General features: G+C 43.9%; 2 protein-coding genes, 1 long non-coding RNA gene and 1 other non-coding gene across 5 annotated transcripts; 2 read left to right on the forward strand and 2 right to left on the reverse strand.

Moving 5' to 3' along the window:
- Window positions 1-7,217: 7,217 nt before the first annotated feature.
- Window positions 7,218-10,349, reverse strand: ACKR1 (atypical chemokine receptor 1 (Duffy blood group)). The gene is made up of 2 exons (XM_019988410.2): window positions 8,667-10,349; window positions 7,218-8,240 (listed from the first exon to the last, which is right to left on the reverse strand). Exons 1-2 carry the CDS (start codon window positions 9,276-9,278, stop codon window positions 7,269-7,271), a joined length of 1,584 nt encoding a protein of 527 aa, XP_019843969.2. The 5' UTR covers window positions 9,279-10,349; the 3' UTR covers window positions 7,218-7,268.
- A 91-nt stretch (window positions 10,350-10,440) lies between these two features.
- Window positions 10,441-43,226, reverse strand: CADM3 (cell adhesion molecule 3). Of its 2 annotated transcripts, XM_019988413.2 has the most exons (10): window positions 42,983-43,226; window positions 24,210-24,311; window positions 22,039-22,179; window positions 21,365-21,517; window positions 20,528-20,665; window positions 20,005-20,175; window positions 17,491-17,581; window positions 16,894-17,063; window positions 14,037-14,162; window positions 10,441-12,693 (listed from the first exon to the last, which is right to left on the reverse strand). In XM_019988413.2, exons 1-10 carry the CDS (start codon window positions 43,062-43,064, stop codon window positions 12,575-12,577), a joined length of 1,293 nt encoding a protein of 430 aa, XP_019843972.1. In that variant the 5' UTR covers window positions 43,065-43,226; the 3' UTR covers window positions 10,441-12,574. The 2 variants fall into 2 exon arrangements, with proteins under 2 accessions (XP_019843972.1, XP_019843971.1); XM_019988412.2 differs by lacking the exon at window positions 24,210-24,311 and having other exon boundaries at window positions 42,983-43,225.
- LOC139181106 (uncharacterized) lies at window positions 25,642-104,274 on the forward strand. Its single transcript, XR_011565218.1, has 4 exons — window positions 25,642-26,000; window positions 98,844-98,970; window positions 100,204-100,326; window positions 100,485-104,274. It is a non-coding gene; the product is annotated as an uncharacterized lncRNA (long non-coding RNA).
- TRNAR-UCU (transfer RNA arginine (anticodon UCU)) lies at window positions 71,641-71,714 on the forward strand. The gene has a single exon. It is a non-coding gene; the product is annotated as a tRNA-Arg (tRNA).
- Window positions 104,275-144,179: the final 39,905 nt, after the last annotated feature.

A 144,179-nucleotide genomic window follows, 5' to 3' on the forward strand; every position in this document is an offset into this window, starting at 1 on the left:
AGTTCCGAGCCAAAGGGAGACCATCTGGGAACTCTGGGGAGTCTCCCGAGACTCACTTCTCTGCAAGAGAAGATAAAGAATGGTAGCTCTCCCCGGCTGTCTGAGGCCCACAGCTTTGCGGTGTCCACGGCAGCTTTGTCGCAAAGGAAAGCCTGCATCGTTCCTCCAACATGGCTGGGGAGCTGTGGCAAAGACACCCTCAGCTCCAGCCACCCGGCCCAGAAAACAGGTTTCCAGAAACCATGTGCTGACGGCCCTCTGAACTCTTCGGCCCCCAAACGGTTTGCATGCTGTGGAAAGTATGGCCTGAGGGACCGAGGGAGAGGAGTTCCATTTGGGGGCAGTTCTTCTGTGCTAATTCTTTTCTTACTTATTCCTCTTCCCCAAGGGACTGTAAACTCTGAAGAGTGGGGCACCACACCTTATGTTTATACAATTAATCATTTCTCACATCTGAAGTGAAGCGAAGTGAAAGTCACTCAGTCATATCTGACTCTTTGCGACCCCATGGACGATACGGTTCATGGAATTCTCGAAGCCAGAATACTGGAGTGGGTAGCTTTTTCCTTCTTCAGGGGATCTTCCCAACCCAGGGATCCAACCCAGGTCTCCTGCATTGCAGGCAGATTCTTTACCAACTGAGCTATCTGGGAAACCACTTCTCATAATATGTTTATGAGTTCTATGTTCCAGTCACAAGACAGGGAAAGTTCTTGCACTCCTGGTGCTTGATTTTCTAGTGGGGGGAATGTAGATCATCAACAAGCTGGTAAGCAAACCAATAAATAGACAAGACCATATCAGTGCATGGTACATGGTGCCATGCTGTAAACGTCCTAGATGAACTAGTGGGGAATCACTGGGTGCATGAGGTGGCTGGGGGCTACAGCCCACTGGATGTCAGGGAAGGTCATTCTTGGAAGAGGTGAGATTTGCATCAAGATCTCAAGGATGAGAAAGTCTCAGTCACAGAAAGAGCACAGGAAAGAGAGTCATGGGCAGAAGAGATGTCAAGTGTGAAGACACTTAGTGGAAATGGGACTTGCCCGTTCAGAGAACAGAAAGTGCCCTAGGCCATGGGTCTCCAGCTTAGTGAGCATGGAGGAGCTGATGGAAGTCTCTATAGTTAGAGGGAAGGCATGTGAGTTTAGCTCTGAGTACAGTACGGGAGAAGTAAACATCAAATTTGGGATGGAATAGTCTATTTTCCTGAAGAGAGATTTCACAGTTTTCACCAGATTTTCCAAGACACCTGCAACGTTCCTCCTCCATACATTAATAATGCATGACATAGAGGGAGAAAACCCAAGCCCTTCAAACACATGCAGTTTGGAGTCACATGCAGTGTATTCTTCTAGGAGGTGGAGAACTACTCAGGAAAAAAAAAAAAAAAAACAATAACCCTTGAAGAGGGCGAGGGTGAAATTTGGAACATTACCTGTGAAATCTTAGGGAATAAGCAACTTTGATCCCTGGGTCAGGAAGATCCCCTGGAGGAGGGCATAGCAACCCACTCCAGTATTCTTGCCTGGAGAATCCCATGGACATCGGAGCCTAATGAGCTATAGTCTATGGGATCTTGAAGAGTCAGACACAACTGACCAACACTTCCAAATGGGGTAGGAATGTACCTCCAAATGTGGGAAGAAATGGCAGTTTGGGGAGTGCTGGAGATCTCCTGGAAGACAACAAGTTTGCAAACAACTGGACAATGAATCAGAGATATTTGAGAATTACCAGGACTTCTTCGTCTCTTTTCCATAACTGTGTCTACAAGGTTTCTAAAAGTCTAAGGGTGACATAAAAATGCCTAAAACCACCCTAAAACTATGCCTCAGATTTCCCTAAATCAATTTTTTCAAGAGCCTCTTTCCCTTGGTGATTCCCTCTTCCCTTCACCAAATAGATGTACAGAGGATGAAAGCTGACACGCATTTTGGCCAAATGGATTTCTAACCTCCCCTTGCCAGCCCCTGAATGCCCCAAGTCCCTCCTGCCCCAATCACCTAGAAGACGTGCAGAAATGATTTGGAAGGACTTGGACTTGTTAATTAACCTAAACAGTCACATTCGTCTGCAAGGTGCATTCTTGTTAATTAAAACTGCGATTCTCCTTGTGCCCAGACGGCGGGCTGCTGTTGTCAGAATAATTAGGTAGCATACGATGGTTTTCATGCAAATCCCTGACAATTAGAGCTGGCAATGAATTGGGTTTGAAATCCCAGTGAAGTTTTCAATCAGAATTCCTCTGAGGACTCTTTCTTAAGGAAGGTAATGATGGGGCTATGGTTTCAGGGAAATAGGATGTAAGGACCAGGTATTTGCTTCTGAAATCCTCTGGGAGGGGCTCCAGTTTGAAATCAATGAACTATGGGCATCAATGCGATCTTCCATCTTCCCTTAAGAAATAAGTCTCTCTCCATAAAGAAGTAATGCAGAGCAACCCTCCCTAGGGTATGTGTGTGTTCCCAAGAGCTTGCTTTCTGGCTGTCTTCTTCCTGAGAGGATTTTTCCTTTAGCCAGAGACCCAATAATTCATACAGAGCTAAAGTCCCTGCCATCCCTGAGATTAAATTCTTAAGGGTTCAAAGGAAATAAGAAGTGTATTCCTGAAGGGTTGCAGAAAAGATGCCTGAGTCAGAGCAGTTTGGAAGTGGTTGGTGGTGTGCAGTGGGTTAAATGGACTGGGATAACAGGATCCCAAGGAAAGCCTTAGAGAAATGATTAAGGCCAGGGTTATGGCAAGAATACACAGAAGAACTGTACAAAAAAGATCTTCACGACCCAGATAATCACGATGGTGTGATCACTGACCTAAAGCCAGACATCCTGGAATGTGAAGTCAAGTGGGCCTTAGAAAGCATCACTAGGAACAAAGCTAGTGGAGGTGATGGAATTCCAGTTGAGCTATTCCAAATCCTGAAAGATGATGCTGTGAAAGTGCTACACTCAATATGCCAGCAAATTTGGAAAACTCAGCAGTGGCCACAGGACTGGAAAAGGTCAGTTTTCATTCCAATCCCAAAGAAAGGCAATTCCAAAGAATGTTCAAACTACCGCACAATTGCACTCATCTCACATGCTAGTAAAGTAATGCTCAAAATTCTCCAAGCCAGGCTTCAGCAATATGTGAACCGCGAACTTCCTGATGTTCAAGCTGGTTTTAGAAAAGGCAGAGGAACCAGAGATCAAATTGCCAACATCCGCTGGATCATGGAAAAAGCAAGAGAGTTCCAGAAAAGCATCTATTTTTGCTTTATTGACTATGCCAAAGCCTTTGACTGTGTGGATCACAATCAACTGTGGAAAATTCTGAAAGAGATGGGAATACCAGACCACCTGATCTGCCTCTTGAGAAATTTGTTTGCAGGTCAGGAAGCAACAGTTAGAACTGGACATGGAACAAACTGGTTCCAAATAGGAAAAGGAGTTCATCAAGGCTGTATATTGTCACCCTGTTTATTTAACTTATATGCAGAGTACATCATGAGAAACACTGGACTGGAAGAAACACAAGCTGGAATCAAGATTGCAGGGAGAAATATCAATAACCTCAGATATGCAGATGACACCACCCTTATGGCAGAAAGTGAAGAGGAACTCAAAAGCCTCTTGATGAAAGTAAAAGTGGAGAGTGAAAAAGTTGGCTTAAAGCTCAACATTCAGAAAATGAAGATCATGGCATCTGGTCCCATCACTTCATGGGAAATAGATGGGGAAACAGTGGAAACAGTGTCAGACTTTATTTTTCTGGGCTCCAAAATCACTACAGATGGTGACTGCAGCCATGAAATTAAAAGACGCTTACTCCTTGGGAGGAAAGTTATGAACAACCTAGATAGCATATTCAAAAGCAGAGACATTACTTTGCCAACAAAGGTTCGTCTAGTCAAGGCTATGGTTTTTCCTGTGTCATGTATGGATGTGAGAGTTGGACTATGAAGAAGGCTGAGCGCCGAAGAATTGATGCTTTTGAACTGTGGTGTTGGAGAAGACTCTTGAGAGTCCCTTGGACTGCAAGGAGATCCAACCAGTCCATTCTGAAGGAGATCAGCCCTGGGTGTTCTTTGGAAGGAATGATGCTAAAGCTGAAACTCCAGTACTTTGGCCACCTCATGCAAAGAGTTGACTCATTGGAAAAGACTCTGATGCTGGGAGGGATTGGGGGCAAGAGGAGAAGGGGACGACAGAGGATGAGATGGCTTGATGGCATCACTGACTCGATGGACGTGAGTCTGAGTGAACTCCGGGAATTGGTGATGGGCAGGGAGGCCTGGCGTGCTGCGATTCATGGTGTTGCAAAGAGTCGGACACGACTGAGCGACTGATCTGATCTAGACTTACAGAAGAGCTACCCGAATGCAATGGAGATAACACAGGGAAAGGCCAGCACCCAGGGGAACTGGGGCAAAGCAGAGGGGACGGAATGGGAAGGAGAAAGTTGTGGGGACACATCTCCAACCAAGCCTTTCCTCTTATCAGCTCCAGGCTTCTGCCTTGGCCTTTCCTTTGCAAGAGATGTAAGAGGGGCAGAGTATCTGAGGGTCTGTCTACCCAGGCTGAGCAAGGAGGGATCTCTGCCTGGAGGCATGGCTGAGGGGGTAGGTAGATAAGACAACCCAAGTGGTCCTAAATTAAGCCTCCTTTGGATCAGGTTGACACTGGAAGATTTGGCAAGTTGAAAATGCCCTCTCCTCCGCCTTAACTAGGTCAGCAGCCGAATCCAGTAACTTGTAAGGGAGTTGGCCAGTACCTGAAGGTTTGAGAGAGTGGTCAGGTGCTGGCGGGTGCAATCTATGAGAATAGGCTGGGAAGGGAATTACAGCAAAGAAAACACTGGGATACATTCATAAACTGTGACTGGATATCTTAGCATAATTTAGGTTTGTAATTTATCTCTCTTTTCTCTATTTTCTCTGCCTTTCTTTCTGTTTCAGTATGTCTCCCGTCTCAATTGGTCCCTAAATCCCGCCTTTCAATTTAGGGTGCACCAATCAGCAGCTAATCTGGTGGTTGCTAAGAGACGGGAGGTGGGGGGGTTGAGAGGATTTGTCACTGCACCCACCCAGGAAAATTCCTCCTGCCTTTCAAGTCGCCTGCCAAGGATGCTGTAACTCATCTCTGCCCTTCTCCTGCATTCTCCTACTTATCTCCAAAGTCCAAAGAGTCAAGCAGAAATGATTTTGGGGGAGAAACCACATATAGCACATCTTTGAAAAATGACAGGCCATACCTAGATTCAGGGCTTCCCTGGTGGCTCAGAATGTAAAGAATCTGCCTGTAATGCAAGAGACCTGCGCTCGATCCCTGGGTTGGGAAGATCCCGTGGAGAAGGGAATGGCAACCCATTCCAGTATTCTTGCCTGGAGAATTCCATGGACAGAGGAGCCTGGAAAGCTACAGTCCATGGGATCTCAAAAAGTTGGACACAACTGAGCGACTAACATAATAACATCCCTAGATTTGGATAGATGTAAGGTACCTTCTCAAGTCTCCCCAGTGTTTAATTGGGTTGGAGGGAGAGACACATTTTTGGGTGGCCTCTCAGGCACAGGGTGAATTTGTTGGTGCCATTAAAATTGGTTTCCCTTGGGCTTCCCTGGTGGCTCAGTGGTAAAGAATCTGCCTGCCAATGCAGGAGAAATGGGTTCGATCCTTGGTCTGGGAAGATTCCACATGCTGTGGACCAACTAAGCCTGTGTGCCATAACTATTTAGTCTGTGCTCTGGGGCCCGGGAACCGCAACTACTGAACCCCAATTACCCTAGAGCCTGTTCTCCACAACAAGAGAAGCCGCCTCAATGAGAAACCTGCGCATGGCAACTGGGGAGTAGCCCCCACTCACCACAAGTAGAGAAAAGCCCAGGCAGCGACAAAGATCCAGCACAGCCAAAAATAAATAAACACAATTATAAAGAAGAGGCCATCCCCCTTATGGAGAGGGGCTTATTCATGGTCCTTACTATCATCACCTAAACTTGACTGAGAAAAAGCCTCCAGGGTGATGAAGAAGCATCCAGACAGTCAGGGAGGATATTTGGGGAAGAGGCCCCAGGGCAAAGGGGTACGGTGGGGAAAGCAGAAGGATATATTTGTGTGGGGAAAATGGCTTATTTTGAGAGCTAAAAGGTATTAGAAGGGAAATTTGGGGGATTCCAAGCAGATGGCCCAGCCAGATCAGGCCTTTCCTCATCAAGTATCTTACGCTTCACGGTAAAGAAAACTCATTTGAGTTAGGAGTGAGTTACAAATCCTGATTCCATACCCTGAGAACAAGGATGGAGAGCAGAATGAGGTGGAGGGGGAGGCCTGAGAGAAAGAGAGAGCAGAGCACTCACGCAGGAGTATGCAAGTCAAACTCTGACAGAGAGGCACGTATACACATAGACATCTGTTATTACTCAGTCGTGTCCGACTCTTTGCAATCCCATAGACTGTAGTCTGTCCGTGGGATTCTCCAGGCAAGAATACTGGAGTGGGTAGCCATTCCCTTCTCCAGGGAGTCTTCTCAACCCAGGAATCGAACCCAGGCAGATTCTGTACCATCTGAGACACCAGGGAAGCCCATCTGTTATGACATGCATGCATCTAACATGGACATGGGTTCTAACAGATCTAGACAGACAGATGCGCACACACATGGGGATTAGGACTACGCTGAGGAATAAGCCTCAGAGACATGACTCCTGGAAAGTGGCTTTAGAATTATCTTGCTAGGTTCCCTGAGCTAAGTAAGGTCCTCCAGGACGCTTCTCTCCTCCACTCCTCCCCCACCACCACCCTGATCTCTAAGCAAAGCCGACAGGAAGACAGAAGGCATATAGGAGGCGGAGAGGAATGCTGGACAGGCCAGGCAGAGAGGAGTCATGCTCTCAGTTCATCTTCACTCTTCTCTGTTTTTCTCACTGCAGCAGCATCTCTTCTTCCTTTACTAGCTAAGCCATCTCTTCTAGCTTTTTTTTTTTTTTTTTTTGAAGATTTAGCTGCTCTCCTCAAATTCTGGTCCCCTTGCTCTTGCCCTTTGAGATGGCAGTAACCCCACACCTCAAGAGAACATCTGTGTGCCCCGAGGATGTTTGTACATCATTCACTTTCTCTCCAAGCCAGCCAGAGAAGCAGACGCTGACAGCAAAGTCTGGTGTGAAATGTCTCTCTCTCTCTCCATTCTCCTCCTCCTCCTTTACGTCCCCAGACAAAATAAGAAACCACCAGCTTCATAAAATAAAAACAGCGTAGACTTTAATTCAGGTTGACAGGTGGGCAGAGAGCTAGGATTTGCCTCCAAGGGTGTCCAGATGAGAAGTCTGTGTTGTAGGCAGAGGCAGGGAGGGTGGGGAGGTGTGAGTGGCCTGGTAGCAGACCCAGGCAAGGAGCAGGGGTGTAGCCACGCAGTGCAATATTGCCAGGGCTTCTGCCACATCCAGCAGCATGTCCAGGGCCTGCTGGGCTGGACATGTTGACACCACTATGGCCTTGGACCTCACTAGGGAGTCCAATCCCAGAGTCATGCCCTGAGGCCACCAGAAAATGAACCAGACCCACAGGACATCAACCCATGGGCACGGTGCCCTGCCCAGCACCGTCTTCAGCCCCTTGGTTCCCAACAAACCCAGTGGCAACAAGACAAATATGGCAAAGCAGGCTGCAGCGTGTATGTACCGCAATGTTTCCCACTCCCCGCTAAAGGTCACGGTGCAGAGTCCTTGGGAAGTGTCACTGCCCAGCACGACTGGCAGTGACAGGAGGGCAGCCACTCCCCAAAGTCCCACAGTGACCCCCAGCCTGAGGCCTGGGACTTGGCCTGCACCCAGCTGGGGGCCCAGGCAGGCATGGTACCCTATTAGCAGAGCTTGAGCAAAGGCTGAGCCATAGGCGACCAAGTGAGCCAGGTGGCACAGGGAGGTGATGAGAGCCCCACTGAGGCCCCGTGCCAGGATGGGCACCACGATGCTGAAGAGGGCACTGCCCACGGCCAGTTGCACCAGGGTAGACCTGTCCTGGTAGAGCTGCCAGCGGAACAAAGGTCTGAGAAGCGCATAGAGGATGGTCCCACTAGCCAGGATGCCCAGGATGCTGACAAGGATGAAGAAGGGCAGTGAGGAGTAGTTGAGCAGTGAGCAGGAGTGGCAGGGTGCAGCTGCTTCCACGTCGGTCTCATTATAGTCTGGATAGTAGTCCTCCGGAAAGTCAATCAACAAGTCCTCTTTAATGGCCAACTTGGTGGAGTTGTCATCAGCCACCTGGAGGACATCCCCAAAGAGACAATCAGACCATCCAGCTATCCCTCTGAAGGGGATCCTGGGAGCCGAGGGCAGGAGGTAGGGAGAGAAGGGCAGCGGGAAAGTGGGGGCTGCAAGATCTGGGTGCAGGGGAGAGGGTGGGAGAGGACAAGACTGAGCAACTCAGGAGGAGCCAAGAGTCATAGGAAAGCAAGGGACGGGGAGTGGACAGGCCTGGGAGAGAGGAGCAGGTCTGGATGAAACTGACAGAGACAAATGAGGAGGCAAAGAATGGGGGACCCTGGACACGGGGAGAAGAAGGGGACAAGGAAAACGAGGGAAGAGACAATAGATGACAGAAGGAGCGAGGTATAAGACCCAAGGGGCAGACAGAAGGGGTGGTAGGAGGCAGAGAGGGAGGGGCTGTGGGCTCAGCCCCACACTCACCGGGTAAAGACAGTTCCCCATGACGCTGCTGGGTGCAGGGCGGGCAGAGAGATGGGCTGGGGTAGTTCTGTCAGTGGCTGTGGTTCCAAGATAAGCGCCAGGGACTAATGAAGGCATCAGCCCTGGGCAGGGCCATGGGGTGGGCAGGGCATTCAGGAAGTGTTTACCCCACGCCCACCGCCTGTCTGAGCCCCAGGACCACTTACAGCACTGACCCCAGGGGCTTCCTGTTTTGAGACTGGAGTCCGCTGGTGAGGACCCACACTCCGGAAAGGAAAAAGGTGGGGACCATGTTTTTCTGAAGGTGGAAAGGGAGGCTGAGAAGCCAGGGGGCTTTCCAGCACAAAGGGATTCTCCAAGCACAAGGAAGGAAGGAAGAGGGGGCCAGAGGTGAAGTGTGAGATGGTGGTAAGAGATGTGCTGGGAAATTGGAGGGAAAGGGCAGCTGATGGCTCTCACTGTTTCTCCATCCCCTTGAACTTGATCCAAGGAAAGATAGTTCAAAAGTGACGTGTTTGTGGGAGGGGGTGTTAGTGGTGCTTGTTGGCTGGATCCATGTGATGCCAGCAACCTGAGCGGTATGTGTTTGGGTGGGGGCTCCTTGTGTATCATTCATGGTGTAGGAATGTACTTATCTTTATGCATGGCTGTGTGTTGTGTATCATATCTGAGTGCCAGGTTTTGGGCTGAGTGCTAGGTGTCTGGGCGTGTGTGCTACTCTCTGGGTCTGGGTGTTTTGGTATGACAGGAGGGAAGGCTAGGGGGCAGCTGTCGAGGTTGTATAATGAAGCTGCTTCAGGGAGTAATTGGGCATTTGCCCAGCCACCTATGGGCACAGTAAATGCGTCTTCCATACCAAGCGGAACACATGATGTGACAAGTTAAAGCAGGCTCTGGGGGACAATGGGATAGCATAGTTTAAAATGGGACTGTTGCCTATGGGGCAATCTCTATTCACATTTCTGTTGGGGGATATAAAAGTCCTGGAAACGCGACATTGTCCTGGCATCTTAGCAAGATGTAAAGTGTCTTGTGGTGGGGAGAGCGGTTTCTCGCCAGCATCCTGCAGGAGGATGCCCCTAAATGGACATTTCTGCCCTCTGGTGAGCCGTCCCCTCACCACCCCAATTTTCACATGACTTCTGCTCTTTTGTCCCCCCACCCGCCCCTACCTTGCGTTTTATTTCCTCACTGGGGGACGATTAGTCTGGACACGGGGAAGGGTGACTCATAGAGCATCCGAGTTGGAACGATACAGAGGGTTAGTTAGGTGAAACTACTTCGTTTGTCCAAGGCGCTAGGTGTCATAGCGCTAATTCTGCCAAGTCCTCCTCCCCACTCACTCAGGGGCGGTTGGAGGTGGAAGCAGAGGCGCAGAGGAATGGTCACCTTGCCGGGATGGTCTCCTTTCTCCCGGGACACTAGCTTCAGCTTCAGGTTCAACATGAAGGGGATTGAAAAGGGAGTTTGGGGGTCTGTTGAAGCGATCCTGGGATGGTGTCGGAGGTCTCCTTTTTATCCAGCACGGCCTGGCAGAGGACACTGGGGAGCAGTCAGGTACCCCACCCAACACTGGAATGTAAGGACCTGGCCAAAGGGCACGAAGGAACGCTCTTCTCTCCCACAGAAGAGTTCTGTCGTTTCCATACAAGACGCCCTGGAGAGAGTGGCCTGGCAAGGCACACACCACCCCTGGAGGCAGCAGGTTTCAGAACAGCCCTTACACACACGCATCCCAACAGGATCAAGAGTGGCAAGAAGGAGGCAGCCCAAGGACACGGATAATCCAGATATATTGAGGGTGGCCCCTCTGAGATCAGCACAGGAGAGTTAGAAAGATTATAAAGATACACGGTGCCTCCCTGCTCCCTGCCCCGCCCCCCACCCCCAGACAGACACACACAGCACAACGGCCCGTTTCCCCCCGCCCCCCGGTACAAATATGGCTTCTGTGTAATATGGACAGAGTGGTTCAGCTCAAAGAGGAAGAGTCATTTTCCCAAAAGCGGGTGCTGGGAGGCAGGGAGCCCACAGGCCTGGGGCCCTAGGCTGCCTTGCTGCTGTAAGAGGAGGGGGCCCAGGGCCCTAACCAGCGGCTGGAAGATTCACGACAGTATTACCTGAACTGAAGGGGGTGGGCAGACCTGCTGGCTGCAGCTGCCCCCACTTTGCACGCCCCTGGGTTGCCAGGACAGCAGGACATGCTGGAGGAGGGTGAGAGGGGTGCCAAGGGGCACCCTGGGTCTGAGGTGGGGCGGCCGGTGGGCGAGGAGGGCGCATGGCCTCGTTTCCATGGCAACCGGCTTGGCCACAAGGAAGACAGAAAATCAAAAGCAGGGATGGAATGGAGATGGGAAGGAGACAGGCGGTTTTGCTCCTAGCCCTCAACGCACCGGGTACAGACTATGGGGACAAGAAGTGACAGCGGTCATTCCAGGGTCAGTGCCAGCGGGAGGCCTGAGGGATGCATAGCAAAGGCTTTGGCACTGACTCCGTGGCTCCGAGAAGGGGAAACAGAGGCAGAGGTTGAACGCCCTGTGTTTTAGGGAGAGATGAGATGGATGACTGAGCAAAAACACACCCTGGGACTGTTTTCTCCATAACAGATGGGTGCTGGGATTGGCATGGAAATACCAGGAAGGAGCGACATCCCAGGTGAGGTACGCAGCCTGCCTAGGGACTGTCAGCTCCCACAGCCCTCCTCCGCATGCCCCACAGCCTCCCACCTGCCCAGGAGCCCCTCTGCCTCTCACTCACATACACATGTGCACAGACACACGGACACACACAGACACACACATTACTACTCCCTTCGTTTGGGCAGGAAACAGCTCAGTGCAGTGAAGCTCCTTTTAGTATTTTTGTTGTTCTGTCTGCCTGGCTGCTGAGGGAGGGAGGGAGGGCTTGGGGAACAGGAGGGGGCAGAGGGCAGCACAAGCCAGGGAGGCGAAGTTGCTGAGCAGTGCCTAAGACAAGTGGTTGCCGTGCAACAGTCCAGGGCTCCATCGAGAGAGAGTCAGGGGCCCCCGGGCGGGGAAGCAGATGCAGTTAAGGGCCCAGAGCAGCGCCTCCCCCACAGCTGCTAGAGCAAGGAGGGGCCGCCTTGCTCTGCTATCCCCCAAGGGTGGTTCCACGGAAAAGGGCCTGGCTTCATTCACCATAGGGGCCTGGTGGTGGGGCGAGGGGCCAGAGAGGGCCATCTCTGCCATCCTTTCTCTCCAAATCTGCCCTTCCTGCAGGGACCTGCATCCTCCCACGTGGGGAAGCCCTGGGCCCCCACGTGGCTGCATGCCACCTGAAGGTCACATCTCCTGGGGTGCCCCCATTCACTCCTTTCCTGTTAGGGTGGGGGAGGGGCATCAGGTGGTACCTTCTCTGTGCAGAGCTCAAGGTGGGCGACTTACAGAGGAAAAGCCACCTCCGTGCCTCCTGCTCACAACCTCCCCAACCCCAGAGAAATCCAGGAAGAGGCTCTCATGATGGAGGGCTGGTGAGAGCCCCCCACCAAACTGACCCAGCTCCTTCCTGCCCTAACCCTTTCCTCATCCTCCTCCTAACACTCCAGGTTTTCTGTTTGTGTGGTTTTTTTTTTTTTTTTTTTTTTTGCTTTCCTCACCCCAGGACCCCTGCCCCTCCAGCCTGGAAACGGATTTGATTTGGGATTGTTACAAAAATAATAATAACCCAAACGCAGAGAAGCCACGGAAAGGGCTGAGGGCAACCCTCCCTCCCCACCCGCCCTCCCCATTCCAAACCGAGTACAAAACCGCACCCAAAGCAGACATTCTGTACAGGGGGGTGGGGGAGGGGCTGGGGAGCAAGCGGGAGGGGCGGCCCTGGGGTCGCTCTGTACAAGTCCAGGTTGGTGATGGCCCCAGACGTCCCCATGAGGTCCCTGGGGGGCGCCCCTAGATGAAATATTCCTTCTTGTCGTCCCCGCCCGACTGCCCGCCTTCTGCATTGATGATGGCTGTGTCCGCATCTGGGGCATCGTCGGAGCCTTTTGCCTCGTGTGTCAGGTAGGTTCCTGGGGAGAGAGAAGAGGCTCCTTCTTTCAGGAGCAGTTTCCGAATCTCGGAGGCCCCCCTGTCCACTTTCCCACCCACTCACCCACACCTTGCTTCTGTAACTTTTCTCCTACCTAGAGCTTTCTTCTTCCCCACCTGCCCTAATTAGCATCTTGCTGCTGCTATCTCTCACCTAAACACACTACTAAGAATTGATGAAGCCTGCTCTTAGTCTCATCTATAACACAGGCCAAAAAAAAAAAAAAAGTGTGTGTATGTGTGTGTATATGTGTGCGTGTATGTGTATATACACACGTGTGTGCTCATATCGTGGTAACAGGGAAGCTGCATTGTCGGCTCCATGACAGCGCTGCTGAGATCTGGCTAGCATCTGACCAGTCCACAGAGTCAGGCTGCTGGCCAGGGATTTCCCTGGGTGTTCAGTGGTTAAGATTCTGTGTTCCCAACACAGGGGGCCTGGGTTCAATCCCTGGTCAGGGAACTAGATCCTATATACCACAGCTAAAAAGATTTCATGTGCTGCAATGCAACTAAGACCCAGGCGGCTAGCTTACAAGAAATAACAGAGGGCTAAATCTAAGAGGAAGGCATATGAGGAGAGGGGAGGAAGAGACGGCAGAGATACAAGCTGTTGCTGCTGCTGCTAAGTCACTTCAGTCGTGCCCGACTCTGTACGACAGCATAGACGGCAGCCCACCAGGCTCCCCCGTCCCCGGGATTCTCCAGGCAAGAACCCTGGTGTGGGTTGCCATTTCCTTCTCCAATGCATGAAAGTGAAAAGTGACAGTGAAGTCGCTCAGTCGTGTCCGACTCTTAGGGATCCCATGGACTGCAGCCCACCAGGCTCCTCCATTCATGGAATTTTCCAGGCAAGAGTACTGGAGTGGGGTGCCATTGCCTTCTCCGAGAGATACAGAGAGGAGAGAAAAGGAAACGGATGGTATGGGGTTAAGGGGTGAAGAGCTCAAAGGACAAAAAACACGAGGCTGAACCAAAAGGAGCAAAGTGCAGGAAGAAACAGGAGGGATATGCAGAATTCCAGCAGTTCTGTCTGGAAGCAGCCCGGGAAGCAGAGAAGCATGGGAGCAGCAGCTGACTGAGTGGGAAGGTCTGACTTTACTTGGATGATCACCAAGTGATCAGGCTTGACTATGTGGCTGGCGGTGCTCAGTTATCACAGGTTGGCTGTGTTCTTTCCTCCCACCAACGCTCCAAGGGTTTCGGACACTCTAGCTCACTGAGACTCCGAAGGCCCTTCCTTCAGCCCGCTCCTACCCTGCCTGCCCCTGATGATCTCCCTGTCCACTCTCAAGTCCTCCTGATGCTCCTTCGTGCCTCTGACCTTTGTGTCGGATCAAGTAGTGACCGAGGAAGATGAGCAGGATGAGCAGCAAGAAGACGATGAAAGCCACGATCCCTCCAATGATGGCGTGGTAGGTGCTGGAGGACGAGGGCACTGGGCTGGGGTCTGGGGGGAGACGGGAGCACACAGTCAGATCTGGGAAGAGCCTGTGCCTTACCGCGTGTCTGACCAGGCCATGGAGCATCTTACACCACAGAGAGAACAGAGCAGCAGCATCCAGCAAAAGGGACATGTTTCACTTTACACCTAGTTTCTTACACAGTACCTGAAACATAGTACATGTTTTGAAAAATGTATTCAAGAATAAATAGATATATGCTCACATTTAACCTTCTGAGTTCGTGAACCTGAAGCCTGACCTTGGTCCAAGATCAACACTTTGATCTCTACATCATTTCTCATCTTCTCTCTCTCTGTCAGTGTCTTTCTTTGAATTTCTGGGTTATCAGGATATTCTTTCCCTATCCCCCATACCCTCTTACCTCCTGTCTGCTTGGTATTCTGAGCTGGCTTTTCTAGGGGGCCTTCTCAACCTAATCACGCATTGTCCTGATTTCATATTGGAAAGAAACAGTGAAAAAAATGTTAGAGACAGGAATAGGCACGTGGGCTGTGGATAGACGGTGGACTGTGATTCCCTGTATAAAGAAAAGTGTTCCTTCTTGTCAGGGAGTTTAGAGTTCCAGCAAGACCCAATCTTCCTCTCATCAGAAAGGTCTGGGGTTCCATCTTCACTTCCCCACCATCCAAAGGTTTGTCGGAAGGACAAAGACTGAACTTCTTCCTCCCAGTTCTGATGGTCTCTGTCATCAGATATAGAGAATCTGTCCTCCACAGCAGTGTCTCCAGAGGACAGATTCCCAAGCACAGGCTTGGCCAGGCATGCCGAGGAGAGCCGCAGTCACAGTCAGAGCCCCACAGGTCTGAGGAGGCCATGTGCACGCCTGGGAAACAGTTCTGACGCGTCCAAAATTATACGAGCTCTAGTTAAGGCTCTCTCACCCATGGGAGAGCTATTATTATTATTATTATTATTTTTATAGATTCACTTTGGGTCTTGATGCCTCATTGACTTCTTGTACATTTTCCCTCTCCTGCCTTATGTCTCCTCTGGCTTGACTGGGCCAGCTTTTTAGCTCCTTGCCTGTCTCTACCTTATTTGGGGGAAAAAAAAAATTATGCTCTGGTTTTTATGCTCTGCTTGGGAGGGAGGGAGAAGAAGGTTCCTGTGGCCCTATGATAGGAGGAGTGGGTGTGATGGTTCAAACTGGAGGAAACACAGTGAGATTATCCACTGTTCCTTTCCCCTACCTCCAAGAGAATGTGAGATATAATCTGTATTAAAAATCAATTCTAGATAATTATCCCAAAGACTGTAAGAATGAAAATTCCCTAGGAAAGCCTAGGTTGGCACGGCGAAAATGACCTCTGAGTTCATCAATTACAGGTTGGTGTCTCTAGGTATAACTCCCATTTAATTTCACTCCAGGTAATTGGAAGTCAACCCCGGTTTGGAGTTCTCCCTGGAGGCAGATGCAGTAACTAACTCTACCACCAGGCGTCAGCACTGGAAGCAGATCAGTCAGAGAGGACTGGGCTTCTAGCACAGAGTGGCGGGATCAGCAAGAGACCAACCGCAGGGGCACAGGAACTTTCCTTCTCTGCCAATGGTCATCAGAGTTGGTCTGGAGAGATCTGGGGGCAGACACAGAACCTCGGTGCATTGTCCTTGCTCCTGGCACCCTACAATAGCTTTGTTTGTTGTGTCGAGGCAGCTCCTGCATTGCTGAGGTTTGCCCCTGGAGTCCCAAGACCTCTGGTTTCATATCCCTGGGAGGCCTGATTGCTATCTCCACACTGCTTTAATGGACATTTCATGTAAGGGAGTCTCTGATGTTCCCCTGACAACGCATTTCCCCTAGTGTGAGGAAACCCTGAGTTTCTAGCGGGACTCAGTGTTACTACGTGCTGCATGCTCCGTTGCTTCAGTCGTGTCCGACTCTTTGCGACCCTAAGGACGGTAGCCCGCCAGGCTCCTCTGTCCATGGGATTCTCTAGACAAGAACCCTGGAATGGGCAAGAATACTGGAGGCCATTTCCTCTTTTTTTGAACCCCCATCTCTTACACTTCCTGTATTGGCAGGGAGGTTCTTTACCACTAGCACCACCTGGGAAACCCCCATTGTTATTGGTGGGGGGGCTCTTCAAAAATACCCTTCATAAAGAGGCCTAGCCTGTCACTTTTCTTGAAGCTGGATTTTGTAGTCACACCTTTGGGAAGAAGTTCAGAGAAGGAACATCATCTAGTCTCTCCAGACGATATGGCGTCTGAGAAAAAGATTCTAACTATCTCTCCGCATAGTACAAATTTATCTCTGTGTTCTGCATGGATTCTCTATAGCATGTCAAAGATCCTCAGAAAAGGAGATGGCAGTAGCAGCATGCATTCTGTATTAGTCACAGAAGTGACTCTGAGGATAGCCCTGCTGCAAAGGCAGATGCCTCTACACGCACACATGAGTGACTCTGGGGGCTGGGCACACAATTCTTATTCTTGTTGCCAGGTGAGTGCAAAGATTGAAGGATGGTATCACCGGGGTCATCGCTGCTAAACAAAGGCAGATCAAAGTCCAGCATCCCATCGATTTTTCCTTATTCCACATCCAAGAGTGGACCCGGAGCCTGAGTCCTCGGGCCCTCCAGTGGTGGACTGTTGCCCTCCTAGTCCACTCCCAGCCACGGTCTGGGGAGGCTATCAGGAGACGGAAAGATCAGAGGACCAGAAGGCAGAGGAGAGGAGAAGGGGTCTGCTGGACGAGAGCTATGGAGGGCTCACCGTTCACGTTGAGGGTGTAGTAAGCCTTGTAGCTGCCCATGTTACTGGTGGCCGTGCAGCCGTAGGTGCCACTGTCGCTCTTGTTGAGGAAGGGGAAGATCAGGGCGCTCTCCTGGGCCATCTTCAGCGGTGGCACGCTGCCCTCCTTCTCCCACACGTACTGCTGGGGGCTGTGGAGGCAGAGAAATCCGGAGTGTTCAGGAAAGAGCAGGGCAGGGAGCTAAAGGAGGAGAAAACAAAACTGCAAACAGGGAAGTCAAGGACAGCGTGATGGGGGCTTGAGCAGTTGAAGGGGCCAGAGACACTGAGCTGCTCAGGGGGACGGGGAGGTGACCCTTTGAGGCCCAGCCTGGGGACAAGGGAGACTGCCGAGCTTGTATCTAACTGTGGCTTGGTTCCTTACGGGAACTTCAGGGGCTCAGTCGGGGACCGGCCCCTGCCCACTTCTGCTGCTTTGCAGGAGAAACAGAAGATGGGCCTTGTTTGATAGTGTCAAGGAAAACGAGAGGCTCAGATAGCACGAAGGAGACAGGAAGACTTGAGGTGAAGTCTTCACGTGCAGAGGTGTGTTAAAGTCCAGGAAACGGATCCTCTTACACGGGATTGCCACGTCCCTCACAGTGGAGCAACAGCTTTTGGCCCTCGCGAGGATGTGGAGGGTCTGGCCTTATCTTCGCTGTCGGTGTGTCTGCAGAGAAGGAAATGGTGTCAACGTGAAACTCCCATGCCATTTAGACTGCCTCCATCTCAAAACCATTCAGTTATGCATGTCAGCATCCACCTCTAAAGGCCTAGGAGCCCGAGAGGCTGTGCATCCAAGGCCACCCTACCCCTACCTCTGTGAGCAAAGACCACTACTGCCATTGGATGTACAAAAACCCTGGAGAAGTAGGGTCATGTCTGTCCTTAGTAGGGACCCAAGGGATGTCTTAACAGAGAGCTGAGCAGGGGAATCACGGGATCACCTGTGCCTAGCACATAAATGGGACTTAATACATATTTTTGACAGAAAAAATGAATTTGATCACTGATTGAGCTCACAGTCTCTCCATCCTCTCTGCAAGGCAGTTTAAACAGGAAGCACTGCTGTAACGCAAAGCATCATTTTTTGGGGGCCAGTCCAAAAATGAAGCGAGAGCTTGGAAAGAGCAAGAGATGGGGGTCATATTTTGGCTACAAAAAGGCACTGACACAGTATAGAATGGCTCTGGGAAGGAATAATGGCAGCTGCCACCAATGCCGAAGGGCTGCTTAGGAGGCTGGGTCCAGATGGCCGCACAGAACAATACAACCAGATGCCGGTTTAGAACAACAGATAAAGAGGCCGAGCTCCCCCTAAGGATAGAGCCAACCTTAACAACCGGTTAATGAACGTGTTTCAGTCCAATCAAACGGGACAAAGAGAATCAGGCCAGGTGAGAGAATGGGTGCTCCGGGGCCCCGCAGCCAGAGAAACCTCCAGTGTGGTGCCTGGAGTATAGCATTTGTTGACTGACTGCTGATCACATGGAAGCCAAAAGGGTCCCTGGAGAGTGACTGCCAGATGGTCTGGTACCTAACAGAGAAGTCTTTGGGACTCAGACACGAGAGGGCCTTCTTCAGCTCTGGCCAGGGGCCAGGACAAGAAGCTCAAGGTCAGGGGCTTTACACTCAGAACTACTAATCAGAGGAACAACTTAGAGCAATATAGACCTTTGAAGTTTGCAAAGTTCTTCTTATGAAAATTCACTGAAGTAGACAGGGGCCACTCTGAGATTAAATGCTTTGGTGACAGTGACATAGCTAGTCAGCAGTCACCGCAGTCACAGCTAGTCACCGCAGCTGGGGTCCAGGCTGTCTGCTTCCAGATGAGAATCTGCTAAATGGACAGTGACGCTGCCCCAAACCTCACATTCAAGTGTCAGCAATGGGTCTGGCAATTGATTAAAATAGCAGTGGTGTTAGGTCTGGATCTTCCATAAGAAAGAGGTGAAGGGTCTGAGTTCTTTGAGAAAAGTACCTAGTCTTTAGAAAAGTTAGGACAAGAAATACATTATTTTGTAACTCATTATCTTCTGCCTTTGTACTTTATTTTTTTTCCCCTTGATTTTTCTACTCAGAAAAGTTCTTTTTGAAAATTGCTAAATTTCCCATCTGTTTCCAAGGCAGATTCCATAAAGGGATGAGGATCTTAGAAAGGTTGGGAGTAGAGATTGTGACAGTGGCCATTTCAGGTCAGAATCCCTAAAATCATAGAGCTGGGGCAGATGGGGGGAATACTGGGAAAAATCTATGACTAATTATGCCAGAAAGAGTGGTTTTCCTACCATCTCTTTTCTTGAACTCATAGTATGTTAGACCAAGAGGAAGCCTTTGTGATCCATGTCCATCTTCTCATTTACCAAATAAAGAACCAAGCTCAATGGGTTAAGTTCCCTAACATCACTCGGCTAGGAAGTGGTGGAGGGGCAGATGAGAATCTGTGTCTCCTGACTCCTGATTTGCTACAGTTACTGCTATAATTTACAATTTAGATGCATAACACTGGCCTAACCCAGGAGATGGTAAATTTACCTATTGGGCCAAATCCCTCCAGCTACTGCTTTCTGTAAATAAAGTCTTATTGGAACACAGCTATGTTCACTATTTACATATGATCTATGGCTATTTTCCTGCAGCAACAACAGAGTTAATTAGTTGAGACAGAGGCCACATGGCCCTCGAAACCTAAAATGTTGACCATTGCTGGAAAAAGTTTGCTGACTGTTGGCCTACCACTGGCACATCTTGTCTTATTTTTTCCCCCTATTTACTTATCTGTGCCTGGTTCTTCATATACAGTCACCCACTCTTTTCTTTTCTCTGTGCATATGTGCTAAGTCACTCCAGTCATGTCTGACTCTGTGTGACCCTATGGACTGTAGCCGGCCAGGCTTTTCAGTCCATGGAAACCCCATGGAGTGGGTTGCCTCCTCCAGGGGATCTTCCCAACCCAGGGATTGAACCCACGTCTCTTAAGTCTTCTGCACTGGCAGGTGGGTTCTTTGTCACCAGCGCCACCCGGGAAGCCCTTTCTTTTCCCTACTTCCCATCTTATACCAGATCCTCTTCACCCACAAGCCCATGACATACATAAAACTTCTATGCGTTGAGCAGTGGATCTGTCAGCTCCCTTTAGAGATTCATGGTTCACAGAGCACACGATGTCTGCGCCATCATCCTCCCGGGTGACCTGGAAGGTGACTGAGCTGCTGACGGTGAAGGTTTTGCCATTGGGATCTTCCTGTATTCGGGTAGATTCCCCTAGAGAGCAGAAACAGACACATGCACACACACACATAGACACAGAGTGGGCCCTACCATGCAGGGATTGTGTGGGCCCCACCATAGACATACAGATGGTGCATCTTGACTTAGACAGACTTAGGAAGTTGTGAAATGGATATGTACACACTGGGAGGATGGAGGCCCCAACACACACACACACATTCGAACACAAGTGTACACAGAGTATCTATCATTCCCTTCTCTTCTTCTACACCGTGGCTTATGTGCACACATACAGACAGACAGACATGTACCCCTCTCTCCCTCTCTCCTCCCTGCTGCCCCAGCACCACCTCCTCCTATTGCCCCCAAGGCAGGAGGAACTTACCATGGAGCTCTTGGTCACCCTTCCTCCAGGTGAGCTGGGCTGCAGGTTTGCTCCCAGAAGACTGACAGCTTAAGGTGGTTTTATCCTTTTCCCGTAATGATGACTTGTAGCCACTGATTATAGGCTTCTGTGGGATTCCTGCCACGAACAGGGGGTGGCCAGGATAGGAAGGAGAGGCACCCTCAGCTCTCCCTGCTGGGATGGACTCTCAGAGGGTTAGGATATCTGGGTTCTATTTTGGTTCCTGATGGGAAGAAGGCTAGAGAAATAATCTTCCTCTTTGATCTACTTCCTGAGGACCAGGAGGAAAGGCCACCCCAGAGGGAAAAGATACAGTGGTGGGAGATTTACTGTACCTGAGATGATACATGACCCAATGCACTAAAGCACAACTGGGTGGCCACAGACATAGTGTGAGGCTCAGGGAAGCAAAGAAGGAAATTGAAACGTGGGGTCAAGATGAGAGCATGCAGACAATGAGGGTGCTTGTCTTGGAAATCAAAATCATACACTGAACATATTTCTCAGGTTTGTGTCACATCACACAGTTTTCGGAGGTAAGTGGAATAGACACTAGCATCCTTTTGTTACAAGTTAGGAAATTCAGGCTCAAAGGGAGTTAAAGATTTGTCCCAGAGCAAACAGTAAGTAAAGGAGAAAAGATGAGAATTACACTCAGCACACTTTGCATTTCATTACATTGCAATATTAATACAGGCTGAACTTTCCCAACATGCCTGGAGACTTGCTTGGCTCTAGGCTGCTTTAGAGGCCCACCCAGGGAGATCTGTTTGCAAGGAAGCACGCCGTGGAGACATCGGGGTTTGGGAGCCTCACCGAGCACGGTGACGAGGGACTTGGCAGTTCTCACGGGCATAGTGAAGATGGAGCAAGTGTATTCGCCCTCATCGGCCAGGGCCACGTTGCTGATGCTGATGCTGAGCTCATGCGGTGTAGACTTAACCAGCTGAATCCGATTATCTCGAAGGGCTGGGGGAAATCGTGAGAATTGGAAGCAAGACTTTTACTGGCACTTTTCATCTTTATCTTCCAATCCCAGGCCAGTTTTTTTTTTTTTTTTTCTGAGAAAGGGTCTAGCATGGTTTGGGGCAGGGGAAAAAACAAAACAAAACAAAACTGCTCCTGAGTTTGAGCAGTCTTTAGGATATTCAGTCCCTTTCCTAGGCCCTTGGGCTCAGTAGCCTCAGAGATACTCAGAAAAGTAGATTGGATGTGTGGGCTACCTTGGGGCAACACTGTCATCAGCTGTCTCTCCGGGCTCCTTTGGGGTGCCCTTTAGTTTGGGCAGGACCCTATAGGACCATGCATGACCTGGGTCAGAGCCACGATAATGAAGTTTCTCTGGAACCAGTGGAGGAGCCCATGGCCTGTTGATTCCCCAAATAGCTTCCCTTCATGTTTCTCAGCCTCTGGACTGCAGGGACATCTCCTCTCAGCTCTGCAGCCCCGTTCCTTAGCCCATGGGAGGGAGATAACTCATAGGACGCTACCTCTCTTCTCCCCAAAGTAGAGAGTCTGCTGGGCAGGGTTAGACCACTGTAGGGATGAGTCCTCATGGTCTTTCACTTGGCACTTCAGCACCACGGTGCCACCAGCCACCACTGTCTCATCAGATGTCCAGGGCTGACTGTCTGCAGGAGTAGAAGAGGGTTAGTTTCCAGACACAGTGCTGACCCCTCCACCAATTTCTGGGCTAAAGTCCACCTCATCTAATTATGACCATCCAAGGCCCACATCTCTGTATTCTTTTTAACACATCACGGGGGAAGGAATAGGGGTGAGGGTGGGGGTAGGGGAAGACAGACCTTATTTCCTCTTGCTTTGAATGCACAGAAAAACAGTCACTTGTTGAATATTTGCTGAATGAACTGACAGGGCCACAAACATGGAGAGGAATAAAGGCACTCAAAATCTATACATATCATTCCACATGTGTCTTTTCTGATAGAGTGCTACCATTCACCTTTGAAAACACACATACAAATCTGTCATTCTCTTTTACCTTCCTGCCACCACCTAAATAGGAGAGCAGGAACAGGAGAAGCAATTGTAACTAATAATCCCCAAACTAAAGGTGAAGAAAAGGCCAAGTCGGCCCTTGGGTTACACATTCATTTACACAAGAGGTAGCTGATAAAACTGCAAAATAAACAAACAAAAAAGATTAAAAAAAAAAAACAGGAACATTTGGACACAGACTTCTCAATTCCTCCAACAATAACTTCCCTTTAGTCATCAGCTCCCTTAACATATTCCTCTCGGTATCAGTGCTACCCACTTCCCAAATCAACATACAAACCCAACTCACCATCCTGATGTTATTTTAAAGAATGGATTAAAGCTTTCCCTTTAATGATGGAGGGACATGGTTTCTAATCCCTCTCTCCTTAGTCAAGTTAAACAAAAGAAGATAATAAGATAATATACGGATGAGGCCTTTGAATCCAAATATACCTTCCAATCAGTTCGAGCTATGAGCCCCTCAGCCTGTGTGACACTTCCTTCCTTCACCCAATATTGTCCCATGTGCTCCCCAGCATGGACTGATTCCCAATATTGATTCCCTCATCTTCAGGAATGACTTCCTAGGACCCAATAGCTCTGACCTTCCAGCTCTGATTTCTGAAACATCCACACAATTTCTTCTATCCTGCTAAGTTATTTAACTAGCAATGTCATCTCTGATTCAGAAACAAAGAAACATACTTCCTACACTCCCTAATTGAGCAATTAAAAAAAATCCCCACACTCCCTATGGCACCAATCTTATCCCTACTTTATCTGCTTTCTCCTACCTTTCTTGGTCCCCAGAGTTGCATTTTCAAGGAATATTCAATGAGCACTCCTGGCACAGAGCGGGCCCTGAGGAGTGAAGTGGCACCTGCCAGCGTTGACACCAAGCACCAACAGCTCTGGGTGGCTGTCTCCAGAAGGGAGCCCAAAGCCTGGCTGGCAGTTTTAGCATTTAGAATCATAAAAATTAGGACGGACAGGGATCTTAAGGCTCATGGTATCCAATCCCCTCATTTTACAGATGGAGGCAATGAGGCAATGTAGGTGAAGTGATTGCTTCAGATCATGCCGCTGATCGATGGTTCCAGTTAGGACTAGAATCCTCCTGACTCGCAAGGCAGTGCTCTTTTCTCTGGAATGCTCCTCAGGTAATCGCCTAACTTGAGAACTAAAACTACAACTCTGATATTAGCGAGCCAGAGACTGAGTGGGCTGAATAAATGTGGAAGTGACATATTCCTTAAATATTTCAACGGAAGGGTTGGAAAGTCTTTCATTTACTGCTCACCATATAGTGATTTTTGACTAGTAATCCCATTGTCCCTTTCTTTTTGAAGAATTCTACCTCAATCGTGTCCTTCCAGAACCTCTTTATTCTGCATAATACACTCCTCCCAGAATCATTTGATTTTTGGAAAAAGGTGTAGGGGAAACAGAGGTCTCTGTACTGGAGTGAGGGAAGGAAGAGTAGGTGCCAGAGAAGTTGGTGGTGTAGAACTAAGTACTAAAATGTCAGATGGAGAGGAGGAAGAGTTGTGTGGTAATGAGGGGAGTGAGCACACGGGGTGGAAGCAACATGAGTGAGAGATGATTTGAGAATGGCTGAGGGAACTGAGGGACATTGAGATGAGGGGGCCTGGATTCTCACCTTGACTGGCCAGCATGTCAGGGCTGCTCCAGACTGTGGAGCTGATGGCCTCGTCGAGTGGAGCCAGAGTTCCCAGCTCCAAATTCTGCTCTTGCCAGTAGCCTGGGGAGAGAGTCTCCATCAAGGATGAGCCCTACATGTAAGCTGCTATAGTTTGAGATCTGTACTTTCATCGCTGGGGATGGGGGAGAGGACTGGCCCCTATGAAAAGCACGTTCACCAGGGTACCTAAGAGAAGGTGGTCTTCTCACAAAGGGGAGAGAGTAATTAGAGTCTTGAGAAAGGAAGTGAAGTCCTTGTTTGAAAGGGTGAATTAAGGAGGATGCTAAGCTTTAGCAGTCAATCATATAAGGTTAGAACCAACAGTGAGCTTAGAGATCGTCGGGTCCAGTTCTTCCAGTTCACAGAAGAGGACAATGAGGCCCACAAGGGTTAGAAGTGAGTTGGTGAAGGTCATACAGAAACATGGAAGATAACAAAGACTCTTCATTTCTGATCCAGGATTCTTTCTGCTACACCATATTCTCTACTAAAACAATGGCAGGTTTAATAATTAGATAATTCCATTTAATCCTTTAAATAAACGAGTTAAATAAGCATATTGGTATTATCATTTCTACCTCACAGAGAGGAGACAGAATGACGTGACTTGCCCAAGGTCCTACAAACAGAAGAACAAAGACTAGAAATTAAATGCCTGCTTCCAAAGCCCAAGCTCTGTTTCAAGGTAAAACCCTCAGCACTGAAGACAAGAGACCACAGTTGGGGCTGCAAGTTGCCCCACGCTTTCCCAGATTGTTACCTTCTATCCAGAGTTTAGATTCTCAAGTTCTCCTCCGCCCTCAGTCCCACCCACCACTTTATATCACTGACTCTGCTCCCTCATCTGGCACAACACACGCCCAAGGCCTGAGTCACGGCTCTCTTCCTAAACCCTTTTGTGAAGTAGTGTACAGTGTCCGTGGCCTATTCCCCCAACTCAACCTGAGAGGCAGAGGGACAAAGAAATCAATTCGCAGAATCTTTCCAGGATCGCCCGTCGGAAGTAGCCAATCACGTACGCAAAACTCCGTGACGTCATCGGCTGCTGAGCAGAGTGCGGAGCTGCTCCTTGTCCCGGGGCCGGAGTCCCGGCAGAACTTCGCCAATCGTCACCTCCTCGCGCCGGCTCCGGAGCCAGCGGAGGTGGGGGTTGGGAGAGGAAAGGACGAGAAGAGGGTGGTGGGACCAAGGAAGATGGGTGGGGGTGGGGTGGGGAGGGTACGGGGTGGCATGGGTGGCAGGCCAAAAAGAGAAGTGGGAAATGGGCTTAGGGTCCACGAGAAGAAAGGGAACGAGGGAGAGATCTGCCGAATCAAAGGGAAAGGAGGGTGAGGGCCCGGAGGGCGTGGGGGAGGGGAGAAGGGAGACAGATGGGGGAAGGGAGAGGGTGTTAGAAGGAGTCCTAGCCTCCGGAGAGGGCTCTAAAGACAGCTTCGGAGACGCCGTTGCTCTTCAGTCTTTCTCAGACATCCTGCAGGAGTTTGGAGACTTGACTCGACTCCGGAAAAGGAGAAGCACTGATGCCCAAATGGGGAGAGGGGTACAACAGAGAAAAAAGTATCTGTAGCAGGTAGAAGTCGACAGGAGAGGGGACAAGGAAAGTGCTGACGAGGAGAGGCAGAAAAGATGAGGATGGGAGAAAGGCGGCCAGGATGAGGTCGCCGAGGGTGCTCAGAGCCTCACCCTGGGGTCCAGGCTCTCACCCTGCCATCTTCTGTGGACCTCAAGCATGGAAGCAACTGGAAGTTGGTGAGTGTTTCATGGTATTTTCCAAGTAGTCTGTTTGTGGGTCCTTCAGTGGGAACCCAGATTGGTTGTGCTAAAGCTTGGCATGGTGGAGGGACAAGGAAAGCCAGAGAGGGGTCAGTGCTCAACCCCACAGTATTGGTACCCAGTATACAAAGTAAGCACTAAACAGACCTTTGCAATGGAGAAAACAGCCTTCTCTTACTTTGGCATAAAGGCTTTGAGTTTTCAGAGTGGACTTCCAACCATGAATTCATGTCAAAACAACCTTGAGAGAGAGGCCGCCAGATAGGGTCTCTTTCTAGAGGTCTGAAGAAGAGGCTCAGTGACCCACCTACAGGCACACAAATAGGGCCCCTTTCAAGGGTCCTCTGTCTCCTGCTGGTTGGTGCTCTTAAAGCTTTCTCAGCAGCTTCTCTTTCTTACAACGTTTCAGCCCACTGTATTGCAATTTTCTTTAGTTATCAGCCTCCTTATCTAAACTTTGAGTTGGTAAAGAGGGCAAGAGCCTTCCCTTTTTCATCTTTGTGTCTTCAGTACTTAGCCTATCATGGGCCCTCAGTACATTTAATTGCCTCTAGTAATTCATTCAGTCACAATTGGCACTCTGCTATGTCCATTCTCACTCAGGCAGAGCATGTCTTCTGTCCAAACAGCATGGATTTAGTCTTCATTCTATTGCTCCTTATTTCATGTGTGCTGTTTTCGGCCTTCTCCTCCGTTGCTTTTTTCCTTGCTTACATTACATTCATCCCTTTCCTCTTCCTGCATTTTGCTGGCATTTTTTTTTTTTTTTTTCTGCATAGGATGAATAAGTGAAACGATGATGTTGGTCATTCAAACCAGACTGAATTGTTTAGTTGAGGGGTCTGATAACTAAACAAATAATCTCTAATAAATGGCATGTTGGGGATATGCTTGATATATTGTCTCTGTAGGTTTATAAGGAACTCAGTCTGGTTTGCTATGTTTTAAGAAACTGATTAAGAAATAGCTCTTTTTTTTTTCCCTGCGAGGGGTGATATTTTCCCCTTTAATTCTCCAAAGTACTTATGATCCCCTGTCTCCTCTTGAGAATTGTCTGTTAATATGCCTGAAAGTTTTCTTGCTGTTTTTATAAAACTGTACACCTGTAATGATAAATTCTGAATAGCCACTCTCCTGGGAGCAGATGAGTGATTATATAATGTTATTCATAGAAACATGGATAAGTGGCAGAAATTATAACCTGGATTGTGAAAGCCTTGTTCTTTGGATTTAGATCTTGCCAATCGTTTATGACATCAGCATAAATTCCCTCAATGGGTTCAGTCTGGAAAGAACTTAAGAGAGTGCTCTGAAAAGGTGGCATGCACTTTGAAGTGGAAATAGTGACAGTTCTCTTCAGGCAGGGTCACTGGAAGGAAATGTAGACTTTGAGACCATAAGCCCATTAGAAAGGGGAGGCCCAGGTTACTCACGTAGAAAAACTGATAGAGAGAGCTCCAGTCATATAGGTCATGTTGTTTCCCTGCTTAGAAACCTTCGCTGACTTCCCATCGTCTGCACATAACATCCAGATTTGTTAGCCTAGCTTACAAGATCCTGCGGTTTGATGCCAATATGCCTTTCAGCTTTGTCTTTTCTTTACTTCACTCAGCCCATATCCCAGACATATGATGCTATTTGGAATTCTTTCTGTAAACCCTTTGCTTTACAGCAAAGTTCACTTTCCCACAGTCACTCTGTTGATAATGCCCTTCACCCATCTGCACACATCTAAGCTCTAACCATCCTTAGAAGCCTATTTGTTTGTGGCACTTCCTTCAAGAAGGTTTCCCTGATTGCCTCAGGTGGAAATCATTTCTGATTTTGTTGTTGTTGTTGTTACATTTTATCTGCTTTTCTTAAATTACACATCAATCTTTACTTTGAGCTAAAAGTTTGGCTTCCCTTCTAAATTATAATAATTCTGCAGGTAGTGTTGATACCTGATTCATCTCTATATTTGGTACCAGCCCTATTACAGCATATTGCACTTAGAAGGTGCTTAATAAATATTTCCTTAATAAATGAATCAAAGATGTTGAACATCTTCAGTTGGGGTAACTAAGTTCAACATATGCCTGTGAAGAGGAAAGAGCAAATCAAACAGGCTAGGAAGAAATGAACCAAGGAAGACGGTCGATATTGCAGAGGCTGAAGCTCTAGAAGGTTACAAGATGAGGGAGAGGGGGGTGGATCTCTATTTATTGATTACCTTCTATGTGTCATGATCCAAGCCAAGTCTCTGTTTTCATGATTCCAAAATAACCTGTGTGTATGTGTTAGTCACTCAGTCGTGCCCAACTCTTTGGGACCCCATGGATTGTAGCCTGCCAGGCTCCTCTGTCCATGGTATTTTCCAAGCAAGAATACTGGAGTGGGTTGCCATTTCCTCCTCTAGGGGATCTTCCTGACCCAGGGATCGAACCCAGGTCTCCCACTTTGCAGGCAGATTCTTTACTGCCTGAGCCACCAGAGAAGCCTGAATAACCCTTTAATAGATATTAGTATGCATTACTGGAGAAGGCAATGGCACCCCACTCCAGCACTCTTGCCTGGAAAACTCCCATAGACGGAGGAGTCTGGTGGGCCGCAGTCCATGGGGTCGCTAAGAGTCGGACAAGACTCATCGACTTCACTTTCACTTTTCACTTTCCTAAATTGGAGAAGGAACTGGTAACCCACTCCAGTGTTCTTGCCTGGAGAATCCCAGGGATGGGGGAGCCTGGTGGGCTGCCATCTATGGGGTTGCACAGAGTTGGACACGACTGAAGCGACTTAGCAGCAGCAGCAGTATGCATTATGTTAAGGATGAGTTAACTAAGACTCAGAAAATTTAAGTAACTTTTCCATATGATAGATCCAATAAGTACTGAGATAGGGCAGCCTTTAAACTTAGATATCTCTGACCACAAAGCCCAGACATTTTTTTGCACATCTTCACTACACTGCCTCCCATTGTAGAAGCATGTGCTTTGTGTGTGTGGTGGGGGGCAGAAGGTATAGTTGGAAATATTCCTTCCTGCATTGCTAGCCAAGGTTTGTTCACCTAAACAATATTCACAACAGTCACCTGCAATACGATAAAAATTAACAGTGTGGCAAGTTGGAAGTGGGAGCTTGTGGTGTTGGTATGATTTATACTGACTGAGTTATATTTTCAATTGGATTCCTTAGTGCATCTTCATCCATACCTTTGGGGGCTCGCCTCAAGGAGCTGGGATGATTCTTTAGTTAAGCAAGCAATAGATGTGTCTGGTTAAAATAGAATCCCTTCACATTTTCGTAGCACTCTGGCTCTAGGCTATGAACTAAGATTGCCTTCTGGTTTGCTCTCAGTTGTCTGGGGCTGTTCCTAATGCTTGGCCTATTTACCCATGAGATCCAGTATCTTCAGGACTCCCAGCATTTTAAAGGACAAAGTAGCCCTTTCACTCTGATTCCTTCTGAATGACTGTTCATACTAAGAGGAGCAGAGGTGGGAACTGGAGACTTACTAATGTGCCTTTTAAAGCATACATTGACACCTGTGATTCTGTCTTTCACCCTTAGTACAGGGCCTTACACATAGTTAAGTACTCAATAAATATTTATTGAATAAATACATGAGTAACTGAAATGAATAAAAATGTATTATGTTTCCAATTTAAGTGATGATAGTAGGGAAGTTTATGTGCTTAAAGTTTATTGCTTGGTTGATGTATTTTCCCTGCCCTGTCTGTTTTGGGAATCCACACTGCATGGGCCTTAGGGCCATATATAAAGTCACAGGCGCACATTTGGGACAGTGGGACAAGGGAACAGAGCTCCCCTGCATAACCACTGCTGGCCTTGCAGTGCTTGGGTCCAGAGCTCCACTTCCCAGATTATAGAGAACGCCAGCTCCTTGAGTAGGAGTTAATGGTGATGGTGATGGTAATGGTGATGATTCAGCATTTCTCTAACTCCAGAGTTAAAAATATTCTTCATCGCAGCCTACTTGTTATTCCTCACGACTACCATGGCAGGTGGGTGGAGGAGTGTTATCTCCAAGGGAAAAACACCCTGGGGGCTGTGGCCCAGAATGCTGAAGGGACCCACTTTTAGGATTTCCCCACCCCCATTGCTGGGCTCCCCGGCCAGGTGATCTCACTCTTGATTCTTCCCTGACCCTAGCTATGTAGTGGATTCTTACATGTATTTCTGTCACACTGAAAGGAGTGGCCATGACAAGGTCAGAACTAGAACTCAGTGCCTGCATCCTTTCCTTATGCCCAGAGCCATATTTTTCTTTAATAGTGAATGTCTGCTTCTGCATTTGGAAGAAAGTGGACCAATCTCATCTGAGGCCCGATTTAATCCATAACTCCAAGATTTGGGAAGGGAGTTACTTTGACCTGCGTAGCTTTAGAGCATAACATCCTGATCACAAAGAACTCTAAACTTCATTTCTCATGCTTGCTCTTGGGTTGCCAGGAATTCTGTTACTTCTGCAGAAGTCACTGTGTAATTTTCTAGTCGAAGACTTTGAGGGCATGAGTGTCAAAATGTTCTCTCTCACTTCCTGCTCTACATTCCTTTTTAACTTTGTCTTCCCCAAGTCCCCAGTTCGCTTCTATTCCCAATATTACAGAGCAGTCAGATGAAAGAAAGCTGGGGCCATAGAGGTAAGAGTTATTTTGTCATCATGGCTTGTATGTTTTTTCAAGTGTACTTCCTTCCCTTCCTGTGGCTCCTCAGGGCAGGCTCCTGTCCCCTCACAGGCAACATGATCCCCTAATGGATCTCCTCACTCAGCTCAGGTATGCTCCAGCTCACATCCACTTCAGAGCCTCAGAGCTCAGTCACGCTTCAGCTGCCTGCCTCCTGATCGGCCTCCTCTCCGGCTCACTGCCCCCGCCACCCTCTCTCTGGCTGGGCTGCTGAGACCTTAGCTTCTCAGTGTTCCCTCCCTCCCTCCATTATTTCTATTGTTGTCTGGCTTTCCCTCCTGGAGTCTTGTTTATCTACTTTCTCTCTGGCTCCCAACAGCCTCTTGGCCCAAAGAAGTCACTACTCTTTGGGAGTGGCTTTACTCTCCCTGGGGCAGGGGGCGTACAGGATATAAGTCAAACTGGATGGTGAACAGGATGGGGAAGAGCACCTTCGCTGTAAGGAGTCTCTAACATGCTGATTAGCCACCATAGCTTGGTAAAGTGTAGCCAAGAGAACAAGGGATCTTTACAGAACGAGGGGTCTTATTCTGTTAGGTGATCCAAGAGACTTAGCTTTGGAAGGGACGACTCTGGGCTCAAACAGGCTTATTATTGTAGGCTGGCAGACACCTTTTGGCTGCATCCTAAGCAGTTATTAGAAATGAAAGGCTTTTGTTTCCTGGTGTTGAAATGGTGTGGCACTTAGCTTTTCCAGGCTGAATGAGGAGGAGGGGATCTTTAGGGTAGTTGGCTAGTTGACTAGCTTGCCTGCAGAGGGCGTGAGGTTGAGGTTAAAACAAAAAGCATATTGTGTTGTTAACCCTCTTTTCACTAAAAAACAAACAAACAAAAAACAGTTATCCCAAATGTTTTCCCGTATCCAAGTGTTTTTTTTTTTTTTAAAAAAAACCCCACGTTTTAAGATGCCATGAGTATCTATGTCTGTTCGCTAAAGCCCTGCAATCAATTTGCATGTTCTGGTCATTTTCTACTGACCCCTACTGGCCAGAAGTGGTTATTCCCAAGATAGTTTTGAGTCTTCCAGAGGAGAATGTAACTGATGTCTTTTCTGACTCCACTACCAAAGTTCAGTAATTCCTCACCTTCTTTTCTTGCATCTCATTCTTCCCAAAATATTTTCCCGTCTATGATTCTTAGGTTTCCCTAGTGGCTTAGATGGTAAAGAATCCACCTGCAATGTGGGGGACCTAGATTCAATGTCAGGGTTGGGAAGACCTCCTAGAGAAGAGAATGGCTACCCACTCCAGTATTCTTGCCTGGAAAATTCCACGGACAGAGGAGCCTGGCAGCTTACAGTCCATGGAGATGCAAAGAGTCAGACACAACTGAGTGACTTTCACTTTCACTATGATTCTTCGTGACTTTCACTTTCACTATGGTTCTTTTCAGTTCAGTTCAGTTCAGTAGCTCAGTCGTGTCCGACTCTTTGCGACCCCATGAATTGCAGCACGCCAGGCCTCCCTGTCCATCACCAACTCCCGGAGTTCATTCAAACTCATGTCCATTGAGTCGGTGATGCCATCCAGCCATCTCATCCTCTGTCGTCCCCTTCTCCTCCTGACCCCAATCCCTCCCAGCATCAGAGTCTTTTCCAATGAGTCAACTCTTTGCATGAGGTGGCCAAAGTACTGGTTCTTTTAGAGCTGATAAAAATCCCAAGTAGTGTCTAGTGCACACTTTCTGTTTTAAAGACGAAAAACCAAGGTTCACAGAGGCTTAGAAACTTCTAAGTGTGGTCACACAGACAGTTAGTGGTAGCTGGGTTTATAACCCCAGTCTTCTGTTCTCATTGTCAGTCCTGTGCACTAGCTAATTTGGAAGTTACCATTTAGTGTGACTTTACTTCCAGTGACATCCACTCTTCCTGCTTCCCATCTCCCTCTGCATTGCTGTGAGGAACCCTAGGACTCTGGACCTCCAGGGAAGTCAGTCTGCTAAATGCTGGGCAGGTTAGAGAAGTTGGGGTGAAATGAGGAAGCAGAAGGTGCGGATAATGTCCCCCTACAAATGTCACCATCTTCCTGGCAGATTCCGATTCTTAGAGGAGGCTATGGGGCTGAAGCCGCTTCCGTGCCCTTAGGAATTAAAAGGGTGATGAGGAGGGTGGGCTGTGTGAGTGTTAGCATCTGTGTGGAGAGCTGGTGGATGCTAACCTGATTGTGATGTGGGAGACAGAGACTAGAAGGGAGAAAGCCGCAGAGGAGCTTATCCTATTCTTGAGCTAGTGACAGAAAAAATCTGGAGGCAGAAGTGGGCTTGCAGTAGGCTGAGGGGGGGCCCTCAGAGACTTAGTTAAGATTCTGAGGAGCAGAGACTGGGAAGTGGGTGGCAGAGAAGGAGGTGGGGACAGCTGTTGCTTTGATTTGCTATTGAGTCAGTGTTCTCAGTGCATTAGCACTGGGAGGGAGCCCCGGGCTGGCCCCCAACACAAACAAGCCCCTCTGGAGCCAACACGGTGTTGTAGCAAGAACTGCAGTTGGGAGACAAAAAAGGAAGGGGATCTAATCCCAAAAGAGCCCCTCCTTTGCCTTAGCTCCTGCCTTCCAGGACTGGGCTGTGTGTTCCAGACAAGCATCTAGTTCTGTACTAAGAGGCTGGGTAGGGTTGATGAGACACAGCAGAGCGGATGGCTTTGTAAGAGCTGCTGGGAGCACAGGTTCTGTGCAGGGGGTTGACTCTCACCATTTATTTCTCAAGCAAGCCCCTAAGGTCGGGCATGCAATCACTCCAGTTGCTGACAGCCTTGAACCATTTTAGAAGCATCCTTTCACCCCCATCTCCTCATTCCCTTCTCACCATGTTCACATCCTCAGAAAGCAGGACAGATATGACCTGGGTCTGTGTTCTAACGCAACAGAGAGTCAGGAGGCCAGATTTTGAACTCTTAGATGTCCCTTGAGCCAAGTGCAGGCACTTTATACCCTTTCTCTAAGTGTATGTAATTGCTCTCACACATCTGTAATAGAATTGGGGAAAAATCGCCCCATCTTAGGAAAGTACTTAGGAAAGGAAACATAACAGAGTCAGTGTGGAGTAAATGAAAGCATAATTAAGTTTAACTTGTTGGAAAATATGTTTGCTGCTGCTGCTGCTAAGTTGCTTCAGTCGTGTCCGACTCTGTGTGACCCCATAGACGGCAGCTCATCAGGCTCCCCCGTCCCTGGGATTCTCCAGACAAGAACACTGGAGTGGGTTGCCATTTCCTTCTCCAATGCATGAAAGTGAAAAGTGAAAGTGAAGTCGCTCAGTCGTGTCCGACTCTTAGCGACCCCATGGACTGCAGCCTACCAGGCTCCTCCATCCATGGGATTTTCCAGGCAAGAGTACTGGAGTGGGGTGCCATTGCCTTCTCTGGGAAAATATGTTTAGCCATGAGAAAATAGGAACTGGGAATGGGCAGGAAAGCCCAGGAACATTGGGGAGAAGTAAAGAATAGATTCCCTAAGGAATATTCATCCAGGTGCCAAAGCCTGGCTCCTAATTGTCCAGAGCCGCAAAACCTGTTTGAACAGATGAATGAGTTCCCTTCTCAACAGGCTGTATCTTATTCTCCTTTGCTGTTAATGTCACACTGTAGATAGTTTAGGCTGATGGCTTGGTGTGGTGGGATAACAATGCTGTGAAAAAGTTTTAATTTGTTAGAAGTCAGGCAAGAGAGCATTCTGGCTCTCTGCCGGCTCTCATTTTACTGACTTGTTTTTACTGTTTCCCTTCACTGGGTGATCAGAGTCAGGGTGTGGATGACAGGTTCAGGGCAGTGATTAGGAGCATCACATGGAGAGAAAACTGCTCTGCTCTGCACACCCACACTGCTCTGGGTCCCCCTCTTCTGCCAATCCCAGCTGAGATTTAGTCTCTTTCCTTCACTTATCTCACCTAAAAATGTATTTTGCAGCAAGTGGCACATTATTCAATTAGCCTTATTTTGTGCCTTCCTGGGAATTTAGCTCTTTTGTGAGACAGATACATTCCTCCAAGCCCACAGACATCACAGTCCCTGAAATGGCCATTAATTCTGCCATCCCAAAGTTCTCCTCCTCTCCTTAAACTATCATTGAGTGTCTCATCTTTAATGTGGATGTACATTCGATTCTGTTCCCCAAGATGTATGTATATTCCGATGCATATATATTTCAAACTGGTTACTCTCTTTCCCCTTCAGCATGTGTCCCTCAACACACACACGATGACTAGTTTTCATTCTTTGTATCTCTATTTTCCTTTTTTTCTGTCATAAACACAGCTTTTCTTATGACCCAGATACAGAGCCCTTTTCACAAGCCCGTTATTAATCAGAACCCCTTACGTCCATCCAGCAAACCATATGGTTTAAACTCAGAGATTCTCCTCAAAGCAGAATTCAGAATCCTGCTCAGACTCCGCAGGAGAGGGCCAGAATCCTCTTCTCCCCAGGGCTGAGCTTAGTCCATCTGTCACTGACACTGGACTCCAGGGCTTGGAAACCAGAAGAGAGCTGGCATGAAGCAGCAATTGAGGATAAATGAGAATGTGTGAGGCCCATGGGCTAGTGATGGTGGTTTTTATATTTGTTTGAGATTATAGGATGAGATGAGTGGAGGAAATATATGTGTTTGGAAAGATCTCATCCTTAAGAACTAGAATAAGAACTAGTAAGAACAAGTGAGTCCAGTTGTCTCACTGGTTTGTTTACATTTGCTGAGGGACAAATGATTAGGAGCAGATGGTAAAACAGTCCTCTCATTTTATGATAATGAAAAAACTTTGCTCTTCAAAGACTGACCCAGGCTAGGCTAAGTCTCAAGTAACTTGTCATCTAGGTATTTGTTAGACTCTTGCTGGGTTTCCAAGGAGGGTTGGGTATTTAAGTTAGAAACTCAATAAACCAGTTCACCTTCTGAAGCTTTTTCACTCTGAGGCTTTGGCTGGAATTCTAGAATCCAAATTGGAAGTAAAGAGCTAGATCCCAGAAGAACAAATGAAGGCAAGAAGCAAGGATCTGCATATTCCCAGTAAAGCCTGGTGTTGGAAGGACTAGTTTTCCATTCTACCTTGCTGATATCTGTAGCTGTGTGAAGGAAGGAGAGGGCTAAGTAGTGGTTAAATTAGAGATGAATGGCTGAGATACCAGCCTTCATTTCTTTTTTTTTTCCCCTAGGGCGAGGTGATACATCTGACCTTTCTTGACCCTGAACTGGAAGTAAATGAGCCAAAGGTGCTTATAATTAGCAATCAATACACAATTAGTGTAGGTCTAGCTGGGGTAAGGAAAAATGAGTCCTGAGAGAAAATAACATTTTAGTTCTTTATGTTATTTAGCTTTCTTACCATTCTCCTGGAGACCTCTGGGCGAAAGATGGAGAGAGATGAGAGGGTTAAAGAACCCCAGAGGTAAGCGCTCACACAGAATGATACACATATTGAAAAAAAGCTGGAATCTCTGCATCAGAATCCTTTCAGAAACATGTCTGCTCTTTATGAGAACAGGGGGCTCAGGGAGATGAGTAGATGCGAGATACTCCAGCTGTTACCATAACCCTAATTCTGTCTTCTTGAAAGCTCACTCATGGAGATAAATCACTTCCATTACCTGTCCTTGAGGAATGAAATTTCTCCTTGTTTCAAATAAGGAAATGGAAGGGGGGTACTGGAAATTAATTCTGGAAACCTGTCTCTCCAGCTTCACTCTGTACAGGTCATTCATAAGTGTTAACTATTATATGAACTATTATGCAAAACTGACAGGGGAAATCATCATTGAGGGGAAGAGAAGCTTGTACAGCTCTGATGTGATGGGAGGAACAGGCTGTCTAGTCTCAGACTGGCAGGGGCTGAGCATTCTTGGCTCCTTGCTGTACTTGACGTCATCAGCTTATTGGCAGATCACCCAAAAGAGTAGCAGAGTCCAGTTTAAAGATGCATCTTCTGAGATATGGCCAAGGACTTGGACTCTGGGATAAGATGGTTACATTAAGGCCATTTAGTCTATCCGAGATGGTTATAATGATGAGGAACATGAGTCATGGATTTGGTATTTATTTTCTATGCTTCTCCCATATTGCATTCTTCTATTATCTATTCTGAGGAGCCAACCTAGATATTGTCTTTGTGTTTACTGCTAAGGCCAAGGGGAAAGGGACAATGAGTATCATGACAGGACAGTTTGGGTTGGTTGTCAGGCTCAGAGTGGTGTTAAGAGGTGTGTGCTCATAAACTGAGTAGGACGCATTTCGCATTCTACATGTATGGTGTATATGGGGTAACTGTACATGAGCAATGCTGTCTCAATCTAAGCCATGACTGTTTGTAGTTCTGTTTTAAATCTATGAGTCCATGTATGGCAAAACATCTGGTTCTTTTGAGGCCATTTGAGGTGACTGTAGGCCCTCATCTCCTGAACATTGCAAATAACACTTTTCCGCCTCAGAATTATTTGTTTTTTCTGTCCCCTTCCTACAGGTGATTAGGCGGTTATGGAGACTCTCCAGATCTGGTCTGGTTCCCCTCTTGCTGGTAGAGCCAGTCAGGAATCATAGCCAAGATCATGTGTGTGTTTGTGGTAGGAGGAGGGAAATCCCATCCCTGTTTTGAGGGCTGCACTGTGGAAAATAAAGAGATTAGGAATTTGGATGGGGAGCAGGACCACGGAGAGCAGCAAGAAGAGCCTGGAGTGTCCCCGTCAGGGGCTAGCACCATGGAGAGCTCAAAGCACCTGTAGTTTGTTCCACAAAGAACAGTAAAACCCGCCTCATGGGTTAAGGCAGCCAGCTCGCAAACAATCAAACGAGAAAGAGCAGACATCAGGGTTTCTGCTAGGATCACGCCACACCCATCATTTGCTCTCAAAGGCCTTTTCAAGTACTTTGTTTGAACCTACCACACATGCAACCCAGAGATGGTGCTAAAAAAGTGAGGACCGCCACTGGACTGAGTTTGTCAACATAAGCCTCAGTAATTATAGAAATTACATAAGAATCAGTGGTAGTGGAGAGAGTTTTGATTTGCTGCAACCAATTATGAACGACATTTAGAGTATCTTTAAATGTGGGAAACAGTGCCACAAAGCCTGTGTCTCCTCAGAGACACTAGACATAAGGAAGCCAAAATGTGTATTATCGTTAGGTATGGTATGGGACCCGGAGAAGGAAATGGCAACCCACTCCAGTATTCTTGCCTGGAAAATCCCATGGACAGAGGAGCCTGGTGGGCTACAGTCCATGGGGTCGCAGAAGAGTGGGACAGGACTTACAGACTAAACAACAAACAAAGGGCATGGCATGTATCAGTCAAACGCTCTAAGGCACCCCAAATTGATGTGACCAGTCCAATCCTGATCATACATGGAAAAGCATAATGGATTATGCCTTGTAAAAAGGGTATTGTCCTCAGGACTGAGAGGTCTTTGTGTTAGTTGGGAAATTTGGCCACTCTCTTTAGACTTAGGGAAATTTTGGTAAAGGGACAGATAGCTCTCTTTCAGTGCTTATTGCTTCAGTGAAGAATATATAGCTTTAATGAGCTTATATTTTGTAAAAAAAAAAACAAAACAAAACTCAGCTGTTTCATGTGTTCAAGACTCTTATCTCGGTGCTAGAATGGATGGATCTCCTTGTTGTAACAGGGTTGGATTGGGTTTCTACTTGGGTTGTAAAATCCCTGAGCATCAGCTGGTTCTGAGCTGATAAAAAATCATCTCTACTGCTGCTTCTAGAGGAAGAGGCAGGTCTTTGACTCCAGACTGGTTCTTCCCTATTTTTCAGTTAGATGGAGTATTTGCTCTTAATTTGACTGAGTTATTAGGGACCTGAATCTTTTTCTGATGGCTTGCTTTTCCAGGCTTTTTTTTTTCCTAGTGGTTTGTTTCTCTCTTATCTCTTATAAGCATTCTCATGAGGATTGCTATTCTCAGAGTTTATGGATGGGTCTCTAGGACATGACCTCATCCAGGAAACAAAATGTTCCAGTGCAAAGACCTATAGCCAGTGATGAAACAGGAAGTGTTAACTTGTAGCATAAAAGATGAAAGGAGAGATATAATTACCAAAACTTTCAAATACCCTGGCTTTTTCATTCAGTAGTCAGTTAGGAACTGGTACATTCTACAGCTTGCATTCATGGAAAACCTGGAGCCTAGATTACCATTCTTCAGTAAAATTCCATTACTGAGAAATAGATGACAAAAAAGGGATTGTTGAGTTGGTTCTGTTGGAGTAGGAAACAACAAAGAATGTGACTAGCTTCATCCCCCGGGGTATAATTTCTCTGATGATAACTGTGAGGGTTTTTTCCTTAGGTTATTTTTTGTGACCTAAGGACAAGAAGCTTTTGATTCCAGTATATATTATTTGGACTCCAAGAAAGCAGCGATGGCAAGGGGTACCAAAATCACTTGTAAGAATTTTCAGAGCAATGGTACAACGACCTGGTCTGCTGTTTCAGAGTGACCAGAACACCAAAAAGATGCCATCTGTGGAATTTTATGGCTGCAGAACTATGAGTCATTCTTCAAGTAAATAGTGACTGTCTCCAACAAGGCACTGTTGAAATTAGATTTGGACCTCCTTTCTTGCTCAGTTGGAAGAGGAGAGAGAGGAAGAGAGAGAACAAGAACCTAAGGATAGTGAACTGTCTCATTTATTGTCAGTCTAGGGTAGAGGATTTCAAACTGTATGTAGCAGAACCTCTGTGCCTTAAGGATTAGGGGAAGTATAGGGAAGTCAAGAAGAAGGGCGAGAGGGTTTCAGGTCTTACTTCTCTGTTTCAAAAAGAGTAATTTTCCTTTGATCTGTTTTATTTATTTGATAAAGAACCTTCACATGTTTAAAGATAAAAGTGAGAAAACCACTGTGCCAGAAGAAACTACTGAGCCCAGCAGTGCCGCCGAGCCCCAGGGAGAGCTCAGGACAGAGTCTTTGGTGTAACTGCCGGAATAGGCAGTTGATATGTACAGCTTGGGTCCCACATCAGACAGACTGGTTCTGTATGGAATTAACTAAACTCTACGCTACCAGCGTCTCTCTGATGCTTCCAGCTTCTCTGTGCCAGAAAATGCCACATCTGAAGGGAGAGCATCTCCTTCCCAAGGATTCCCAGCTGCAACTGGGAAGAGAACAGAACGAGAACAGCTACAGCTGCAACCAGGAAAAGAAACTGGGTGCAGTAGGTCTGCCAAGCAGATCCGTGGGCAGCTCTAGAGCAAATGCCTGCTGGACTTCTCCAGCACATTGGGCATGATCTCTACACTGGGCAGCTGGCCAGGGGGCTGCAGAATGGACGGCAGTGGACAGAAGGTCATTGGGAAGGGAAAGATGTTCATGTGTGAGGCAGTACACTCCAAGGTTAAACTGCTGTATCTTGATCTGAAGGAAAGGGAAGCTGCCCACCTGTCAGTTTCTGTACCAGATCAACTCACAGAGTGCTGGAAAAAATTTGAAAAAGGAGAACCAAGGGACGTTGGTCACAGTGTTGAATGTCGAACAGCTCACCAGAGACAACCACAGGATACATTAAGTTCACGGGCCTTGTAATCCCCCAAACCTGGAACTCCCAACTTCTGCCAACACTAGTGAAAAAATGTGAGAAGGAAGGGGCAGGTGGCTCACTCAGAATGTCTAAACCATTCCTGAGTTTCGAACCACAGCACTAATCGTCAGGTTCAGATAACTATTGTTTGCCCTTCTCCAGCCTCAATCCCTGTTCAGTCTGATGAAATCTTAAAAAGTGTATGCTGTACTCCAGGGAGCTGTGTGTGCTGCCACTGAGCTCCCTGCCCAGGGCCCTCAGGAACCCCAAGTCAGGGGTCCTAGACACACCTTCTGTGTGAGCCTGGGCAGAATGGTCATCAGGACCGCCACCCTTGAGTATTAAATCTGTAGACCTGCCTCCCACATCAGAGTGGGGCTGTTCTGATCCCGAAGCTAGGAAGTAGAATTAGATAGAAGATGGTACATGGTCATGTCTCTTCTGCATCAGTGCATCCTGAGACATTACAACCAGACATATGTCCACTGTCAGGACAGACGATGCTCTAGAACGACAATGATGCTTGATTTGACTCTTTTTTGGGAACAGATCTTCTAACCCATCTCTAAATTCTCAATCCCTCCTCCAGACATTCTTTCTCCATTCAAAATTTATTGGCTTCCACTCTTCCATCAAGCCACTGCTATGAGAGGTATATATATATTTAGAAGGATAAAGCATTTCTTTTCCTCTAAATCTTAAGCCTGAGTAGGGGCTGAGCCCCCAAATTCAGGACTAAGAAAGAAGAGTGCAGTTGGTGAAGAAAGACCTGGCTAGTACACAGATTACTCTCTTCTCCAGTGTTTGTTTATATCCTAGAGTTGAAGAGCTCACAGCTTTCTGGGATGACTTTGTTCTGTTGAGGTTCCAGCCTGCCCCATCAGTTCCCATTGCCAAACAGAGGTAGTTTGGGTCACGCTTGTCTCTCTTAAACACAGCTAGCAGAATGGGAAGGCCAGGGGCTTCAGGTGAAAGTCAAGGCCTAGTAGAGAGTCCTTATTTGGGTATGTGCACCGCACCCAGCAACCTCTCCTTTGCCTTGCACTTAGCCTGCCCTCCCGCAGGACTCTCTTCACCTCCTCAGTGAGTAGGGTCATCAGTACAGCTGTCCAGGGGAAGGGGGGTTCCACATAGGGGAGAGATGGGGCCTCTGCCCTGTGGTGACTTGGGTAGCAACTCCCTTGAGGAGTGTGAATGGATAGAGTAGAAGGAGCCAGCTCGCAAGCTGCCCAGTGTCCCCATAACACCAGAAGCTCCTTCTTCATGATGGAGATAGGACTTGGGGAGCAGGTCAGGCGAGATGGAGCAAGTATTCCTCCAGCACCCTGGCTCTTCGCCTGTTTCCTTCAGATGAAATTCTCTACATCATCCTCCCCAGTTTCAACCCCTCCCTTCTCCACCCCCGCCCCGCCCTGTGCCCATCCCTGCTGGCCACTGGGTCCATCGCCCAGGAGCCGCCTCCCCTTTCTCCTCCCCTGCGGTTCTTTCTGTTTTTCGTTGGCATCTGGCCGGGCATAGGCCACCACCCTCCCCCTCACTCTCCCCACATCCCTTGGCTCCGCAGAGGTCCCGGTCCCCCTTCCCCTCCCCCAGCCCAGTCCGCCTCTGCCAGGGGCGGCGGAGACTGGAGGATGCATTCCTTTAGTCCCTTCACCGCCTGCCCTCCCTCCTCCAGGGACCTGAGGCTCTGAGCTGTGCCTCTCTTCCCGGTCTCCCTACAAACTGTCCCCTGCCATCCCATTAAGCGTCAGCAACCTTTAAGAAAGCTGAGGTGCCCCCACAGCGCTGACCTACATAGCCCGGTCCAGGGCGGGAGGGGGTCCCTAGCCCCCTCACCCCTGGCCCCGCCTCCGTTCTCCCCCCACTCTCTTCCTTCAGCTCTCTACCATGACTAACCCAAGAAGGTTTGAGTTCCTGACTGAAGCAGAGGGGGCTAGGCGAGACACCTTACCTCAAATTTGGAAAATCAATTCTCAGCCCAGGAAAGCTTTGGGTTTTCCATGCATCCTCCTCCCCAAATATCTTCAGTCTTCCTTTTGCCCAGTCTCCCTCCCGCTACTCCCCCTCCTCCGCTCCCGTCTGGGTTTCTTTTCCCAGCTTCTGCCACCGTTAGGGACACTGCCATCCGGGAGCCCTCTCCGCCCAGTGTTGTTGTTTTGCTCCGGAGAGAAGCCCCCCACTTCTTTGCCCACGCCCCCCTCCACAGCCTCACCCAGGCCCCCTTCCCTGCCCACTCGGAGCTCCGCCGCGGGTGGGGGGACGGTCGGGGGAGCAGGAATGTTTGCATACAGCAGTTCAGGGGACCGCACTGGCTACCCAACCCCTCCAGACATACATACACAAACAGCCGACACACGCCCTGACTGAAACAGCGACAAATCTCACTCCGCCCCCAACACACACTGACACAGACATACACACAGATACTGACACAGAAACGCAGCCAGACACCAACACAGACGCGCACACCCAGACGCACACGGACAGCAACACAACCAGACCCCGGGCGGCTTGTAACAGACCCAAATCTGCGACTTCACACGCAGACACACTCGACGGTGTACAAGGAGGGGGCATACGCGGCACACCCCACGATCCACAGAGACACGGATGCTCGGAGACAGACACAGGGTATCAGGAGCGGCTGGCGACTCGAACCCCCGCTTCCAAACAAAGCCAACGGGCTCCCTCCGCCCCCTCCGCCGGTCGGAGCCCCCGCCCCGGCCCCTCCCCACCTCCCCTGGCGCCGCCCCCTCCCTCACTCACCGTCCTGGGAGAGGTTGGCCCCGCCGGGCGCCCAGCAGCAGGCGAAAAGCAGGAGCAGGGGCAGGGCGGAAGGGGCCCCCATCGCGCTTCCCGGCCGGCTCCCTGGCAGGGCGCTGGCGAGCCTGGGTCCCTGGGGGCTGGAGCTGGGGAGGGGGGTAGACGACGCCACCGACCGAAAGGGCGCCCCCGAGCCGCTTCGGAGCCCGGGGCCGAGGCGGGGACCGGGAGGGAGCCGGCGCTGCTGCAGTCGCGGGGATTAAATAGGGCGCTCGGAGCAAACCATTCGGTTGGAGGTGGAGGGGGGGTGACGGGGGGCTGGGCTGGTCGCGGGGGGGACCGGCTGCCGCATTCCCCACTCCCCCCGCCTGCCGCACCCCCTCCGCGCCGTCGTGGTGCCTTCCACCCTCTCCCCCGGGAGCTCCACCAGCCCGGCTCGGGCGTGGAGCAGAGGGAGCGAGCTGGCTCAGCAGTGGGACCCGGCGCCCACCCCTCCTAGACTTGAGGTGGAGGGAGGGGAGTCGGGCAGGGCCTGGGGCCAGCTGGCGGGAGCTGCCACTGCAGGCCTGGGCTAGGGCGTGCCCACTAGCCCGAGAGCTTCTCGGCCCCGCCCTCCTTCCTTTGGCAACTGGGGATCCCCAGGAGTGGGATGCCCCTAGGGTGCCCCTATCAACAGTGTGCCCAGGGACATCTCTGCAGTGGGTAACCGGTTACCCTGGTCTTTTTCCAAAGCACTAACATCCCTAGTTCCTCTGACGAAAGAGCCCCTACTTAGACGTCCAGCAACAATTTGTGGCCCCAGGCAATTTCCTTTGAAAGGCATCTTCCAGCAAGCCCCCAGGCCATGGGAATCAACACTTCCCTCAATCCCTCAAAGAAATTACTCCCAGTCTAACATCAGCGGTTTCCCTTCAGATTCTGCCGAACTGAGCAGCCTACAACGCATCTCAGTGGTTTTCCCCCTTAATCCTTTCTATTCCCCGACTTTACTCCCAACCTTTCCCAATATGTTTCTTCTTTATATTTCAGAGGATCTTGTCCTTCCTTTTTCAAGTTTTAGTGAGTAAGATTCTAGGTGAATGGTGTGATCTACAGATTCTCAGGAAGCTACTCTCTTAAGGACCTTATGTGGCTTCTTGCCCCTGAGGCCAGATGCTAGATGAATGAGAGCAGTAGGGTGTCTGTACTTGCTCTTGGCTCAAGAATTCCAAGCCCCTGGGGCTTGCTTTTTTTTTAAAAATTGTGATTGAAGATCTCTGGAAGAGTCTTGGTAGATCTCAGAAAGAGATCCTCCTGAGTCAGTTTTGCTCCAACTTACCTCTTAGGTATACACTCCTAAATTTTAGAATCTCTGAATCAAAGAATTTTATGTATATGAGTATTTTTTAGAAAATATTTGATACAATCCTTATTACACAGGTGCAAGTGAGATTCAAAGGGTATGAACTGATCTATCCCAAGATTAGACTGACAATAGTAGAAAACACAAGTGTTGGCCAGGACATGGAATAATATAATTTTTGAAATGCCCTCTAGTCTTGGGTAGTAGGTACAGATGTGAAAGTTGGACTATAAAAACGGCTGAACACCAAAGAATTGATGCTTTTGAATTGTAGTCTTGGAGAAGACTCTTGAGAGTCCCTTGGACTACAAGATCAAACCAGTCAATCCTAAAGGAAATCAACCCTGAATATTCATTGGATATTGGCACTGAAGTGCCAATACTTTGGCCACCTGATTTGAAGAGCTGACTTGCTGGGAAAGACCCTGATGCTGCGAATAATTGAGGGCAAGAGGAGAAGGGGACGACTGAGGATGAGATGGTTGGATGGCATCACTGACTCAATGGACGTGAGTTTGAGCAAACTCTGGGAGACGGTGAAGGACAGGGCAGCTCATGGGGTCACAAAGAGTTGGACACAACCTAGCAACAAAACAACAGCCAATCCTGGAAGGCCAGTTTTGTCCCTAGATCAGAGATTTGGGTTCCTGTCTTCTAACTTCTGGGTCCATCCCCTCTCTGCACTGACTATGCATCACCATACTAATCTTCAGTGTTTGAGTAATCTTTCCCCCTCTCAGACAGCTTTTGCAGCTGTCTGTGATGGACTTAATGTCTCTGTCCCCTAGTAACTCAAGGACAAGGATGTGGAAAGAAAGTGAAGTCGCTCAGTCGTGTCCGACTCTTTGGGACCCCATGGACTGTAGCCCACCAGGCTGCTCCGTCCATGGGATTCTCCAGCCAAGAATACTGGAGTGGGTTGCCATTTCTTTCTCTAGGGAATCTTCCCGAGCCAGTGATCGAACCTGGGTCTCCCGCATTGCAGGTAGAAGCTTTAACCTCTGAGCCACCAGGGAACAAGGATGTGGAAGGTACCCTGTAATCAATAAAGTGAAAGTGAAGTTGCTCAGTCATGTCTGACTCTTCAAGACCCCATAGACTGCAGCCTATCAGGCTCCTCCATCCATGGGATTTTCCAGGCAAGAGTACTGGAGTGGGGTGCCATTGCCTTCTCCAGTAATCAGTAAAGCTCGATATATATGTTAGTCACTGGTGGAGAGGACAAGAGAGAATATTCTCCAGGAAGACCCTTAAGGATAGCCAGAAAGCTGCCCCTCTGTTTTTCTTCTGTTTGTGGAGTTTACCCATGGTTTCTGGGAGAAGAGCTCTGCCTACCTCTTGAACATTTCTTGAGTGTCTGGGTGGTTATTAAAAATTATTTATAAGACAGTTTTTGACCACCTTGGGTTGTCTGACTTGCCTACCTTGACTCATCTCAGTGACTCCAAACTGTCCTGCTGCATTGGGGTTCTCTGTCTCCCTGGGGGTTCTCTGATGCCTTGAAATCTCTGAGTCAGAGATGGAAGGAGAAGTGTGCTTGAAAGATACAATAAGGACACCTGGTATAAGAAAGAGGAGAGGCTGTGCTATGGGATAGGCAGGAGGGAAGATACAGGGGAAAATGGACCTTCTGACTAAGGTGGGATTAGGTTGGCGTGAACTTAGTCATGCAGCAAAAAGGAATGAGTGGGTGTGTTTTCAAAGGGAGAATGAAGCTTCAGAGAAGAATCATGCTATCCTAGTTAAAGAGTCTTGATGGATAAAGAGTGTTATCTTTGGAGCTAGAAGTTTTAAAGATCATCTAAGTGGGATTAAGAGAGGACAGGTTAGCGTTGAGGGGAATGAGAGTGGGGATGGGTGGGATTGGGACGCTAGGATGTAGGATTAGGTCCCAAGCTTCTGTAACTAATCACCTTTTCCATCTGCTGCTCTGCTGATCCGATTCTGCCTGTCCTTTAATTCTCTAATGACTCTGCTGGTCTGGCCCCACCCTCTACTGTAACTGCAAGGGAAGAGAACCAAGGGTGGGAGGAGAGGGGGAGAGCTTTTGTGGAGAGTATTAAGCATGAGCAAATGAGACTCTGGAATGCTCTTTTCCTACTAGTTCCTTCTCTCTTTTCTGCATCATCAGCATCATCTTGGCAGCACTTTAGGGTCTGGGAATAGGAAGCAGTCATTGGTTTTTAGAAATACAGGATAAAAGAGTATTAGAATTTGTAAGGGACCTTCGAGATTACCTAATGAATACCCCTTGTTGAACAGATAAAGAAAACGAAACACAGAGGACTTAGGTGACTTCTGTGTTCACACAGCTGTGGAGTAGAGGGGTTACAGTATTGGATAAATAAGGCAGATATACCCATGGGAGCAGGAGGGATAAGGAGAATCGTTTTTCTCTGGGAGTGTCCACTTTGAGGAATTCTCACTCCTGGCTGTCTCAGAGTGAAAGGGTCATGTCTCCTGCAGAGGCAGATGGATCCATTTGGAATAGCTCCTTACCTCTAACCACTCTAATGCTCTTTGTCCCTGGGCACCCAGCTTCTTACAGGCAGCCCATTCACTAGGAATAGAGTTTTACAAAGAAAGCCTGAACTACAAGGATTATCCTCAGCCCGAAAACAGGTAAAATAAAAGTATCCATGTTGGATTGTGATCTCTATGGTTACTTTTCACTGTAAAATGCTATGATATACAATCAGTGTTTCCCAGAGACTTGCACAGAGTCTGGAGTGGGTTGTCTATGAGATTCAAGAACTGGTCAGCACAGTGAGAACTGGGGGGAGCAGAGAAGGGGAGTGGAGAGAAGGCAAGTGCTGGCTCCTGGGTGCCCTTGTCCACTCAGCAATAGCCTGGGTGGCTGGGGGTGAGGAATGTGGCTCTGGCACTGGTTCTGGGCTGGATGCAGCTGTGTGGGCCCTGGGCATTCCTTTCCCCACGTGGCTCCTCTTGGGGATGGAGGAGGGCAGGGACTTGGCCTGAGTGGGGTGAACACTACATATTCATCTAGGAGGGAAGCGAGAGCACCTGCAGAAGAAAAACTCCGAACTCTGGCTCAGTTCTGCTTTGCCCTCTAACCCTTGGCCTCTGTATGACTTTTTCTTTATCAGTAAATTCTGCACAGGCTTCCACATTTGCTTTCCTCTTTAGTCTCCCACACAAGCAAACCAGGATTCCTCATACTGCTTCTTATTTCTATTATCCAGTCTTAATTAACCCTATCCTTAATAAAAACCTTTGTATGTGTTTTAATTCTAACCTTAATTGAATTCCAATTTCAACCCTAACCCTAATCTTTTATAGACTCTAACTACTAATCCCAATACCAACTCCAATTTAATTGTTAATTTTAAGCAGCATCTTAATTCTAACCTGTTGTAAGCAACCAATTTGGGACAGCAACTTGTTCATAATAAAAATGATCATAGGTACCATTTTTTGGAGGGTGGGGATTGGGGGAAGCTTTCCTGGTAGCTCGGCTGGTAAAGAATCTGCTTGCAATGCAGAAGACCTGGGTTCAATCCCTGGGTTGGGAAGATCCCCTGGAGGAGGGCATGGCAGTATTCTTGCCTGAGAATCCCCATGGACAGAGGAGCCTGGTGGGCTACAGTCTATGGGGTCGCAAAGAGTCGAACACAACTGAACAACTAACACACCATTTTTTTGAGAATCTGTTGTACGCCAGACTTTGCACTGGGCCCTTTACTTGCACGGTATGTCATTTAATACCTGAAATACCCTAATGTGGCTGAGATTATTAGCTGCATTACAGATATGAGGAAACAAAGGTTTAATGAGATTATGTAATTTGTAAACAGTGAATCCAAACCCACTGTTGGTGTTCATTTCTCTTTCTGCTAACAAATACTTTCTGATTGGGCTTTTCCTAAAATCCTAACTAATTTTGACTTGAATAACTTCTAAATTACTGAATGTCTTGAGAGTATATTATTAGTTAAGCTTAAAAAAAATAAATAGTGGTACAAAATAGAAACCAAACAAGCCAACAAAAAGCCCAAATTTTCCCTGCCCAGAAATCCCATTGCCACTTTAAAACATTAAAGTCATGTGTTTATAGAGTTAAAATAATCAAACTAAAAGGAGCAAAGTAAAAGGAAAAGGCTTCTCTCCTCCCCAGACTTTCCATATTGAGCCACCCCTGGGGGCATTGTTCCCATTGGAGTTTTGCAGCACAGCAGTCCAACCTCCCACAATGAAGCACTTAAAGTCAAAATAAACACCTACCAGTGAAATCACCATATATATGCATGTGACTTAGACATGAAGCTCTCTAGACAATTTGAATTTATCGTGAACAATAATTGTTAAAGGCTAATGATCTGTGACTTCCTGGAAATATATTGATTGGCCCAAAAGTTTGTTGGGGTTTTCCATGAAATGTTACAAAAAACCCAAATGAACGTTGGGGCCAACGCTATAGTAAGTATGGAGAAGGAAATGACACCCCACTCCAGTATTCTTGCCTGGAGAATCCTATGGACGGAGGAGCCTGGTGGGCTGCTGTTCATGGGGTCACACGGAGTCGGACATTACTGTATCAACTTAGACTTAACAGTGACCTGCCAGGTTCCATGCTAAACTCTTTCTTGTCCTTTTTAACACTCACAAGTTCCCCCATGCGGTATGCCTTTACCCCTATTTTACAGATGAGGACAGCAAGGCCCAGAGAAGCCAAAATCACAAAGATGTAGAATGAGAGACAGAGGTTTCCAAGACAGATTCGTCTTACTATACAGCATCAATTTTTAACTACTAGACTTAGACAAGGAGGCTTGTTAGAGAGGAGGTCATATGAGCTTTGTTCTAAAGGAGAAAAGGGGAGTTGCTTGATATTAGAAAGGAGGATGACCTATAAGACTACAGATGGACTCAGATGGATATGGGAGGCGACTGTACAAGGGGAAAAGGAGCAAGATAGCTAGCAAATGGGGGGAAGTGAGCGAAAGGGGAGAGCATAATAGGGGAATGGAACAAATATGAGTGGAGACCTGGGAAGTTTTATGTGATAAATTCAGGCAAAAATAAAATCAGGTAATGAGTATGTGTGCCGCTGTTGCTTCGGCTACAGGCCGATTGATGTGTATGGGGAAGACAGTAGGCACACAGAATCATCCACAAATGAAAATACACATTTGGTTACATGGATATCTGTGGCCTCTCCAACAAAAGATCTCTGCACCCCTCCCCTTACATCCTGGGTCCCAGCAATATCAAAGGGCTTGTAATTTCCCGAGCTCTCTGCGTTGCTTCATGCCTCAATGTCCTTAGGCATACCATTTTCTATACCTGGATTGCCCATCTCATTAAGCCTGGTGAGACTTGTGCTTGTGTTTATTCATCCAAACTTTGATTAGGTGTCGTTGACTCTGTGAAGCCTCCTATACAGAGTTAATCACTCCTCGCTAGGTGCTACCATCATATTGAATATATCCTTCGGCTGTTACACCTTTTTCCCTGTGTTGTGATAGTTTGTCTACATGTTTTCTCTTTTGTGAGCTCACGGAGGGCAAGAATGATATTTCATGAATCTTATTATTCCCAGTGCTTAGCTTAGAAAGAGAAAAATAGCTGATTCTCAGTTAATTCTACTGAATTAAGCTGCAGTGATATATTTACAAACACACAGGCTTGATCAATTTTTTTTTTTTCAGAAACACAAACATGTATATAATCTGACTTCGTTGGTATACTCCCTGAGTTTGTATGTGTTCATATAGATGCAGTGTGTCCCAAATTAGGTGAATGACTCTAATACACATATTTTCATCCACTTATTTAAGATAACATTTTGTAATTCTTGGAATTGACTTAGAGCCTGCCATTTCCTTTTGCATATCTTCAGTTGTGGAAAATTTCCATCCTTGGAGGTTAGCTTTTAATTTTGAAAATAGCCAAAGGCCTTTGGGATCCAAGTCTTATGGATAAGTGACAGTTCATGTTGGGTAATACAAAGAAAGATGAGAGTTGCCTATTAAGTAATAGTAATGGCTTAGAGGTTGACTAATATGTTGGTTCTGAAGGCAGTTCCCAGAGTCCTAGAAAATTTCTAAGCAGTGGCATTCTGGTCTATTTGTTAGTACAAACAAAATCAAATAAGGGTTTTGTCATTTTATAGTCACACTTAAGTATAAGAAGACAAAAAAATCATTTGTCCAGAATGGAACTCTTTTACCATTAGTTCATGCGTTTCTAGTTTATTGAGTCTTTATGTGCAGTACACGGTGCTGGTTGAAAGTGGCTGTTTTGACCCAGCTGTTCCGTTGTGGTCTATAAAAAGAAATCTATAAACCCAGGTTTCATTTTTATAATTACAAAACAAAATGATCAGTGGATGCTCTTACCCCATCTCCAATTCCCACCCTGGTTTTGAGCCTCATCTTGTCTAAGAGGAATAATGCAAGGGTCAGGGATAGGATAATACTTATGGATGCAACTGAACTGACACTAATGGCTTACTTATTAGAATCATTAGTAAGAGTGAATATTTTAAAAATGCCATGTCTAGTGCTGGCCTCTAGAGAATACAAAGATAAGTAAGTCAGGAAACCTACCTTCAAGGAACTGATAGTCCAGTAGGAAAGATAGGCGAATGCAGAATCACTCTACCATGTGATAAATGCGACAGTGCAGTGATATTTAAGGCATCTTAGAATCGGGGAGGAGGCAGGGCTTAAATTTATAGAAAACCTTAATAAATGACTAGGGAGTTGGCCAACTGTAAAAGGAATGAAAGGTATTACAAAAGGGAACAGCATATCCAAAAGCAAGAAACAGAATCATCTGTTGTGGCTAGATTGTGAAGGGAGTTTTTGCTGGAGATTGCTTTTTATCCCGACGACAAAGAGTCACTGAAGGGTTTTAGCAGGGAAATGTCAGGGTCGGATTTGCATTGTAGGGTGGTAACTCCGGCCGTAGTGGATGGGTGGACTGCAGACTACACAGCATTTGACTCAGAAGCCTGACCATTCTGGGGACCACCAATCCAGCTCCATGACATTGAGTAGGACCCAATGAGGGTGGTCTTGTCCCATCCTAGGGGTAGTTTGGAGATAACCCCAGGCTACTGTAGTTGGACCCAGACATCAGTATATAGACAATGTGTAGACAATGCTGTGGAGCATACAGACCCAAGCAGTGGTGCCAAGCAACGTTAAGTTGTATGCAGAAGGGGCTAGGTACCCTGACCAGCTGTCCCAGCTTGCCAGAGGCATTTTCTAGGACTTTTCAGTGCTAAAATTGAAAAAATCCAGACAAACTGGGATGAGGTTGGTCTCCACACAGTTCCTGGCAGAAACAGCCTCCATTTAAGGGCAACCATTACTCAGACCATCTCCCCAGCAAGCAGCTGGGGTCATCTCCAGGCCAGGCTGGAGAGGAAGGAAAGTTGAGCGTGCTGTTTCCCATTTTAGGGGAAGGAAGGGCTGGGAAGGGATGGGGTAGTCATGAGTCTGAATAGCTAGGCTAGTTGAGCAGGAGGGAAGAGGAAAGGCTAAGTAGGAGGTAGCGGGTGGAGATTGGGTTTTGGTACCAGATCTCACCTCTGTTCTCTGAGATCCGGGCTCTCTGCCGGTGGTAAGAGAGCTCTCTGCAGGCTCAAAACAGGATTGCAGAGAACGAATTGGATGTATATATTTAGCTTTTCATTCATGCATGGAGTTCATATACAGTTGACCCTTGAACAACACAAATTTGAACTGCCCTGGTCCACTTACATGTGGAGTTTTCCCAACAAACATACAGTTAGCCCTCTGTATAGGGGGATACGGAACCTGACCATGCGGAGGGCCAGCTGTGAGGCATGTAAGCATCTGCAGGTTTGGTATCCTGGGGCGGGGGTGGGGGCCTTGAACCAGTCCCTGTGGATACTGAAGGGTGACTGGTCACACCGTCCTTCGATATCCATGGAGCACTTCCTGCGTGCCTGGCACTTTGCATGTGCTTACATCACTCAGTCTTCATGTATAGCCCTGTATCTTGTAGGTATTCACATTCCCATTTTAACAGGTGAAGAATGAGGCTCAGGAAATTTGGTAATTTCCTACAAGTTACACATTAACTGATGGAGTTCTTGGTCATGCAGAGAAACCGATACATCCACCTGTTCCTGATTATAAGACTTGTGTGGAAAGTGAAGTGAGAGTCACACAGTCTTGTCCGACTCTTTGTGACCCTATGGACTATACAGTCCATGGAATTCTCCAGGCCAGAATACTAAAGTGGGTAGCCTTTCCCTTCTCCAGGGGATCTTCCCAACCCAGGGATCCAACCCAGGTCTCCTGCATAGCAGGCGGATTCTTTACCAGCTGAGCTGGTACTCCCAAGAATACTGGAGTGGGTAGCCTATGTCTTCTCCAGCAGATCTTCCCAACCCAGGAATCGAACTGGGATCTCCTGCATTGCAGATGGATTCTTTACCAACTGAGCGACCAGAGAAGTCCTGATATCAAGGAAGCCCTGAGGTGGGGGCACTGGTTAAAAATAATACAGGTATCCTGGAGTTTCTCATTCCATAGGGTAATAATAAAAATTCCTGACCTCACTGCTACTAAGTGCTCCCAGATGACGCCTCCGTCCTGACATTCCTGAGAAACAGCACCCCACAGCTTGAGGATCCTTACAAGGAACTCACTAATTACTGAGAGAACTATATCTGTAAATAGTCTATTGTGTTAAGTTTTAAAACCAAAACATATCTCTGAATCTTTCAACAGATAATTTCCTCGACTCTTCCTCTCGGTGATGGCTGACCTTGTTTGTAAAACCCTTGGCAATCTGGCCCTTGCCTATGTCTCTGACCTCGTCTTACCTTTTGGCCACATTGTCACTCCCAGCTTGTCCTTTTTGTACCTCTAACAACCAAGCTCATGCCCACCCTAATCCTTTGCACTGGCTGGTCCTCCTGATCTTAAACTTCCCTCTCTGCTCTATGCAAAGCTGCTCTTGCTTGCACGTCTCAGTTTGAATGTCTCCTCCTCAGAGAAGCCTTCCCATTCCCTTGTAATCCATTAGCTTCTCTGCTCAGTTGTCAGTCATGTCTGACTCTTTGCAACCCTTTGGACTGTAGCCTGCCAGGTTCCTCTGTCCATGGGATTTTCCAGGCAAGACTACTGAAGTGGATTCCTTCTCTGATCAGTTAGCATTTTCTGCTATTTTTAAAAATAATTTATCTTTGGTTTATTTGTTGTCTGTATTCCTTCTCCCAGTAGATACAAGCTTCATGAGGAAAGAAACCCTGTCAATTTATCTGCCAAGTTGTGTTGGCAGAAACCGAAAGGATGGTGCACATTAGGTTGCTGCCACAGAATCGGTGCTTATTAAATGTTGTTTGAACGAATTCATGGAAGAGGACTCTCTCCTTCATCACATCTGGAAGAGTGTCCACATTCTTTCATTTGACACATTGATTTTACAACCAAAAACCTCCTACTATCATAAGGCTTTTCCCTCTGGTTCATGAAAGAAGACCTCTTTCTCTTTCCTAGCCTTTAGGACACATCTCTCTAGAGGCTGCAACACTGTTATTAAATTGCTCCTCAACCTCCTATATGTCAGGTAAAATGTCTTAATTCTTAACCTTCTGCCAATTCCTTTATCATTTCAGAACCTCTTCCCTGATTCTTTCCTCTTAGATAGTTGAGTTCAGAACAGGTCCCAGGAGGTAAGAGAGGCCATGGCTGATGGTTATGAGTTGAACATGAGACACAGTTCCAGGCTCTCTTGTATATTGTTCTGCTCTCCTTGATTTTTAAGCTGTCTTCCTTGGCTGACTCATGATCACTTGTGATCCATGTTGGTCCTAAGACCTTTCTATGCCCTGAAATTCTGGAGCTTGCTACCTGTCCAGTAGCATTCCCTTGCCGGGTGACACTTGATGAGATTTGCCAGCAGAGAGTCCAGTCTGAAGGCTTCTTTGTGGACTAGTGCCCCACTACCTCTCACCACCTGAAACCCTGGTTAGTGTGGTGTGGACGAAGGAAGCCAGGAGTGGCTGTGTGTCCTCTTCTAAGGAAGTTAAACAGGCTCTGGGTCCAGCTGCAAGGAGCCGTTCTTGACTTCTTATAGCGTAGTGCAGGGCAAAGCATGGCTTTTGAAGTTGGACTTTCCTGGGCTTGAATATCAACTGTGCCACTTCCTTTATTTGAGATCAATCTTTTCACTTGTGAAGTGTTCCACTTTGTTATTTTCCATCTTGTTGTGAAGATTAAATGAAGACATTTATGCAAAACTCTTAGCTAAGAACTCAACCCATGTTAGTTACCTCTCTCTGTACCCCCTCACCTTAGAGCAGATATGTGTGGAATATTTCTCTGTTCTACTGGTGTGCTGGTGTACTGGTGTGCTGGTGTGCAGTACAATCTTTCTCTGCGCCCATTGTCTGAATAGAAAGTGCTTTTTGGGTCTAGGTTGTTGATCAGTCGCTAAGTTGTTCTCGAAATCTTTTTGACCCCATGGACTGCAGCACACCAGGCTTCCATGTCCTTCATCATCTCCAGGAATTTGCTTAAACTCATGTCCATTGATTGACTCGGTAATGCCCTCTGACCATCTTATCCTCTGTCATCCCCTTCTCCTCCTGCCTTCAATATTGCCCAGCATCAGGGTCTTTTCCAGTGATTCAGCTCTTCACTGGCCAAAGTATTGGAGCTTCAGCATCAGTCCTTCCAATGAATATTCAGGGTTGATTTCCTTTAGGATTGACTGGTTTGATCTTGCACTCCAAAGAACTCTCAAGAGTCTTCTCCAGCACCACAATTCTTTGGCACTCAGTCTTCTTTGTGGTCCAACCCTCACATAAGTACGTGACTACTGGAAAAACCATAACTTTGGCCATACGGACTCGTTTGATTCCAATAACCTGTTCACGCTTACCCAGAGCATTTCTGTTTAGCTTGCTCTCTGCTGCCCTCGTGTGGTCACCCGGACCCCTCGCCATTCCTGGTCCTCTGCTCCCTCTCTGTGGCTGCTTTGTTGTAATGCAGGCTCTTGCCAGATTCTTGGCTGAACTGGCTCCCTCCCACCTCCTCTGAAGCATTTTTCAGTTTATCTTCAGTCTTTTCTCTTCAGGTACTACTATCTTAGTTCTTCTAACCTCTTCTGATGCTTTTTAATATTCATCTACTCTTGTCAGAGATTTTGCGAGAAATGTATCCTGAATGTTACAAGTTTGGGGGCCAGTAAGACCTCTTCAAGGGCTTCTCAGGTGGTGCTAGTGGTAAAGAACCCACTTGCAAATGCAGGAGACATAAGAGATGCAGGTTCGATTCATGGGTCAGGAAGAGGATCAGGGGAACTATATGGACTGATCTGTATGAACTGTATGGACTGTGGCATGCCAGGCTCCTCTATCCATGGGATTCTCCATGGACCTGGGAACATGTCTCCCTGGATGTGTTCAGTCGCTAAGTCGTGTCCGACTCTTTTTGACCCCATGGAGTGCAGCACACCAGGCTTCCTTGTCCTTCACCATCCCCAGGAATTTGCTCAAACTCATGTCCATTGAGTCGGTGATGCCATCTGACCATTTCATTTTCTGTTGTCTGAACGAGTGAACATGTCTATGGAGAATCCCATGGACAGAGGAGCCTGGCAGGCTACAGTCCGTAGGGTCACAAAGAGTTGGACATGACTGAAGCAACTTAGCATGTATGCACACGAGACCTCTTCAAGTTCTGGATCTTGTTATCTGTTGTCCTGTTCGACACCAAATTTTCTGGTCTAGGAATGCTGAAGGAGCAGTATGTTGTCATAGGTTACTTAATCATAGAAATCCCCTCCTTTTGCCCTCAACATCGGAGCTTTTTAATAAGAGAGAATACACCTGTGCTTGCTTTGCTGAAGGGTGATGGTGGACCGCAGATAGACCCACAAAGCCAGTGCTTCAGAGGGAAGGTGTGTGGACAAAAGATATATCTGCTTTCTCTCTCTTCTAATTGCAAAGCATGCCTAGCAAAGGTAATGAAGGATTACTTTGAGAAACTTTGTGGATAAGAGTAAAGGGAAATAAATTCAGTGAGGTGACTTTAAGCCAAATTTGAGAGGATAGGATATGAAAATCAGATACTGAAGAGTTTTACCTTTATCCCAATGTCAGTGGCAAAATTTTTTGAAGCAGAATGTTATGTGAATGAATTGCTCTTAATCCTCAGATTCAGTGCAGCAAAGACGTTAACTCTTTTCCCCCTCTGAATCTGCAAATTCAGTGCAATCCCATGCTAATTTCCAATGTTTTGTTTTATGGAACTTGATCAGTCAGTTCTAACAATCCATTGGAAAATAAAGTCAAGAATAGCCACAGTGTTTAAAAAACATGTGGAGAGGTGATAGTGAGTTTTCCCACTGTCCCTAAGTTACTTTAAAATTGCGGCAGTAACTTCTCAGGAGCTATCTGTTTTACACATGGTAGTGGATGTAAGTCAGTGCTACTTTCTCCTTTCATCCTGCTTGCTCCACTGTGCCCACAAGTCTGTTCTCTATATCCGACCTAGAGGGGTGGGTGAGGCGAGGGGAGGGGGGCACAAGAGGGAGGTGGTACCTGTGTGATTATGGCCCATTCGTGGTGTTGTTCGGCAGAAACCAACAGAACGTTGTTAAGCAATTCTCCCCCAATTAAAAATAAATTAAAAAATAAAAGAACGTGAAAAAAATGTATCAGTGAAAATGTTGAGGCATTGACATAGAAATATGTAGATAGTTTCAAGGAACAAGAGAGAGTGTAGTAGTCACAAACCAATTGAGAATTTAGTGTATGAGGAATAATACACTATGTCGTACACTATACTTCTAATTAGTGCCCCAGATTCAACTACTTAATGGATGGCATTACAATAGTTTGATATCTATTTGACAGTTGGGGTGAGCTCAAGCCCTTCCTTATTCCATATACAAAAATAAGTTTCAGATGGACTGACAAGCTAAATTTTATAAATAAAACAAAACTAAAAGAAATTGTTAAAAACTATAGAAAGTATGTTTAATCTCAGAGTGGGAAAGACCTTCCTATGTGAGACCCCCAAACTCACAATCTCTAAAAGGAAGGGCTGGCTAGTTTACATGATTTTTATTTTCTCTTTTTCCCTCTTCGTTTACATTTTTATTTTATATTGGCTGTAGTTGGCTTACAATGTTGTGTTAGTTTCAGGTGTATAGCTAAGTGATTCAGTTATACGTATACATGTATCTTGGAGAAGGCAACGGCACCCCACTCCAGTACTCTTGCCTGGAAAATCCCATGGACGGAGGAGCCTGGCGTGCTGCAGTCCATGGGGTCGCTAAGAGTCGGACACGACTGAGTGACTTCACTTTCCCTTTTCACTTTCATGCATTGGAGAAAGAAATGGCAACCCACTCCAGTGTTCTTGCCTGGAGAATCCCAGGGACGGGGGAGCCTGGTGGGCTGCCGTCTACGGGATCACACAGAGTCGGACACGACTGAAGCGACTTAGCAGCAGCAGCAGCAGCAGCAGCAGCAGCGTACATATATCTATTATTTTTCAGGGTCTTTTCCCATTTCTCGATATTACAGAGTATTGAGCAGAGTTCCCTGTGCTATACAGAAGGTTACTGTACGATTTGTAAAAATTGATTGTTTTGTAGATGCCATTAAGGCAAAATTTAAAAGTAAGTTACAGATTGTGATAATTTAATTATAACATAGCCAAGTTTTAAATTGCTAATATGCAGAATATTCAATAAATAATGTAAAAGACAATTCGATAGAAAATTACACAAAGGGTATGAGTAGGAATTTTTAGAAAAGGTATGGTTGTCCAATAAACATCTGAAAAGATCTGCTCCATGTGAATTTTGAGAAATACAAGGTAAAGCAACAAAGAAATCCAAGATTTTTAAAAATTAAAATGATGGATAATATCCAGTGTTGGCAAGCATTTGGGAAAACAGGCACCTTTATTTATTGTTAGTAAGAATGTAAATTGGTGCAGTCTTTTTTGCAGATATATTGGCAGGATGTATCAAAATTAAAAATGGAAATACCAGTAGTGCTATTTCCACCAACCTGTGCTATAGATCTATTCACATGAGTGCCATGATTTATGTACAAGAATCACATCATTGTTTACAGTAGTGAAAAATGGAAAATAATCTGAATATCCATCAACAGTGAATTGGTCAAATAAATTATGCTATAGTCATATGTTGTAATAACATTTAATAGTTAAAAAGAAGGAGGTGAATTTATATGTACCAACAAGGAAAGATAACCAAGATGTATTGTTAAGAGGAAATGCAAATATAATACACATATTGTTATCCCTATTGTGTAAGGTAAGAGAAAAAACTAAAAAGGCATGTTTGTGTATGTTATATTTCACATATAACATGTGAAAATGTGTGTTGATGTAGATGAATAGGTACTTACTGGCTGTGTGTCCTTGGGCAGGTTGCTTAACCTCTCAATATCTTATTCTCCTTGAATGGAAAATACAGATAATAGTAGTACATATCCCCTAGGGTTGTGTGATGTGAGGCTTAAATAAATTAATCTACTTAGAGTGCTTTGAATGGTGCCTGGCACATAGTACTCACTCAATGAGTGCCCCTCCTATTCAAACACACATTAAACTTGGAGAATTATTATTTGGGAGGATGGGAGTGAGATTTCAGATTCTGAATTATTTTTAGATCTTATTCTAAAGAAGGTCCTTCAAAGCTGATTTAGAAATCCAGGAACAAAATCAGACAGTCCTGAGTTGGGCGATGGTATTGGAAATGGAAAGAAGACTCTGAGTTTGGTGTTGGTGATGGGAGGGCCGGGAGTCAGAAGGCAGGGGCCACTCTCAGTTTGGGGTTTTGACTGATGGACTTAGAAAATGCTGCAGCGTGGAACAAGTAGTGGAGATAGGAGACTGTTTCTGTGGGGTGAAGTATTTTGGAAGGGAGGAAGATTAGTTTTGTTTTAAATTATGTTCTTTAAGCTTATGGGAACCATCTACTGGGCAGTAGTCAGTAGACTGGATGTAAACACGGGCACTCTGGAGGAAGATGAATGCTCCAACTACCCTTTGAGGTAGAACAGCAGGAAACGTCTCCAGTTCTTAGGTCTCATTTTAAGGATTTCCTTCTAATATTTCCATTATAAAAATAAATGATTGTGATACCATGGAACAATCTCTGGGTAAGGGGGGCAGAGAACCTGTTCTAGTCAATTTGTTTGTCTATTCAGTTTTTTTCCCCCCAACAAATATAAATTGAGCAACTCTCATGTGCCAGACACTGCTCAGACTGATGAGGTAGAAGGAACTCAGTTGCTCACCATCTGATTTAGGAGACAGACATGAACAAAATTGATTGCAGTACAGTGTCCTCGGTGCTCCAATAGCCACCTGCACAGGAATCCAGTCTGCGTGGGGTTGTGGGGGAAGTCAGGGAAATGTGATAGAAAATGAGATGGCTGAGCTGAATTTTCCAGGAGGGAAACAATCCTCCAGGAAGATGTGAGGGTGGGGAGAAGGGAAGGGCCGTTTAGAAAGGGGAAGCATTGCATCTCAAAGCATATTAGCATGGGACTAGAACAGCTTTTTTGTTGTTGGTGGTAGCTTTTTTGGGTTTCTATTATAGAGAACTGTAAGTACTTTGGCATGGCATGGAATGGGGTTAGGGGTAGAGAATATTAGTAAGTGAATTGAAAAAAGTGGCAGGGATCAGATTGTAGGTGGCGGGAAAAATATCAGTAACCTCAGATATGCAGATGACACCACCCTTTTGGCAGAAAGCGAAGAGGAACTCAAGAGCCTCTTGATAAAAGTGATAGAGGAGAGTGAAAAAGTTGGCTTAAAACTCAACGTTCAGAAAACTAAGATCACGGCATCCAGTCCCAATCACTTCATGGAAAATAGATGAGGAAACAATGGAAACAGTGACAGACTTTATTTTTTGGGGCTCCAAAATCACTGCAGATGGTGACTACAGCCATGAAATTAAAAGACGCTTGCTCCTTGGAAGAAAACTATGACCAACTAGACAGCATATTAAAAAGCAGAGACATTATTACTTTGCCAAAAAAGGTCCATCTAGTCAAGGCTATGGTTTTTCCAGTGGTCATGTATGGATGTGAGAGTTGGACTATAAAGAAAGCTGAGCACTGAAGAACTGATGCTTTTGAACTGTGGTGTTGCAGAAGATTCTTGAGAGTCCCTTGGACTGCAAGGAGATCCAACCAGTCCATCCTAAAGGAGATCAGTCCTGACTGTTCGTTGGAAGGACTGATGCAGAAGCTGAAACTCCAATAGTTTGGCCACCTGATGTGAAGGACTGACTCATTGGAAAGATCCTGCTGCTGGGAAAGATTGAGGGCAGGAGGAGAAGGGGACAACAGAGGATGAGATGGCTGGATGGCATCACCGACTTGATGGACATGAGTTTGAGCAAGCACCGGGAGTTGGTGAGGGACAGGGAAGCCTGGCATGCTGAGTCCATGGGGTCGCAGAGTTGGACACGACTGAGTGACTGAACTGAACTGAACTGAACTAGGCCACAGGGGAACACTGAGGGGTTTCACCTTCCAGAAAAATCACAATTGCTCTTGTTGGTGGCATGGCAGATGGGTGGAAGGGGAAAAGGGATGGTTACAGGTAGACAAGTGAGGGGTTACTAACATTTTCAAATCACCGCGGTTTAAAAAGAGGAAAACAAAGGAACTAAAAGCAGTGAGAATGGAGAGTGAGGGATGGATTTGAGAGCTAGTGAAGAGGCAGAATTGGTAGAACTCAGTAGCTGATTAAATTTGGAAGATAAAGGTGAGGAAAAGAGCGTTGACAGGCTCCATGTTTCCAGCTTAAGTGACTGGATGGTCTGTTCCTTCTCCCCAGGATATATCAAATCAATCTTCTTTCCAATTGCTGTTGTGTAATCAGTTCTATTTCTGGGGTCCAGATCTCATCATAACTTACCTTGATGACTGCCAAAGCCTCCTCGCTGTGACCTCTTGAAGTTATCTACCATGCAACATCCAGAGTGATCTATCAAAAATGCAAATCAAATCATAGTTTCTCCCTTACTTAAAACCTTTCACTGCCTCTGCATCTGCTGCAGGATGAAAATCGAACATGACATATAACGGTCTCTAAGATGTGGTCTTTCCAGCCATATTCTTTGTCATTCCCTGCCTGAGCCTTTGGACTTGAGCAACCCCTCGTATCTTGCAGTATCGCACACAGAGCTATCTATTTGCTTGTCCTCTCCCCTCCAAAGTCTTTAGTGTGGCTTCCTTTCCGTGTTTCCCCAGCACACACACAACCATACACTCTCCCCGCCCCAACCTCTTTTGCTCTGATTAACAACAGTTCTTACTTTAGAACTCAGGTTAGGTCTGCAGCTCTGGGAAACTCAGGCCTCGCAGCCTGGATTAGTTTGCCCATATTTTTGGATATTATAGCACACTGGACCTACCTCACAATCATTCAGCTTGTTTTGTTTTATGATTCTGTTTATTTTCTGTTTCTCACCATAATCCAGAGCAGATACAGTATCTTCATGATCTCTGTGTCTCAAATGCCTAGCACATTTCCTGGTATATGATACGTATTTATGGGTCTGTGGAATAAATAAATTAATAAATGAGTCGGCACTACCATTAGCTAGATAGGTGGAACAGGAAGAGCAGAAGATTGATGGGGAACTATAAGCTCAGATTTGTACATTTTACAATTGAGATTCCTGCGAGTCACATAGGGATGGCTATTTCAGGGCAGCCAAATATATCAACCTGGCTTTCAAGTGAGATGTCTGGCTTTCAGATACGGGTATGGGCATTTTTAGCTCATAGTTGGTAGTATATGGTGTGGGGGTGTTTAAGATCATTCATGGTGAAAATATGAGGAGAGAAAAAGGCATACTTTAGGGCAGTATTTTTGACCACAACCCACAGAAAAAAAATTAGTTTTTATTATGCCCCAGAACACATACACTCTCACAAATCCATGTACATGTAACTCAAACAAAACATTTTATGAAACAGTATATAGTCCTTTTAGACAGTGATGCCCTCTGATGTATTTTTTTGTGTCATCCTGTCTTATCCTAGCCTATCATTTCTTTTCTATTTAATACTATGCAAATGCTGCTAAACATTCTGACTGGCCGTCTGATAAACAGTCCTCTGTAGAACACTGATATCTAAGAAGGAAGAGGAGGGCCTCGTGAAGGAGGCTGAAAAAGAAAGTGCGGGTGTGGGGGGCACTGAGAAGTGGGTGGCAAATTAGAAGAGAGCAATGTCTGTCACAGAAACCAGAGGAGCAAACATTTTTGAGAGAACAGAGGTGTGGTCAGTGGTGTGAAATGCTGCAGAAAGGTGAAGTGAGACTGTCGAATTTGGCAGGGCATTTTTGCATTATCCTGGTTGAAGTCAATTGAGGAATGGGTAGGGGGTAAGAGAAGAAAGCCTGAGCCTAAGCTCTTCTCTATAAAAATGGAGGCTGCCTGGCAGTAGTCTGCTGAGGATTTTCTCATCCTTTATCTCATTTACTCCTTAAAGGCATTATTATTTGTGTGCATTGTAGAAATCAGAAGAGTAATTCAAACCTCAGAGAGGTTCATTTAGGTGCCCCGTGGTGCCCATCATCACATAGTAAGTTGGAGAACTGAGATTCAAACCTTGGTCAACCCCGACTTTAAAGTCTGTAGTTTTCCAATTGCACCGTAATGGTTAGTCTATTTTTGTAATTTTGGATAAGTAATTTAATTTCTATGGTCACGAGTTTATGAATCTATGTAATTACAGATGGAGAGGGTTGACAAAAATTATAGACTCCAGAAATATAGAAAATAAAGAGCTAGCATGTACTCACTTAGCATTATCAATTTAATTTCAAACTATTTTAAAAAATTTATTAGTGTCATAAGAGCATGTGGTAAAAATTCAACTGATGCATAAGGTTAAAAATGAGGCAATTATTTTAAACTCATTTTCCATTTGGAGCCTTCAGTGGTCCTGGGAAGAGTTTATTCAATGCTTTTGATTTTCTAATTTATCAGTTTAGTCTGAATACTTAACTGATTTTAGCATCTTGGTCTTCTTCTCCCTTCCTTTCCCCATACCCAATGCATAACCACTGTGTTGAAGATTCAAGAGTTATTCAGTGATACCATGCAGCTGCTGCTGCTGCTAAGTCACTTCAGTCGTGTCCAACTCTGTGCAACCCCATAGATGGCAGCCCACCAGGCTCCCCCATCCCTGGGATTCTCCAGGCAAGAACACTGGAGTGGGTTGCCATTTCCTTCTCCAATGCATGAAAGTGAAAAGTGAAAGTGAAGTCGCTCAGTCATGTCCGACTCTTAGCGACCCCATGGACTGCAGCCTACCAGGCTCCTCCATCCATGGGATTTTCCAGGCAAGACCACTGGAGTGGGGTGCCATCATCTTCTCCGCAGTGATACTATAAAGGAATAAAAATGGCACTGAAATTTAACACTGCTCTTTGTTATGTATGAAAGTTAAGAGTACATCCTAAGAGTTCTCATTACAAGGAAAAAAAAATTTTTTTTTAATTTTTTTATTTGGCTGTGCCAGGTGTTAGTTTTGGCATGTGGGATGTAATTCCTCAACCAGGGATTGAACCTGTGCTCCTCTTGCATTGTGGCACAAAGTCATAGCCACTGGACCACCAGAGAAGTCCTGGGAAAAAAAAGTGTTTTTAAAATTTTGCATTTATATGAGATGAATGAGTGCTATGTTTTATCTAAGGATTGAATCTGTTAAAATGTGCTTTCACCTACCTGTTAGTTGATGTATTTCATTAAAAGATGTCTTGATGATTGATTTTTTAAAAAAAGGCACCAAAGCAGGAGTCAGAAACCTGAAACTAAGTGTCAGCTTTGTGAATGACGAACTGACTGATCTCAAGCAAGTTATTTTATTTATCTGGACGGCAGATAAACGTTTCCTGTGTTTTTCTTAAGGTAACTGAAAGGGGAGTGAGTCACTAAAGGAGGGCCTACATAGAGCTGCCTTACCCAATGCTGCTGTCTGTCTTCTAAACGCCATAGCTTCTTCCTCTACCTCTATCTCCTCCTCTACCCTGGGGCCATTTCCAGGCCCTCCTGTCCTTCCTTAGGCTGTCCCCCTCTGAACACAAATGCGAGAAAAATTCTCAGAATCTCACTTCCTGGGACAAATCATACGGGCACCCCGTGCCTCTCAGTGGATGCCTCCTTCGAAGTGGTGGCAGAGGTCGGAACACAGCTCCCCAGCCCCACCACTTCTGAGCTAAGTGACTTTGGGTATGTCACTTGGTGTCTTTCATCAAGGTTTTTCTTTTGTAAAAGGAGCATAAGGATAATCACTTTTTCCATAATGTAGGGCTGTTCTGATGCTAAAATGAGATAAGAAGTTCAAAATCCTTTTATCATCATTATGTCTATTGTTAATAATGACTCTTAGAATCATAGATAGTTAGCACGAGGAAGGACCTTGGAAATTCAGCTGCCGCTTTTTAAAGGAGGAGAAACTGAAACTGGAGGAGACCAACTGGTTTACTCAAGGTAAAATGCTTTCCCATGACCCTGTTTCCAGTGTGCAGGTAGTAATGGACTGTCATGTAAGGATAGACTGTATAGTATAGATGTTGCTATGGCTTGTCACGGGCATCACTGACTCAATGAACATGAACTTGAGCAAACTCCAAGAGATAGTGAAGGACAGGGAAGCCTAGTATGCTACAGTTCATGGGGTCACAAAGAGTTGGACACAACTTAGTGACTAAACAGGGTTTCCCTGGTGGCTCAGAGGTTACAGCATCTGCCTGCAATGTGGGAGACCTGGGTTCGATCCCTGGGTCAGGAAGATCCCCTGGAGAAGGAAATGGCAACCCACTCCAGTATTCTTGCTTGGAGAATCCCATGGATGGAGGAGCCTGGTGGGCTACAGTCCACGGGGTTGCAAAGAGTCAGACGCAACTGAGCGACTCCACTTCCACTTAGTGACTGAACAACAACAACTACAACAACAATCGCTTGTCAAGCAGAAGGTCCTTAATAAGGACAAATTTAGTTCCTGGAGTTGAAACTTTCATGGATGTACTTTTTGGTTTAATTAAACTGATGTATTGTAAAAGATGAGTACCGTTCTTGTCTGGCCATTATGAGTCTACTTTGCTGTGTTCACCTCAAGGTTTCTTCCTGGCTGAATGGGAAGTGGAGCTGAGGTAGGCAAAAGAAAAAGAAAGCCCAGTTTACTCCTAATATTAGGCAAAACCAATGTTCTTGAATCCCTTGGCCAATGACTACAGAGTAATTGGCGTTTTAAGGATGCATCTTCTAATTCTTTGACCTCTAGCCTAGAGCATTTGACCTTTTAAGAATCAAGGGCCCCTTGTCACTATGAAGATTAAGAAGCCTAGTTGCCAGCCTGTCCTCTGGTAACTAAATGCCATGGGGATTAGCAGGGCCCTATTTGGGGCCTCCTGGTTTTAAAGCCAGTGGTGCACAGAGCCACAATCTAAGAACTAGAAGAGACACAGGTGTGTCGTGGAGACAGGAAGATTCCAGGATGTCTAGAGGCGAAAATGGAAAGGAAGGGAAGGACCAGCAGGTCATTCTGGACAACCCTCAGGAATCTTGATCTGTGTGGACTGGGTAGAGAGATTCAGAACAAGAACTATAAACTGAAGATTTAAGAAGGAGAAAAAGTCTGGGCTAGGAAGATGGGTGGAAAAGAAAGAGATCTGGGACATGAAATCTGGAGGAAGGAAAAAGAGAGCCTGGGGATGAAGGAAAGACAAAATCAAGACTCTGGAGCCAAGTGACAGTCTACTGAGATGGTGAGAGTCAAGGAGCGTGAGAGGCTGGGAAACTCAAAAAACCTTTGGGATAGTGGTTATGGAGGGTGAAGACAGAGAGGAGCAATGGGCTGAATATGGGAGAGACCAGGAACAGTGAGCTTGGGCAACAGTCTTAGAGTAGATGGATCCAAGGGGAGATGAGAACAGATAGGGAAAGGGCCAAGAAATTGTGCCTTGCAGAGGATGGTGACTGGGTGGGAAAGGATTAGGGAATGGCAGCTGCAGAATGTGGGAAGTAGTGAAATGAACCTGAGTGAGGAGCGGTGTGCACAGAGGGGAAAGGGCGTTTAAATCAGGAAATGACTAAGGTGGATGTGCCCTGAGGAAGAAGGAGAAACTGGTGGAGATGGTGAGGAGAAGAAACAGTGGGAAGACATGACAGGGAAGTTAGTACTGAACGCATGAGAAGGGGACGACTTAGAGTTAGTAATGGAGGCATGTGGGATCTTAGTTTCCTGAGGGATCTAGCCCGCACCCCCTGCACTGGAAGTGTGGAGTCTTAACTCCAGGACTGCCAGGGAAATCACGAGAGAGCCTGGATTTTAAAGAGAAGAGTGTTGAACTAGAGAGGAAATACCAGAAATTACACATTTAGGAGGAAAACCTGGGTAAAGCTGAGAACATTTTCCAGCAAATTCCCAGAAAGATCTGGTGGGATGTGTCAGCCCACTTCCTCTTGTTTTGTTAGACACTGCTCGGAGAAGGCAATGGCAACCCACTCCAGTACTCTTGCCTGGAAAATCCCATAGCCGGAGGAGCCTGGTAGGCTGCAGTTCGTGGCTGCAGTTCATGGGGTCGCTAGGAGTCGGACACGACTTCACTTTTACTTTTCACTTTGTCATGCATTGGAGAAGGAAATGGCAGCCCACTCCAGTGTTCTTGCCTGGAGAATCCCAGGGACGGGGGAGCCTGGTGGGCTGCCGTCTGTGGGGTCGCACAGAGTCGGATACGACTGAAGCGACTTAGCAGCAGCAGCAGCAACAGCTAGCTTCCTCATACTTTTTGACCAAACAGAGCATTTCATATCCTTGGAGATATACTCTCTGGAATTTTCTAGTCAACTGAAAATGATGGGAGGTAGAAGCAACCAGGAAGGGGAGATTCTATCTCCAGATTCTTCAGCATTCCTCAGACCACCTCCCCCGACCCCCCACAAGAGATTGACCTCAGTATCTCCACTGTGACCTTGAGTACCCTTTGGAAGTCTAGCCCATTTTTGAAATAGATTGGTTCTAGGTCTACTTTCCAGGAAGCTTGAAAGGGCTGGATATCCCAAGTGGGACTGAGTTAGACCCGGAATGGTGTCTGAAAGTCGGATGTTGTGATTAAAGCAAAATTGGCTCTCTATTTGTGCTCCTTTGGCTTGATTACAAGCTCAGTTATTACCTGGATTATCTCACTTCTTTCTACTTAAAAGGACAGGGAAAAGATGAGGAGGGAAAAAGCAATCTACAGTCAAGCTCCTTGACTGAAAGTAAAAAAATAGAAGTTCCTCAGTCATGATCTTCCCAACCCAGGGATTGAACCCAGGTCTCCTGCATTACAGACAGATCCTTTACCATCTGAGCCACCAGGGAAGTCTTGACTGAAGAAGGAAGGAAATAGAAGGCTTTAGGAACATACAAACTTTATTATCATGGGTTAGAAAAATGCATGAGAGAAATAGACAAATGACAGGGAGCAAGGCCCAAAAAAGATGCAGTGTCTGGAGAAGAACCAAAGGCCCTTTGCTTTATGGGTATGTCCCCATTGCCTTGTGTAAAGAGTAGGGACTTACGAACTGAGCACCTGTAACTTCTGCAGAGTAGGGCCTAGCCCCACAGTCCTGACCTTGCAAACCTTTCTCAACCTCCCTGGGAGGTGCTGACAAGAGGAATGAGATGGGCTGACTCTTAGGGGTGAGAAAATAAGATAGTTGTTGGGGACATTGGAAAATGGTATATGGAAACCACTTTGCGAGAATGTGCCCATGTTCATATGAATGGATAAGATTTGGGACAATGGAGAATCCCAGGGACGGGGGAGCCTGGTGGGCTGCCGTCTGTGGGGTCACACAGAGTCGGACACGACTGAAGTGACTTAGCAGCAGCAGCAGCAGCAGGGACTAGATGAAAGTATAGTGTGTAAAGGCTGTACTCTCCAAACGGTTACACTGTCCTCCTCCATCTAATATCCTTTAGCATTTAGAACATGGAAGCTGTAAGCAGGGCCAAGATAGAATGTGGGATTTAATTGTATTTGTTTCTGGGCCAGCGGGAGAAGTTTCTGGCATTTATCACGTGTATCCCAGCAACACTTTATGAATGAAATAAGGTATGAGCATCACCAGTGTGTCTGTGGGGTCAGAGGGTGGCATTCAATTAGAGGTATGAGTAATGCTTGAGTCATAGATCTTTGGAGAATTCAATCAGTACAAAATTTTTTTTTGGAAGGAGAATGTACTCATCTTCTTAAGGGTTTACATAAACACAAATGACATACTTAGCTTAGAGAAGAAAAAGATGTACTGTCTTTAATCATTTTGATGGCTTAACCTTATCTTTCCTTCCCCTTTAAAAACTACCACTTTCTTTGATTGTTTCCCTCCTTATTTTCAAATTAAAAACCTAATTGAGAGACATTATTCACACTTATCAAGAAGCTTTATCTGATTGATGGATTTAAAGTGAAATAATAGACGTCAGAGAAATGTCTCTTATTTGATAAAAGTCCTTGGACAAAGTCCAGCATATTTTTGTTGATATAGAATATAAGTGTAAAGGGTCCTGGAGAGACTCTTGTTGGGGAGGGGTGTTTCTTTGCTAGAATGGAGAGGTTGAGGTGGGGAGTAATGGAGGGATAAAGGAAGGGTGTTCATGAGGAAGGAGGTAACTCAGGCAAGATAGTCAAGAAGTATAACTCATGGGACAGAGGAAGGAGGGCGACAACATCTTGAAGTCTCAGATCATCTTTCTCAATAGCGTTTTTTATTGCTCCCAGTTTACAATGAGGAAATGGAAGATTGAGAAGTTAAGTCACATTCTCAGAGTTTTGAAGCTAGCAAACTACATAACTTGCTACTGAAGCTGGCTGTTTGGTTCGTGTGAACCTGGAAAATCAGCACCTTATTTGCTGGGCAATAAGACTAATTCCATCCTTCCAGGTGGCTCAGTGGTAAAAAATCTGCCTGCCAAGCAAGATACACAGGTTTGAAGGAAATGGCAACCCATTCCAGTATTGTCGCCTGGGAAATTCCACGGACAGAGGAGCCTGGTGGGCTACAGTCCATGGAGTCACAAAAGAGTCAGACAGGATTTAGCAACTGAACAGCAACAAACAGCAAGACCAATTCCATCTTTTCCCGTCCGTCTTTCAGAGTAGTTCCTAGATTAGAATCTACCTATGGGATCCTTGAGGATGGGACCATGTCATTATTATCTCTCATCCATGTATGCCCTAGCCCCAAGTGCGAACATATCAAACGGTGACTGAAGGTCTGGAGGAAGTTGGAGAACTGGGGCTGTTCACTCAGGTTGTGGGGAACACATGATCTCTTAAGGTAGTGAAGATTTGGGCAGATCTCGGGACTGGTAGATTTCTTGGGTATGGGGCTCAATCTCTGAAGAGCAGAGGATGTGTCGTGTCTCAGAGAGCACTGACTGAGTCTGGTGGGAAGTATCCCGATAACCTAGGCTTTCATTTTCCTCGTGTCTGTGGGGCTTATGGCTGGCCTGAGCATCGAGGTTCGCGTTACAAGTACTTGGGCCTCCTCATGAGTTCCCTGACTAGGACCTTGTTCCTGGCCGCTCAAAGTAGTAGTCTCTGGCCAGCACCAAGTTCTATGTGTCAGATTCTTGGAGCTGTCTAGGGTGAACGTATTAAGACTGGTGCAGCCTGTGCCTCCTTGCTTTAGGTTTGTAATATGCGTAAGCTGTTTTACTTTTCTGAGCTCCTCTCTTTAGGCCCTAGACAAAAGGCAAGCTTGATTGGAGTGGCTGCTTTTCCCCAGGTGTTAGACTCTTCCCTTTGCATCCTAGCCTGACTGAATCACCTTGCTCCCTGATCCCATCACTGGGGCTAGAGGAACGGGTAGGGAAGTATGAGCTATTACTCTAGGATACAGTCTTAGAAGGGCCCTTTAAGATCTTCTGATTGAAGCCCTTCATATTGTCATGCTGTTCTTCACTTGGCCATCGCCTGTATCTTGAGCTATAATTGGAGGCAGGGGGCAGTGACCAGAGCTGTAGCCCTAGAAGCACACACTGAGGTTGGGGAGAAGGGGATTCTGAGCCAGCACTTTACTCTAGTTGTAACCTTTTGAGTGGGAGTGGGGTCATGAACACTGAATCAGAGTCTTTCAATCAATGTACTGTCATTGGAAACACAGAGGCCAGTTGTCCCCTGATGTGTCTGGTAATCAAATAGGATAAAATGAGCTGAAGGTGAGATTAGAAGGACTTAGATTAGACTTTCAGAAGGACTGGCATAGTGGAAACAGTGATTGTGGCATTGTTTTCTCTAGGAGGCTTTTAAAAATAGGAACTGTTTTATTTGATCTGGGGTAGGTATGGAAGTCTTTATGTAAGGTTATGGAGTGATGGTCAGTTTGATTGTCTAGGGTCACCTAGCAAGCCCAAGCAGCTGAGAAATCCTCATTCTTTAAGTAAGACAGACCTGGAGGAAAGAAAAGCAGACTTGGAGCTGGGGAAGGTGGGGGAAGGGAGGCAGGTATTGGTGGAGGGTTGCTTGAAGACCATCTGTGTTTCATTACAGAGCTGCCACACTCACCCTCCCCCCGTGTGCCCTTCTTCCCACCTTCCCTCTCTGTCTGTTCTGTCTCTCTCTCAAACGCACAGACCGCTGCTCCGTCTCCACTCCCATCCTTAGTTCTAGAGGATGCTGAAGGAGCATCATATCAGACTCCCGTTCCCTCTTCCCAGGCTCCATAGATACAGCTCTCAAAGCTGAGGATTGTACCGTCTTCTGGAGCCCAGTTTCCCTGCCAGTCTTTGCTGCCGTTCACACTGTTTCTTTACGGAGGCAAGCTTCTTTGTCTCAGGGATCGAGGGTTTTCCTAAATCTCCCAGCTTTGCCCAGCCCCTGTCTGAGAATAGCTGGACTGGGATGAAACCACAGTGAGGGAGAGGGGTGGAGGTAGAGAAGGCTTCGGGTTTCTCTCCTGGACTGGGTGCACTCTGCTTAATTAGCATGAGAATAGAAAGACGGTCTCCCTGCCTCCCTTAGGGATGGAGAGGAACCGAAGAGCAAAGACTCACGCTCTGTCCTACTCCATCAGAGATTCTGGGACTGGGGAAATGACCACTTTCACATTCCTCCGATCCTCTGCGGACCCCAGGACCCAGGGTACTGAGAAAAGCTTTGATGGAGCCTGCTGGTGGATCTCCACTCCAGATTTTCCAGCTGTCCCTGTCCCCCCACCGCTCAGAGAGCAGGATGCTGAGATGGCTCGGTGATGCAGAAGGTATGTGCTTTTTCAGTTCTGGTGCTGATGCTGTGTGTGTGGTGAGGTCTCTGTGGCGCAATGGACGAGCGCGCTGGACTTCTAATCCAGAGGTTCCGGGTTCGAGTCCCGGCAGAGATGGTCACCTGGCAGGTACCTCTTTTATTTTATATGCTGTCATGCTAGGTTGATAGTTATATTTATTCCTCCCTGGGGGCTCTGGGAAGAGAAAGAAAACCCCTTTCCTTGGGAATCCTGGACCTCCCCTCTTTTTCTGTCTCCTCGCTCTTTGTTCTTTCCCTGTTCCTCCCTTATTAATTTTCTATTGTCTAGCGAAGGCTCAGATGCCTGCTACATCTCTCCGCTCAGCCTGACACAGCCTTTGAATCCTTTGCTTCGCAGAAAAATCACTGGCAAAGAGTGACTGGGATGCCTGGCCATAGGTTTTGAAACCACTATGGCTCCATTCCTTTACCTCTGAGCACATGAAAAGGCAGATCATCCCATATGCTGATAAGGAAAAGTCCAGTTGTCCTTGAAGGTAACACTCACCTTGACCAAGATGGGTCAGGAGGTGGATGGGGTCCTGTAGAGGGTGAGGACCTGTGCTGTCTTTGTCGGCTATCCTTTTGTATTCCAAAGGATAGGCTTTTGTGTGTGTGTGCTAAGGCTCATCACTCACTTCCTCCTCTACAAGGTGAGATGTAATCATTGTTCTTCATCTCAGTGGAATAAACTACACAGCAGCATGCTAATTATCAGCAGGAGACGAACTTGTCCCCAGAAATTCAAGGTCTTACACTTCAGTGGTCTTGACTGCAAAGTTTGCAGCCTTTCCTGCTTGCCAGACAGGCTTTGAGGTTTGTATCAGAATGTTCTTTTCATAATTCTTGGTTTCCAGCAAGCAGTTTTCTCACCAGCTCTCTCATCCTGCATCCACTTCAGCTCTCTTTCCCTACTTCATCTAATGGGCCACAGTCAGGAAGATTGGGAGCTTGGTCGAATTGGTTTTCTATTTTGGGCTGGTTTGGCTCTCTTCATTTCATATTGCAGCCTCTAGTCTATTAGCTAGAGGGAACCGCCTGAGCCGGGAACTGACCTCCACCTCAGGTGAACTCGGGAAACCTGAGGAGACTCACCTCTCCTCCTGACTGCTGGGGAGTCAGCATCTCTCCAACCCAGGGCTCTGGACAGGTGACCAGAGGACACGGCCAGCTGTCACTTGTGCTCTGAAGAAGCTGGGATGGGGTGAGATAGGAGAATCCAATCCATGCTAAGAAGTGGGGAATTGATACGGCAGACAGGAGGACTCTGGAAGGAGACCGATATATATATATATATATTTTTTTTTTAATTTAATTTTATTTTTAAACTTTACATAATTGTATTAGTTTTGCCAAATATCAAAATGAATCCATCAATTTTTTTTTTAGCTTGGGGACTTGTGTGCGTTTGCAGCAAGCTGAAACTCCTGAAATTCTTTTGAAGTTAGTCTGGTACTTTTAAAGGGACTTAGGAATCTTGCAATAAGAACCAATACAGTTTTACCTTCCTGAGTTACTTTGATGGAACACCAGTTCTGATATTAACTCTTTCCTGACAGCCCAATGGATATGGCCTTTGGACCTGAAATCCCTGGACAGCCCTTCTGGAGCCTTTTATTTTTAGCTCAGTTTATCCTACATCTTTTTGCTTTAAGGTCAGGCCTGAAAGGAAAAATTGGTCTGTGTGTGTGGATAGGAGCATGGGGGATTGTAGGGAAGGAGTTTACAGAAGAGGCATTTCAGAGTTTTCAGCCAGAATACTATCTACATCTTTCTAGTCCACCCCTCACTCCCCTGCATCATCTATTATAATGGTGCTGCTGAATGCCAACAGTTTCTAGCACTGTGAAAGTTCGGGACAAGGGTATACATTCATCATGGCTCACTCTAAGCTTTTCTCAATTCTGGAAGCTCTCTATGAATGTATTCTTTATGAAATGTAGTCTTTATGAAATCATGGGAGCTGGGATGGGATGTGTGCCCAAGTAGGCAGTGAACTGAGATTCGTTCAAGTGCTTGATCAGGGTGCAATGTAGCCAGCTCCTCAGGTCAAGTTCTATATCAGTGAGAATTTAACTCCACAGATAATCCCCCGAACCTGATTGTAGCTAGACAATGGTTTCCATTTTCTAACTTGGAATCAGGAGATCCTGGTTTAAGTTGCAGCTTTGCCAAGTTTCCAAGCCTCTCTGATCTTTAACTTGCTTATTTATTAAAACAAAATTGTACTGTCCATCTTCCAAATGTGAAAATGAATGAGAAAGTCCATTGTACAGCTCTATATAGCTCTGTAGAGCTGCGTGCAAGTGTATAGGTTTTGTTAGTTTGGGGGTTGCTTTTGTCTCACTCCTCAGCATGCAGAAAAGGTGCCTGGCCAGAGAGTAGGGGAATGAAAGGCTCTGAATGATCAGCTGTTGCCTGGGACCTCCAGGGTGGCTGTATGCCACCAGCTCGGGCTGGTACTGACCTGTGCTGCCCTAACAGAGAGGACGGAATGGGCTTTCTAGCTGGTGGAGTCCTTCAGAGGGCACATGGCCCCTGTGTGCCTTACGTAGGTGACTTCATCTCAGCCAGGTAGGTAGAGGTCCCCACTGGCTACACCACTGAAGGGAACTAAAAGCTTCCACTTATTTAGGCATCACCCAGCTTTTAGCTCCCTCAGCCTCTGAGGGGTGATGTTTTGGGAACTTGTAGAAGAACATCACCAGGACCAGTGGTAAGATTTTCCAAATTGGTAAAAAATTCCTATATATGTGCTAGCAACATTTTTCTTAACACAAGAGAGAGAATTTTTTAAATTTATGAATATCATAATTATTACATTTTAAAGGTACTCAGAATATAAAATAGAAATGGGTAGATTTTTTTTTTTTAATAAAGTCACTTCACTGTAGGACTCAAATGCTTCGCAGGTGCTGAAAATGGCCATTAATTACAAAGCGTGCAGACAGGATATATCTTATTTATTATTGTATTCTCACCACTTGAAATATGGTCAGCATTTGATGGATATGTTTGAAAGAATTAATGCTGACTTAGATTGGCTATAAATTATGTAGATAAAAAAGAGAAAGAGCCATAGCTCCTAGGGATCAGGAACACAGGCAATGTCTTCTTGCATGAATTCATCCACTTTACAAATATTTATCAAGCACCCACTTTATGCCACTTTCCAGGCACAGGGATCCAAAATAGCATCTCCCACTTCCCTCATGGAGTGCATATTTCTGTGACAGAGACAAAGAATAAGTAGGTAAATAATATTATGGTAGAATTGTAGGTAGAGATACCTGCTGGAGGAATCGATGATAAAAGAGTGATGTGAAGCCTGGTGGTCACGGAAGACTTTCCCAGGAGGTGGCATGTGAGTGGAGAGTAAATGAAGCAAGAGAGCTCGATGAAATGCAGATGATGGGCATTCCAAACAGAGAAACAAAGCAAGAGCAGAGAGCCTGAGGTGGGCATGAGCTTGAAGACTGAGGGAAAGCACAAAGGTTAGTGTGGCTGGAGTGGAGACGGTGATGAAGAGAGTCAAGCTCAGAGATTAATATGGGACATGTTGGAACTTCCCTAGCAGTGCAGTGGCTAAGATTCCATGCTTCTAATAAAGGGGCGTGGGTTCAATCCCTGATTGGGGAACTAAGATCCCACATGCCACGGTAGTGTGGTTAAAAAAAAAAAATACGGGGCATGTCATACAGGATGATGTACTCACCCCATCACAGCCAGCTCTGCCTGGTGTGTTAAGTCTGGCATCTCCTCACTTTTCCTTTACTATCCTGCAGTGAATTTATAGGTAATACAACTTATAAGTATAATTAAAACAAATCAATAAAATTCCTTTTTTTGAAATGTAAGGAAATGTAATAAACACTATGTATTTTAATACATAAATGCCACACTAGCAGTCTTATATCTATATGAAGAATCACCTCCAATGCAATAACTATAGATGCAGATATGCAAAAAAAAGTGCAGGTCTATTATAAATATCACAAAGAATATCAACCATCAGCAGTGTTGTGATTTCCCAAACTGGTACACACTTGCTGATAAATTTATGATCAAAATAAATTAAATATTCTTGCAAAGCAGGAACCATTTTGCATTCCTGAATATTTTAGGAAATTTGAAACCATGCAGAAAGCTGTATTTATATGGAAAAATGAGATAGACTTTAGGTCCAGACACCAGCAACTAGCCTTTCCGTAGGTCATTCAAAAGAAGTGCACCATATGGGGCAGGTCTTCTTTGTGTGAGATGCATCTACATATTGCAGGACACACGAATCCCAGGTTCCCTTCCTCTCTGTAGCTAGTTCAGTTCAGTTCAGTTGCTCAGTCGTATCCGACTCTTTTCGACCCCATGAATCGCAGCACACCAGGCCTCCCTGTCCATCACCAACTCCCGGAGTTCACCCAGACTCAGTGGTACCCAATCATTACAGAAACAAAGCAAAAAAAAAAAAAAAAAAAATACTCCACCAAATTTTCAAATCACTGCTGCTGCTGCTGCTGCTGCTAAGTCGCTTCAGTTGTGTCCGACTCTGTGCAACCCCATAGACAGCAGCCCATCAGGCTCCCCCGTCCCTGGGATTTTCCAGGCAAGAACACTGGAGTGGGCTGCCATTTCCTTCTCTAATGCTTCATGAAAGTGAAAAGTGAAAGTGAAGTCGCTCAGTCGTGTCCGACTCTTAGCTATTGCAGACCAAGTGGTAAGTCTTGTAGATCAAGCTTTCCTTCATGATAATGAAAAGTCATTGGTGGGTTTGAGCAGAGGAGTGGTGGAATCTGATTTATGTGTTGAAGGGTTAATTTTGACCGTTGGTAAAGAATAGCCTGTGTTGGGGAGAAGGGAACGTTTTCTGGTCTGCTGGACACAACACCTTTTAGAAGCAGCTGGGTGTGGTTCCCAAGTGACACCACTAGAAATGGAGGGTTTTATAAGAATGTCCACCTACAAAAGTGATCTGTCATTTCTGGAAAGCTAGCCTGGCATGGATCATTTATAGTTTGTCTAGGAACTAGTTAGTTTATTGTCCTTACAATGATTCCACTTACTAGCAAAGCTGTTCATTTTTGTTTGCATTTAAAAGCGATAGGAAGTGGAACCTACTCTCCTAAACATGATTTCAGTGTTTATGTCTTTTTTCAGTTCCTATAAATTGTAATGGAACAGAACATCTTTAAACTTCTTTGTGTCCTCCTTGGAAGATGTATCTTTTTGCTTCTGTAATGTAATGTTGTCCTGTGATGGTTCTACTGAGAGAATGGACAGTGGGCGAGACACAGAGTCTTATGATACAAGAAGCTGAAGACACAAGCATAGCAGAGGAAACAACTGTTAGGGGACGACACGGGCCTGGGTCTGCATCAGCGGTCTTGCTGTCTATTTGTGTATCTTTGGGCATGCACTAGGTTTCTTGAGCCTTGGTTTCCTCTTCTAGAAGATCCAACTAATATCTAGAATTAAATAAGGTAAAATGGAAAAGGGTCTGGATAGGTAGATCCATAATAAGTGCAGAAACAAACACTAGCTTCCTTTGTTTACGGATGGTTTGTCCAACCAGCCTTCTTCAGATTTAATGTTTCAAGCTAGTTTCTTGGAGATCGTGTGTGAGGCTCTGGGGGACTTAGCCATGGACCACATGTCTCCATACCTTGAAAATGCTTGGGCACAGTGGAGTGCTAGAGGGAGTAAGAAATGCATGATGCATCTTACAGTAGTCATCACCAAGAGACTGTCTCCCGTGCTCACTAGGAAGCTCTGGACTTCTCTCTGGGGCTCTGAGCATAGAAGCCTGCAGGAATCATTAGTCCAGTTCTGGGAACAAGGTTTCACAGGCCCCATGGAGAGGGTCACGTGAAGTCTTTTTAACTAGGAGAAATGCTGGGTTTTAAAGCCAGGTATGAGCACCAGGGTGTCCAGAGAACAGACAGATTCCTGGGGAGCTGGGAGGAGGTAAGAGCCCAGAGGTTGGCTGCTGTGTTCCTGGCCAGGGCACTTCCTGGGAGTTGCCTGCCATGGACCCAGCCCAGTCCTGAGTTTTGGAGGAGCATCATCTACGAATCACTAACAGCCCCTAATAATCTTCCTTTTGCTACATCTATAGTCCACTTTTGAGGAGGGCCATGGAGAAGGCAATGGCACCCCACTCCAGTACTTTTGCCTAGGAAATCCCATGGATGGAGGAGCCTGGTAGGCTGCAGTCCATGGGGTCGATAGAGTCAGACACGACTGAGCGACTTCACTTTCACTTTTCACTTTCATGCATTGGAGAAGGAAATGGCAACCCACTCCAGTGTTCTTGCCTGGAGAATCCCAGGGACGGGGGAGCCTGGTGGGCTGCTGTCTATGGGGTTGCACAGAGTTGGACATGACTGAAGCGACTTAACAGCAGCAGCAGCAGCATGGTGCCATCCAAAATAGCAGACAATTTAGAACCAATTATACGTATTTTGAAGGAATATGCAGCTTATTTTCTTTTCTAATTATGCACAAACTTCCAACAGTACTTTAACATTTTTTTTACTTAACTGTGCCCCTAACAGTGGAGGAGAGTGATTTTTTTACCCCCAGATGTCAGGAAGCAGAGACTAAAGTGGTTTTTGACAAGTACAATATTTCTTTGAAGTCTTATGCTTTATTCTATATTTTAGTACAGTTTTGGGGTTTTACTTCATTATACCTGCATTTTTAGGTACACAAATAATTATCTGGCTGCAAACTTTATAGTAAAAATAGTGCCTGGCATGTCCCACATATGAGTATCTGGTATATACTAGTTATAAAAGCACAGAAATATCTTAATATTAAAAATGAGCTTGTGACCCCTGAGTATTCACTCAGAGATGCTGGGGGAGGTAGCCTGGAGACAGCTTAAGTATACAGAAACCTGACCGAGAATGGACATTCATTCAGTTACTCATTCAACAAATACTTACTTAGCACCTACTGTGTGCTAAGCATTGAGCTAGGTGCTGGTGGGATACAAAGATGAACAAAGAGAGGCACAGATTATACGCAAATACATTGTAGAATTGCAACTACGAATGAAGAGGTAGACAATAGAGGGGAGGAAGTTTATGATAGAGGGAGCTGACCTCCTTGGAGGGGCCAAGGAAAGCTTCTTCCAGGAAATGTCTCTTGACTTGACTCTGAAGATCAGTAGGAAATAACCAGGCAGAGAATGAAGGAAAGAGCTTTCCAGACAGAGGAACAGGGAGCACAGAGGTCTCATGGTGGGAGAGAGAATAAATGGCTAAAAAGCAAGTGTGGTTTAACTTCAGAGAGGCAGGCAGAAAGAGGCATGAAATGAAATTGGAGAGAGACAGGAAGCTGACCCACAGGGCTTTGTCATGACTGTAGGGGTTTTGTTTTTATCCGAAAAACAAGGCGAAACCACTGAAGGGTTTTAAGCCAAAGAATAACGTGATTAGCTTTGCATTTTAGAATGATTGCTCCAGCTGCTGTTCAGAGGACAGGATGGAAAGGTGCCAAGACAGACACTGGAGCTGAATAGCAGTTCAGTAGTCGTTGGGAGAAGTGAGGTTAGCTTGGATTGGGCGATGGTGGTGGTGGTGTAGTTAGAGAAAAGTAGATGGGGAGAAGAATGGCACCCCACTCCAGTGCTCTTGCCTGGAAAATCGCATGGACGGAGGAGCCTGGTAGGCTGCAGTCCATGGGGTTGCTAAGAGTCGGGCACGACTGAATGACTTCACTTTCACTTTTCACTTTCCACTTTCATGCATTGGAGAAGGAAATGGCAACCCACTCCAGTGTTCTTGCCTGGAGAATCCCAGGGACGGGGGAGCCTGGTGGGCTGCCGTCTATGGGGTCGCACAGAGTTGGACACGACTGAAGCGACTTAGCAGCAGCAGCAGCAGCAGCAGATGGGTTTTAGAGATGTTTATGAGCAAAAATGTGCAGGATTTGGTAGTAGATTGGTAATGGTACAAAGAGGAAGGAGCTGTCAAAGGGGACTCCAAGATTTCTGGCTTGCCTACTATTGACCAAGATAGGAAAACCCTGCAAGAAGGCCAGGTTCAGGGTAGGTGAGCTCAGCTCTGAGCTTCTAACTTTGAGGTGCTTTGAAGCTAAGAGCTGGGTCAGGGTCTGAATTAATGATTTAATTTTGGGAGTCATCTGCATGTTGGTGGAATTTGAAGCCAAAAGTGTGAATGAGATCACACAAGAGAAAGAGTAGAGTGAGAAGGACCTAAGAATGAGCTAAGAAAAACTCTACTGTTTAATGGCACAGTAGAAAAAGAGAGAAGCAATGGCAAGGGAAGTGGCAGGGAAACCAGAATATCATTTCTGAATTCAAAGGAAGGGAGCATTTAAGAAGGGACTTGATTGAGTACCACGTGCCACCGCAGAGCCAAGAATAAGCAGAACTAAACTTATCCGTTAGAGTAAGATATGTGAAAGCTGGTGGTAGGTTTTTTTCACTTTCTATGGAGTAAAAGGGCAAGAAACCAGATTGGGGTGCAGAGAAAAGGGAGGGGAGGATGAGGAGAGAACACAGAAAGGCCACTCTTAGACGTCTGGCTGAGAAGGGATGAAGGAAGGCTGGTGAGCTGGAAGACAGGAAGAGCCAAACAAGAATGTGTTTTTTGTTTTTTCTTTTTAAAACTTTTCACTTTGGAAATTTTCAAATGTAAATAAATTCAACAGAGTAGTATTATGAACCCTCATGTGCCCATCACTTGGTTTCAGCAATGATTAACTCACGGTCGAACCTGTACCTATATGTCCACCCATTTTATCTGTGTCAGTGGGAGAGACTTGAGCTGTTTGAAAAACCCCTGGGGAGGAAATCACTGAGAAGGAGAATCCGAATAGTCAAGAGAAAGAAATAGAGAAGAAAATGATGCTTAGGGTTTCTGAGAAAGTAGGAGGGGCATAGGATGTAGAGCATGCTAAAAGGGAGTCGCTTTGGTGCCTGTAGAGCTGCCTTCTGTCTTGCTGAAGGAAGGAAGCAGGGCAAGGTGATAGAATGGGTGCAGATGCAGATTTGCTTGTTGGCATCTGGAAGATAAGACAGTTCTACCTGCTGATGGAGCTGGCTCCTCCTCCTCCTCTCCCTCCTCCTTGTCCTTCTTTTGAAGGAAGTGATCATGCCATCTTCTGAGAGTAATTGGGAAAAAGAGGATGTTGGTGTTTAAAGAAACCATAGACATCTGGGTTAGTGCTTGTGGAGAGAGAGAGAGAATGATGATATAGCAGAGGAGGGTGGAATATTTACTAGATGGTATTAAAGGACCAATTTGGAGGAGAGAGACTGGCTCTGAGAAACAGATCCAAGTTCACATACATATATATGTATATTTGTATGTCTGGCTTGTTAATGTGAGCCTTCATAATATGCTGTTACTCTAGTCCCCCGTGGAAGAATGTGTTCAGGTACAATGTATTTACGTGTTCCACAGAGTGCATGGAACTCCACAATCTCCTGAGTATGTAAGTGATTTTAATTCTTAAAATGTACGTGTGTCTAACCTGGAGAAGGGAATGGCAACGCACTCCAGTATTCTTGCCTGGAGAATCCTCATGGACACAGAGGAGCCAGGCGGGCTACGGTCCATGGGGTTGAAAAGACTGAGAGACACACAGCATAGGTGTATCTAACAGCACATTGGGGCTTGTGTTTCACATTAATTGGTTCAGGGCGCCACCTGCTGGAAATCTTACTTAACAGTACCAGCCTGGGTTTTCCGATGCAAAATCTAAACTCTTTTTTTTCTCTGAAGTCAGTGTTCTTGCATACAGCATTTCCCTTATGACATGTGGGCTTCATTTATTAGATACTCTTTTACTTTTTTATTTGTGTATCAAGTCACAGACATTAAACTTTGTTCTTTTCTGACTTGATTTTGGTCAAAGATCACATCTATCCCATTTCAGCGCATGTGTTGTCTGTAAATCTCATCCATGATCCATATACAAAAGAAGAGAAATAAAATGTCAGACTTATCTGAAACGGCATGAGTGAGGAGCAGATTATTGGTTAAAGGTGTATAAAGCATAGGAGATAGAGTCCAATTTTATCCAGATTAAGAGATGTCTTATTTAGTAATCCTTCAAATTCAGATGTTGTCTATAGTATCCTATAACAAATTCTTCTCTTCTAGGTTTTTAAAGTAAAATATGTATTTCTCCATAGTTTCCAAAGTGGCCCCTCAGGAAACCAGCCTGCTATAAAGTATCCTTTTCATTGTCTATCTTAATCTGAATACATTATCATTCAAAACTTTTCTCCAAGATCTTTAGGTAACACTGTTAAACTGCTTCCAGTTTCTAGGTTTTTGTCAAATAATTCTTTTCCTTTGAATTAAATTACTCTATGGGAGAGTTCTGGGATAAATCACTCTTTTTTTATTAGTTTTTTTTTTTAATTTCTATTTCATTTTAAAATGGAGGATAATTATTTTACAGTCTTATGATGGTTTCTGTCATAGATCAACAGGAATCAGCCGCAGGCATGCACATGTCCCTTCCTTCTTAAACCTCCTATCTCTCCATCCCACCCCTCTAGGTTCTCACAGAGCTGGCTTTGGGTTCTTTGCATCATACAGCAAATTCCCACTGGTTATCTGTTTTACGGAAATCATATTTATGGATATCATATCCATATCTCTGGAAATGTATATGTTTCAGTACTACTCTCTCAAGTCATCCCATCCTCTCCCTCCTCCACTGTGAACAAAAGTCTGTTCTTTACGTCTGAGTCTCCTTTGCTGCCCTGCAAACAGGTTCATCTGTGCCATCTTTCTAGATTCCATATATATGCATTAGTATACTATATTTGTCTTTCTTTTTCTGACTTACTTCACTCTGTATAATAGGCCCTAGGTTCATCCACCTCATTAGCACTGACTCAAATGTGTTCCTTTTTATAGCTGAGTGATATTCCATTGTGTATGTGTACTACACCTTCTTTATCCATTCTTCTGTCGAAGAACATCTAGGTTGCTTCCATGTCCTCACTATTGTAAATAGCTGCAATGAACTAGTGCTTCAGTGAACATTGGGGTACATGTGTCTTTTTCAGTTATGGTTTACTGAGAGTGTATGTATGGATGTGAGAGTTGGACTGTGAAGAAAGCTGAGCGCCGAAGAATTGATGCTTTTGAACTGTGGTGTTGGAGAAGACTCTTGAGAGTCCCTTGGACTGCAAGGAGATCCAACCAGTCCATTCTAAAGGAGATCAGTCCTGGGTGTTTTTTGGAAGGACTGATGCTAAAGCTGAAACTCCAGTACTTTGGCCTCCTCACGCGAAGCGTTGACTCATTGGAAAAGACTGATGCTGGGAGGGATTGAGGGCAGGAGGAGAAGGGGACGACAGAGGATGAGATGGCTGGATGGCATCACCGACTTGATGGACGTGAGTTTGAGTGAACTCCGGGAGTTGGTGATGGACAAGGAGGCCTGGCGTGCTGCAATTCATGGGGTCAAAAGAGTCGGACACGACTGAGTGACTGAACTGAACTGAGAGTGTATGCCCAGTAGTGGGATTTCTGGGTCATACGGTAGTATTATTCCTAGTTTTTAAAGGAGTCTCCATACTGTACTCCACTGTATCCACTGTACTCCAGTGTATCAATTTGCATTTCCACTAACAATGCAAGAGCGGTCCCTTTTCTCCCCACCCTTCCAGCGATGGATAAATCACTCTTAGTTGCTTCTTCTCCTTTAATTCAGTCAACTCTTAATTACGGTCATTTTTTTCATATACAAATAATCGCGATTCACAGGGAATTTAGAGAAATGCCAGTATAAAGTACTGAGTTATTCACAAGAAAAGCAGCATTTGTTCATTTACTCAGCCAGTCCTCATTAAGTGCTTACTGTGTGCCAGGAACTTGGGGAAGCAATGGGGGGATGTTGGGGAGCAGGACAGACATGAGTCCGATCCTTAGAGAGCTCACTGTACAATGTGGAAGGCAGACATTGATTATAGCATCCCAACATGTTCTGGTGAGCCCTCTGCTAAAAGAAATTCAGAGAATGTCATGGAATATCTGGAAGGCTGAGAGTCATGGAAGTCTCCCTTGAAGAAGTGGTATGAAGCCATGGAGGAAAGGGAGAGCAACAAAACGCCAGGAAGGCTATGGGATAGGAGCCAAATGCTGAGAGCCAGATTATGGAGGGGCTGATAAATCTTTCTATGAAGTTTGGATTTTATTATAAGAACAGATACCAGCAATGAAAAATTTTAACAGTTTGTGTATGAATGGCAGCAGGGGTGGCCACACTCAGATTTGTTATTTTGGAAAGATTATTCTAGCTGAAGTTTGGAGAAGGTCTGGAGGGAAAACCCTGATGGGACATAAGTTTCGAGATATGTGTGATGTGGCATTGGCTTACATTAAGACAGTGGAGAAGGAGACAAGTGAGTGAATCTGAGAGATATTTAAGATGTTGAACAGATGAGACTTGGTGGAAATTGGTTGTAAGGCGTCAAAGGAAGAGACGAGTCCAGAATGGCTCCCAGCTTTCTGGCTTGAACAAAAGGAGGTGCCCCTTAGTGAGACAGCAAGTACTAGACAAGATGTAGATTCTCAAGGCCAGAGAAGGTGAGTATTCCCCCTTGGACATGTTGAATTTGAGGTGTCTAAGGTGTATTGGTAGATATGTCTAGTGAATAATTAGATATATGAGCCTGGAGCACTGGGGAGGAATCTGGGCTGGAGATACAAGTCAGGATGATCAGCCTGTTGAGAGTAAATTGATGTTTTGGAAGTGGTCAATACCTCACCAAACATAAAATAAGAATGACTAAGAAACCTTGAGGAACACATCTTTTAAGGCAAGAGGGATGGTACGGGGAGGGAGGAGGGAGGTGGGTTCAAGATGGGGAACATGTGTATACCTGTGGCGGATTCATGTTGATGTATGGCAAAACCAATACAATATTGTAAAGTAATTAACCTCCAATTAAAATAAATAAATTTACATTAAAAAAAATAAAAATTAAAAAAAAAAAAAAGAGGGGGAAGCCAGCACAGAAGACCAGCCAGAGAGGCTGGGAGACAACCAGGAGGGCCAGTGCCAGAGCCAATGGCAAGAAGCTTAAAAAAAAAAGAAAAAAAAGATGTGCAGCAGTGGCCAAAATTGCTGATAACAACTGATGTTTTTCTTTAGGATTTAGTGACACGCACGTGGCCTTGTCCAGTGCAGGTCCAGTGAAGGGACACAGTCAATTTCAGTGAGTTTACACACAAGTAAGGGACGAGGAAGTGGGAGCAGTGAGTGCAGAAAATGAAAATATCTGTTGTAAACTGGAGTTTAGGGACTCAGTGGGAATTGGCAGGAGAGGTATGGTTAGGGAGAAATACTGTTGTTGCTTGTTCTTTGGAAAGAAAAGGGTTGAGAATGTTTCAGTGCTCGCAGACATTATCCCATAAAGAAAGAAAGGCTGAAGGAACCAAGAGAGGAAGTATTCACTTGATAGTTTAGTCCCTAAGAAGGCAGCCAGAGATAATAAATACATAAATAATTTGCTGTGCCCCTTTTTTGTGTACAGAAACTGTTCTAGGAGCATTATCTCATTTGACTCGTATGCAGCCTCTCTGAGAAGTTCTATAATTATTAGCCCATTTCTTTGAGATGTGGACACTGAGGCACAGATAGGTACCAAGGCCACACGGTACATGGTGGGGCTGGGATTCATATCGGGGTATGTGACTTGAGACGTGTACCCTTGAGCACAAGGCCGTGTTGTGGGATCCGCAGCCTACCTGGAGACATAAATGGGAGGTGTCCACCCTTGCTCTTGTAAGAGGTCTGGGGGGGGAGGGGCTGGTCTGGATGCAGATAGGTGTCAGATTGGTTGGCATTATTAATTTCTTAGGGATGCCATAATAAATTACCCCACTCTGGGTGGTGTCAGAGAAGGCAATGGCAACCCACTCCAGTACTCTTGCCTGGAAAATCCCATGGATGGAGGAGCCTGGTGGGCTGCAGTCCATGGGGTCACAAAGAGTCGGACACAACTGAGTGACTTCACTTTCACTTTTCACTTTCATGCATTGGAGAAGGAAATGGCAACCCACTCCAGTGTTCTTGCCTGGAGAATCCCAGGGACGGGGGAGCCTGGTGGGCTGCCGTCTATGGGGTCACACAGAATCGGACACGACTGAATCGACTTAGCAGCAGCAGCATCTGCTCTCCCTCCCTCTGAAGGGGTCCCTTGTCTGGGGTTCTCTGCCTCTATCTTCACTTAGTTGGCTTCTCTGTATCTCAGAACTCTTTCTGCCTTTCTCTTATTAAGAGACCTGTCGTTGAATGTAGGGCTCACCTCAAACCCAGGATGATCTCATCTTGAGACTCTTAATTACATCTGCAATGATTCTTTTTCCAAATAAGTTCACAGATTTTGAGGGTTAGGATCTGGACATATTTTGGTGGGGGAGGGGGTACTATTCAACCCACTACAGTTAGAAAGATGAAGGAGTTTCTGTCTGATGGATCCCTGTATTCTATGGAGTAGAGTATGAGTACTGTTCTGAGAGTGAACTCAGAAGTAGAGGGGTCAAGTATCTGAGGAGTGAAGAAATCTGGCAGTGATTATTATTGAAATGTGGAGAGTCGACTGAATAGGAAACACAATACGTTTGTGGAGCAGCATGAAGAATGCAGATAAAGTTTGTTATCATTAATTTATAGCTGTGTGATTTTCTCTAACAGCAATTTGCAGCCAGGTGCACGCATGGAGAAAGCTGACAGATGAAATGACAGGAGTTACAGTCAAGAGGGAGGGGCATGGATGGGGGGGAAGCAGGACAGAGGAGGAGGGTTAGGGTACTGGCGGGGCGGGGGGTGGGGGAGCTCTGTCTATAGGAGCTAAGCTGGGTGTGTATGGAAACAATATCCGAGGAGAACTAATAGATGGGTCAAAAAGCAGGTGAAACCCTAAGAGCAATTCAGTGAACTATCTATAGTGCTACAAGGTTATTCTCAGAGTGTGGAGTATTTGATTGTATTGTTTTACATGAGGAAAAGAATCTGGTTGCAGTAGAGGCAAAAGAAGGTTAATGGAAATGGACAAGTCAAGAGAGAAGGCAGGGATATAACAAAACAGAAACAGATTCAAGGTTATAGAGAACACTGGTTACCAGGGAGAAAGGTGATAGAGGAGTAGGGGATTATGGGGTACAAACTACTGTGTATAAAATAAGTACGTTTTAAGGATATGTTGTGCATCACGGGGAATATAGCCAGTGTTTTATCATAAGCCTGCTGCTGCTGCTACTGCCAAGTCACTCAGTCGTGTCCAACTCTGTGCGACACCATAGACAGCAGCCCACCAGGCCCTGCCATCCCTGGGATTCTCCAGGCAAGAACACTGGAGTGGGTTGCCATTTCCTTTTCCAATGCATGAAAGTGAAAAGTGAAAGTGAAGTCGCTCAGTCGTGTCCGACTCTTAACAACCCCATGGACTGCAGCCTACCAAGCTCCTCCATCCATGGGATTTTCCAGGCAAGAGTACTGGAGTGGGTTGTCATTGCCTTCTCAGTATAATCTATAAAAATACTGAATGATTATATTGCACACCTGCAACTGATATAATGTTATAAATCAACTATACTTCAATTATTTTTTTAAAAAAGAGAAGGCAAGATTCAGGACAGGCCCCCCATGTGAACACAGAGTCACACAGAAAAACGATAGGCCCTGGGTGGCAAATGCTGCTGATGGTGTGATGTTTGACCTGGGACTCAGTGGTTAGAAGAGGCTATTGAGGTGGGTGCCATTCCCTTGGAGTGACACTGGATGCTGTGTTAGTGAAGATTCTAAGAGGAACAGAACCAATAGAGAGAGAGAGAGAGAGAAAGTGTGTGTGTGTGTTTACAGAGAGGGAGGGAGAGAGAGAGTTATTGATTGATTTATTATTAGGAACTTATGTGATTATGGAGGCTGAGAAATTCAGACCAAAGAGAATAGATAATATAGTTCCATTCCAAGGCAGAAGACTGATGTTCTAGCTTGAGGACAGTCAGGCAGGGAAGAAGAATTGTTTCTTAGCCTTTTATTCAACTCAGGTTGTTAACAGATTGGATGGAGCCCATCACATGGGGAGGGGCAATTTGCTTTACTCAGGCTACAGATTCAAATGTTAATCTTATCCAGAAATACCTTCACAGATACACCCAGAAGTGATGTTTGACCAAAGATCTGAGCACTCCCTGCCCCACTCAAGTGGATACATAAAATTGACCTCCACAAACACATTGATTACATGAATAGTCTTACTCTACTGATCTTAGTCTCCCTGATTTTAAATGAAGGGGTAAAAAAGATTATTACTAAAGATCCCTCTAATTTTAACTTTTGTGTTTTGCAGTATAATTTCAAACCCTTAGGGTGGGAATAAAGTGTTAGTCGCTCAGTCATGTCCAACTCTTTGTGACTCCATGGACTATAGCCCATCAGGTGCCTCTGTCTATGGAATTCTCCAGGCAAGAATATTGGAGTGGGTAGCCATTCTCTTCTCCAGGGGATCTTTCCGACCCAGGAATTGAACTTGGGTCTCTTGCATTGTAGGCAGATTCTATACCATGTGAGCCACCAGGGATATCCTGGTAGAAGGGTGGAAAAAAACATCATGTTAAAATTCTCCTTAATTAAACATAACTCAGAAATGACTCCTGTGAATCCACAGATCTTAGTAACTAATGATTATACTCAAATTCTGGCTAATACTCACTATTTACCTGCTTAAAATTTTTATTTATTTATTTATTATTATTATTATTTTTAAAACACTTATTTATTCTTGATTACACTAGGTCTTCGTTGCTGCATGTGGGCTTTCTCTAGTTTCTACAAGTTGGGGCTACTCTTTGTTGCAGTGCACTGGCTTTTCATTTCGGTGGCTTCTTTTGGTGAAGGGCACAGGCTCTAGGTGCATGGGCTTCAGTAGTTGTGGCTGTTAAGTTTAGTTGCTCCATGGCATGTGGAATCTTCCTGGACTAGGGATTGAACTTGTGTCCCTGCATTGGCAGACAGATTTTTATCCACTGCACCACCAGGGAAGTCCTCTTAAAAAAAAACAACAAAAAAAAAACACATAAAAGTCTCGACAAAACTTTCAACAGCACAACCACAGAAACTTCTCCTTCTTTTCCCACATAAACCATTAACACATGGTTCCAAAATCTCCCTGGGCAACAAGAACTAGTTCTGGGTTGTTCTCTGTCTTCTCTGAGTGTGGATTAAGAGATACTGTGACAGGCAGGAGTCATCTCAGGCGAGTCTCTCATTTAGGTCAGTGTAGCAAACTTGCCTGCAAATAATGAATTCCAAGTTGTTACCTTTGCTTGAAATCTGTGCATTTTATAGGCGGGCTGAATATTTCCTTTTAAGTAGGTGTATCTGAAAATAATAAATACAGTCCTTCCTGGAAGCAGAGGGTTGGGATGAGAGGACATTTTGAAGCATAGTACATTTGGCTAGTTTGGGGTTAAGGAAAAGAGAGTGGAAGTTCAGCCCTCAGTGTACGTGCTTCTGCTGGAGGAATTAGATAGAGAAGAATCCTCTCAGATTGGCACACTTTATCTTTACTCCACTTGGAATGCCCTTCCTCCATTTCCTCTCTCGATGACTTGAAACAACCTCTGAAATGTCAGACCCCTTTAGGTAGCTTTTCTTGGCTTCCCTTCCCACCCACTCTCATCTAGATCAGGTGCCCTCCCTTTGTCTGCCTGTCACCTCCTGTGTGTACGTCTGTCGTGGCGTTCCCCGTGGCATATTTACTTGTCTTTTATTTCTGTCTCCCTGACACAATGGCTGACACATGAGGCGATAAATTCATTTATACTGAAGTCATTTAATTGTGTACTTTTGATGAATTTGTCATTATCTTGCTCCCTTTGCTATGTCTGGCAACTATTTTATATCAGTCACTAGGCTAGCAACTAGGAGCATACAGATAAACAAAACATAGGAGGTCCTGATACTTGTGAAGTGTGTATTCAGGTAGGAGAGACTGACAAAGAGGAAAGCAGTAGAAGAAAAGTAAATAAGGTGGCCACTATTTGTAATTACTATGTCACAAAGGGAATAAATGAGAGACAGACAGAGGCTGATGGGTGAAGGTACTCTGGGTAAAATGAGTAACAAGCCTGTCCCAGTTGGTGATGCAGGAGAGAAATAGGGAGGCAAATACTTCAGGCAGAGGAAACAGCAAGAGGAGGAGCTCAGTTAAATGTGGATGGAGTAGAATGAGCCAGGCATCCTGGAAAGACGTAGGAGTGGGATCACTCAGAGATGTTACCCATAGTTAAGAGTTCGGAAGGGAGGACTTGGGAGACGAGTGAGGAAGTGCTGCAGGAGCACCATCAGTGAAGGGGATGGTACTGTCTTGGAGTCATGCAAGGGCAGTAAAGACAGAAGAATGTAGGCTTGAGATTATATGTTAAAGATAAAAATTGGTCATGTTTTTGATAATTTAGATAAGAATGATGAAGGAAAGAAAGGAATCAAGGATGCCTCTTACTGAAGTAATGGATTGCTGTGTACTGATTTGGGAAGATTTGGAAGAAAGAGAAAGAAACAGGCTCAAGATCCTACTGTACAGCATAGGGAACTATATTAATATCTGATGATAAATCATAATGGAAAAGAATATGAAAAAAGAGCATATGTGTATGTATAACTGAATCACTTTGCTGTATAGCAAAAATTAGCACGACACTATAAATCAGCCTTTGGTCACCTAATCTATGACAAAGGAGGCAAGAATATACAATGTTGAAAAGACATCCTCTTCAATAAGTGGTGTTGGAAAAACTGGACAGCTACATATAAAAGAATGAAATTAGAACATTCCCTAACATCATGCACAAAAACAAACCCAAAATGAAATAATGACCTAAGTGTGAGACCAGACACTATAAAAGTCTTAGAGGAACATGTAGGCAGAACACTCTTTGACATAAATCACAGCAAGATCTTTTTTGATTCACCTCCTAGAGTATTGAAAATAAAAACAAAAATAAACAAAAGGGGCCAAATTAAACTTAAAAGCTTTTGCATAGCAAAGGAAACCATAAACAAAATGAAAAAAAACAAACTTCCGAATGGGAGAAAATATTTGCAAATGAAGCAACCAAAAAGGGATTAATCTCCAAAATATACAAACAGTTCACGCAAGTGTATATATATATATATATTCCAGTCAAAAATGAGTGGAAGATTTAAATAGACATCTCTCCAAAGAAGACCTACAGATGGCCAACAAATGCATGAAAATATGCTAAACATCACTATTAGAGAAATGCGAATCAAAACGACAATGAGATACCACTTCACCCTGGTCAGAATGGCCATTATTAAAAATCTACAAACAATAAATGCTGGAGAGTATGTTGAGAAAAGGGAACCCTCCTACACTGTTGATGGGAATGTAAATTGGTTGGTTCAGTCACTATGGAGGACAATTTGGAGGTTCCTCAAGGGGTCACACAGAGTTGGACACGACTGAAGCGACTTAGCAGCAGCAGCAGCAAAAAACTAAAAATAGAACTCTTATATGATCCAGGAACCCCACTTCTGGGCACATATACAGGGAGGAAACCATAATTCAAAAATGACATATGCACCCCAATGTTCTTTGCAACACTATTTACAACAGCCAGGACATGGAAGCAATCTAAATGTCCATCAACAGAGGAATGGATAAAGAAGATGTGGTCCATATATACAATGGAATATTACTCAACCATGAAGATGAATGAAATAGTGCTATTTAAAGAGACATGGATAGACTTAGAGACTGTCATACAGAGTGAAGTAAGTCATAAAGGGAAAAGCAAACATCATATAATATTGCTTACATATGGAGTCTAGAAAAATGTACAGATGAACTTATTTGCACAGCAGAAATAGAGACAGATGGAAAGAACAAATGAATGGATACTGAGGTGGGGAAGGGAGGGGTGGGATGAACTGGGAGATCGGGATTGAGATATATACACTGCTGCTGCTGCTGCTAAGTCGCTTCAGTCGTGTCGGACTCTGTGCGACCCCATAGACGGCAGCCCACTAGGCTCCAGTGTCCCTGGGATTCTCCAGGTAAGAACACTGGAGTGGGTTGTCATTTCCTTCTCCAATGCATGAAAGTGAAAAGTGAAAGTGAAGTCACTCAGTCCTGCCTGACTCTTAGCGACCCCATGGACTGCAGCCCACCAGGCTCCTCCATCCATGGAATTTTCCAGTCAAGAGTACTGGAGTGGGGTGCCATTGCCTTCTCCGATATATACACTGCTATGTATAAAATAAATAACTAATGAAGACGACAGAGGACGAGATGGTTGGATGGCATCACCAACTCAACGGACATGAGTTTGAGCAAGCTCCAGGAGATATTGAAGGACAGGGAAGCCTGGCGTGCTGCAGTCCATGAGGTCACAAAGAGTTGGACGTGACTGAGTGACAGAACAACAATAATGAGGACCTACTATATAGCACAGGAAACTCTATTCAGTGCTCTATGGTGACCTAAATAGAAAGGAACTCCAAAAAAGAAGGATATCTGTATACATATAAATTAATCACTTTTCTCTGTGGCAGAAAGTGACACAACATTGTAAAGCAACTAAATATCAATAAAACTTTTAAAAAATGTAAGTCAACTATATTTCAATAAAAAAGCAGGCTCAAGAGGAAGATAAGTGTTCTATTTACATTTGAGATACGTGTAAATTTTCCAAGAGAAGGCTAGTAGGTAAAAGAAGCAGGTAGTTGGATATGAGTTTTAAGCTCAGAAGAGCTCAAAGACTTCACTTGTAAATTTAAGAGGCCTCCACATAAAGATCCTACATAGATCTGTGGAAATTGATGAGGCTATTTAGAGAAGAAAATGTAGAGAGAAGAACAAAGAGGGCTCAGATCAATTCTTTGGACCTCCCTGATTCGGCATTTGAGTAAAGGAGGAACCATTCAAAGAAACTGAGAGAAACAGCCAGTAAAAGAGAAAGTAATTTTAGGAAGCAAAAAAGAGTTTCAAGGAAGAGGAAATACCATTGCTCAGAAGTTCAGTAGGATGACTAAGAAATGTCCACTGAACGTTTTACAACATGGAGGTCATGGGTACTTTGGCAAGAACTGTTTAATTGAGAAGTGAGAGCTGAATTTAGATTTCAGTAGCACAAATTTGAGTGAGAATTCAGGAATCGAGGCAGTGTGTGTCCAGAATCAAACTTTTCAAAAAGTTTGTCTATAAAAGAGCTCTGAGAGATGGACCAGGAGTTATGGAGAGGTGTGGATCAGTGAAGGATTATTGTTATATTCTTAAGAAGAGACTGTGATTATTTTTTTTTTTGCCAGTGAAGATAATCCAGGAGTGAGGGAAAAGTTGGAGTTTCTGAAGAGAAAATATAATGTTAAGGCTTGATGTCTTCTAGGATTTAAGAAACAATGGCACCCAGTGCCAAAGGGGAAAGATGAGCTTCGAGAGGGAAGAAGGATGTGATGAAGGCCAGTGAATAGGTGGGTTCGTAGGTAAGATGTGGGGCTTCACCTCCAGTGGCTTCTATTCTTCTAGACTGCAGAGTGAGGTGAAACCATGAGTAATGAGTGAACAAGTGCTTGGACCTATTCTGTTTCTCATGGCATGAAACTAATTTTGCCAGTTCTTAAGATAGACAAGGGCCTCCCTGGTGGGTCAGTGGTAAAGAATCTGCTTACCATGCAGGAGATGCAGAAGACATGGGTTCGATCCCTGGTTTGGTAAGATCCCCAGGAGGAAGGTATGGCAACCCACTCCAGTATTGTTGCCAGAAAAATCCCAGGGACCAAGGAGCCCGGTGGGCTACAGTCCATAGGGTCACAAAGAGTCAGACACAACTGAAGCAACTAAGCACACAAGATACTCAACTGGAATTGGCAATATTTCATAGAAACCTGGAAGGTCACTGCTCTTTGGCTTTTTAGCTCTTTTTTTTTTTTTGGCAGGGACAGATTCCTCTTCATCTATGCTTTTCCTTTTCTGAAATTAGTTTGTGTGGTAGTTAATAGTTTTTTGATGAGATTCAAAATTCCGTATCAATCATTGCCCCTCAATCATGCTGCAGGGGTGAAGGCTGGCCAGGACACCTGGCTGTGTGTGGTGGGAAGAATTGATTGTCACAGTTTCTAGATGGGGCTTCTTAAAGGCTTTGGAGGAGACAGGTGTATGAGAAAGAGAAAGCATTTGTGCAGGAGAAAAGAAAAATGGAAATGATAAAAAGGAAAGATTAAGTTTTGCCATGTGCTGCATAATACTTAACACTCATATCTATCTTCCACAGAACATTTAATAAAATTTGTGCTACTTGTCAAAGTTGACACTGCTGCTTCCTGGGCTCAGTGTGGAGTAACAGCAGAGGCTACCCAAGGGATAGCCCATGCACAATTGGGTTACATTAATTTTTTATTGTGAAATAAATTATTCATAGCCAAGGATGTATATAGAATATATGAACAGTTTAAGATGCATAATTACAATCATAAAATAAGCACTCAAGTTCCAACTAGCCAACTTAAAAAGAGAACATTGCCAGTTCCTCTGAAGACGCTTGGGCGAACCTCCTCAATGGTGAGAGATTACTTGCTCAGTCGTTTCCGACTTTGATGACCCCATAGACTAGTCTGCCAAGCTCCTCTGTCCATGGGATTCTCCAGGCAAGAATATTGAAGTGGGTTGCCATTCCTTCTCCAGGGGATCTTCCTGACCCAAGAATTGAACCTGGGTCTCCTGCACTGCATACAGATACTTTACTGACTGAGCTACGAGGGAAGCCTCAATGGTATCCCTCTCCTACTTCCAGAGGTAACAAATCACCCCCTTAGTTTTCTTTATTGCTAAATAATAATATGTTGTTGTTGTTCAGTCGCCAAGTTGTGTCCAACTTTTTGTGACCTCATAGACTGCAGCACACCAGGCTCCCCTGTCTTTCATTGTTTCTCGAAGTTTGCTCAAATTCATATCCATTGAGTCAGTGACACCATCCAACCATCTCATCCTCTGTCATCCCCTAGCTTCATTTACTTTTAAACTATATGGAAACACATTATTTTGTGTTACTTTGGTTCCGTCATCATTGTACTTTTTGAGATTTATCCACGTCCTTAGAGGTACAACAGTTTATTTATGTCCATAGATGTGTAGTGCTCCATGATACGGAAATACCGCGATTTATTAATACAGCCTGCCTTTGACAACATGTAATTTGTTTCCAGGTTTTTCTGTTATAACCAGTTGTGCTAGAATATTCTTATATCTCATGGTGCAAGAGTTTTCAGATTATATACTTAAGAATAAGATTGCAGAGTCATAGACTATATCCCTAGTCAGTCTCATCAGGGTATACTTTTTTGCTTTCCAAAGTGATTCTTATCAATTTTATGTTGTCTTTTCAACAAAGACAATAAGGATTATATCCAAATATGAATAATAACAGAGATTTTGCAAACCTGGAGGCAATGTTATTAGTTGGTCCTCTCTGTAGAGATAGCCCCAGTGCAGGAAATGGGTAGACACTCAGGCGGGTGAAATGTTGGTGGTACATGTTCCTTTGTTTCATTTTTTTCTTCCCTAACCTTCATTCTCAGACAGGATTATCTTTTAACACATGGATGTGGTTAGGGGTCTCCTAGGAGGCTGAGAATGTCAGAAAACAGGAGATTCAAAGTTCGAGGCAGGAAAAGAAGGGGGCATTGCCCTGCACACGTATTTGAGGATCTGGAATGTCCAACACACAGTGAAGGGGTGGGGGTTGCTGTGCAAACATTTTTGTTGGAAATTTTGGCCCCAGAGTTGAAATGCTTTTTGCAGCTAGGAATTTCCATGGTCACTGTTGGATGCGTTAGTGAGAACTGCAAGTTTTTCTAACCTTTCATCCCCAAAGGATATGGAAATGCAAGTATCATCCTGCCTGAAATTCTGGTACCCTGACACTAAGGTCACTTTGCCCTGTGTTTCCTGGAGTAAGAGTACCTGGTACCCACACAGCTTCCTCTCTGCATCCTTTTCCCTTCTAGGGGATCAGCCATTAACTAATCACATTAGAAAAATGAACTTGAATCCTCTCAAAATCCCTGAAAATTAGATATTGTTCCAACTTTAGAGATGAGAAAACTGAGGCTCAGGGAGGTGAGTAACTCACCCCAAATTAGGTCTCTTCTAAGTGGTAGACTAGAAAGCTGAAGTCACACCTGTTTAACTGCATCTGTGTTTTTCCTCCCTGTTCTCTCCCTGTTCTTCTCTTCTGTGTCTTGTCCTTTATAACCATATGGTCCTGAACAAGTGTCTTCTCCTGTCTGAGCTTTAGATTGAAAATTAGCAGTTCACATAGGTTTAATGAACATTTATTAAAAAATGAAAATCACCCTATGGACATTTCACATTCTAGTGAGAGCAATATTCTGAGCCGACAAAAGATCTTTCTCCCTCTATCTTACTACTGATCTTGTTGCTACTATTTTTACAAGTGTCTTCTAAATCTACTCTCACAGCCTGTGGCTAAACATGTGAGTTTAGCTTGTTCTACAGCTGGTGTGTACCTACAGTTAGGTAGGTCTTGACTATAAAACTTGTTCCAGTGTGTTGTTTGTCTGTTATTTTGATTTCATCCTATTTTGCCAACCAAGAGCATGTTTCCCCTCATAAAAGTGAGTTTTTAGTGGAGGTCTTCTTCAGATCTGCTGTTACAAACTCACACACACCTTAGCGCTGGTATCTGTCTCAGGAAAGCAGTCAGGCTTGGCAGCACGACGGGTACGCCCATCAGTACCCAGGGAAAACTGCTATTGCAGCCTCCCAGGTTCATTACTTCTCTAGTGACACCTCACCCTGCTAACAGGGGATCAGAAGCAGAGGCAGGAGGTGTAATTCAAATGTGGGAAAGAGTCAAATCAGCCTCTATCTTGGTGTGGCTCGGGGAGACCCAGCCCCTACCACCGAGGAGGCTAACTGATTCAGGCCTTTCTCCTCCGGGACAGCCAACTTGCTGTTTTGTGTGCTGGTCCACCTCACCCGTTTCTCCCTGACTCCCCTGGTTGGAGAGAAAGATGTTGGTTCTCGAGGGTAGCCCTCATCCACTGGGAATGTGAAGACCACGATCGAGGAGTTGTTCTCTATGACCCCAGCGTGTGTGCATATGTGCGTGTCTGTGTGTGTGTGTTTAGTTGTGTTCAGCTCTTTGCAGCCCCATGGACTGTAGCCTGCTAGGCTCCTCTGTCCATGAAATTTTCCAGGCAGGAATACTAGAATGGATTTCCACTTCCTACTCCAGGAGATTTTCCCAACCCAGGGATTGAACCTGAATCTCTTGGGTCCCCTGCATTGGCAGGTAGATTCTTTACCACTGCATCATCTGGGAAACCCCAAATACCCCCCCAAAATTAATTGAGATAAAAAGAAATTCTAAACTCTTCTAATAATGGTCATGGACATGAATAACAATATCAGGGACCTCAGGTTCTGGTTCCTTTTTGCAGTTGGTTGCCCAGTAATCCTGTGTCCTCTACTTGAAAACTGGGTAGACAATCTCAAAAAATCATCAAGATTACTGAGAATAGCAATGAGTGAGAGACTAGAAGTTTTTCATAGTCTAGAACAGTAGCTGCCAAACTTTTTCTGTAGGTCAGATAATAACTATTTTAAGTTTTGTGATTCCCTTCTGTCTCTGTGGAATATGAAGCTCTGTGTGGATTTACAATCTTTAAATGTATAAAAACCATTCTTAGTTTGGTAGCCTTACAAAAATGGATCACAGGCTGGATTTGGCCTGTAGTTTGCTAACTGCAGTCCTATAAGCTCATCTGCAATTTTAGAGCAGCTGGATATTAGAAAAAATCTTCTAGAGACTTAATATGGTATATTTTGAGAGGAAGCATTGAGCAGAAATATCAGGCTCAAGCATAACTAATTAGAAAATAATCTGGAGAACAAAATGGACAAAGGAGAGTAAAGATAAGGAAGAACAGAGATTGTGAGGCAATTATTTAAAGGAATTAGGGATGTGGAAAAGAGGCAAAGATAAGGGATGAGGATTTAATGGAGTATCTTGAACAAAGTAGAGAGTCTGGGAAAATGGTATAAGTGGGGCAGATTTTCTCCTAAGCATGTCCATGCATGTATGCATGCTCAGTCACTTCAGTTGTATCTGACTCTTTGTGACTCCATGGACGGTAGCCTCCCAGGCTCCTCTGTTCATGGGATTCTCCAGGCAAGAATATTGGGGTCGGTTGCCATGTCCTTCTACAGAGGATTTTCTCAACCCAGGGATCAAACCTGAGTCTCCTACATCTCCTATGTTGCGGGTGGATTCTTTACTGCTGAGCCACCACCAGGGAAGCCCCTCCTAAACATGCTGCTAAGTCGCTTCAGTTGTATCTGACTCTGTGCGACCCCATAGGTGGCAGCCCACCAGGCTCCCCTATCCCTGGGATTCTCCAGGCAAGAACATTGGCATGGGTTGCCATTTCCTTCTCCAATGCATGAAAGTGAAAAGTGAAAGTGAAGTTGCTCAGTTGTGTCTGACTCTTCACGACCCCATGGACTGCAGCCCACCAGGCTCCTCCATCCATGGGATTTTCCAGGCAAGAGTACTGGAGTGGGGTGCCATCACCTTCTCCAAAACATAGTTACTGTCAAATACACACAAGTCCTGCTGTATAGCAGACTGGATTTGCATGGGGATATGAGGAGAAATTTACTCCCATTTGTGGCTTATCACTACAGGCATGTGTGCTCAGTCACTTCAGTCTCATCTGACTGTGACCCTATGGTCTGTGGCTCACCAGGCTCCTCTGTCCATGGGATTCTCCAGGCAAGGATATTGGGTGGGTTGCCATTTCCTCCTCCAAGGGATCTTCTCAACCCAGGGATTGAACCTGAATACCCTGCATCTCCTGCATTTCAGGCAGATTCTTTCCACTGAGCTGCCAGGGAACCCTGGCTTATCACTTCGGTCCTCTTTTAACCGTATGGGTCAGGTCACAGGTCTCCACTTGCTTTCCTGGCACCACCCAACACTGTTAGTTTAGTGCTTGTTCAATCAGCTTTCGTGACTGAAAAATAAAAAGGAGGGAAAGAGTGCATTACTTCCCCGGGATGTAGGTTGGCAAGGGTGACTGGGAAGAATGCAATACTGTGGAACATTTTCTGTGGATTGAGAAGTAAGTAATAATGTCAATCATGGCATTTTAACCAAAGTACAAACATGTTTTCTCACAGATAATTGACCATGGGTGGAAACTCAAGATGGACAAAGAGGACAATCAGAATATTAATGGAGAGGTGATACATGTCAAAGAGAAAATAAGAAAATGCATCTCAACTGTATGACTAGGTTGAAAAACAGGTAAACAGGCCAATTTCTGCTGGGAGATAATTTGAAAGACTGAGACCTTTTAATACCCAAGAAGTATTGAACATCACAATTTTGCACAATATATTGAATATCTCAAACAGGCTCATTTTCTCAGAATGATGGAAGAGCCCTGAACTAGGAATCAGAACGTCTTGGGTTTAGCTTTTAGTCTGCTCAGTAATTTGAAATCCGTGTAATCTGTGTGATTGAGCTTTTCTGAGTCTCGTTTCCTCATCAGTAAAATGGAGATGGCATGTTTTTCCTTTTCCATACTGTTATTTTGATTTATACATGCATATTAAATGGCTTTGTAAAGCATTAGGAACTATGATAATGATGGAGATTTTATTAGTTTTAGTATTTTATTATTATTTATTACTATTTTATTAATGAGTTGGCTTCACTAATAGAGCAGGCTGGGTATTATGATTAGGGGCTTCCAAAAGACTAGCTGCCTGTCAAGTTTTGCCTAAATTGAACTGTAATAGTATGATTAAATCATTTTATGAGGTCCAAAGTTTCTAAGGTCCTTCAGTTCAGTTCAGTTCAGTCGCTCAGTCGTGTCTGACTCTTTGCGACCTTAAGTTATGAAAATAAGAAATATTTAAAAATACAATTACATTAAAGATGAAATTTAATTCAATTGTGTACCTCTTAGCACTTGATTAGCTGGCCATCCTAGCAATGTCTTGAGAGAATGGAACAGAATTGCTGAAGAGCTATGGGTCACCACAAAAGTACTGAATGAATGCCTGTCTGAACATCAGAGGTGGGCAAGGCATTAAGGAAGAGAGGAGTGGTCTTTTGTAATTGTCTTCACAATTTTGACTCAGGATAGTTTGTTCTGCCCGTATCTAGGGGTTTTGAGAGATGGCAGCCTGTGATTTTTTTTTTCCTTTGAATTCTTTCCCAGTGCCATCTTTTCCCCTAAGCAAATATTCTCAATACAGGATCCTGACTAACCCTCCTGGAGTTCTTATGGCATAGATAGCTAATGTCCCACAAAGAATGCATGCTTCCCTTCCAGGAGCCTTATATCTTGTAACCTATATTCTAGGAGTCTTCCAGGAGACTTTCCAAACTGCCTTGTATCTAGGTGGGGCTGGGTGCCAATGGCAGGTTGTATGGGTGTGATGTGTGTCACGTACAGGCTGAGCTAGTTAAGAAGCAAATGATTTCTCCACTCCCTTTTCTTCTTGTCTGCTTACTGAAAACTGATGCCAGTGATAATACTGGAAATCAAGTCTTGAGGGTGGAACTATCATTAAAAATGGAAAGAAACTGGGCATCTGAGTCACTGCTTGAAGGAGAGCTGCCCTATCAGGAACACCTACGTCATACTGGAATGTAAGCAAATAATCCACTGGGACTTTTGGGTTTTCTGGTATTACCTGGATTAATACAGCTGTTGATATAGCAAACCTTCCCAGACTATTCTGTTCTCTACAAATTGTGATCAGGTAGTCTTTTCTCTTGATATTTAGCCCTTTCCCTTTCTTCCCTAGGTCCTTTCTACCCTTCCTGCTGAAAGGTTGTTGCTGAGCCATGAAAGATACTGGGATTCTTGGCCTCCAGAGGAGAGGAATTCAATCCAGGGCCAGTGACAAGGCTTGATCACTCAGAGCTTTTGTGTGATAAAGTTTTATTAAAGTATAAAAGAGATAGACAAAGCTTCTGACATAGACACCAGAAGGGGGCAGGAAGAGTGTCCCCCTGCTAGCCTTTGGCAGTATGTCATATACCTATCAGCAAGCTGCTAATTAGAGAAAGGAAATGTCTCAAAACTCAGAGTGGCACCAGGCCCCTCACCCATAACATGCATTTGGAGATAACATTGGCACAAGGTGAATCATCCCGGGCCATAAAACAATTGACATGAATTTTGAAGAAAGGCAGGTTTCCAAGTAAATATATAGTTTCATTAAGAAACAGAGTAGGAGAACAATGTATGAGTAAAACATACTGGTTTGTTGAGCCCTTATCAGTTCTGAGTCTTAAGCGAACCGACTTGAAGAAAGACAGAGTTTAGGGTAACTACATAGTTCATTAACATAGCTTAAGGAAAACATTTCCATAAGAAAAATGTATTGGTTAGCTCAAGGTTTGAGAAAAGTTAAGTTCAGGTGGAACCAGGTGTCATCATGGCAACACAGAATTTTAAAAGAAACCTCCTTTTAATTCTGTATAGAGAAGGAAAAAATCTGACACTTGTAGTTCATTTCCTCCTGCTGCTTAAGGGAGAAATAAAAAATGTCTGATGCTTGCAGCCTATTTCCTTCGTTTGGAGACCCCAGGCCTTCTTTCCTGATACCCTCTCACTGCCATCATCTTCAGATGAATAATGACATCAGCAAAGAGCAAGAACAAAACAGTGGTTATTTCATTCTTGCATGCATTCATTCACTCGTTTGTTTGTTTTTTCTCTGCCTGACTCAAATGCATGGTGATAGCCCAGATGTTGGATGGGAGCCAAGAACAGATGTTTGCAGGCTATTACCTTACACTCTTGTGTTGGATATAAAAAAGGTATACACAGTAAAGACCATAAGTTTCAATGGCATGACTTTAAATTGGGAGTCTAGAGGAAGGGTAGTTTCTCACCACTTTACGTCCATGGGATTTGTTTCATTTTTATTTCTTAACTTCTCGTGTGGCAGAGTGCACTTGAGATGTAAGAGTCATCAGTGGAGCACCCTGTGGTCATTATTGGGTTTATAAAGCCAGCATAGGGAGATCAGAGAGTTGTTTAAAACCTGAAACCATGTTGTGAGCCTGGAACCCAAGTTCAAATACTTGGATATAAAAGAAACTGAGAGCCCATGTGTTGAAGGAGGATAAAGTTACACATGCAGAGCAAGTAAACGAAACCTAGGAAACAGACAAAAAAGGAGGCTACAAAATCACACCAAACTCATGTCTGAGATCTCATAATTTTCCCACTTATACAGCTTGTGCTCACAGGTACACTTGCAATTTGACCAAGTACAATCTATACTTAAAACAGTTGTCCTAACCTGTTATTTTAGTCATGATGTTGGGTATAACTGTGGTTTCTAAACAAGAAACTTACTCCATAGTCACTTAGGGATTAAGTGGCTTAACTGGAATGAAACCATGATTGCAGGGCTCACTTTATAGTTTCTATCACCAGTTCATACAGCCAGTATAGAATCTCACTGGCCTTGAATAATCCCTTAACTTTCCAAGAGCCAAACACCTGGCTTTGGAGGAAGAGATTCTTATGATGTGCTGGAGTTTGGACCAGGCTCTGTTGTTTGAATCCTGACTCTGCCACTCACTATCTCTGTGACTCTAAGTGAGTTACAGAAACCTCTCTTTGCCTCATTTCCCTCATTAGTAAAATGAGGATAATCATATGACCTACCACTGGTTGTCAGAGGGATTAAATGTACCAAGAGGCGTAAATCATCAGAACAGTGTCTCCTAAATAAACATCAGTTTTTGCTATTGTTTTCTGTTGTGGGTTAAGTGCATTTCCTCCGATTTGAGCTTTTGTTGGACTGGAAGGCAGCTAATTCTTCCTGCAGACATGAAAGTCCTGACTCAGGTTTTTTCAGCCTTATTTGGAGGATCCTCACAACACTGGTGTCCTTTTCCTCTCAAGTTGGAGCTCATTCCAATCTTCTTTTTTTCTTTTTTTGATCATGCTGGGTCTTTGTTGTGTGCACGCTTTCTCTAGTTGTGGTGTGCAGGCTTTTCATTGTGGTGGCTTCTCTTGCTGTGAAGCACAGGTTCTAGGCACACGTGCTTCAGCAGTTGCAGCATGTGGGCTCAGTAGTTGTGGCTCTCTGGCTCCAGGGTGCACCTTCTGTCTTGACCTGTTGCTTTCTCCCTTCATCTTTTCCCCACTGATTCTCTCTGTCGTCCCTGTGGTCATGTCCTCTTCCCTGGCAATCCTACCCATGGCAGCCCTGTCTTTCAGATCTGGCTCAAGAGTTCTAACAATGAAGGGTTTTCTTTTACATTGGTGTATCAGTATAAGTATCAGTTCAGTTGCTCAGTTGTGTTGACTCTTTGTGACCCCATGAACCACAGCACAACAGGCCTCCCTGTCCATCACCAACTCCTGGAGTCTACCCAAACCCATGTCCATCGAGTCGGTGATGCCATCCAACCATCTCATCCTCTGTCGTCCCCTTCTCCTCCTGCCCTCAATCTTTCCCAGCATCAGGGTCTTTTCAAATGAGTCAGCTCTTGGCATCAGGTGGCCAAAGTATTCGAGTTTCAGCTTCGACATCAGTCCTTCCAATGAACACCCAGGACTGATCTCCTTTAGGATGGACTGGTTGGATCTCCTTGCAATCCAAGGGACTCTCAAGAATCTTATTCAATGCCACAGTTCAAAAACATCAATTCTTCAGTGCTCAGCTTTCTTCACAGTCCACCTCTCACATCCATACATGACCACAGTGGCTGACTTTATTTTTCTGGGCTCCAAAATCACTGCAGATGGTGACTGCAGCCATGAAATTAAAAGACGCTGACTCCTTGGAAAGAAAGTTATGACCAATCTAGACAGCATATTAAAAACCAGAGACATTACATTGGTGTATGGGTACTAAATATGGAGGAGGGTATGGCAACCCACTCCAGTATTGTTGTGTGGAGAATCCCAATGGACAGAGGAGCCTGGTGGGCTACAGTCCATGGGGTCACAAAGAGTTGGACATGACTTAAGCAACTAAGCACAGGATATAGGCACTAAATACCTAATGTTTTTCAATGCTAGCTTCATGGCAGGAGAGGACAGTTTAGTTCAGGATTAAAAGACTGGCCAATAGCTGTGATAATGATGCAGGTGATCAGAAAGAAGGAGAGAGGCAGCAGATCAAGATGCTCCAGGATCCTTGTGCAAGACAAGTCACAGGTATCCTGTCTGCTCAACTAAAACCTGTAACCAGTTAACCAAATTGCATGTCTAATAGATCACATATAACTATACACCAAAAGGAAATATTTCAAATGTCTTTTGCACACAGGACTCTGGCTCACAGAGTCCATCTTTTGGTGACAGGTTTTCTGAGGACAAAAAGAACTCAAGGGAATCCTAAATTTCACTCAGTGTTTTTATTGTTGATGTTGTAATTTTGAAATTATCATATGTGTGTCATAGAATAAAGCAAATAAGCAGGGAATTCCCTGGCAGTCTGGTAGTTAGGACTGTGTGCTTTCACTGATGAGAGCCTGGTTTGATCCCATCCCTGGTTGGAGAACTAAAATCCCACAAGCTGCATGCTATGGCCAAAAAAAAAAAAAAAAAGCAAATCAACAAAACTGTTGATGATATTAGGATCACAGTTTTTCAGTGTCTGAGAAAAGACAAAATATAGTAACAAAGAAGGTAATGGAGAAAACCCTACAATATCTAATCTAAGTTGGAAATATCAATAAGAGCACAAGGTTATATATGATTTATACATAGTCTATATAAAATATAGCATGTGTTGCATACAATATAATCTGTGTGAAATTAAAAGATGCTTGCTCCTTGGGAGAAAATCTATGACAAACCAAAACAGCATATGAAAAAGCAGACATCACTTTGATGCTTTTGAAATGTGGTGCTGGAGAAGATTCTTGAGAGTCCCTTGGACATCAAGGTGATCAAACCAGTCCATACTAAAGGAAATCATACCTGAATATTCACTGGAAGGGCTGATGCTGGAGCTCTAATACTTTGGCCGCCTGATATGAAGAGCCAGCTCATTGGAAAAGACCCTGATGCTGAGAAAAATTGAGGGCATGAGGAGAAGGGGACAACAGAGGATGAGATGGTTGGATGGCATCTCAGTGGACATGAGTTTTAGAAAACTCCAGGGGATACTGAAGGACAGGAAAGCCTGGCGTGCCACAGTCCTTGGGTTGCAAAGAATTGGACTGGACTGAAGGACTGAACAATGACAACAGCAGTTTATATTTATCTGTGTATAATCTGGAGAAGGCAATGGCACCCCACTCCAGTACTCTTGCCTAGAAAATCCCATGGATGGAGGAGCCTGGTAGGCTGCAGTCCATGGGATCTCGAAGAGTTGGACATGACTGAGCGACTTCATTTTCACTTTTCACTCTCATGCATTGGAGAAGGAAATGGCAACCCACTCCAGTGTTCTTGCCTGGAGAATTCCAGGGATGGGGGAGCCTGGTGGGCTGCTGTCTATGGGGTCGCACAGAGTCGGACACGACTGAAGCGACTTAGCAGCAGTAGCAGTAGTGTATAATCTATAAGTCTATTATATATCTATGTCTATATACATATATATGTGTGTGTGGAGAGACAGGGAGAGAACAAAAATTTGAGAATATGCTCTATTCAACAAAAGAGTTTAGAAACCAATGTACTCCAGTAGCAATGAGCACAGCTACATTCAAGTACTATTTTCTAAAATACGATGTTCACTAAAAAGAAGCAAGGCTCCTTAGAGAAATGACAAGTTCTAGCTTTGAAGCAGGAGAAATTTAAAGTGAGGTTAAGATTTCTTATGCCATCATAATGGAAAGAAATTCTAAAGAGTAATAGGGGTCTTGTTAAAAGGGAACAGCTCTCACTGGACAAGTTTGGGACAATACTAACCTCAAAAGAATAATGCTTGAATTATATCAATGTCTGAGTTTGTAATGACACTCAAAAAAAGATAAAAGAAAAAAAGAAAAAGGGGAAATAAAAGCTTATTTACTACAGTGGAGATTCTTAGGACACCAACTTCTTATTATGAAAATTAGTAATTAAAAGGAAATATTTAAGCTTTACTCTGTGTTAGTCTGGGTAGGTGGATTATGCCACAACCTCAAAATCTTAGTGGCTTGAAACAAGAGTGTTTATTTTTCATTTTCACCCCTCGTCCGTCTTGGATTAGCAGCTGTTCTGATCCACATCTTCCTCACTTAGGGATACAAAATGACAGAGACTCAATGATTTAGAATGCTATTGTGGCAGTGGAAAGGAATGTGCTAGAAAATACACCATATGTCTACTCATATTTTCATGACCCAAGCAAGTTATATGGTCATGTCCAAATTTAGGAGGGTAGACAAGTGCAATCCCACAATGGCAGATTGTGTAGATTTTTTAGGAAATAACTTTCTTCTTCCCTTTTCCCCAGGAACACAGTAAACTTCACCCTACTGACTTTGTGACTTGCTCCAACTGATGCCACGTGGGCAGAAGTGACAGCACACTGGCCTGGAGCAGTGGCTTTACAAGGCATCTCATCCTTTGTCTCTTTAGCACTCAGAACATCCAAGAAGAGAAGAGCAGGCCCCCAGGAGCTGTTGCTTCTTTTTCAGACTCCTGGTTTGAGAGACACACTACACTGATCTGGAGCCTGGAGCAAAGCCCAGAAGAGCTACAGCTGAGCCACAGGCAAATCACAGATTCATAAGAGATGTTTGTTGTTGTGAGTCAATAAGATTTGGGCTTGTTTGTTGCTGAAGCCAAAGCTGACTAATCCACCCATCATATACTCAGAAGGAAGATTAAAAGTGGAATACTGGTGGCTAGCCACATTGCCTTTTAAAGTGAAGTGAGTACTCCAGATTGCCAACTAATAAATGTTGAAGGAATGATACTACTAGACACCACTGTTTTGCCATCCTGAAATCATAAATTCCAGCAGTTATTATCAATGAATATGGAACCATTAGGTGAAAGTTTATTCGGAAATAGAATATTTGGATGAGGCTAAGTAGCATCTTGTGGATTACTTCCTGCTTGCAGGGGGTTCACTGTAGCTTTGGAGAGAACTGGTGGAATCAAACGCTATGTCACTGATAGTGGATGGCTTGACATTGTGTGCTCCTGGTGTGATGCAGTTGGAAGCAATAGCACTGCCTTTGAAATATCCTTGCCTGAAATGTTTCATCTGTATTTAATCAAGACTTTAGTTTAGTTTCAATATACAGGGAATACAGGAGACATAGGAGCATGTTAAGTAATGTTGCAGGAGACAGTGCATCAGGAGTGTGGTAATTTTATAAGGTGATTGTTCTAACTTCTTCAAAATGCCCATGTCACAGGGATTAAAAAAAAACAGTATGTTTGTGTGGCTGTTCTGGCTTAAAAATGACAAAAGATATAAGACAAATGTAGTGCATAACCTTGATTGGATTCTAGTTTCAAAAACCTCACTAGTTTCAAGAAAAGAAAAAAAACTATAAAAGTTTCAAAAGTTTTTCTAGTTTAAAAAAAAACTATAAAAGCATCTGTTGGTGAGTTTGGGAAATTTGACCATATGGCCTGATAGTTGCATGATAACAGGGTATTTTTTTTTTTTTATATAATATTCCTAGGTGATGATAAAAGTATTGAAGCTCTGTTGAAGACATTTTTCTTATAGGAAATGTATGCTGAAGTATTTAATGGCTAAATATCAAACCCAGTTTCAAGTAGCTTGACAATAAATTTATACAGACAAACAAACACCAACATAATGCTTATAATTCAAGCAAATTGTTAACATTTCTTGAATCTGAGTGGTGTATACAAGTGTTCATGATATTAACCTTTCAAATTTATATTGGAAACATTCTGTATAAAATATTTCATATAAAAAACCTGGGTGGTGGAATTTGAATCTGTGCTCAAAATATCATTCCAATCTAGAATTCTGGCAGGATAAATGTGACATCAATTTTTCTTTTTATTTTAATTAATTTTTATTGGTGTATAGTTGATTTATAATGTATAGGTTTCAGGTGTACAGAAAAGTGAATCCAGTCTGTTTTAGATTCTGATATAGGTCATTACAGAGTATTGAGTAGAGTTCCCTGTGCTATATAGTACGTTCTTATTAATTATCTATTGTATATATAGTAGTGTGTATATGTCAATCAATTTTGTTTTCTTTTACTTGCTTCTGAGCCATTTTATTTCAGGCATCCTTATCCTGAATGGTTGCTCCTGACCTTCTGCATCCTCCATTTTTTGTTTTTTTCCATTGTGCAAAGAGCGAGCTTTCAATTGATTTAGGGAAGGAGATCAATAATTACACTTTACTTGAATTATGATCCACCTGGAGAAACCATATTTTACTGGGTAACTAGTGCTTCTGTTTGGAATAAACATTGCGTATACAAAATGCATGAACTTCGTGTACATCTTCCGCCTCATAAGATGAGGCATTTCTCTTCTTCTTTAAGGCTAAATGTCTCCTTAGCTCCAGAGCACATCCTTTGCCAGTACCTTCAGAATTCTGATCTGATCTGTTTATTCTGACTCTTACATGAAACTTCTTTTGACACTTGGCCTTCAGCCTAACACACACACACACACACACACACACACACACACACACACATCTGTCACCTCCATATAAAGCATATTTTTCTGCTATCTACTAAGCCTCCCAAGATGTATTGATCTATTTCTGTTCTTCCCTTGACTGCAAAATTTCTAACTATCGTCTGTCCAAGCTATTGCCATTTCTAGCTATTTATTCATTGAGTGAAGTCGCTCAGTCGTGTCTGACTCTTTGCGACCCCATGGACAGTAGTCTACCAGGCTCTGCCGTCCATGGGATTTTCCAGGCAAGAATACTGGAGTGGGCTGCCATTTCCTTCTCCAAGGGATCTTCCCAACCCAGGGATCGAACCCGGGTCTGCTGCATTGCAGACAGACGCTTTACCATCTGAGCCAAAGAAGCAACTCTTGCTGAAGTCACACACAAAAAGCAACTTGAGAGTGGAACCCAATTTTTCAATTGTCTGTACTCTGTATTTGTACTCAATTGTCTGTATTTCTCTCTATATAATTTCTTAAAAAAAAATAATACCTCTTCCATCTAAAGTTTTTTTTTTTTTTTCCTGCAGTGTCAAAGGGATGTAACAACAGTTTCAGAAACACACCAAGTGGCTCCGAAAGACCTGAGGTACACAGGCCTTTTGTAAGCAGGATTGGTCACTTCACTGGACTCTTTCCTATCAAATCCAAGGCCACAGGGGTTCTATGAACTCAGGCCACTGTCTTCTTCCAGGCTTAGTTTTCCTCTCTCCACTTGAAACCATTTGGGCTCATATGTGTTTTTCCTTTATGGCCTTTCTGTTGCCTCAAACCTGGGCTCCTTCTCAGTGTAGTTCTTCATACTGACTGTCTGAAATGTTTTCTTAGCTTTGATTTGAGTTTATCTTGCTATCCTGTTTTTTGGGTCTCTCTGTTTCAGATTCATGCACAACATCCTGAAATCCACAGTTTTACCCTGCCATTGCATTTAGGTTCCCAGAATATCATGTGGGGCCGAGTGTAATGGACACCCACCTTTTTGACTCAAAAGACATGAATTAGAACAAACTCTGGGAGATAGCAAAGGACAGAGGAGCCTGGTGTGCTGCAATCCATGGGGTCACAAACTTAGTTGGACACGACTTAGCAACTGAACAACAACAACCTTTCTATAAAAGGGGATCTTGCACAACAGCAGTTTTGCCTAATAAATGTCATTCTTTGGGCTACTGGGTCTGGTTGGTGGCTTTGTAGCCAATTCAAAGGTCAGGGATAGAGTTGCTTATCTTGTGCCTACAGATCTGACTTCTACAATCCTAGGAAGAAGATATGGCTGCCAATTCAGCTTTGAATATCAATAAAGATACAGGCACTGGCATTTTGATGAGTGGCATTTCTGTTATCCTACCTGAAAGAGGAGACTGAAAAGTGTTATACCATGGCACAAGAAACTGGAGAGCAAACTGTGCAGGATGCCTGGCTGTCTCACTGGACTTCATGAAGGCACTTTCCCAGTCATACAAGGTCTACAACCATTCTTGGGATGGACTGGAAGAGAATGATGAGGCGTGTAGTATGATAGTGAGTTAGGTCTACTTTTCTAAGATTTGGTATGAAGTTGTACCCTCTTCTAGGGAGATATGAATAAACAATCTCAGGAGCCATGCAGGTCAAGTAGGCTAATGTGAACTGGTGAAGATCATTTTTGTCCTACTGCTGCTGCAGCCGCTGCTAAGTCGCTTCAGTTGTGTCCGACTCTGTGTGACCCCAGAGATGGCAGCCCACCAGGTTCCCTCGTCCCTGGGATTCTCCAGGCAAGAACACTGGAGTGGGTTGCCATTTCCTTCTCCAATGCATGAAAGTGAAAAGTGAAAGTGAAGTCGCTCAGTCGTGTCCAACTCTTAGCGACCCCATGGAATGCAGCCCACCAGGCTCCTCCATCCATGGGATTTTCCAGGCAAGAGTACTGGAGTGGGGTGCCATTGCCTTCTCCGTTTGTTCTACTAACCTGGACATATAATAATGCTCAAGGCCACACCTCCCAGACAGCTTCACCTGGTACCCTAGCAGGGATGAGTCCGGAGAAAGGGAATAGAGAGTCAGTGAAAGCTGTGGGGGTTGGGGTAGAGAAGGAATTTCCCTTTAATACTCATCAGACAGTAGCTTCATCCCTAGAGTCTGTGTTCCTGGAGATCTGGTAGCTCCATAAAGTACATCCCAGATAAGAAACGTTCTGTTCTTAAGAAGGAATGAGATAAATGGTCAGGTTCAGGCCTACTCATCCTTCCTTTCAACGTTCTTAAGACCATGGCTTTGGATACTAGTTTGTAACTATAGATCCCATGTAAAGTGGGATTTCAAGCCATTGGAAATACTTTCTATATCCATCCTGTTCGTTGGGGTCAGCCACCTACTGAGCCCATTCGCACACTACAGGGTCCATCCCTCTGAGATCATACATGTAGCACTCCATGTGGATGAACTTTCATCTATCGTATGACTTCTTTTTGAACTTCGACATCCTGGCTAAAACCCTATGCCAAGTTCATCTCCTAGCACTCCATGCTCTGGAGCTTCACCAGATTCACTGTTATCAGTATTATCTATTGTCACAGTCAGCCACCCTTCTTGTTTTATAGGTATCTGGGTATTAACAAGTCATATTATTACTCAAGGGAGAGGTCTTCTCACAACAGGATGTAGACTTACCCTCACTTTAGATTGTGGCTGTGCCTTTGATTATGTGCAGTGTTTATTCTTGGAACCAGAAGAAGGGCTCTCCTGGGATTATATAGATAAGAATGTTTAATCTTAAAACAGATTTGTGTGCCTCAACTAATCCTGCTGGGATTGCTGAGCTCCTCATGAAGAAGAAGGATGGAAGTTCAAACCATGATAGTATTGCTCTAGCCTTATATGATGACAATATGTGCCCACTGTCCATTTTCACCCATTGGGCTTTTATAGCTGTGAGGCTGGAGTATTCATGAAGTTCAGTCTTGTGGAGGAAAACAGCCAATTAAAAGCGGGATAATGGCATAGGTAAAGCCTTCCAGACACTCTTAGGGACACAGAAATATTAAGTAATGTGTTTCTTTTCAGGACGGAACTTCAGTATCTTAGCAGCTAATAAGTGTGACTTTTCATAATCCAGTAGATTGAGTGACTGTTATCCAGAAGATCTATCAAAAACTCCTCACACTGTACCTCACTTACCCAGGCCTTGGTCTGTTTGGGGCTGGGCCAACTAGCACAGCACACATTCTGTGAGAGCTTAGCGGCCTCACTTCTGGGTGTTATATTCTCCAAACAGGTTTATCTCTATAATGTAAGATGATATATCTTCTATATTTAATGGTAAGCCCCCAAGACTAAGGAGTATAACTCCTTTGGGAGTTCAAAGGCACTCCTAGAAGATCAAATCCCTTTAATCACTTCATTGTCCATTCTCCAATTTCCTTAAGAAAGGTCAGGTTTACCTGAAACTTGGCTGAAGCTTCTGTCCATGCTCAGTCATGTCAACTCTTTGTGACCCCATGGACTGTAGCCCACCAGGCTCCTCTGTCCATGAAATTCTTCAGGCAACACTACTGGAGTGGGTTGCCATTTATTCCTCCAGGGAAACTTGGCTACACACCAGCTTTTTTTTTTTTTTTTCTTTTTCAGGGTATCTTCCTTCTCAGATCTTAGCTTAACTCAGTACATCATGTCCTCTCTAATTCTTAAAGACAGATATCACACTAGTAAAGTGGCTAAATTTACATTTATCTCTTTCAAGATAATGCCACTGTGAGACCGCTACCCTCAAACTTACTTGTTCATCTGGTTTTCCCAGGGTCATCTACTCAGGATGGGAAAATAACTGCTTACTTTTAAATTGGCATAGAGGCTCTTACCTTGAGGGGTCTGCATTCATAACCCTGAGGCATGATCACTATAGTGGCCAAGAAAAGCTCAGTTCCTCCCAGATGTGATATTATTTTTTTAATAGGGATTTTAATTCCAGATAATGTACATATATGTGGCCCAAATGTCAAGATCCATAGTGCTATGACAATCCAAGTGCTAGTACTCAATGCCTAGCAGCATAACTCAGCTTATATAATAATATAACCTCATTGCATTCATTAGATTCATTGAATTCATTACAGTTGATAGAATTCACTCAAAAGCAATGTTAAAATATGCCTAGGTCATGGGACTTCCCTGGTGGTCCAGTGGCTTAGACTCTGTGCTCCCAAAGCAGGGGGCCGGGATTCAATCCCTGGTCAGGGTACTAGATGCCACATGCTGTAACTAAGAATTCATGTGCCACAACTAAAAAAAGATCCCACATGCTGCAAATAAGACCCGGTGCAGCCAAATAAATAAATTAAAAAAATATGTATCTAGTTTAGCACTCTCTAAAAGAACCATAATTGCCTCCAAGAAATTTCTGAAGAATGGAGAGGTCACTATAACAGTTTAGCTACTTAAATTTTTAAAAATGACTATATGACAAAAAATGGCTATATGCAAATACTATAGCAGTTCAGCTACTTAAAATGTGTTTGAGCACACAGATGCTCAACAAACATATTTTGAATGTGTGCATAGATAAATGAATAAATAAGAGCTGATTTGTAGGTCTTCTGCTTCTTCCAGGTGTCAGCCTGGTGACTACCCCCTCCCAATGCTAATTTCCTATCCTTCATGTGGTCTGTCAGATCTTCTTGTACCTTATATCTGAGCTGATACTGTGTTAGACATCATTGCATGAAAGCTCCACTACTGGTGTTGGGAGTGGTCCTAGGGGAACCAAGATATTACTACTTTATTTGCTACCAGCCCTGGAGCTGAGAGATTATCTAGATTCCATAGTAGACCTGCCCATGCCTGCTCCAAGAGCCTCAGTGGGGTACTAATGTGACTGTGCTTCTACTAATATCTCTTCCAGTCACTTCCACTGCCCTGCTTCTCTGGCAGGATTTATCTGCTCATTCACCTCTCTACTTGGCAGTCTGGTTAAAACTGCAACCTGAACCTCACCCAAGGCTACAGGAATTTATTGGCCCACCTGGCAGACGGTTAGACAGGAATGGTCTGAGTAATGGTTTTCAAAATTTATTGTACATCAGAGTCACCCTGGAGAGCTTGTTCAGACACAGCCTGCTCATGTCACCCCTCAGAGTTTCAGGTTTATTTGATCTGGCTTGAGGCCCAAGAATTTGCATTTCTAACAAGTTTCCAGGTGATGTAGATGTTGCCAGGCCAAGGGCCACACTTGGAGACTCACTACTCCAGGTGTGAATTCCTTGAAATCAGGAAACAAAGGAAGACCTTTTCGCTTTCATTTCCCTCTACCTAAAATATCTTTGGCTGATTTCTCAAATGGGTAGAAAAACTATTCAGATTTGACTGAAAAAGGAAAGAGAAAACTCAATAGTGCCTTTTCTTTCCAGGGGCTTAGCACCCAGGTGACAGCAAGGGCCGCTCCAGTTTCTAAGTGAAAGTGGCCAGGGGCACTTTTCCTTGTTACCTTTTAAATCTTCTTCTTATCATGTTAATACATGAAGAAATTTACTTGCTGTATCTTTCTACCCTAAGAAGACTAACAGTCATCCCTGCAACTTTGACTCAAGGACTAGTTTGTTGTGGAAATAGATTGCAATGAGGTAAGGCTTGTGTGAATTTTTCTTGAAAAAGCTCAGGCAGAACCACTTGCTCATCGAAAAACTAGAAAGAAACAATGGTTGTGGGTTTCTGCGGTGGGAAACGCGGTGGTATTGACAATATTCCAGAAAAAGAAAATCTGTGGGTAGTTTGATTCTAAACCTCCAGTTGACTGAGGGAACAGAAGTTAGCTTTTATTTCACCACAACTGAGATTTTAACAAAAGGAAATGCATTTGGCTGTGGCAGGAATTAGAATGTATTGTGCAGGAGGTTGACCCAGACTGAGTCTAAAAGGGATTCTGATTTTCTGGGTGTGTTGGTCTGCAGGTGTCTTATTGATGTGAGTTTATTTTTAGAGGCTTTTGATTTCTGGCCAAAGGAGGGAGAAACTTTAGGGCTGGGGATCTGTTTCTAAGAAAAAGACGAGAACAATGGCATGACAAAATGCCTATGATGTAATATTAGGTTAAAAACATCAGATTACGAAACTGCATTATGTATTATTCCTGAGGTTAAAAAAGTACCTAGGAGATAAACTCTTCATAGATTCAGAAGGGCAAGAGTATATAGCCTTTAAACTTTTTTTTTCTATTGCACATTTTAATTTCTATTTCTTGTAGTATTACATGACAGAATATTTGTTTCCGTTCACTTAAGATTGAACCCCCTTTCCTCTGCATTCACAGCTAGATTCTTTGAGTTTGAGGACTAAATTAGATTCATGTGACAACTATTCTTTAAAATAGGTTGAGACATCTCTTATAGCCTTATTAAATATATAATAAACATTTCTAAATGTCCCATCAGATGAAAGTTGTTAATTGTGTTATTCAGCACTTCTATATTTTTGCTGAATTGTTTTGGTTGCTTGAATCATAATTTATTGAAAAAAACATGTGCTATAATCTCCCACCATCATGGTGATTTTTCAGTTTATTTCTGCAGGTCTTTTGACTTTTGTTTATGTCTACTGAGTCTACCTATTTAATAATACATCTACATGTTTAGAATTGTTATGTTGCTTTAGTTACTTTAATTTTTAATCATTGTATAGAAACTCTGTTTAATGATATTATTTGTCTTAAAGTCTTCTTTGACTGATTTTAATTTATCTATAATGGCTGTCTCTTAGCATTTGACGTATTACTTCTCATTCTTTTCAACTTTTCATTATTTTCATGCTGTAGGTGTGTCTTTTGTAAGAAGCACAGAAGTCGGATTGTGTTGTAATCCAACCTGATATTCTCTTTTAACTGACAAGTTTGATTTACATGTGTTGAGATAATTGATATATTTGGATTTGGTACAATTAATTTTATTTTCATATTATACTTCTTTTATGTTTGCTTTCTCCTTTTTAAACATCTTTTTTTTAGGATGAATATTTATATATTTCCCTTCATTTAAAAAAAAAGTATTTATTTTTAATTGAAAGATAATTGCTTTGCAGTATTGCATTGTTCTCTTGCTTCTTGTTTCATAAGTCCTATGTCATTAAGTCTGTGAGGACAAGGCATTTTCTTAGAGTCCAGGTAAATTGCTACCAGATGTTTTCTCACTCCTTTTAAAAAATGGAGGTGAAATTCACGTAACATAAAATTAACCAGTTTAAAGTGAACAATTCTGCAGCTTCTACAATGTTCATAATGAGTATGCAAGCACAAGTCTATCTAGTTCCAAAATATAACAAGGTCTCTTTTGCTTTGCTCTGCAAGATGTTTTATTAGACCTCAGGCCAGGTTGTTTTACTTTTCTTGTAAGAAAGAGTTCTTTCTATGTACCTCCTGTGCTGTGCTGTGCTTACTTTCTCTGTCGTGTCCAAATCTTTGCGGATTCCATGGACTGCAGCCTGCCGAGCTCCTCTGTCCATGGGATTCTCCCTGAAAGAAAACTGGAGTGGGTTACCATGCCCTCCTCCAGAGGATCTTTCTGACGCAGGGATCGAACCCACATCTCCTGCATTTCTGGTGGATTCTTTACCTCTGAGCCACCAAGTAAGCCTCTATGCACCTTCAGTTCAGTTCAGTTCAGTCGCTCAGTCGTGTCCGACTCTTTGTGACCCCATGAACTGCAGCACTCCAGGCCTCCCTGTTCATCACCAACTCCCGGAGTTTACCCAAACTCATGGCCATTGAGTCCGTGATGCCATCCAACTGTCTCATCCTCTGTCGTCCCCTCCTCCTCCTGCCCCCAATCCCTCCTAGCATCAGGGTCTTTTCAAATGAGTCGACTCTTCGCATCAGGTGGCCAAAGTATTGGATTTTCAGCTTCAACATCAGTCCTTCCAGTGAACAACCAGGACTGATCTCCTTTAGAATGGACTGGTTGGATCTCCTTGCAGTCCAAGGGACTCTCAAGAGTCTTCTCCAACACCACAGTTCAAAAGTTCAATTTCACCATAGTTCAATTTTTCAGCACTCAGCTTTCTTTATAGTCCAACTCTCACATGCATACATGACTACTGGAAAAACCATAGCCTTGACTAGAGGGACCTTTGTTGACAAAGTAATGTCTCTGCTTTTTAATACGCTGTCTAGATTGGTCATAACTTTCCTTCCAAGGAGCAAGTGTCTTTTAATTTCATGGCTGCAATCACCATCTGCAGTGATTTTGGAGCCCCCCAAAATAGTCAGCCACTGTTTCCACTGTTTCCCCATCTATTTCCCATGAAGGTATGGGACCAGATGCCATGATCTTAGTTTTCTGAATATTGAACTTTAAGCCAAGTTTTTCACTCTGGTCTCTCACTTTCATCAAGAGGCTCTTTAGTTCTTCTTCACTTTCTGCCATAAGGGTGGTGTCATCTGCATATATGAGGTTATTGATATACACCATCAGCACCTTCCAAAGCATACATGGACTGCCCTCAGCCTCATTCTCTGTCCACTCTGCTATTAGAGTGATCATTAGATCTGATTAGACAGATGATCTGTTAGACTGATGATCAGTCTAATAGCAGAGTGGAAGGGACCGAGGCTGCAGGCATTCCACATCTGCTTTGGAAGGTGCTGAAGGTATATAGAGGCTTACCTGGTGGCTCAGAGGTAAGAATCCACCAGCAATGCAGGAGACGTGGGTTCAATCCCTGTGTCAGAAAGATCCTCTGGAGGAGGGCATAGTCACCCACGACAGTTTTCTTGTAGGGAGAATCCCATGGACAGAGGAGCCTGGCAGGCTGCAGTCCATTGTGTGGCTTCTAATTGATCAGGCTTCCCTTGTGGCTCAGCTGGTAGAGAATCCGCCTGCAATGTGGGATACCTGGGTTCAATCCCTGGGCTGGGAAGATCCCCTGGAGAAGGGAAAGGCTACCCACTCCAGTATTCTGGCCTTCCATGGATTGTACAGTCCATGGAGTAGCAAAGAGTCAGACATGACTGAGCGACTTTCACTTTCACTTCTAATTGATCTGAATCTTGTCCTACTGTTTATTTATTCATTTATTATTTTTTTTAATTCAGATATAGTTGACATATAACGTTATATTAGTTGCAGGTGTACTGACTATTTATTTTAGATGCTGAACGCTGGATTACAAGGAAACCCCAATCCCTAGTAAGGATTGTTTGCTAGGGCTCTACCTGACTCTACCCACCTACACAGCGGGTTATAGTGAGAATGTAACATTCCCTGGACCACTAATGGAATGGAATATTGCCACAGCACCCCTACCCTCACCCCAAATTTTCCTTGATGTTTTCTAGATGTTGTAATTCCTGAATGTATGTTGAAAGAAGGAGGATGAGAACAGATAACACTTTGGCCACTAAAATATCAATATGCATGCAGAGAAGGGTTTGATCTCAGTTTTCTACTTGGCACAGACTCAATTTCTCTAATCCAGAGGGGCAACATTGCAGAAGGGACAAAGTGTCTCCACACTTTTTGGTTTTAGGTGGACAGGTTTTGTGTAGCAAGGTATATTAAGGCTACTGATTGCACTTACCAAGCAATTACCATCAGCTTTTCACATTAGGCTAATAGGTTGACTGATGGTGGTGTAAGATTTTTCTTTTTTCTTTGTAAATCTTCACATCTATCTTTGTCTTCATAGATAATTCGCTGGAAAGTCAGGAACATCTGCTTTGGAAAATCTTCACTGTTTTTTTTTTTTTTAATGACATTTTGGGGTTCATAGGCCCTCATATACCAAGGGCAGAGGAAGAACATCTGAGAAAACATAGAATTTGAGTCTTTTGTGCATAAATGGCACCTCCCAATTTGGTGACACTTAAGATTCTAGTTCTCAGAGTTCTCATCAAATAAGATATTATAAAAGGACTCCTGAAGCAAGTTTTATGTGGAAGTAGGGCCATGGTCTCGGAGAAGGCAATGGCACCCCACTCCAGTACTCTTGCCTGGAAAATCTTATGGACGGAGGAGCCTGGTGGGCTGCAGTCCATGGGGTCATGAAGAGTTGGACACGACTGAGTGACTCCACTTTCACTTTTCACTTTTACGCATTGGAGAAGGAGATGGCAACCCACTCTAGTGTTCTTGCCTGGAGAATGCCAGGGACAGGGAAGCCTGGTGGGCTGCCGTCTCTGGGGTTGCACAGAGTCAGACACGACTGAAGTGACTTAGCAGCAGCAGCAGCAGCAGGGCCATGGTCTTGGTCTCAACCATACTCAGGGATCAGGGAAGAGGCTGAAGGGAAACCCCCTCACTGCCTCAGCCTTGTCCTGTGAGCTGGTTACAGACAACTCTCTCCCATGGCTTTACAAAGACACCTGCCCTCGAGACACCTTGAGGTCCTGAAATTCTGTCTCCTTCATACCTTCTCTAATATGATTTCCTTCCTTGTTCTTCATGGGAGAATTTAGAGCAGCAGATTTGAATGACTTTCCTGGGTCTGCTTTGAGGCAATTTGGTATAGCATTGACTTTGATAAAACATAACAAAACAAAAAGTTGGTAAAACATAACTCACATGACCTGAGTTTAATGTCTGGCTCCATCATTTAGAAGCTCAATCATTTTCTTTACTTCATTTGTTTTTCATTGATGTGATCACTACTTGACACATATTTTTATTTGTTTGTCCCACTAGTGCATAAACCCAATGTGGGCATGGAATTTTTCTTTGAACTGTATCTCTACTGCTTCGTATACAGGCTAGCACACTGTCATTAATATTTATTGCATTAGGCTTGTTCCCTTTTTTTTTTCTTTTGCAATCCTAAGTAACTCTGAAATGAGCATCTTCAAGTTTTCATCATATGTAACTCTGATGTGGAATCTTTTTTTGAATTATTTCGCAAGATACATCACAAGTGCAATTGTTAAGTCAAAGTCATAACTATTTTTTGACTCAATATGTATTAACAAATTGCTTTCTAAGATGTCCTGCAAGTTTATCAGAGTTTCCATAAATAAATGTTACTAATTTAATAGGCATAGAATGGTAGAAATTAATTAAATTTAATTTATTTGATGAAGTTTCTATACTTCCTATAATGTACCCTAGTCTATCATAGGAGAAGAATCGTGTCACTTCCTTTTTTCTATGCTTAATTAAGAAGCACTAGGTATCATTAAGCTTCCCTGGTGGCTCTGAGAGTAAAATCATCTGCTTGCAATGCTGGAGACCTGGGTTCAATCCGTGGGTCGGGAAGATCCCCTGAAGAAGGAAACAGCAACCCACTCCAGTACTCTTGCCTGGAAAATTCCATGGATGGAGGAACCTCATAGGCTACCGTCCATGGGGTCACAAAGAGTCAGACACGACTGAGTGACTTTGCTTTTGCTAGGTATCTTGAGTATGTTGAGAAGATATTTGGCTGTTAAAGAAAAACTGTGGCATCTGGTTAAAAGGGAAAAATAAAGCAAACAGGGACTTATTTATGACATTTTCTCATTTTTTTCTGTTATCTTTCATGTATCTCATTTTTTTTTCTTGAAGCCTGGGTGAGATTACAATCACTCAAGTATGAATATGAAGAAATTTTGATGATTTTTTCTTTTCACCCTTTGTTTTGCCAAAAGTTTTCACTTTTGTCTCAGGTTCAAAGGATTTATTAACAAAATAAGCCACTTGTTATATAAAAATAAATAATATAGATATTTATTAGAGAATTATCTGCTTACTTTCAACATATTAACATTAAAAGAAAAGAAAAATAGAAAGAGCAGAGAATACATTACCAAATTGGGTTTTGACCAACATCCAGGCTTAATCAGTGCTGGGATGTCCCCGAGTCACAGCACACCTGGAACCCCAGTTGGTAAAGGGTCTCAGGCAGCAAGTCTGCTCCGTGGGTGAGACTTCAAAGACTGCAGTTCAGGGTTCCTGTTTATAATCCCAGGACAGAAGCAAACTGATACCATCATCAATCTGTGACCAAATTGCAAGCCTGGTTTCATGTTAATACTGTTTGTTTTGTCTTATAAAACTTGGAATGTTGCTAAGTGTGGGGCTTGGCTGACCAGGCCCCCTTCAGGGCCTCAACAATCTCAAGATTCCTCTCCCATCTTATTTAAGGTGTTGCAAGTCTTGCACTGTCAGCAGGCGGGTTAGAAGCAAGGTCAGAGACCTGCTCTGCTTTATCTCTGAAGCCTAAAAAAGACTATTCATTTAATTTCTGTAACACCCTCAAATCCTGCCTCTCTTCAGGTCACTAACCAGTTCTAGAGCATTGAACATTTTCTGGAAAGAAAAGGATTAAGGAGGTTTCTAGGGAAGATACAAGAACTAACTGACTGAGGCTCAGACATTTGGAAGTAGAGCAGTTGTGTGTGCTGGTGTGTCTGCGTGTGTGGGTGGGGTGGGGATGCTGGTAGGAAGCTAGGTTGAAGGGACCCTCTGGCAGCTTTGTGTGACACAGGAGAATAAGTAAACACAGTGTTATATTCCATCCTTTGTATCCACTCTTTCCCCTCTCTGCTCCATTTCCTGCGTTCATTTCTTCAATCTCATGTTCACCTTGATGTGGGAGTGTTGGGGGAGGGTTAGGAAATAATCTTGTCGAAAGATAGGTATGTGTTTACAAGCCCATTTATCCATGAAAATACCTTATGATATTAAAGAAAATCTTTTGAAAAATTTTTTTAAAGGGAGGTAATTTATGTGGCTAGTTTACTCATTTTCAAGAGGTGTGATTAGCATCTTTATCTGTGTACATTTTTTTGTAGAAAAATAATACTGCCTATTAGAAATGGTCAGGATACAACTGGAGAGTGTGGTCCACTTTGCTATTGGTTGGCACAGACTATATTAAAGCAACAATGATCCCATGAGAAAGAAGTTTTTTTTTTTTTTGTATTCAATTGAAAGGCACAGAGACTTGAATAAACAAAAAATGAAACAACATTGACTTAAACAGACATTTAATCCAAAGCTTTATTTTTATGTCTGCTAGTGAACCACCCAGGGCTGGTGTAGCAGCTTTGCAAAGCCATATGGGACTTAAGGCATGTCTTTTTTTTCTACTTAGTCACACATAGAGTGTGCTTGTCACCTTATGGCCACAAAATGGCTCTTTCAATTCCGTGTTAGTGTCCTATTTGAAGCAGTAGAAATGGGTGGGGAAAGGCATGAGTATGCCTCCCCTCCCACTTGTTCACAAGCTCTGCTGTGAGGTCCTCCCCACAGCTTTTGCTTCGTAAATATTGTGTCATATGGCTCTCCTTATGCATTGTGGAGGCTGGGGAAGGTGGGAGCTGTGGCGTGTTTTTCTTTCTCTTTGCTTGCTTGTAAACTGGGCACAACTGAGAGCACATGGGATGCTTTTAGAAAACGGAGTGATGATTTAACACTGAGTAACATTCCGTAACAGGCTCCCAGGTGGCGCTAGTGGCAAAGAATCCACCTGTCAATGCAGGAGATGCAGGTTTGATCCCTGGTTTGGGAAGGTCCCCTGGAGGAGGGCATGGCAACCCACTCCAATATTCTTGCCAGGAAAACTCCATAGACAGTGGAACCTGGTGGGCTACAATCCATAGGTCACAAAGAGTCGGACACAACTGAAGTGACTAACACACATACAAATACAACATTCAGTAACATTGAGCTGCCCTAGAACCTGAACACTTGGCCTTCAGAAGTATGAGTTTGTCAGCCATGTGATCTTCATCATCACTGGGATTTAAGTGAGAGATAATCATGGGTTTGTGGGTTTGTAATTCATGGGTACAGATGTGAGAGTTGGACCATAAAGAAGGTGGAGAGCTGAAGAATTGATGTTTTTGAACTGTGGTGCTGGAGAAGACTCTTAAGAGTCCCTTGGACAGCAAGGAGAGCAAGCCAGTCAATCCAAAAGGAAATCAATCCTGAATATTCATTGTAAGACTGACGCTGAAGCTGAAGTTCCAATATTTTGGCCACCTGATGCAAAGAGCCAGCTCCTTGGAAAAGACCCTGATGCAGGGAAAGATTGAAGGCAGAAGGAGAGAGGGTGACAGAGGACAGATGGTTGAATGGCATCACTGATTCAATGGACATGAACTCACACCATCTGGGAGATGGTGACAGACAGGGAAGCCTGGCGTGTTGCAGTCCTTGGAGTCGCAAAGAGTTGGACATGACTTGGTGACTCAATAACAACAACAACAACAATCATGAATTTAGAATAAACATCAAAAATAAAAAGGCAGGACTTCCCTGGTGGTCCAGTGGCTAAGAATCCAGCTTGTAATGCAGGGGATGCCAGTTTGATTCTTGGTCATGGAACGAAGATCCCATATGCCACGAGTGACTAAGCCCATGCACCGCAACTAGAAAGCCCATGCACTGCAATGAGAAGATCCTTTGTGACTCAATAAAGATGTTGTGTGCCACAGCTAAGACCTGAGGCAGCCAAAAGAAAAGAAAGCAATGGGAGTTCAGGTGATGAAAATATTTTGGTTATAAGTAGTGGTGACACATAAAATTGTGAGTGTATTTAATGCTGTTGAATTATAGACTTAGAAATGGTTAAAATGATAAATATTATGTCATACACATTTTATCACAGTAAAAATATGCAACAAGAGGGATGGCCATTAGACTGGGGGAGAGTTCTAAACTTCTCTGGGTGGAACAGAAGTGGAGGACCTAAAATGTAATATTAAATAAGATGGTTCTTTGAGGAGGGTTGACCATGATAGCAGTGAGGAAATAGTCTAAGAAAGAGTAAACAATGATTTCCTCTGCCCGTCTACTATTTCTTCTTGTTCCTCTTTCACAGGGCTGTCTAGCAGGCATCGCCTTCTTCCACATTTGCTGCAGCCTGCAGGCTCACCCTTCCTGCTCTGAGGAGTCATTTGCCAACTGTGTCAAGCAGTGTCTTCCCACTCACATCTGGAGGAAACCTGGCACACGATCAGTATTGACAGGAAAAGCAGAGGCTTTTGGAGTTGGAATTGGCTAAGTGTTAAGTTTCTCAAGACTGTTTTTCATCTAAATTACAAATTATCGCCCAGTTTCAACTTCAGGGCACACTGCTTTCTTACATATACCCCTTTCTTTTTATTTCTTTTTTTAAAAGATAAATTTATTTATTTTAATTGGAGGCTAATTACAATACCTTTCTTTTTATTTCTATTGGAGTATAATTGCTGTACAATCTTATGTTAATTTCTTCTGTACAATGAAGTGAATCAGCTATATGTATACACATATCCCCTCCTTCTTGGGCCTCTCTCCCACCCCTCTAGGTCATCACAGAGCACCAGGCTGAGCTCCCTGTGTTATACAGCAACTTCCCACCAGCGCTGTATTTTATACATGGCAATAGCACCTCCTGGGAAGCCCCAAATATGTATATGTCAATCCTATCCTCCCAATCGGGCCCATTCTCCCCTTCACCCTTGTGACCACATGTCTGTTCTCTATTTCTGAGTCTATATTCCTGCCCTGGAAATCCATTCATTTGTACCATGTTTCTAGATTCACATATACAATATTTTTCTGTTTCTGACTTCCTCTTTCTTGAGAGTTTCTCTCTCTAAACACTTGGTGTGGTTTCTGAATGTAGGATATAACTTCTCTAGATGTGATTTCCCATTTGCTTCAAAATAAAAGCCTGAGACCAGACAGCAGCTTAACAATTGGGCTACCAAGCATCCTGTTTTGTCTGGTTTGTGATTTTTGCTCCGGTATAATTATTAGTAACACCTTTTTTACTCTTACATGGGTTCCTGTCTGGACAATAAATTATATGGTCCTTCTACCTGTAAGGCTCTGCATGGTCTATCTCACTCTCAACATACATCTCTGACCTCACCTTGATTTACCTCCCTGCTTCTTGCTCTGAATTGCAGACTTACAAATGGATAAAATGATAAATATTATGTCATATGCATATTGTCACAGTATAAATAAGCAACAAGAGTGATAACTATTAGACTGGCTCCTCACTGACTCTTGAACTCATGTGTGTGCTCCTGCCCTAGAACCTTCACATGAGCTTTCTCTTTCTGGAATGCTCTTCCCCAGAGATCTATGTGGTCACCTCTTTCATGTCTTTGCTTAAATTTTACCTTCTCAAGGAGACAAACTGGTCACCCAGTTTATTGGGTTGGCCAAAAAGTTTCGTTCGGGTTTTTCCACATGAATGTATGGAAACATGCCATCACTCACTTCTGCTGCATCCCTGGGCCCCATTATTCTGCCCTGGTGTTTCGTAGAAGTATTCTATCTCACTTGGGGGCTTTCCGGGTGGTGCAGTGGTAAAGAATCTGCCTGCCAATGCAGGAAATGCAAGAGACATAGATTCGATCCCTGGATTGGGAAGATCCTTGGAGTAGGACATGGTAACCTGCTTCAGTATTCTTGCCTGGAAAATCCCATGGACAGAGGAGCCTGGCAGGCTACAGTCCATAGTTTTGTTAAGAGTCGGACATGACTGAATACGGCACACACACATTCTATCTCACTTACATATATTTGATATTTATACTGTCTCAGTTACAAATCTATTATGTTTATTGCTCCTCTCCCCTAGCTAGAATATGAGCTTCTCCAGGGCAGGGACCTTGTCTCATACGTAGTAGACACTCCATATATATTTGTTGAATGAATGAGAGAAGTAATAAGTGAAAAGAGATATGATTTGTGGCTCGTTTCCTCAAAATCTTGCAGGGTGACTTGATAGCTATAAAGAGCCTTGGTGTTAATAGCTGATGGTTTTGTGACTCATTAGTTTATTCCTAAACTGGATAACTTTTCATTTTCTTTTCCCAAAATAGTATTGGAAATTGTATGGCAAAGGGTTTGACCATTTTATCACAAATCAGTTTAGGGGTAATTTGGAAGATGGGTAGGTCTTCAGGATCCTTAGAAATAATCCCAGAGAAGCAACTATTTGTTTTGTCTAAGAGAAAGGCTAATTCTGCAGTAATGATTATGAAAGTAAAAATAAATTGATATTGGCACAATACTCTGTAGTTTATAGAGCTCTCTCAATCTTACTATCTTATTTAATCCTCATAATAACACTTTGTATTATCCCTATTAAATTTATGGGGAAACAGAGCCCAGAGAAATTAATGTCTTTCTGAAAGATAGATGGCTAATTTAGTGGCAGAGTGGTTAAGTGGCAAAGTGCCTTCACACTCCTAGTTTAGTGACACATTTTTTCTAATATCCCTCTCTAAGTTTTATCAGGACACTTTGATTTGTTGTGTCTTTTGGCATCCGGTGGGGAAGTAGACAAGAGACAGAGAACATCATAACCCATAGCCTAGGAGAGGATGTCCTCAGGTCCTAATGTGCAGCTGGACACTATGACATCCGGGCCATGGGCATTTTTCACCCAGATCCAAATGGACATTTTATACAAGGCTTTCATAAGACACAGGAAAAGACTTTCTTCATGATATTTTATAGTCTCCTCCCAGTTTTTTTCTTCTCTCCTCACTGTAACAACTATAGGCATAATAATAGGAACAATTGTTACTATATATTAAGCACACCATGTGTCCTGAGCTATTCTAAGTGTATTACATATGTTAATTCACTTGCATCTCATATCATTTCTGTGTAGCAGTTAGCAGCCTATTTTTCATAAATGGTCCTGAAGCACATTTGAGCTCATTTCATAGATAGAAAGTGGAAGAAATAAAATTTAAACTTATGTCCATGCTCCAGAAAAGTGCTAGCCAGTAGAGATATAATATGAGACACATGTAATTTTAAATTTTCTAGTACTTACATTAAAAAAGTAAAAAGAAAGAAATGAAGTAAATTTTAATAATGTGTTTGATTTAACTGAGTATATCCCATGTATTAACACTTCACCATGTAATCACTGTAAAATTAATACAAATTTCACTTTTTTTGTACTGTTTTCTAAATATGGTATATGTTTTATTTTAAAAAAATATTTATTTATTTGTTTTTTGGCTGTGGTGGGTCTGTTGCTGCACGAAGGCTTTCTCTAGTTGCAGCAGGTGGCGGCTGCTTTTCATTGTGGTGGCTTCTCATATTGCGGAGTACTGGCTCCAGGCACAGGCTTCCATAGTTGGCAGCACATGAGATCAGTAGTGTGGCTCATGGGCTTGTTGCTTAGTGGCATGTGGGATCTTTCTGGACCAGGGGTTAAACTGATGTCCTTTGCTTTGCAAGGCAGATCCTCCTTAACCACTAGACCACCAGGGAAGCACTGTACTTGCTCTTATAGCACATCTTGACTTGGATGCTAAATTTTAATCAGAAATACTTAATTTGCACTTATATTTCATACAATTTATAGCTGAAAAAGTAGATTTACATATCAGAGTTATTTCAATCATACTTAAGTTTTCCAATAGCTGAGTTGAATATGAATTTTTAAATTAAAATAAATACAGTGTAAAATTCATTCCTCTGTGGCACATTTTGAATGCTCCTTCACTACTATGGTTGTAGCTGCTGTTTTGGGCAGAGTGGCTCTGGAGCCCATGCCCATAACCACAACACCATATGACTTTGATTGTTAGGGGAGACAGTCCCAGAAAGAGCCCATCAATGTTCCTCTCTAATGTCTAGGTTCCTGAACTATGGATCTATTCTATGTCATGTTTAACAGCCTTTTTAAAATGTTTAGAAAACCTAGAGTTAAAAAATGGATTCTCCCATGTTGATGTTTTATATAGTAATTTAGGAACATTGACACAGCTGCAGGGTCATCTAACATGGTAGCAGTTCTGATTTGATTAAAGTTATTACCATGTACATTTATACCACAAAAGCAGTATACTGGGTTGGGTAAGTACACTTTCTACCCTAGAATGAGATTTTTAAAATTTCCTCTTGGCTTTGCATCATGTCCAAAGGGGTACTTTTGGGCAAAAAAGAGGGAAAAGCCTTTTTTTTTTTTTTGATACTTCAAAAGAGAAAGGGCTGAGAAACAATGGCCAATCCCTGATAGGAGGGGTCAGAGGTGTGTGTGTGTGCTGTGTGCTCAGCCACTCAGTTGTGTCTGACACGTTGCCACCCCATAGACTAGTCTGCCAGGCTCCTCCATCCATGGGATTATCCAGGCAAGAATACTGGAGTGGGTTGCCACTTCCTCTGCCCAGGGATCTTCCCGACCTAGGGATCGAACCCACATCTCCTATGTCTCTTGCATTGGCAGGCAGATTCTTTACCATACCCATGATGAAATGCTGTTACCCTTATGTTTATCCCAAATCTCTGGCTTCTCCATTCATTGACTTTGTTTGATTGACTCTCACTTCCCTTGAAGATTTAGTTAAGTTCAACCATATTCTGTCAACCTCCCCAGTTTCAGTGGAGTCTTTTATTTCTGGTTCATTATAACAAGAAATTGTCTCTCAATTTTTTAAAAAAAGCACTCCCAAACAAAAACCACTCTCCTTGCCAGAGAAGCCTTCCTGACACTGTGGTAATTTCTTTCTATCTTCTCCTCCTCAGCTTTTTAGATCTTATGACATTCAGCCCATAATCTTCACATTTAGCTTTGACATTCAAATGCCCTGAATGACACAAATCCTACATCCTACTTGGGGTATGGTGAGAAATTTTATGAAACAAAAAGAATATGTAGGTTTTTTTCTGCTCTGCTTAATATCTAAGAAAATTCAGGAAAAGGTAAGGCTATCTCTTACCAACTGTGGGAGGAAATAATAGCTAGAATAGACTTCATGTCAGACCCCCATTGCTTAATTGGGTTTCAAAATAGCTCCTTTGCATCCTTTTGGTTTTGGTGTGTGTGAATTTGGGAGAGGGAGATGATTGGTAAGAAATGGAAAAGTGAAAGCTACATCTAGAATTTCCTTTCATGTTTCAGAACTGACCTTCAGAGAAGACATTTTTGCCTCTCTTCAGCCAAGAAAAGAAAAGTATCTGTAAGGCAAATGAAAGGGGAAGGTTTTCTTCTCTCACATTTTAGTCAGGGAAGGGGGGGGACACTAAGTTAGGACTCTAGAAAATGTTAGCACAGTTGCCTTACTCACTTGTGCCAGGCCCAGAGCCACGAAGTTATGAACTAAGCAAACCTGCCTCCATCTTTTCTTCTCCAATTCTGAACTTGGTGAGGTAGAGAGAGATGGCTTTCTCTCTTTGACCAGGACAGGCTTGCTGCAGTGATGGACAGTCTCTCTGAGATGAACACTAAGCTGATGATTTTCATAAGCCCAACACTGTAGACTGGGAAAAGAAAATATGGTAAAAGTATGAGTATATGTGATATTCTCTAGCTAATGTATCATAAAAGCAAAGTACAGACCCTCTGCTGCACGTGGGTGAGACAGCCTATGACAGTCAGAATACACTTTGGCCTGGGGCAAGTTAGGCCTGGAAACCAAGTGGCGACAGTCAAGGATCTCATCCATTTCCGGTGCCCTTTAGATTTTACCAATATTTCAGTTCAGTTACCTCACTTAAGCATGGGTCACAGAGTAGATGTTAACAGCCTGACTCAGATTCAGAGGGGTTAGAGAGCTCAGGCTGGGCCACAGAGCCAGGAACCAGGTCATTGACGTCAGCCCCTTCTGTACCAACCACCCTGCCTTCTCTATAGCTAAAACCTAAGAAGAAGAGTGCATGTCTCCTGATTGATTGTTGTAAAGGAATATTCTATATTGGTCTAGAGCTTAGGCATGAACACAAGCTTAAGGAAGGGCCTTACAGGCATGTTTCTGCTTATTCCTGCCTCGCCCTTCGGTTACAGGAACATCCAACTTATCTCTAGCCTCAGTGTTTTTCTCCTTCCTAATTCATATATTCCTTCTTCTCTCTTTCCCTTTTCTTCTTTCCTCCCTTACGCCTTTATTAAGCATATTCTTTGTATTAGGCATTACCTAATGCTTTAGTTATCAGGAAAACAAAGGTGAATAAAATATTGTTCTTTGTTTCAAGAAATATGTGGTTTATAATGGGAAACAGATTAGAAAACAAATTGCAGTAAAAATAAACAGTGGTGGCCTGACGGTGAGAATGTTTTATGCAGGAAGATGGGGGAAGGTTTGTAAAGGTTTAATGAACATGGAAAGTCAATTAAGTGGGGTCCACAGGGGTAAGTCGGAGAAGGCAATGGCACCCCACTCCAGTACTCTTGCCTGGAAAATCCCATGGACGGAGGAGCCTGGTAGGCTGCAGTCCATGGGGTTACTAGAGTCGGACACGACTGAGCGACTTCACTTTCACCTTTCACTTTCATGCATTGGAGAAGGAAATGGCAACCCGCTCCAGTGTTCTTGCCTGGAGAATCCCAGCGATGGCGGAGCCTGGCGGGCTGCCGTCTATGGGGTTGCACAGAGTCGGACATGACTGAAGCGACTTAGCAGCAGCAGCAGCAGCACTGGGGTAAGTAGGAGTATCTCAGACATTATAAGATGTAGAGAGGACAATCTATGTTTCTGTAAAAAGTTTACCTAGAGTGATGCATTTTAACTTTTACCAGGTTTTATCTATCAATTTGGGGCTTTCCAGGTGGCACTAGTGGTAAAGAACTGCCTGCTAATGCAGGAGACACAAGAGACCTGGGTTCAATTCCTGGGTAAGAAAGATCCCTTGGAGGAGGGCATGGCAACCCACTCCAGTATTCTTGCCTGGAGAATCCCATGGACAGAGGAGCCTGGCTGGCTACAGTCCATCGTGTCGTGCAGAATCAGACATGACTGAAATGACTTAGCACACACACATGCATCTACCAATTCACTTTTTATATATTGCGGACGTGTGGTAAGTATTCATAATTTGATTTCAGAGTGTAGATCCATGGTAGAAGTCAATATAAACAGTTAAAACTGGGAGTAAGCATTACACTCTGCTCTTGTTTTATAAGCCCAAAGAAGGCAATTATTAAGGTCAATGTGTAAATAAATGTCAACACTGGTGGGGATATCAGTTGAGACTTGTGTACTTCTTTGCCATTGCTTAAATCAGTCTCCCTTAGTTCAGCTTAACCTTGTTTCTAAAGTTGTACTTATTGGTTGCCAGGTTAGAATTCTACTTAAGGCACACGAGGCTAAGATTAAGTGATCCTCTGACTTTTCTAGGGAAAGTGGGAGGAACCCAGAGCTGCAGGAAGTCCTTTACTAAGGAAAATCAATGTAGAACATGCCATGAGGACCTGGTGCACCAGACAGGTGTGGTTGTGTCCTTATTCTGTGTGTGTGTCTGTGTGTGTGTGTATGTGAGTGTGTGCATTTTGTCCTTGCTCTTGATTCAAGTAGATGATCTGAAAAAAAGAAAAGCAGTTAATATAATCAGATACAGTGTGATATAGGAGATCTAGCAGTTTGGGGGAGGAAAAAGAAAGCCAAAGCAGGTCTATGACAACCTCATGGAACATGGTTGTGAGCTGTACATCGTCAAGGTGAGTCAGAGTTTTGGATTCTATGTATTTCATCTATGTCATCTTTCACCTGTATTCTATTGTGTCCATCTGGTTTTATGGCCATTCCTATAGAGACCTTTTTTTTTTTTTCCTCTGAATAATAAAATTTAAACATTTTCTTCTGACCAAAACTTGATGTCTCTCTATCCTTGAAACTCTATTACCCAGTTGTCCCTGCCCTCTGTCTCCTTCTGATTCATCCAGATTTCCAATTTTGGGCCTATTTTCTCAGTGTCTATTAATCCCACCTCTTCAATGCTTTTTTCTTCATTTGAATTTTTGGTTGTGCTGGGCCTTTATTGCTGCATGGACTTTTTTTCTAGTTACGATGAGTAGGGTCTACTCTTGCGCTGCATGGTCTTCTCTTGTTGCATGGGCCCTCCAGTGCAAGGGCTTCAGTACTTGTGGCTCCTGGGCTGTAGAGCAGAGTCTAAGTGGTTGTGGTGCATGGACTCAGTTGCTCCACAGCCCTGGTCAGAGATGGAGCCCGTGTCTCCTGCATTGGCAAGTGTATTTTTTTTTCTTTTAATTATTGTTATTTTTAAAATTTTATTTTATTTAACTTTACAATATTGTATTGGTTTTGCCATATATCAAAATGTATCTGCCACAGGTATACATGTGTTTCCCATCCTGAACCCTCCTCCCTCCCCATACCATCCCTCTGGGTCGTCCCAGTGCACCAGGCCCAAGCATCCAGTATCGTGCATCGAACCTGGACTGGCGACTCATTTCACATATGATATTATACATATTTCCATGCCATTCTCCCAAATCATCCCATCCTCTCCCTCTCCCACAGAGTCCAGAAGACTGTTCTATACATCAGTGTCTCTTTTGCTGTCTCGTACAAAGGGTTATTGTTACCATCTTTCTAAATTCTATATATATATGCGTTAGTATACTGTATTGGTGTTTTTCTGGCTTACTTCGCTCTGTATAATAGGCTCCAGTTTCATCCAGCTCATTAGAACTGATTCAAATGTATTCTTTTTAATGGCTGAGTAATACTCCATTGTGTATATGTACCACAGCTTTCTTATCCATTCATCTGCTGATGGACATCTAGGTTGCTTCCATGTCCTGGCTATTATAAACAATGCTGCTATGAACATTGGGGTACACGTCTCTTTCCCTTCTGGTTTCCTCAGTGTGTATGCCCAGCAGTGGGATTTCTGGATCATAAGGCAGTTCTATTTCCAGTTTTTTAAGAAATCTCCACACTGTTCTCCATAGTGGCTGTACTAGTTTGCATTACCACCAACAGTGTAAGAGGGTTTCTTTTTCTCCACACCCTCTCCAGCATTTATTGCTTGTAGACATTTGGATTGCAGCCATTCTGACTGGCGTGAAATGGTATCTCATTGTAGTTTTGATTTGCATTTCTCTGATAATGAGTGATGTTGAGCATCTTTTCATGTGTTTGTTAGCCATCTGTATGTCTTCTTTGGAGAAATGTCTATATAGTTCTTTGGCCCATTTTTTGATTGGGTCATTTATTTTTCTGGAATTGAGCTGTAAGAGTTGCTTGTATATTTTTGAGATTAGTTGTTTGTCTGTTGCTTCATTTGCTATTATTTTCTCCCATTCTGAAGGCTGTCTTTTCACCTTGCATATAGTTTCCTTTGTTGTGCAGAAGCTTTTAAGTTTACTTAGGTCCCATTTGTTTATTTTTGCTTTTATTTCCAATATTCTGGGAGGTGGGTCATAGAGGATCCTGCTGTGATGTATGTCGGAGAGTGTTTTGCCTATGTTCTCCTCTAGGAGTTTTATAGTTTCTGGTCTTACATTTAGATCTTTAATCCATTTTGAGTTTACTTTTCTGTATGGTGTTAGAAAGTACTCTAGTTTCATTTTTTACAAGTGGTTGACCAGTTTTCCTAGCACCACTTGTTAAAGAAATTGTCTTTAATCCATTGTATATATTCTTGCCTCCTTTGTCAAAGATAAGGTGTCCATATGTGCATGGATTTATCTCTGGGCTTTCTATTTTGTTCCATTGATCTATATTTCTGTCTTTGTGCCAGTACCATACTGTCTTGATGACTGTGGCTTTGTAGTAGAGCCTGAAGTCAGGCAAGTTGATTCCTCCAGTTCCATTCTTCTTTCTCAAGATCGCTTTGGCTATTCGAGGTTTTTTGTATTTCCATACAAATTGTGAAATTATTTGTTCTAGCTCTGTGAAGAATACCATTGGTAGCTTAATAGGGATTGCATTGAATCTATAGATTGCTTTGCGTAGTATACTCATTTTCACTATATTGATTCTTCCAATCCATGAACATGGTATATTTCTCCATCTATTAGTGTCCTCTTTGATTTCTTTCACCAGTGTTTTATAGTTTTCTATATATAGGTCTTTAGTTTCTTTAGGTAGATATATTCCTAAGTATTTTATTCTTTTCTTTGCAATGGTGAATGGAATTGTTTCCTTAATTTCTCTTTCTATTTTCTCATTATTAGTGTATAGGAATGCAAGGGATTTCTGTGTGTTGATTTTATATCCTGCAACTTTACTATATTCATTGATTAGTTCTAGCAATTTTCTGGTGGAGTCTTTAGGGTTTTCTATGTAGAGGATCATGTCATCTGCAAACAGTGAGAGTTTTACTTCTTTTTTTCCAATTTGAATTCCTTTTATTTCTTTTTCTGCTCTGATTGCTGTGGCCAAAACTTCCAAAACTATGTTGAATAGTAATAGTGAAAGTGGGAACCCTTGTCTTGTTCCTGACTTTAGAGGAAATGCTTTCAATTTTTCACCATTGAGGATAATGTTTGCTGTGGGTTTGTCATATATAGCTTTTATTATGTTGAGGTATGTTCCTTCTATTCCTGCTTTCTGGAGAGTTTTTATCATAAATGGATGTTGAATTTTGTCAAAGGCTTTCTCTGCATCTATTGAGATAATCATATGGTTTTTATTTTTCAATTTGTTAATGTGGTGTATTACATTGATTGATTTGTGGATATTGAAGAATCCTTGCATCCCTGGGATAAAGCCCACTTGGTCCTGGTGTATGATCTTTTTAATGTGTTGTTGGATTCTGACTGCTAGAATTTTGTTAAGGATTTTTGCATCTATGTTCATCAGTGATATTGGCCTGCAGTTTTCTTTTTTTGTGGCATTTTTGGCAGGTTTTGGTATTAGGGTGATGGTGGCCTCATAGAATGAGTTTGGAAGTTTACCTTCCTCTGCAATTTTCTGGAAGAGTTTGAGTAGGATAGGTGTTAGCTCTTCTCTGAATTTTTGGTAGAATTCAGCTGTGAAGCCGTCTGGACCTGGGCTTTTGTTTGCTGGAAGATTTCTGATTACAGTTTCAATTTCCGTGCTTGTGATGGGTCTGTTAAGATTTTCTATTTCTTCCTGGTCCAGTTTTGGAAAGTTGTACTTTTCTAAGAATTTGTCCATTTCTTTCACGTTGTCCATTTTATTGCCATATAATTGCTGATAGTAGTCTCTTATGATCCTTTGTATTTCTGTGTTGTCTGTTGTGATCTCTCCATTTTCATTTCTAATTTTATTGATTTGATTTTTCTCCCTTTGTTTCTTGATGAGTCTGGCTAATGGTCTGTCAGTTTTATTTATCCTTTCAAAGAACCAGCTTTTGGCTTTGTTGATTTTTGCTATGGTCTCTTTTGTTTCTTTTGCATTTATTTCTGCCCTAATTTTTAAGATTTCTTTCCTTCTACTAATCCTGGGGTTCTTCATTTCTTCCTTTTCTAGTTGCTTTAGGTGTAGAGTTAGATTATTTGACTTTTTTCTTGTTTCTTGAGGTGTGCCTGTATTGCTATGAACTTTCCCCTTAGGACTGCTTTTACCGTGTCCCACAGGTTTTGGGTTGTTGTGTTTTCATTTTCATTCATTTATATGCAAATTGATTTCTTTTTTTATTTCTTCTGTGATTTGTTGGTTATTCAGCAGCGTGTTGTTCAGCCTCCATATGTTGGAATTTTTAATAGTTTTTCTCCTGTAATTGAGATCTAATCTTACTGCATTGTGGTCAGAAAAGATGCTTGGAATGATTTCAATTTTTCTCAATTTACCAAGGCTAGATTTATGGCCCAGGATGTGATCTATCCTGGAGAAGGTTCCATGTACACTTGAGAAAAAGGTGAAATTCATTGTTTTGGGATGAAATGTCCTATAGATATAAATTAGGTCTAACTGGTCTATTGTATCGTTTAAAGTTTGTGATTCCTTGTTAATTTTCTGTTTAGTTGATCTATCCATAGGTTTGAGTGGGGTGTTAAAGTCTCCCACTATTATTGTGTTATTGTAAATTTCTCCTTTCATACTTGTTAGTATTTGTCTTACATATTGTGGTGCTCCTATGTTGGGTGCATATATATTTATAATTGTTATATCTTCTTCTTAGATTGATCCTTTGATCATTATGTAGTGACCTTCTTTGTCTCTTTTCACAGCCTTTGTTTTAAAGTCTATTTTATCTGATATGAGTATTGCTACTCCTGCTTTCTTTTGGTCCCTATTTGCATGGAAAATCTTTTTCCAGCCCTTCACTTTCAGTCTGTATGTGTCCCCTGTTTTGAGGTGGGTGTCTTGTAGACAACATATGTAGGGGTCTTGTTTTTGTATCCATTCAGCTAGTCTTTGTCTTTTGGTTGGGGAATTCAACCCATTTACGTTTAAGGTAATTACTGATAAGTATAATCCCATTGCCATTTACTTTATTGTTTTGGGTTCGAATTTATACACCATTTTTGTGTTTCCTGTCTAGAGAATATCCTTTAGTATTTGTTGGAGAGCTGGTTTGGTGGTGCTGAATTCTCTCAGCTTTTGCTTGTCTGTAAAGCTTTTGATTTCTCCTTCATATTTAAATGAGATCCTTGTTGGGTACAATAATCTGGGCTGTAGGTTATTTTCTTTCATCATTTTAAGTATGTCTTGCCATGCCCTCCTGGCTTGGAGAGTTTCTATTGAAAGACCAGCTATTATCCTTATGGGAATTCCCTTGTGTGTCATTTGTTGTTTTCCCCTTGTTGCTTTTAATATTTGTTCTTTGTGTTTGATCTTTGTTAATATGATTAATATGTGTCTTTGGGTGTTTCACCTTGGGTTTATCCTGTTTGGGACTCTCTGGGTTTCTTGGACTTGAGTTATTATTTCCTTCCCCATTTTAGGGAAGTTTTCAACTATTATCTCCTCAAGTATTTTCTCATGGTCTTTTTTTGTCTTCTTCTTCTGGGACCCCTATGATTCGAATGTTGTAGCATTTAATATTGTCCTGGAGGTCTCTGAGATTGTCCTCATTTCTTTTAATTTGTTTTTCTTTTTTTCCTCTGATTCATTTATTTCTACCATTCTATCTTCTAATTCACTAATCCTATCTTCTGCCTCTATTATTCTACTCTTTGTTGCCTCCAGAGTGTTTTTGATCTCATTTATTACATTATTCATTATATATTGACTCTTTTTTATTTCTTCTAGGTCCTTGTTAAACCTTTCTTGCATCTTCTCAGTCCTTGTCTCCAGGCTATTTATCTGTGATTCCATTTTGATTTCAAGATTTTGGATCAATTTCACTATCATTATTCGGAATTCTTTATCAGGTAGATTCCCTATCTCTTCCTCTTTTGTTTGGTTTGGTGGGCATTTATCCTGTTCCTTTACCTGCTGGGTATTCCTCTGTCTCTTCATCTTGTTTAAATTGCTGAGTTTGGGGTGTCCTTTCTGTATTCTGGCAGTTTGTGGAGTTCTCTTTATTGTGGCATTTCCTCACTGTGTGTGGGTTTGTACAGGTGGCTTGTCAAGGTTTCTTGGTTAGGGAAGCTTGTGTTGGTGTTCTGGTGGGTGGAGCTGGATTTCTTCTCTCTGGAGTGCAATGAAGTGTCCAGTAATGAGTTATGAGATGTCTATGGTTTTGGGGTGACTTTGGGCAGCCTGTATATTGGAGCTCAGGGCTGTGTTCCTGTGTTGCTGGAGAATTTGCTTGGGATGTCTTGCCCTGGAACTTTTTGGCCCTTGTGTGGTGCTTGGTTTCAGTGTAGGTATGGAGGCATTTGATGAGTTCTTGTCAATTAATGTTCCTTGGAGTCAGGGTTTGGACTTAAGCCTCCTGCTTCCAGTTATCGGTCTTATTTTTACAGTAGTCTCAAAACTTCTCCTTCTATACAGCACCATTGATAAAACATCTAGGTTAAAGATGAAAAGTTTCTCCACTGTGAGGGTCACCCAGAGAGGTTCACAGCGTTACATGGAGAAGAGAAGAGGGAGAAGGGAGTTAGAGGTGACCCGAATGAGATGAGGTGGAATCAATAGAGGAGAGAGCGGGCTAACCAGTAATCACTTCCTTATGTGCACTCCACAACTGGACCTCTCAGAGATGTTCACGGAGTTATACAGAGAAGAGAAGAGAGAGGAAGGAGACAGAGGTGGCCAGGAGGATAAAAGGGGGGGAATGAAAAGGAGAGAGACAGATCCAGCCAGTAATCAGTTCCCTAAGTGTTCTCCACCGTCTGGAACACACAGAAATTCACAGAGTTGGGTAGAGTAGAGAGAGGTTAGGGAGGAGACACAGGCAACCTGGTGGAAAAAAAAAGGAGAGTCCGAAGGGGGAGAGAGCAGTCAAGCCAGTAATTTCACTCTCTAGTAAAAAAATGGGTACTGAAGATTGGGTTCTTAAAGGTACAATATTGGTAACAAATACCTAAAAGCAAAAATTAAAAATCTAGAGTAGAGTTTGGAATTTCAAAAATACAATGTTAAAGAAAAGAAGAAGGAAAAGAGAGAAAAAGAAAAAAGAAAGAAAGAAAAAAAAACAAAGTCACAAATTATAAAGAAAATATAGGTACAAAATTGATAACAAATACCAAAAAGCAAAAGTTAAAAATCTAGAGTAGAGTTTGGAATTTCAAAAATACAATGTTAAAGAAAAGAAGAAGAAAAAGAAAGAGAGAAAAAAAAAGTCACAAAAGTTATAAAAAATATATATAGGTACAAAACTGATAACAAATACCAAAAAGCTAAAATTAAAAATCTACAGCAAAGTTTGGAATTTCAAAAATACAATGTTAAAGAAAAGAAGAAAAAAAAAAAAAAAAAAGAAAGAGAAAAAGGAAAAAAAAAAAACAAAACAAGGTCACAAAAGTTATAAAAAAAAAATATATATGAAGTTTGCTTTTTTAAAAAAAGGGTCTTTTTTTTTTTGCAAAGTAATAGTAGATCATAAAAGTGAAAATTAAAGGAGTAATAGAGGACTTAAAATTTTTTAAAAAGTTAAAAAAAGAAAGAAAGAAACAATGATCGTAAAAATAGTAAAAAAATATATAGGACTTTCTCTGATGTTATTGTGGGTATTGTGGGTTCAGTTCATTTTCAGCTAGTTCCTTGTTCCGGCTTGTATTTCTCAAGATCTATAGGCCCCTTCCTATGTAGTCGGTACTAACCATGGGGTTTTAATCTATTGCCTGTTGCTTCCAAGGCGGTTCCCTCTGTTATAGCTTCTTCTGTTTGCTGGTCTCTTCAGTGTCTGGTTTCTGCCCTGATACAAAGGGGGCCATGGTGGACACCTTTTTTTTTTTTTTTTTAAGGCTCACTTGTTCAGTCCTGCTGTGGGGAGGGAGGGACGCTGCAAATAAATAAGACTGGCGTGTGCTTGCAGTGCCTCAGCCACACTGGGCCTGCCCCCGCTCACGGCGCGTGTAGCCTCCCTGCCCACACTGCTCAGGCTCTAGATTGCTCCACTGGGAAAAATCCGTGGCCAGCCCTGGGCTGCTTGCACCTCCCAGGTCTAAGCCGCTCAGGTTCAGGCACTTGGGTAGTCCTCAGAGGCACAGACTCAGTTGGGCCTGCGTTTTGTGCCCTTCCCAGGTCCGAGCAGCTCAGGTGATGAGGTGTTTGGCGAGTGCGGTTGCTGCGACTTATCACCTCCCCGCCGCTCGGTTATCTGGGTGTATAACCGGCACACCTTCTCAGGTGGATGTTGACTGTCCAGAACCCCAAGAAGTCTTAGTTAGCAAAGAAGCCTGCTTACAGCTTTGTAGATATTGTCTCTCTGGGGCTGTGATTGCCCCCTTCCGGCTCTAGCTGCCTGTCACCGGAGGGGGACGGTCTGCAGCCGGCTATCTCTGTACAGTCCTTTGTTCTGTGCGTGGGCCTGGCAGTGTCTTAGGTTAGGGCTGGCTTTTCGCGTGGTAGATATCTCACAGTCTGGTTTGCTGGCCCAAATTATTTCACTCAGGTAGCGCTTGGGGTATTCAGGCCAGATCTTTACTCTAAGCGATGCAGCCTGCACCGTGCCTCCCTGCCCAGCCCCCGCTTGCTAATGGCGGATGCAGGCGTCTGCGCTGCTTCTCCGCTGGGGGAGTTACCCTAGGGCTCGCAATGTGCGGGTTTTAATTGTTTATTTATTTTTCCTCCCTGTTATGTTGCCCTTTGTGCTTCCAAGGCTCGGCACAGACTCGGCAGTGAGAAGGTTTCCTGGTGTTTGGAAACTTCTCTCTTTTTAAGACTCCCTTCCCGGGATGGAGCTCTGTCCCTCCCTCTTTTGTCACTTTTTTTGTCTTTTATATTTTTTTCTACCTCCTTTCAAAGACAATGGGTTGCTTTTCTGGGTGCCTGATGTCCTCTGCCAGCATTCAGAAGTTGTTTTGCGGAATTTACTCCACGTTTAAATGTTATTTTGATGAATTTGTGGGGGAGAAAATGTTCTCCCCATTCTATTCCTCCGCCATCTTAGCTCCTCCTCGGCAGGTGTATTCTTTACCAAGAATCTTTACCAAGGAAGCCCTTTCACTGCTTTTTCTATAAACTTGAACTGCATGGTCAGAAACTTCAATAACCTTCCCTTTATCCTGAATTCTATTGTCATCTGTCTATTCTATAATCATCCTGTGCTGCAATATCCCAGCTGTCTGCTTTTTTTGAAACTACTCTTGGGTTGCTGAGCACTGGTTAAAAAAGATGATATATTTAAGTTTCTCAAACAACTGGATTTTCACTTCTCAACAAACTGAAGTATCCTCTGTTTTTTTTTTTTTTCCTGCATAGCTTGTGTCACAGACAGAAATTTTTTGCAGAGTATATTTGTTTATTGATTGTCTTCATTAAGGTTCTGTGAAAAAGAGTCTCTGTTTATATTGCATGCTCCTCTACTCCTGGTACTTGATAAACGCTTGTTAAATAGATGAACATGTCTCAGCTTGGATGTCACTATCTCTAAAAATTGTTCCAGCATCAATATTTCCTATCGGTCTGAGTTAGGGATTATCCCCTTAAGTATCCTATTTCTGTTACAGCATTTTCTGTGCCATATTCCCTTTGCATGTTCAGCACCTTCCAATAGGACTTTTCACAAGGATGCTGCTGCTAAGTCACTTCAGTCGTGTCCGACTCTGTGCGACCCCATAGACGGCAGCCCACCAGGCTCCCCTGTCCCTGGGATTCTCCAGGCAAGAACACTGGAGTGGGTTGCCATTTCCTTCTCCAATGCATGAGAGTGAAAAGTGAAAGTGAAGTTGCTCAGTTGTGTCCGACCCTAAGCGACCCCATGGACTGCAGCCTACCAGGCTCCTCCATCCATGGGATTTTCCAGGCAAGAGTACTGGAGTGGGGTGCCATCACCTTCTCCATTCACAAGGATAGGTATAGTCTATAGTCTATCTCTGTGTTTTCCAGTGCAGTACCTACTAAGTATATGTGACTACTTAACACTTAGAAAGTGGCTAAGGACTTTCATGTTGGTCCAGTGCTTCTGACTCTGAGCTTTCACTGCTGAGGGTCTGGGTTTGATCCCTGGTTGGAAAACTAAGATCCCACAAGCTGCATGGCATGGCAAAAAAAAAAAAAAAAATGTGGCTACTATGACTCAGGAAATACACTTTCATTTGATTATAAATAATTTTAAATTTAAATAGTCATACATGCTTTATGGCAGCCACATTGGAGAGCACATACAACTCTAAATTTTAAACTTTATGAGCTGAGGGAATGTATTTGTCTCATTTTCTGTTACAAGCATTCAATAAAAGGGCATATAATCTAGATTGTGTGTCTAGATCATAGATTGTGTGTCACTTGGGGGTTGATGCCTTCTATGTTGAGAGTGAGGGGGAATGTGAGAAAATTCTGTTTCAGAAAGGCTTGGATATCTGTGCTGATGATTTTAAGAGATTAAGTTCTTATTATTGTGTGTAGCTCACTTTAAAAGTGAGCTAGCAATGGTGGCTAGGCTTCAAGTAGCTGGATTTGTGATAGAATTGCTTATTCTGTCTCAGTGCTGAACTAGACCATAGAGACTTTTAACAGATGTATTTTCATAAATTGTCTGAAGATCCACAAAATCAGAAAAATGAAGGTGATCCCTCCTGGGAATGAAAGACTACCTCAGAACAAAGTGAGTATCTTTTATTTCTCTTTTATGAGTGAGTGGTTGTAGCACTTGCTCTTCTTTTCTTTAAATAAATATTTACTCTTTTAATTTTTAATTATCATTTTTAAATTTTGGCTGCACTGGGTCTTCCTTGTGGCATGTGGGCTGTTCATGTGCACTTATCTGCCTCACAGCATGTACGATTTTAGTTCCCCCACCAGGCATTGAACCCACGTCCCCTCCATTAGAAGGTGGATTCTTAACCACTGGACCACCAGGAAAGTCCCACACCTGCAATTCTTGAGTTCTAAAATTGATTTGCTGACTTAGTGATGTGAGCTAATAATTTGTGTCATATACCAAGCACTAACCTGTTTTCTATGCATTGATTTATGTGATAACCAAGTACTACTCTCGACTTTAGAGACAAGAAAGTTAAAGCATAAGATTAGTGACTTACCCAGTGTTAGTTCAGTGGGGAAAGGAGGATTTGAACACAAGCACTCAGTTTCAGAATCCACTCTCACCTGTATTGCCTCTTGTATAATCATTTGTGTCTCTCTATACTTCTGTGTTCTTACTTATGGAGTTTTGGGAAAATATCACTCACCTCATTTGGTTATTAAAATTACATGTACTATGTATTTGAAAGGGCTTTGTAAAGTATAACAGACTTCATCAGTTTGGGTGCCCAAGAATCTAAAATATCAGCACAGTGACCTTTAAGAAATGCCAGCTCTCAGAGATAACACAGCTATAAGATTTAGTGGTTTGCCTAAGAACTGGGGAGAATTTTCATTTTCCTACATCCTGTAGTTCAAGGATTTTTGCTTTTGGAGTGTAAGAGGCCTGACAGCTTTCCTGCAATTCCAAGTTTTCAGTGTCTTAGAGTTGCTTCAGTCCTAGAACAACCTAATGTCTTTGAAATCACAAGTAGGAAAGGGATTCAAGGATGAAGAGAGGTAGTGGTGTGTGTATGTGTGTGTGTGTGTGTGTGTGTGTGTGTGTGTGTGTGTGTATGACTAAAGGCCAATGCAGAACATTTATAGACCCTCCAGGAGGTGAAATCTTCAAGCAGCACATTTATATATACCCCTACTCTCATGGCTGCTAATACTTACAAAGATTTACATGCATTCTTGGCTGGTTCCAGCTGTGACAATTTAGTGAGTAGTACTCTGTCGCCATGACCTGTTTGCCTGAGAGTCTGCTTGTTGTTCTGATTGGATTCATACTTCGAGGTGCCAGTATCCATGCATGTGTGTATATTAAGTTGCTTCAGTCATGTCCGACTTTGTGACCCTGCAGGCTCCTCTCTCCATGGGATTCAGATTCTCCAAGCAAGAATACTGGAGTGGATTGCTATTCCCTTCTCCAGGGGATCTTCCAAATGCAGAGATTGAACCCATGTCTCATATGTCTCCTGCATTGGCCGGCAGGTTCTTTGCCACTAGTGCCACCTGGGAAGCCCATTAGTAGGCCATGCTGCTGCTGCTAAGTTGCTTCAGTCATGTCTAACTCTGTGCGACCCCATAGATGGCAGCCCACCAGGCTCCCTTGTCCCTGAGATTCTCCAGGCAAGAACACTGGAGTGGATTTCCATTTCCTTCTCCAATGCATGAAAGTGAAAAGTGAAAGTGAAGTCACTCAGTCATGTCTGACTCCTAGCGACCCCATGGACTGCAGCCTACCAGGTTCCTCCATCCATGGGATTCTCCAGGCAAGAGTACTGGAGTGGGGTGCCATTGCCTTCTCTGTTAGTAGGCCATAGAAGTCAGGAAATTTTAGAGAGGCTGTCTTAGGAAGCAATAGTTTTAAAATGTCTCTTAAAGGTGGAAAGGAAGACTGGATAAATAGCATCAAAATCCATTAATTTTTTTAAAATAAAAGTAAATGGTAATTTATTTATTAGATCAGTTCAGTTCAGTTCAGTTCAGTCGCTCGGTCGTGTCCGACTCTTTGTGACTCCATGAAGTGCAGCACCCCAGGCCTCCCTGGAGTCCACCCAAACCCATGTCCATTGTGTTGGTGATGCCGCCTAACCATCTCATCCTCTGTCGTCCCCTTCTTCTCCTGCCCTCTATCTTTCCCAGCATCAGGGTCTTTTCAAATGAGTCAGCTCTCCTCATCAGGTGGCCAAAGTATTGGAGTTTCAGCTTCAACATCAGTCCCTCCAGTGAACACCAAGGACTGATCTCCTTTAGGATGGACTGGTTGGATCTCCTTGCAGTCCAAGGGACTCTCAAGAGTCTTCTCCAACACCACAGTTCAAAAGCATCAATTCTTCTGCACTCAGCTTTCTTTATAGTCCAACTCTCACATCCATACATGACTACATCTAGCCTTGACTAGATGGACCTTTGTTGACAAAGTAATGTCTCAGCTTTTTAATATGCTGTCTAGGTTGGTCATAACTTTCCTTTCAAGGATCAAGCATGTTTTCATGGCTGCAATCACCATCTGCAATGATTTTGGAGCCCAGAAAAATAAAATCAGCCACTGTTTCTACTGTTTCCCCATCTATTTCCCATGAAGTGATGGGACTGGATGCCATGATCTTAGTTTTCTGAATGTTGAGCTTTAAGCCAACTTTTTCACTCTCCTCTTTCACTTTCATCAAGAGGCTCTTTAGTTCCTCTTCATTTTCTGCCATAAGGGTGGTGTCATCTGCATATCTGAGGTCATTGATATTTCTCCTGGCAATCTTGATTCCAGCTTGTGCTTCCTCCAGCCCAGCGTTTCTCATGATGTACTCTACATAGAAGTTAAATAAGCAGGGTGACAATATGCAGCCTTGACATACTCCTTTTCCTATTCGGAACCAGTCTGTTGTTGATACTTGATTATTATTCCCCTGATATACACAGTATAGCTGACTTTGATTGAACTCATACCACTTTAACTTTACCATCACTTTATACTTTCTTTCACTTTATTATTATAACAGCCTTGACTTGAAAATGAACACCTATGGTGCAGAATAAAGTACAAATTGAAGCTTAATGCTTTCCTTTCAGTGCTCCTACCTCCTTCATAGGGAATACTTGTTAGTACACAGTGTATGTTATGCCAATTAAGTTATGAAAATTTTAAATGCATCTAGCCATTTTAGATTTCCATCATCCATTAAGATATTTTAAGCATAGCTTTTCCACTTCAAAGAAAGTGTGGTACCTTAAGATCTCAATTTACATACACTTTCAATATTACACACAGTAAAC

Source organism: Bos indicus, chromosome 3, assembly GCF_029378745.1.
Source record: "Bos indicus isolate NIAB-ARS_2022 breed Sahiwal x Tharparkar chromosome 3, NIAB-ARS_B.indTharparkar_mat_pri_1.0, whole genome shotgun sequence".
Lineage (NCBI taxonomy): Eukaryota > Metazoa > Chordata > Mammalia > Artiodactyla > Bovidae > Bos > Bos indicus.

Coding starts and splice junctions, on each gene's coding strand:
- ACKR1 (XM_019988410.2), bottom strand. CDS start 9,278: ATGATACACAAGGAGCCCCCACCCAAACACATACCGCTCAGGTTGCTG. Junction 8,241..8,666: donor TGGGGAACTGTCTTTACCCG/GTGAGTGTGGGG, acceptor GATGTCCTCCAG/GTGGCTGATGACAACTCCAC.
- CADM3 (XM_019988413.2), bottom strand. CDS start 43,064: ATGGGGGCCCCTTCCGCCCTGCCCCTGCTCCTGCTTTTCGCCTGCTGC. Junction 22,180..24,209: donor TGACATGCTGGCCAGTCAAG/GTGAGAATCCAG, acceptor CTACTCCTGCAG/ACAGTCAGCCCTGGACATCT. Junction 14,163..16,893: donor CTACACCCTCAACGTGAACG/GTGAGCCCTCCA, acceptor GTCTCCCCCCAG/ACCCCAGCCCAGTGCCCTCG.